We start from the raw sequence: 144,179 nt of genomic DNA on the forward strand, positions 1-144,179 counted from the left end.
TAGATTACAAAACAGGAACTGTTTCACTGTTTCGAAACAGCGTATCGAAACATTACATTGTACTGTTTCATTTGTTTCGAAACAGTTAAGTGTTTCAGTTTGCCCATCTCTACTCCACAAGTCTCGACTTCGCCCCATCAGATTTTCATCTGTTTCCAAAGCTTAAAGAGCACCTTCAAGGAACGCACTTTGATAGTGATGAAGCGGTAGTAGCAGAGGAAAGGTTGTGGCTTCATCAACGTCAAACCATGGACAGTGACGGTATCAATAAAGTGGTCTCTCGTTGGGCTAAATGTTTCGTTGCCGGAGTGAGTGTTGAGAAATAAATATGTAGAAATGAAAAATAAAGATGTAGAATGTTAATAAAGTTTGTTTTATTTAAACAGCTTCCATTTCTTTCACATAAAAAATTCTTAGGCATTACTTTTCAGCAAGCCCTCATATTATGCGATACTGAGAATTCTTAAACTTCTGTCATTCTCATCAATTTTTAAAGGCTTTGTAATGGTTATCTTATATCTTCCGCAGTGTTTCCAACTCTGTCACACGTAATTTGGCTAAGCAAGTTTCAAAACCTGCTAGAAATGGGCTATAAAAAAAGCACACTATTCTTTTATTTGTATGACCTTTCGTTCTTCAGACTACTAAACAATATCATTGCCATATCATGACGATATTTTTCCTAATACCCGTATAACACGCGAATTTTGAGTGGAACAATTCAACCCATGTGAAAAGTGGGTATTTCAGTGTCATAAATCTCTTCTTCCAAGAACTGTGTTAATGTTGAGCGTACTGGGTTGTCCCTGCTAATGCCACTAATTTTGCCATGGGGTGAATGGTACTTTTGAAACAAAGAATATTTACATTGTAAAGCATGGTAGTGTAGAAAACTCGAAACATTTAAAAATTTATGCCACTATTCAATTTTTTTTCAAAACTGTATCTTCAAATTGAAAATTGTGACAGCGCACTCTGAGGCATCGAAGGCCCGAACGAATTGTCGGCTAACTGTCCCCCTTCCGTCCCTATACGAATTTTTGGCAATATTCGGTTCATTAAAGTACCTCATCGCTTCTGCATTTGACTAAGGCAGCACTAGAAGTATCTTGAACCCATTGCAGAGTTCACTGAGAGGCTTATGTTTATTTTCATCCTTATATTTTGTATTTCAAAAATCCAACTGTGTCTGTCACGTTCTCCTATTCCACAAAATTTATTTTTTGCCTCCGGAATTCTACGTCAATAAGGATGGCCGATCTGATACCTATTTGCAAATATAATGGTGTATTGTCTTTTACTCTTCTTAAACAGTTTTCTGGTGCAATAGATGATACCTTGGGGAGCACTTTAATATTCTTCAGGAGACGGATTGGAGCATACTGACAAGACGTACAATAAAGTTAACGCAAATTTTTCGAATTCTCATTTCATTATCCACAATGACTCTACCGTTGGTGCGCTAAATTCCTACTTGGGATGAAGAAAACTCGTGACTCGTACAAAAGCAGATCCTGTTGACTACCTTTTACGATTACCATTTGTACAAGTATTTTGATTAAAATAGTGAGATCTTGCAGCAGCTTGGTGAAGTCGGCAGACCTAGACTGGAGCTCTTTAGCAACTACTTTGCACTCTCGCAAAACCTATCGTAGAAATATGTCTTTACACATTTCGTATAGTGTCAGAGCGGTATAGCACTTTTCATTCACAAAGGCTTCCCTGAGATAACTCTGTTAGAACATCTACTGGTTAAGTACGCGTTCATAGACGGTCGCAATTGAGATCCGTCGTGTTACGGCGATTTGCAATATCTTCAAAGGATCCTCATCGGACGAAGTATTATACAGATCATTGTAGGTCTCCTGACATCTACGAGCATGGCACCAGTCGTGTGTCTCATAAAAAACGAATTCTAAATGAGCTGGCAATTCGTCTGTACAAGAATGAGAAATATCCAACTCGATGGAGTGAGAAGAACATAGTATGAGGATTAGGTGCGGAATGTCTTGCTTAAGGACAGGATAAACTCCGTTGTCTTTGCCGGCCGTAACAGATGCGTTATCTGTACCTATACCACGCACTTTCTGCAAATACAGTTCAGTCAGATTGTACAGCTTTCATACCTTCAATAACTGTTTTTGCATCACCTGAGGCGCTCTCTTAACAGTTTTGTTTCCTGATTAGTGCACAATACAAACACCCAGCTGTTTCGTAAAAATTTCGGTGCTCCACCACTATGCTATATGAACTATCACCAACATCATTTTTCAACAAAACTTTTAAACTGTGGATATATGAAATTTTTATTACTTCACTGCATCTTGTGCGATGTATTTTCGGATCATGTATTTGTTCATCTCGCTGTGATGACCAACATCCTGTATAGAAAAATGCATACTCAAAAATAATGTTCCAGCTGGAACTTTAGGTTGAAAATTCAGTTTAAGCTGTCTAGCACAAGAAAATTGTGTAACCACTTTCACATGCTTGTCGAATTTTGAATGAGCTCTCAGTCCCAAATACTTGCTGTTGAGAAGGCGTTAACAAAATCGACATAGCACCTTTGTTTTATCCGTCGGCACCTTTCGAATCCAGTCTTTCAGTTCTTCATCTTTTAACGATTCTCTAAACTGTTGTATACGGAGGTTTCTTCGGCATTTTTTTTAACAAAACGTACACACGTCTAAGAAAACTGACCTCTTATTCTAATTGAAAAGACTTAAGTAGATACACAGAGAACGATTAGATACTGCTGCCAGTGAATTGCTGTAATAGCCCTACAGACTGTATTGTAGTAAGCGCGATTGTTCATTCAGGCAATCCACTGTTGTCCTGCCGCAGTCTGTTACTGCGTCAGACGTCGAGTAGTAGGCAATACCAATCTTAATTCCGATTGTTAAACAATGTCTATTGGAAGCGCCCTTCCGAAATGTTAATTCCATTATTGACTCAATGGAATTTCTTGTTTGACCGTTAATATTTTAATAACAACATGTATTAAGTTAATCATTTAATTGTGTTTATTGTTATTATTATTATTACACATTTTGACTCCAGGAAAGCAGTTAACTTGAATGTTACATGGGTATTCATTTTTTTCCTCTATCCTTCTTCTCCTCTTCCCAAAACCTATTCATTGTTTGGTTGTGTTCCTGTTCCCTTTATGTCCATGTTTCGCCTGTTTTCTTCCTTTCTTTTGCTTTAAATTTCGTATTCATAATCTTGTTTCTGAATTTCTCTCTTTCAGTTATCATTTCAATACTGATCCCTGTTTGTTTATGTCGTCTTCTATTTCTTGAAACCAACTTTTTCTTTTTTTTTCTTTTGGTTGAACTGTTTACTACATTAAAAATCCCCTTTGTGAGTCTTGTTGTTCATTCTGTGTAAGTGTCAATAGAATGTTAGTTGGCGTTTTCTAATCATGTCTGTGAGTTTGTCAATGCGTTCATATAATTTTTTTGTTAGTCTCTGTTATCCATATACCATCTCTGTGTACTATTCCAAATAGTCGTCTTCTATTTCTTGAAACCAACTTTTTCTTTTTTTTTCTTTTGGTTGAACTGTTTACTACATTAAAAATCCCCTTTGTGAGTCTTGTTGTTCATTCTGTGTAAGTGTCAATAGAATGTTAGTTGGCGTTTTCTAATCATGTCTGTGAGTTTGTCAATGCGTTCATATAATTTTTTTGTTAGTCTCTGTTATCCATATACCATCTCTGTGTACTATTCCAAATATTTTTCTGGGGATTTTACGTTCCATTTTTTTCTGCCTCTGTTATGCCTGATGCTTAAATTGTGGTCGTTTCTTGCGCGTAGAGTGCTTCTGGTAGTACAGTGGTACCGTACTGCCTGTACGCTTTCTTAAGTTCTGTTCTTACTATGTTGGATGCCTTGTTTGATCCTCCTATTTGCATATATTCCCCGCAATATTCAAATTTTTCAACTCTGTTAACCTTTCCATATTTTGTGTACATGGCTTGATTGTTGTTCTTTCTTTCCATGTACAGCGTTTTCTTATACAGTATATCAGTAGACCTGTTTTAGAGAGACTTCAAGTATTCCAGTGGTTTTTGCCTATTGTTGCTGAGTACAGCCAGGTCACCTATAAGTGCCTGACAAGATGATCGCCTTGTTTGCACACGTTCTTCCTAACTGAATTCGTTTTACTTTTTCTTCCCATTGTTTGATAATTTTGCCCAGGAGCACGTTGAAAAAGGGTAGTGAGAGACTGTTTTCTTGTCTGACCCCTGCAGATATCTCGAATGGGTCTGACATTTCTCCCACAAATTTTATTTTGGATGTTGTGTCTGTTGTATGAGTGTCCTAGTTTTTCTGTCTATTTCATATTCTTCTAATGTGTCAAAGAGAATCTGCCTGTATATGGAGTCGTAGCCCTTCTTAAAGTCCATGAATGTGACTACATCGTTGTTCGTCTGTCTGACCTTCAGAAGCGTTCGCAGGTTCCAAATCTGCTCAATACAGGACCTTCCTTTTCTGAAGCCTGCTTGGTATCTTTGTGTCAGGTTGTGGTTCTAGTCTGGGTAATGCCTTGGAGAGAATCTTGTAGGTAAGCGGTGATTATGAGATACCACTGTAGTTGTTAGGGTCTGTCTTGTCGCCCTTTTTGTGAAGTGGGTGAACCTACACACACTACCATGCCTGTGGAATGTTCTCTGTGTTCCACATTTCTGTGAGAATTTTATGGATTTTCTTTGTGATGCTTTGGTCTGCAGATCTCAGAAATAATTCCATCTTCTCCTGGAGCTCTGTTGTTTTTAGTTGTTTCATAATCTCCTCTACCTCTGTTACTGTGGGTGGTTTCGAATCTAGGTTTAGTACAGTTTACGTGAAGTGTAATTTTTCTTTAGGCTTTTCGCAATTGAGGAGTTTATGAAAATAGTTTTTAAGAATTTTTCAGGTTTCTTTAGTGTCTGTTTCCAGAAGCAAATATTTGGAGGATGATAACCCTTTATGTTTTCCCTGAATATTCTGTACAAATTTCTCGTATTATTTATTCATTTAATCCAGTTTCGTCGTATGTTCTTTCACTCTTCTAATATCTTTTGAAGATTGTGTTTAATTTATTAAAATACAACAATATGAGAAGTCTGCCATATTTTCGGCAGTCGGCTGAGAAGAATATTTTCCAGCTTTAAGGAATACAAATCTGCCAGAATCAGCCGTAAATCGGCTGTGTTGGCAACACTGATCGGCCGTCTTAAATTATTAAATCCAGAAAACGAGAGGGGTTAGCATGTCAGAATGGGAAATTACTTACACAGCTGAGAGGAGCAATCACTGTCAGGACAAGAGGAAATTTCCATGTTGTTAACATGAATCGAAAATTGTTGCAGAAAGTCTAGAGTGAGTTATGAGGCGCCAGAAGCGTGTAGCCGACAGCCGTTCGAGAATAAGGTTGCCACTAAAGAATCTGCCGGTGCAAGAAAAAAGATATGAAAAAATATGTTGAAAAAACGTTCTGTTCAGTTCGCATCCGTTTTGTGAATTCCTGATTATCTTTACCGCGCCCAGCCTGATAGACAGTGATTTATAAATGTCATGACTGAGTGTACAGGCTTAGTTAATGATTTGAAGTGGCGTCTGGTCAAACATATTATGGGAAAACACTGCGGCATGAAAATTAATATTTGCTGGAAGTGATTCTTGTAGCTTTGTTCTGGAAGTTTTACTCAGCTGAACAACAGTGTTACTGCATGACTAATTTGGATGGTTGGATTGATTAGAGTTGGTTTTGAGTAGAGGATTGACAGTTGTTGGAAAATGACAGTTTATTTATTCGGTGCAAGTGAGTTGCTCTTAGGAAGTTGTGATTTTACTCAAGATTCATAACATTCAAGTTGACCCTCAGAAATTTCTGAATAGTCAGGCAAATTATTAATACAGTGCTGGATTTCTATCGTGAGATGATAAAACATATGGATATAATTATACAGGCCCCATATTCATGTGGTGTCTCCCTAGACCCATACCTCGTACTTGGTGCATCTAGGTTCGTACTAGCCAGTTGGTTGGAAAATAGCTTACCCTCAGCATAGTAAGAGCCAGAAGGATACAAGAGAACCACCATACTGGAGCCCCTGGCAGATGTGACGTCTTTTATATTGTGGGCAAATACCGTAACGTAAACATTGCTGACACCACGATTGTGTTGAACTGTTCTGTTCTGTGCCGACAGAAAAATGGCATACCACAATGCTAAATGCTGTATTGGTTACTCCCTAGATGCACCGGGCAAAGCCGAGACATGCCCAGCCTCTGTCCACATGCGGTCAATACATTGTCCTCACGTGCAGTTTTTCACACCATAGCCAATTCTGATCTATAGCAATTTTTTAAAATGTTACATAGACTTAACGATTACATTGTAATGTCAACAGACAAGACTGTCATAGGTCCAAACGGCCCAGATCTCAATAAGTATATTCTCCACATGTACAGTACTGGCCATTAAAATTACAACACCATTAAGGCAGTATGCACCAAATGTCAAATGCGAAGGAAGTGTGCTACATGCTTGGACATAAAAGTGATCGTCATTTCAGCGTGTAGGGCTACGGGTCTTTTGATTTGCCACCACACAGCTGGACATGTGGTATTCTGGCAATGTTAGGGGTGTAGCTACGTATTTTCAACTGTCAATGACGTGAGCGAGGGAGTTGACAGAACAGCATGGCGCACATTTGGCTGCACATGGCTCTTGGTAGCCTTCTTGGGTGGAATGTTGTACAATGACCACTTCTTGGGACAGGTAGTGAGAGCGAGACCATTAAGTTAACACTTGGAAGAGAAGATAGAGATACTGTCAGTCGCTGGCCTCGGGCCAAATCCCCCCTACCAGGAAACTTAACAGATACAAATTCTTCAGTCCTTCCAGTGGGAGGAGACTGCTTATGACACCAGTTGCGTTGGCAACTTTCAAAGATTTTCGGAATGGAACAAAAGCTCACTTCTAGATGAACAGTGTGTTGTGGTAGGACCCCTTTACCAGTCTCTGCCAGTGGCGTCTGCAAATTTTCCTCCATACATTTGATTTAGAAATTTTGAGAACATTGTTACCTGCTCTGTATTTGCCCCTATTGGTTTCCACAGTGCACATTCAGTACCAGGTCAATGCTACAAACATATACAACCTAACAGTCCAATTGTACCATAACCTGTTTATACACTACCAAATTCTATGTTTTCCACCATTCACATTTTTTTCTGTCTGTGCCATCATAAACCCTATTCTCTGAACTGCATTCCTGCTATTAAAATTTTCAGGTGGATAACATTTCCCACATTTTGCACTTTTGACCACTATCATATGCTTCAACATCGATTTTATAAATGATTAACATGGAAGCTACACTGTGTTCCCACTTAAGCATAATCTTATGATAATGCATATATTTAGAGTTTATATCATTTTGGGCTCTGTAAGAAATATAACTGTGCAGTTTTACGGGCATTTTCAAAGTGTTTCTGCAATGTTTCATCACCTGACTGCAGTCTAAACTGCAAATAACCAAAAACAGCATTTGAATTGGTTTTTCCTCTTAAAAGCAAGTCATGTAATGCACAAAATAGTATGCAAGAAACAACTGATATCAACTTTGACTGATAAGATCATACTGACTACCCAAGCTTATCACTGACAAGTTCTTCTACACTCTTAGTTTTGTTTGTCATTACATTAACAAAATTCATGAAATCCGAAATGCATCTTTATGCCATTTGGAATACATATGCAGTTTGGCAGAATCTGAATTTGGTCAATGGACGGCAGACTGCCTACACGCGAGGATAACTGCATGACATAATCAATTGCCTTGAATGCACTTTATCACTGAGATGGTGGTGTGCAGAAAATTTAAAAACCCAAGATGGTGCTGGCCAAAAATTTAAAAATTGCAAGTTGGAGGTGGTGGGTAATTTAAAAATATGCAAGGCGGCACCGAGTAGGAGAATTTAAAAGAATGTGACATTGTTCAGTGTGACCTAAGAAAGGTGGTACACTAGGAGATTCTATATTATGAAAGCCCACTCACACCAATCTGTATTTATAGACAACTAGTTGCCACCATCCAGCACAAACAAACGGCATTCCAAAGACACTGATTCTGTGAGCCCATACTATTTCAGATGATGACGACCTTCAAGCAGACTTGGCACATCTCCAAACTACGTTCACGAAAAATGGATATTCATTTCAGCAGATATAGAGAGCGATACAAACTTATGATTGGCACAACGAAGAAGAGGATGATGCCCTCAGGCAACAGCTTACCTGCCATTTACTGAAAATGTTTCAGTGAAAACTAGTCAAGTAGCAAGAAAGCATATGGTTAAAGTGATCTTTCATCATTGATTAAAATCTTGGTGCTTCTGGGATAAGTCAAAAATGACTTACAGCTGTGCAAGGCAAATGCTTATAAGATTCGGTAATAGTGAGGCACATGGTTAAGAAGCGCATCACGGAAAATCAGTGATACATCTCCTCCAAAGCAGCAAAACTGCTATCGTAGAATTGGTATCACAGTAAAACATTTCTACTGGTCATTCAGTGAAATACAACGAAACAAAAATTTTGGCCCATACTTTGGGCTTTTAGAACTCTATTCTCAATAAATCAGTGGAGATGTGGCTACCCGAGGCCCTTATCAGTCAGGTCGCATTTTCCAGTTAAGTGATGCATGGACTCCTGCTTTGTGTAGCTGGTGCCGTTCTGTAGTTTTAGCCTGTGATCCCCCTGATAGTAATGAAGCAGTTTTTCATTTTGGAGGGTACTCACAGCAATGCACAGACTTGCAGCAGGTGCACAAGCACTCCAGCAGTAAAAATGCAGCGACAGCTAAGTACACCATGGACGTGCCACTGGGGTCTTGAATAAGGGAGCTCACTGTACTTTCGCCAGAACACACCTGAACATGGAAAAAGACTCTGCATTGAAATATGCGGCAGCAAATTTTGGACATCCAGCATTTCACCTGGAATTTAATGGAACAATCAGTATGCTGGAAATTTTAAATTTCAAAATAAGAAAATTATGTAGAAGCCTTTCTAAGGATATTGGAATTCTTACATGCATTCCCCTAATTGTTTTTGATGCAGATAATGAAACTCAGTTTCAACTGAATTGTGATATATAATCACAACACAAATACCTACATTGCTTTCATACAGACATTGCCTCTCTGTCCAGGCTTCAGAACGGAATCAAGTACTCTGTGGTAAGATATTCAATATGGAAATGGAAATGAAGTCCCATGCTTCTTTACAGAGCGTAGGGGAACGATGCGGGAGAACCGCACCGCCGTACTAGGCAAGGTCCTAGTGGAGGTGGTTTGCCATTGCCTTCCTCCGACCGTAATGGGGATGAATGGTGGTGATGATGATGATGATGAAGACGACACATCAACCCCCAGTCATCTCGAGGCAGGAAAAATCCCTGACCCCGCCGGGAATCGAACCCGGGACCCCGCGCTCGGGAAGCGAGAACGCTACCGCGAGACCACGAGCAGCGGACAAGATATTCAATAAGCCCCTGTCTAATATTAAGCAACTGAGAATCCTTACCAATTAAAAAGAAAATGAAAAACGTACCTCATAAGCCATTCTTTTTATCTACATCTACAGCTACATGGATACTCTGCAAATCACACTTACGTGCCTGACAGAGGGTTCATCAAACTACTTATCTGAATATCTAGGTTCACGAAAAGTTTTTGTTAACCACATAGCAAGCAGCAATATTTGATATAAAGCTGTATGAAAGGTAATCAAGTACTATAAATAGTGTTCAGCATTTAAGGATGAAAAAATATTTTCTTTCAAAAATACAATTGTGATCAGGTAAATATCAAGCTACTATACTCCGTTCATCATAAGAAGAAACCTGGTGTAATCATTAGACCATGTATTCTTTCACGTTTCCTTGAATCGCATTGGCTTTAATTTCACGTGGAATGGAAGCCAAGCTGTGTCTAGTACAGTCAAGTACGATCATAAGGATACGTTTTATGGAGTGTTCACGCATACGAACTGAGCAATAATACGGGTTCAGAATGGTTCAAATGGCTATTAGCACTATGGGACTGAACATCTGAGGTCATCAGTCCCCTAGATTTGGAACTACTTAAACGTAACTAACCTAAGGACAGCAGACACATCCACGCCCGAGGCAGGATTCGAACCCGTGACCATAGCAGCAGCGTGGTTCCGGACTGAAGCACCTAGAACCGCTCGGCCACATCAGCTGGCAATAATGCGAGACAACAGATTTACCCGCGCATTTAACTTGGACAGCACTGGCCAGTCAGCTGGCCCAACTAACTTGCAATGATGTGAGCAGTTGCAGAGACGAGCAGGGAAACAATATAGCTTCGAATGCTATTTAATTTTTAAAGAGAATGACATAATACTCGGCAAAACAGCATTAGAGTACGCTTCTCAGTCAGAAAGCATAAAACGCTCTCATTCTCACCTGACATAGCATTCTGATTACAAACAAGAGTGATGAAAATTCTTAACTTAAACACAGGATAATTTTTCTGAGTGAGGTATGTGAGACGCAAAAGCATACTGTAGGGATTTCACCATATTGTTGAATATTGAAGCCACTGAAGATATTAATTCCAGTCAGTCGTCTGGTAATCTCTTAGCTCCTTCCTTATCTGAATCTCATAAAGACATTTCAGTTCTGGAACTGTCACTACTACGTTGGTAATGTGTCGATCAACAACAGAAACCGCAAAGCCACCCAGGCACCGCATTTTTTCCTTATTTCTTATGACGTGCCGTACTATATCCCGCCAGCGTTCGGCTGTGACTTGTGAGAAAGCTGCATACGTGAGTTCCAGTACATCTGGTAGCGTAGCCGTCTTATTTCTTGCGACAAATCCCGTAACTTTGCTCCGGATCAGTTATGTGGAGTTCTTATTGTAATGGTACAATGGCAAATGTAAAAATGCAGCATTTGTGTGGCGTGCTCGATCATGCGAAAATGATTGTGATGATGGTTTATATTTGAAATTAAGACAGGAATTTTGCGTGCAATGTGTAATTAGAAACAAGAAAACGTGCATTATTCGCAAAAAAAGATGATTAATTTTACAATTATGAGATGTAGATATTTCAAATCGAATGAAAAAACAGAATGACCAAGGCGAGACTTGAATCATTGATCCACGAACTGCACTAGGGTGTCAGTCTACCACACTACCGATTCCGCGATACATACAACGTATATCTATATCTCAACTCTGTTAAATAAAGCTCCTTGGAAAATTTCAAATACGATTTTTTTTTTAATTTATGAAAAACATTAAGAACGACCTGTTTCTTGGCACTTTTTAACCGTGTTCCAAACGCGTTTTTCACTATGGAGCAGGAAGCAGCCTCAGCGATTTTCATACTGTGTATTAACAGCACAATCAGAGAGCAATAATACAGAGACTGTGACTGTACACGATTTTTTACATAAAAACCACACAATTAAAATGTGATAAACAAAAACGGTGATGGATGTTAACACATTAGAATATCTTAAGTTTCATTTAATGAAACTTAATAATAACATAACACTGATGCGCCAAAGAAACTGATATAGGCACGCGTATTCAAATGCGGAGATATGTAAACGGATAGAATACAGCACTGCGGTCAACAATGCCTATATAAGACAAGTGTCTGGCGCAATTGTAAGATCGGTTACTGCTGCTACACTGGCAGATTATCAAGATGTGAGTGAGCTTGAACGTGGTGTTATAGTCGGCGCACGGGTGATGGGACCCAGCATCTCCGAGGTAGCGATGAAGGAGGGGGGTTCCCGTACGACCATTTCACAAGTGTACCGTGAACGTCAGGAATCCAGTAAAACATCAAATCTCCTACCGGAAACATGTTGCCTGGTCGGACGAGTCTCGTTTCAAATTGTAAAGAGCCGATGGACGTGTACGGGTACGGAGGCAAACTCATGAATCCATGGACCCTGCATGTCAGCAGGGGACTGTTCCAGCTGGTGGAAGCTCTGTAATGGTGTGGGGCGTGTACAGTTGGAGTGATATGGGCCTCCTGATACGTCTACATACCACTCTGACAGGTAATACATATGTAAGCATCATGTCTGATCACCATTGTCCACTGTCCACTGTACATTCTGACAGACTCAGACAATTCCAGCAGGACAATGCGACATCCATAATTGCCCCCCCCCCCTCCCCCCGGAACCAAACACTTCCACTGGCCGCCAAACTCCCCAGACATGAACATTTCTGAACATATCTGGGATGTCTTGCAACGTGCTGTTCAGAGGGGATTTCCACGCCCTTGTACTCTCACCAGTATATGGATAGCCTTGCCAGGTTCATGGTGCCAGTTTCCTCAAGCTCTACTTCAGACGTTAGTCATATCCACGCCATGTCGTGTTGCAGCACTTCTGCATGCTAGCAGGGACCCAACACAATATTAGGGAGATGTACTAGCACCTTTGGCTCTTCAGTGCACTTCCAAGAGCTAACACCACCAATTCATGTGTACTATGGCTTCTGACCAGTCGTCGCATTGTGTTTGTACATCAGGTTTATTCTTATGATGAACAGAGTATAACAGCAGATAAACAGCAACTACATACTGTATCAAAACTGAAGCAGCAGCAGCTTTTTCCACAGTAGCATCTACCTTACTAATTTACTCAAATTTAGATGACCTAAGTGTGAATAGCACTTAGCAGAATAGAGATCATTTATTGTTAGATTAGATTTTTATGATGTCTTTGTTTTGTGTTAATATATTGACTTGTCCCACAATCCTCAAGGCTCTCCTTCTTGATTGAAGCTATGGAAAAGACAAATGAATGAATCTTGAACTATCCATTTAAAAAAATTATTCATTTGCATAATTTTCTCTCTGTTTTTAGTTATTCTGCCATATTACGTAATGAAATGTGAAGTATACCCATGATAATCTCATGAGGTGAATTCTTCATACTCTTTTTGTTTTCAATCATTCCTCCAATCGAACTCTCATTGTATCTTCTCTCAAAGATAATTTTGTTTTCATTCAGCATACTCTACATTATGCCTATTGCAGATCACTTGAAGTTCCTACTTTATCTTCAAAACTTGCCTTCTTCCACTTGAGATTTTCTTTTATCTTACTTGTGCCTGCAACATCCAAAGCTATTTGGCTTACCTTTGCTACGTATCTGCCTCTTTCATCATAGTGATGAACTCATTGCTTACTTTAATCTGGCATAAATTCCTACCCCTAAATGAATTCTCGCAGTCTATGTTTCTGCTTCTCTGCTTGATTGGTTTGTTTCTTCTAGTTTTGTGTGCATTGCTTGCTCAGCATCTTGCTGTTCTGTGACCACTTGAAGTTCTCAAGTGATTTAGGACTGTCACATTTTGCACAGTTTCTTTACTTGTTGATAGTCAATTCCATTTTTAATCTATTTGGTCATTTCCAAGCTCATTTCAACTTTTTTTCTGAAAGAATTTGTTAAGGACAAACTAATTTATATACTGACTTTGTACACAAATGTGTATCCTTTACGTGAACACACAATACATACATTATATCAATGAAAATAATCATTTTTTTAATATAAGAAGGGGGACTCAAACATAAATGGAATCGAACTGTAGTGCATGCATGTGTTATAGTTAAATGTGTCACTAGGTAGTATTAATTTGATGTCTCCTACATCACTCAGTAAGCTGATGTCAGTTGGAGCTAAGTCGTTTGTTTGTGGTGCTGTGTTGTTTGCATTCCTATTTCAATCTTTCAGATATTAATGACATGGACAAGAAGAAGGAACAAAGAGTCTGTGAGAAATCTTGTCTTCTGTTAGGAGAAAGTGCACCAGAGACTATTGGCATGCTTCAGCAAGCTTTAATGTTGACACTTTGGAGGAATCACAGTTGTACAAGTGGTTTTCTCATTTCAAATCTGGCAACGCGTCAACTGAAGACATGCCATGCCCCAGTCATCCTTCAACAGCAACCAATGACAAAAACATTGCCACAATCAAATGTGCAACTGATGAAGGTCGTCCAAGGATCACTGACCAAATTTCTGAGGAAACAGAAGTGTCATGAACCACAGTCCAGTGAATTTTAAGCAAAGACTTGCAGATGAGATGGGTGTATCCAAAATTTGTTCCTTGTATGCTCACAGATGACCAAAGAGATAACTGCATGAATGTTTGCCGCAACTTGAAGAGTGAGGTGCAGAATGATCCAAATATTCTTAAAAGAATTGTGACTTGGGATGAGAGCTGGTTCTACAGGTATGATTCACAATCGAAGCAAGCACTGAGCCAGTGGAAAACTCAAATGTCACCACAACTATAGAAAGCACAAGTCCAATCCAATTTGAAAACAATGTTGATTTGTTTTTTTGATGTCGATGACACTGTCCACAAGGAATTCATCCCTCCAGGACAAACAGTGAATGAACTTTTTTAGCTGGATGTGTTACAAAGATTAAGAGATTGTGTGCAACGAAAATGGCTATAACAGTGGAGAAATGGGAATTGGTTGCTCCACGACGACCATGCTCCAGTCCACACAGCTCTGCCAGTCTGATAGCTCATGGCAAAAAACAACATGGTGCTCATGCCTCATACAACCTACTAAACTCAGTTTGGCTCCATCTTTCCTTTTGTCCCACAAATAAAGCTGACTGAAAGGAAAGAGATTCAATGATGTGGATGATGTCAAAGAAAAAAAACTAACAGTTCTGAACAATGTCCTGCTTCAACAGTTACAGAACTGTTTTCAGCAGTGGCAAAAGTGTTGGACGAGTGCATTTATGCACATGTACAATATTTTGAAGGGGACTAAAGTACTGTTAACGTAGAATCAATAAAAGTGCAAAGTAACAAAAATTCCGGTTATTTTTGGTTCTTTCCTTGTACAATGTAACGGGGTAGGTAAAAAATGTACTCACCAAGTGGCAGCAGAAGAATACACATATAAAGTTATTTAAATTTATATTAGTTTGTCTTAACACATTCTTCTCAAAAAATAGACAGAAATGGACTTTCCAAGGACCAAATAAAACTGAAGTCAAACGATGAAAAACCCAAAATGGAATAACAATATGAACTGGATAAAGTGTTGCTCACTCCAAAGAGGACATGCTCCTCAGTGTGCTAAGTAGCAATCTAAAAAGAAACTTTACATATTTTATCACAATAATGTAATTGTAGATGATGTGGCAGTCCTAAATCAATTTATTATTTCAAAGTGACCACAGAACAGGATGATGAAGACTAAAAGGCAGCCATTAAGCTGGAATGGAACAAACCCATCAACTAAGGAATCAGAGACATATAACTATTGTTTTTGTCATGGTTTCCAGTCTGAAGACGCATTTGAAGCAGCTTTAAAAAGCACTCCGCCTTCAGGCCACAAGTGGCCCATCGGGACCATCCGACCGCCGTGTCATTCCTCAGTGAGGATGCGGATAGGAGGGGCGTGTGGTCAGCACACCGCTCTCCCGGTCGGTATGATGGTTTTCTTTGACTGGAGCCGCTACTATTCGGTCGAGTAGCTCCTCAATTGGCATCACGAGGCTGAGTGCATCCCGAAAACTGGCAACAGCACATGGCGGCTGGATGGTCACCCATCCAAGTGTCGGCCACGCCTGACAGCGCTTAACTTTGGTGATCTCACGGGAACTGGTGTATCCACTGCGGCAAGGCCATTGCCATTTGAAACAGCTTTACATGTTAGCATATCCCGTGCAATTCCCTTCATCTCTGTACACCTACTGCAATGTATACGCACTTAAAACTACTTACTGCAGTCAAGCTTAGCTCTCTCTTTATAATTATGCACCTAGCCCCCACCACCCCCTGACACACTTCCCATCATTTCCAAACAAATTATTCCTTGAGGTCTTGAGACGTGTCTTATGAAGTTACCTCTTCTTTTAATCAGATTGTACTATAAAGCTTTTTTCTCCCCCAACTAGATTCAGTACCTATTATTTAGTTATCCAATCTACCCAACAATCTTAAGCAAACTGTTGTAATAGTACATCTCAATAGCTTCCACTGTCTTCATGCCTGTACTGCTTACCAGTATACAATATGCTTCACTTTCATATATTGCTACAATCCAAACAAATACTTTCAGAAAATAACTTCCTAACACTTTTATAGGGTAAATGTAAATAAACCTCTCTTTTTTTGGTAATGCTTTTCTTGCTATTGCTATTATGCACTTTACTTTTCCTATTGTCAGTTATATTATTTTACCACACACAAGACTCCTCCACTACTTCTAGTGTCTCATTTCCTCATCTAATTCCCTTAACAACATGTGATTTAATTCTTCTGCATTCCATTACCCTTATATTACTTTCCTGATGTTCCTCTTAAAAGTTTTTTTTCCAAATGTGACAATCTGTTCAGCTGATGCCCCAAGTCCTTTGTTGTCTCTCACAGAATTAGAATGCCATGGCAAAGCTTAACGTTTTGATTTCTTTTCCCTGAAGTTGGAACGCTTTTATAAATTTCTCCATTGTGTCTGTTACTGCTTGCTCTGTGTACACATCACTTGCCCGGTGAACACTTTAAAACCCTTTCAACCTCCCTTCTAAAATAATGCCTTCCTTTTATGCCATTTCCCTCTAATAACTGCAGTCAGGTTTCTGTACAAGGTGTAAGTAACCTCTTGCTTCCTCTATTTCATCCCTGACAACTGCAAAATTTCAGAATGTATTCTGGTCAACATTGTCAAAATGCTTTTCTAATCTATGAATGTACATTTGTCTTTTTTTCAATCTTTTAAAATTTGCTGTAGGTTTAGTACTGCCTCATGTTTTCCTTCATTTCTTTGGAACAGAAACTGATATTCTCCAACAACAGCTTCTGACAGTTAATCAATTCTTCTATAGATGTTTCATGTTACTATTTTGCAATCATGACTTATTAAATGATGGTTCAATAATAATCACAGCTGTCAGAATCTTCCTCTTTTGTATTGAGGTTATTCCATTTTTCTTAAAGTCTGAGTGTATTTCTCATGTCTCATACACTATCTGATAAATAATATCTAGACACCTATTAGTGAACATTAATATGGGATTTGTCAACCCTTCACCTTTATCATGGCTTGAGCTCTGCTGAGAACACTTTAAATTTAGTGTCTGAATGTCTGTGGGAAAAGGTAGCCCATTTTTCCTCAGGAGCTAAAACCAAGACAAACTAGTGATGTTGGACAATGGGGTCTGGAGTGAAGTTATCATTCTAACTCATCCCAAATGTGTTCCACTGAGTTCATGTGGTATGCTGGGCAGCCCAGTCCATTTCAGGAATAGTATTGTCCATTAACCATTACTCACAGATGCTGCTTTATGGCAGGGGCAATGACTTCCTTATACAATCATTGTCTCTGAACTGTTCCTTCACTGTCTGCGGTACACAAGATGGTAATATGCATTCACACACTTCCACATTTAGTGTTAGCACACTAAGGGGACCACACATGAACCACAAAAAACATCCTTATAATGCAATACCATCACTTCCACACTTCACTATTGGCACTACACCTGATGACAGGTAATGTTCAGACCCTTCCACTCACTTGCTACGGGGTATAATGTGAATCACCACTCCAAACCCCACATTTCCACTCATCCACTGTCCTGTAGCATTGTTCTTTACACTAACTCAAGCACCATTTAGCAATGATTACAGAAAAGTGTGGCTTATGAGGAAGTGCTCAATTATTGTACCTCATTTTTTGAAAATTTCTATGTACATTCATTGTGATAGCTGGACTGCTGGCGGCAGTTTGGAACTTGTGAGTGATTTCTTACGCTGACTTCACAATTTTTTTAAATATTTTTTACTACCAGCCTCAGCAATCTTCAACAGTCCATATCAGTCAGTACATTAGGTTTGGCTAACCTTGGTTGTTGCTTTGTTTTTCCACTTCTGAATCAATCACCAACAGTCAACTAGGACAACCCTACAAGGGTTGAAATGTCCCTAATGGATTTGTTACAAAGGTGACATTCAGTGACTGATTGATTCTGCTGTTACTGTTTCTCTACTGCCAACAGAATACTCTTGCCTCTTTTCATACTGGGAGATCAACCTCTCATGACTTCTAGCGATCAATTCTGCATTACATGGAGGTGTCCAATACTTTTTATCAGATAGTGTATGTCACACAAAAATAAATCCTGCACATGAGGTGAAACAGTTTTTCATGGTTGGTTCTCCAAAGGATCTTAATAATTCTTCGGGAATGTTATTTGCTCCAGGTGCCTTGTTTTGACAGTGGTGTTTCATAGCTCTGAGGAACTCTTCTCATAGTACCACCTCCCCCTTCTCAGCTTCATCTACTTCCTCTGCTATTTCCATGATATGGTCTTCATGTTACTTTCCTTTACATAACCTTCTTCTACATTCTTTCCATCTTTCACCCTACCATTCTTTGCCTGTTAGGAGCATAAGGTTTGTGATCTTGATGTTCACACAGCTGTGTCCCTCATCTCCAAAGGTTTCTTAAAATTTTTCCACATCAAAACGGAAAATACTGATCTTGGCTTTTGACAAGATATTTACAGAATGCAAAGAAGTTAAGACTAATGCAAATGTTATTATAAAAAAGTATTAGGTAAGAAACATTTATTATTATTATTATTATTATTATTATTATTATTATCATTATTATACCCCCTCATGAACCATGGACCTTGCCGTTGGTGGGGAGGCTTGCGTGCCTCAACGATACAGATAGCCGTACCGTAGGTGCAACCACAATGGAGGGGTACCTGTTGAGAGGCCAGACAAACGTGTGGTTCCTGAAGAGGGGCAGCAGCCTTTTCAGTAGTTGCAGGGGCAACAGTCTGGATGATTGACTGATCTGGCCTTGTAACATTAACCAAAATGGCCTTGCTGTTCTGGTATTGCGAACGGCTGAAAGCAAGGGGAAACTACAGCCGTAATTTTTCCCGAGGGCATGCAGCTTTACTGTATGATTAAATGATGATGGCGTCCTCTTGGGTAAAATATTCCAGAGGTAAAATAGTCCCCCATTCGGTTTTCCGGGCGGGGACTACTCAAGGGGACGTTGTTATCAGGAGAAAGAAAACTGGCGTTCTACAGATCGGAGCGTGGAATGTCAGATCCCTTAATCGGACAGGTAGATTACAAAATTTAAAAAGGGAAATGGATAGGTTAATGTTAGATATAGTGGGAATTAGTGAAGTTCAGTGGCAGGAGGAACAAGACTTTTGGTCAGGTGAATACATGGTTATTAATACAAAATAAAACACGGGTAATGCAGGAGTAGGTTTAATAATGAATAAAAAAATAGGAGTGCGGGTAAGCTACTACAAACAGCATAGTGAACGCATTATTGTGGCCAAGACAGACACGAAGCCCACGCCTACTACAGTAGTGCAAGTTTATATGCCAACTAGCTCTGCAGATGACAAAGAAATTGATGAAATGTATGATGAGATAAAAGAAATTATTCAGGTAGTGAAGGGAGACAAAAATTTAATAGTCATGGGTGACTGGAATTCAAGAGTAGGAAAAGTGAGAGAAGGAAACATAGCAGGTGAATATGGATTGGGGCTAAGAAATGAAAGAGGAAGCCGCCTGGTAGAATTTTGTGCAGAGCATAATTTAATCATAGCTAACACTTGGTTTAAGAATCATGAAAGAAGGTTGTATACATGGAAGAACCCTGGAGATACTGAAAGGTATCAGATGGATTATATAATAGCAAGACAGAGATTTAGGAACCAGGTTTTAAATTGTAAGACATTTCCAGGGGCAGATGTGGACTCTGACCACATGAACTGTAGACTAAAACTGAAGAAACTGCAAAAAGGTGGGAAATTAAGGAGATGGGACCTGGATAAACCGACTAAACCAGAGGTTGTACAGAGTTTCAGGGAGAGCATAGGGGAACAATTGACAGGAATGGGGGAAAGAAATACAGTAGAAGAAGAATGGGTAGCTTTGAGGGATGAAATAGTGAAGGCAGCAGAGGATCAAATAGGTAAAAAGACGAGGGCTAGTAGAAACCCTTGGGTAACAGAAGAAATATTAAATTTAATTGATGAAAGGAGAAAATATAAAAACGCAGTAAATGAAGCAGGCAAAAAGGAATACAAACGTCTCAAAAATGAGATTGACAGGAAGTGCAAAATGGCTAAGCAGGGATGGCTAGAGGACAAATGTAAGGATTTAGAGACTTATCTCACTAGGGGTAAGATAGATACCGCCTACAGGAAAATTAGAGAGACCTTTGGAGAAAAGAGAACCACTTGTATGAATATCAAGAGCTCAGATGGAAACCCAGTTCTAAGCAAAGAAGGGAAAGCAGAAAGGTGGAAGGAGTATATAGAGGGTCTATACAAGGGCGATGTACTTGAGGACAGTATTATGGAAATGGAAGAGGATGTAGATGAAGATGAAATGGGAGATACGATACTGTGTGAAAAGTTTGACAGAGCACTGAAAGACCTGAGTCGAAACAAGGCCCCGGGAGTAGACAACATTCCATTAGAACTACTGATGGCCTTGGGAGAGCCAGTCCTGACAAAACTCTACCATCTGGTGAGCAAGATGTACGAGACAGGCGAAATACCCTCAGACTTCAAGAAAAATATAATAATTCCAATCCCAAAGAAAGCAGGTGTTGACAGATGTGAAAAGCACCGAACTATCAGTTTAATAAGTCACAGCTGCAAAATACTAACACGAATTCTTTACAGACGAATAGAAAAACTGGTAGAAGCTGACCTCGGGGAAGATCAGTTTGGATTCTGTAGAAATGTGGGAACACGTGAGGCAATACTGACCCTACGACTTATCTTAGAAGGAAGATTAAGGAAAGGCAAACCTACGTTTCTAGCATTAGACTTAGACTTAGAGAAAGCTTTTGACAATGTTGACTGGAATACTCTCTTTCAAATTCTGAAGGTGGCAGGGGTAAAATACAGGGAGCGAAACGCTATTTACAATTTGTACAGAAATCAGATGGCAGTTATAAGAGTCGAGGGGTATGAAAGGGAAGCAGTGGTTGGGAAGGGAGTGAGACAGGGTTGTAGCCTATCCCCGATGTTATTCAATCTGTATATTGAGCAAGCAATAAAGGAAACAAAAGAAAAGTTCGGAGTAGGTATTAAAATACTTTGAGGTTCGCCGATGACATTGTAATTCTGTCAGACAGCAAAGGACTTGGAAGAGCAGTTGAACGGAATGCGCAGTGTCTTGACAAGAGGGTATAAAATGAACATCAACAAACGCAAAATGAGGATAATGGAATGTAGTTAATTTAAGTCAGGTGATGCTGAGGGAATTAGATTAGGAAATGAGACACTTAAAGTAGTAAATGAGTTTTGCTATTTGGGGAGCAAAATAACTGATGATGGTCGAAGTAGAGAGGGTATAAAATGTAGACTGGCAATGGCAAGGAAAGCGTTTCTGAAGAAGAGAAATTTGTTAACATCGAGTATAGATTTAAATGTCAGGAAGTCGTTTCTGAAAGTATTTGTATGGAGTGTAGCCATGTATGGAAGTAAAATATGGACGATAAATAGTTTGGACAGGAAGAGAATAGCTTTTGAAATGTGGTGCTACAGAAGAATGCTGAAGATTAGATGGGTAGAACACATAACTAATGAGGAGGTATTGAATAGGATTGGGGAGAAGAGAAATTTGTGGCACAACTTGACTAGAAGAAGGGATCGGTTGGTAGGACATGTTCTGAGGCATCAAGGGATCACCAATTTAGTATTGGAGGGCAGCGTAGAGGGTAAAAATCGTAGAGGGAGACCAAGAGATGAATACACTAAGCAGATTCAGAAGGATGTAGGCTGCAGTAGGTACTGGGAGATGAAGAAGCTTGCACGGGATAGAGTAGCATGGAGAGCTGCATCAAACCAGTCTCAGGACTGAAGATCACAACAACAACATTATTATTATTATCTTCACTTTCTCAGACATTAAGTCCGGTTAAAAATGGAGTGACGCGGACCTTGATCAAGCGTCACTTACTTTTAACTGTACGGTATGTGTTATATTGCACTTAGGAACTTTCGGGTAATTGAACATGTATCAATAATTACGGATTTCTGTAGCTGTATATATAAGTTTGGATGTAGCTGTATTGCATTGATGTACTGGTGGATATTGTGTGGTATGACTCCTGTAGTTGATAGTATAATTGGTATGATGTCAACTTTATCCTGATGCCACATGTCTTTGACTTCCTCAGCCAGTTGGATGTATTTTTCAATTTTTTCTCCTGTTTTCTTTTGTATATTTGTTGTATTGGGTATGGATATTTCGATTAGTTGTGTTAATTTCTTCTTTTTATTGGTGAGTATGATGTCAGGTTTGTTATGTGGCGTTGTTTTATCTGTTATAATGGTTCTGTTCCAGTATAATTTGTATTCATCATTCTCCAGTACATTTTGTGGTGTATACTTGTATGTAGGAATGTGTTGTTTTAAAAGTTTATGTTGTAAGGCAAGCTGTTGATGTATTATTTTTGCGACATTGTCATGTCTTCTGGGGTATTCTGTATTTGCTAGTATTGTACATCCGCTTGTGATGTGATCTACTGTTTCTATTTGTTGTTTACAAAGTCTGCATTTATCCGTTGTGGTATTGGGATCTTTAATAATATGCTTGCTGTAATACCTGGTGTTTATTGTTTGATCCTGTATTGCAATCATGAATCCTTCTGCCTCACTGTATATATTGCCTTTTCTTAGCCATGTGTTGGATGCGTCTTGATCGATGTGTGGCTGTGTTAGATGATACGGGTGCTTGCCATGTAGTGTTTTCATTTTCCAATTTACTTTCTTCATGTCTGTTGATGTTATGTGATCTAAAGGGTTGTAGAAGTGGTTATGAAATTGCAGTGGTGTAGCCGATGTATTTATATGAGTGATTGCCTTATGTATTTTGCTAGTTTCTGCTCGTTCTAGAAAGAATTTTCTTAAATTGTCTACCTGTCCATAATGTAGGTTTTTTATGTCGATAAATCCCCTTCCTCCTTCCTTTCTGCTTAATGTGAATCTTTCTGTTGCTGAATGTATGTGATGTATTCTATATTTGTGGCATTGTGATCGTGTTAGTGTATTGAGTGCTTCTAGGTCTGTGTTACTCCATTTCACTACTCCAAATGAGTAGGTCAATATTGGTATGGCATAGGTATTTATAGCTTTTGTCTTGTTTCTTGCTGTCAATTCTGTTTTCAGTATTTTTGTTAGTCTTTGTCTATATTTTTCTTTTAGTTCTTCTTTGATATTTGTATTATCTATTCCTATTTTTTGTCTGTATCCTAGATATTTATAGGCATCCGTTTTTTCCATCGCTTCTATGCAGTCGCTGTGGTTATCCAATATGTAATCTTCTTGTTTAGTATGTTTTCCCTTGACTATGCTATTTTTCTTACATTTGTCTGTTCCAAAAGCCATACTTATATCATTGCTGAATCCTTCTGTTATCTTTAGTAATTGGTTGAGTTGTTGATTTGTTGCTGCCAGTAGTTTTAGATCATCCATGTATAGCAAATGTGTGATTTTGTGTGGGTATGTTCCAGTAATATTGTATCCATAATTTGTATTATTTAGCATGTTGGATAGTGGGTTCAGAGCAAGGCAGAACCAGAAAGGACTTAATGAGTCTCCTTGGTATATTCCACGCTTAATCTGTATTAGCTGTGATGTGATATTATTTGAATTTGTTTGGATATTAAGTGTGGTTTTCCAATTTTTCATTACTATGTTTAGGAACTGTATCAATTTAGGATCTACTTCGTATATTTCCAATATTTGTAGTAACCATGAGTGGGGTACACTATCAAAAGCTTTTTGGTAATCAATGTATGCGTAGTGTAGCGACCTTTGTTTAGTTTTAGCTTGATATGTCACCTCTGCATCTATTATCAGTTGCTCTTTACATCCTCGTGCTCCTTTGCAACAGCCTTTTTGTTCTTCATTTATAATTTTGTTCTGTGTTGTATGTGTCATTAATTTCTGTTTAATGACTGAAGTTAATATTTTGTATATTGTTGGTAGGCATGTTATGGGGCGATATTTAGCTGGGTTCGCTGTGTCTGCTTGATCTTTAGGTTTCAGATATGTTATTCCGTGTGTAAGTGTATCAGGGAATGTGTATGGGTCTGCAATGTAACTGTTAAATAATTAAGTTAGATGTGAATGTGTTGAGGTGAACTTCTTTAACCAGAAATTTGCTATTTTGTCATTGCCAGGGGCTTTCCAATTGTGCGTAGAATTAATTGCTTGGGTGACTTCATGTTGCAAAATTATCACTTCAGGCATTTGTGGTATCATCTTGTATGTGTCTGTTTCTGCTTGTATCCACCGTGCATGCCTGTTATGTTGTACCGGGTTTGACCATATGTTGCTCCAGAAGTGTTCCATTATTATTATTATTATTATTATTATTATTATTATTATTATTATTACTATTTCCCAATATATAACTTAAATTTTCTAGTCCTCTCAAAAACAAAGTGTCTATGTTACAGGTTCATAGCAAACCTTTAAAAATTGTCCATAGCCAAACAGCGAAAGATGTTTACTATATGACAGCTATTTCATCAGTTGAAGTAAATTGCTCAAATATGATGCAATAGTGTTATTATTATTACACATTAATACACAGAATTTTGCTGTTGCAAAAGGGTGCAGTTGTGCTTATACATTAACCATGATACAGACACTAGTTTCGTAAAGCTAATACTCCACATAAATATTTCAAAATACCTTGTTTCTCAATTCTACTAAGTACCAGGTGGTTATAATTAAATTTTCCCTATTTAACACATTATAACACGGAAAGTGATTACTATACGTGTACCAAACTTGGTAGCATTAATGTCCAGAGTATGAGGTGCATGATTTCCATGTGTTACAGCTCCACTGTCCAGTTATATGAGGTGCATGATTTCTACGTGTTACAGCGCCACTGTCCAGTTATAACTATGGCCACCAGGTACCATGATCAGTCATCGTGATTTACCGTATTTACTCGAATCTAAGCTGCACTTTTTCCGGTTTTCGTAATCCAAAAAACCGCCTAGGGCTTAGAATCGAGTGCAAAGTAAGCGGAAGTTCTGGAAAATGATGGTAGGTGCCGCCACAACTAACTTCTGCCGTCGAATATATGTAGCGCTACACAGGCATGCTTTGCAGGCACAAAGATAAATACTGGTGCCTAACCCTCTGCGTCAGTAAATAAATTTTTAAAAAAAGGTGGAAGACGAGCTTTTTTTCTCCGACTCGAGTTTCGCCACTGCATTTTCATACATTATCCAACGAAGTAAATACAAATTCCGCATTGTGCATCTTCGAATGTAGCAGCATTTCAATGTACTACGAAAATCCGACTGGCAAGACTGTTTGAGATGTTTGTCAATATGGCCAACTCTACGTTCTGAATTTTTTCCTACCTGTGAGAAGAGATGGTTCCTTATAGGAACTTTTATGAATTGTGAATTTCATGCCGTATTCTCTTCATCATAAGAATAATACGAATATAAACATTTTGCCATGTATTCTTTCATGTTTGCTGCTAACTCATTTAAATGCTGTCAGCCTAATAAACTACAAAACTAGAGTGAGATAACAGCAAACATGGAAAAATATAGATATCATCCCATGTTTACATTCGTATTATCCTTATGCCTAATAGTGATACAGTCAGAAATGAAGCACAGCAATTGACTAGATTTTTAAACTTAAGATGACTCTAATTTCAGTGCAGAATGTAATGTACTAAAGAGGCGTCTGCAAAGATTTTCAAACGGAGAAAAATTTTCGCTAAACTCTCGTTCAGAACATCATCTATCATACGCTGTCTATTATTTGGTTCTTGTTGATCATTATCAAAGAAAGCAGGAGTGCAGGTAACAGCAAATAGCAGTTTCTTGCCATTGTTTTGCTAATTAGACGATTCCTCTCTCTCTTTTTTTTTTTTAATTGTAAGCGGCAGTAGTGCCCACAAAAGCAAGGCATGCCGCGAGCGGCGACAGGTCGTAAACACTCATTATCAGAATGGCACTTATCAGATCAAAGAAAAATAAACAATCAATTCAAACCAGAAGAAGTACGCAAAAAAGGAAGGGTACTCATATAAATACAGACGGAGCACCTGACGCATAGCAATGGCTACCTGGTAAAGCTTAACTGCTAAGCTTACGACTCGAACCAAACTACTGTAGCTGTATCATCATTCATTCGACCTAAATTGTGTCTCATATTACAATGGACCAACTCTGTTTCGATTTCGAGGTGCGGCCTAAAACTTTTCTCTCCCCTTAAATTTTGAGTCTCAAATTTTAGGTGCGGCTTAGATTCAGGAATTTTTTTTTTCCTTGATTTCGAGTCTCATTTTTCAGGTGCGGCTTAGATTCGAGTGCGGCTTTGATTCGAGTAAATACGGTAGTCTCACACACCTGACCGGTTGCAGTGCACTTGTTGACATGTCAACATGAGATGGACAAAAGGTGCAGGGCATTATTGGTGAAACTCTATTATCAAAACAACAGTAATACTGCAACTGCTCTTTGAACATATTGTTGGCCGAAAGGATTACAGAAGGGTTCTCTTCCTCAATCTGCTGTGCAGAGCATGATGAAGAAGTTCAAATCAACTGGAGAACTCGGTGTCGCTCCAGGAAGGAGCTGACGACCGGTTGCACCAAAGGTAGTTGATAAAATTGATGTTGCTATGGCAGACAACGTTGCGCTCAATTCCCGATCTTCAGGCAGTGTGTGTGCTGTGTCACAACCATTGAAAATTGCGTGGTTCACTGTATGGAAGGTGCTTTGAACCATTCTCAAATGGTATTCTTGTAAGGTCCATATCGTACAGCAGGTTACACCATAGGGTGTACAATGATGTGTTGACTTCACTCCCCACTTTCTCGCAAGGATTGAAGTTGATGAGAGCTGGCCCTAGACCATCCTATTGTCAAAGCTAATTTTTCTCTGATGGGTGAGGTGAATTACCGAGTGTGGGGATTTTCACCTCCAGTGACTGTGCATGAAGTTCCTCTGTATGGTGAACGTGTCACCGTATGGCGTGGCTTAACAGCTACGTTCATCATTGGCTCATTCTTTTTTGAACAGTTTGGCACTCAAATACAAAAAATGTGCAGTGTGACTGGCTAGTATTACTTTCATATGCTTCGACAGCATGTCGTACCCACCCTTCAGAAGAGAGACACATTGTCTCAACAGTTTTCATGCAAGATGGGCTCCCACCATAAGTCACTCGTGAAGTTCACCTTCTTCTCTGAAACACGTTTGGAAATGATCGAATGATCAGGCAAACTTTTCCAAGTGCTTGGACACTATCACCTGATCTCACTACCTGTAGATTTCTGGTTGTGAGGCTACCAGAAAGCAAGGGTTTACCAGGGTAACATTCACACATGTGCTAATCTGAAGTGCAGCATATCAAGAGAGGTAGCCACCATACCTAATGCAATCCTGCACTTTCAGGCTGTTCTGGGCACTGATGGGCACCATATTGAGCACCTTTTGGAGCAGTAATGGTATGGGTATACAGGGTGTTACAAAAAGATACGGCCAAACTTTCAGGAAACATTCCTCGGACACAAAGAAAGAAAATATGTTATATGAACATGTGTCCGGAAACGCTTACTTTCCATGTTAGAGCTCATTTTATTACTTCTCTTCAAATCACATTAATCATGGAATGGAAATACACAGCAACAGAATGTACCAGTGTGACTTCAAACACTTTGTTACAGGAAATGTTCAAAATTTCCTCCGTTAGCGAGGATACATGCATCCACCCTCCGTAGCATGGAATCCCTGATGCGCTGATGCAGCCCTGGAGAATGGCGTATTGTATTATAGCCGTCCACAATATGAGCACGAAGAGTCTCTACATTTGGTACCGGGGTTGCGTAGACAAGAGCTTTCAAATGCCCCCATAAGTGAAAGTCAAGAGGGTTGAGGTCAGGAGAGCATGGAGGCCATGGAATTGCTCCACCTCTACCAATCCATCAGTCACCGAATCTGTTGTTGAGAAGCGTACAAACACTTCGACTGAAATGTGCAGGAGCTCCATCGTGCATGAACCACATGTTGTGTCGTACTTGTAAAGGCACATGTTCTAGCAGCACAGGTAGAGTATCCCATATGAAATCATGATAACGTGCTCCATTGAGCGTAGGTGGAAGAACATGGGGCCCAATCAAGACATCACCAACAATGCCTGCCCAAACGTTCACAGAAAATCTGTGTTGATGACGCGATTGCACAATTGCCCACACATGTCGATTGTGAAAATTTAAAATTTGATCACGTTGGAATAAAGCCTCATCCGTAAAGAGAACATTTGCACTGAAATGAGGATTGACACATTGTTGGATGAACCATTCACAGAAGTGTACCTGTGGAGGCCAATCAGCTGCTGATAGTGCCTGCACACGCTGTACTTGGTACGGAAACAACTGGTTCTCCCGTAGCACTCTCCATACAGTGACGTGGTCAACGTTACCTTGTACAGCAGCAACTTCTGACATTAGGGTTATCGTCAACTGCACGAAGAATTGCTTCGTCCACTGCAGGTGTCCTCGTCGTTCTAGGTCTTCCCCAGTCACGAGTCATAGGCTGGAATGTTCCGTGCTCCCTAAGACGCCAATCAATTGCTTCGAACGTCTTCCTGTCGGGACACCTTCGTTCTGGAAACCTGTCTCGATACAAACATACCGCGCCACGGCTATTGCCCCGTGCTAATCCATACATCAAATGGGCATCTGCCAACTCCGCATTTGTAAACATTGCACTACTGCAAAACCACGTTCGTGATGAACACTAACCTGTTGATGCTACGTACTGATGTGCTTGATGCTAGTACTGTAGAGCAATGAGTCGCATGTCAACACAAGCACCGAAGTCAACATTACCTTCCTTCAATTGGGCCAACTGGCGGTGAATCGAGGAAGTACAGTACATACTGACAAAACTAAAATGAGTTCTAACATGGAAATTAAGTGTTTCCGGACACTTGTCCACATAACATCTTTTCTTTATTTGTGTGCGAGGAATGTTTCCTGAAAGTTGGGCCGTACCTTTTTGTAACACCCTGTATAATGGTATGATGTACCGTAGGAGCACATTAAAAGTGTTTCAATTAAATTGATTCTGCATTATTTCTCTTCCCCTATGTCCTTGGCATTGATGGTAGCAAGTTTGGTCCTCATGCAGTAATTAGTTTCTGTTTTATAATGTGTTAAATTGGGAAAGTTTAATTACAACCACCCGGTACTTCTGTTCTTTGTAGGTTTTGCAAGTCCATTATACAAGTGCCCTACTTTATATATTTAAAATAAAAGAAGTAAAAATAACACTCTGAACTGAACAGAAAATTAAAAAGTTACTCATCAACAGCTGTGGAAGATTAAAATGTTGTCTACCAATATGTATGGTACAAAGAAATTATTTGAATGGTCCACTGATAGGGGGCAGTAAAAGTAATGATTCAAAGCACTGTACACTAAACAGAGTAAGAACCAGTACAAGGATGAAAACGGTCGCCGCATAAAATTGGTTGTAACACTGGCCAACAGTGCAAGAAACTGTTAACAGATGCCTTCAGAAAATATGTCAAGAAGCCTGTGTGAAAGTCCCATTAGGTACAAGTGCATTTCACTTACTGAGAGATTTTCTGCCATTTTCAGCATACTTCTGGAACATTGAACAAAATTTTGGATGTGATGTATCAACTGTGCATCAGTATTAGTGCTGGTGGATCAAGAAAAGTGAATATGCTTTGTTTAGGTACCAGGTGGTAGCTGTACATGATGTCATGAGAGGACAATCTTATCAGACCAGCAGTTATTGCAGATTACATTGCGTCCATAACACAATTTAGAACTGTGTCTCACCGGGAGTGTCTGATGTGGCAAGAATTCTTCACTGGAAGCTGGAATAAGAGAGAAGGTGATGTCAACGCATTAGCTTTCTTTCACAACTCATCAATGTACAGCTCACCTCCAAGTAAAAGACACATTCCTAGGAATGAATGCAGCAAAATTATTTTAATAATGACAGGAGATTCTATTGCACTGCCGGTGACTGTCATTTTGTGGTGTAATGTCGACCATGACAGTGGCAATTACTGATGTGTATCAGATACTAATGAACTCTGGACAGCATGGCGTTCAGAGCCATAGCCTATAGTGACCAAATACATTTGGTGTTTCTTCAGGGAAGGCTGGAAAGTGCAACATACATCGCTATTAACATCCTCCCCATTCTGCTGCTGTTCCTACAATGTCGCAGAGATAGCTTCTGGCGTGAGTGGCAATATCCAAACACATGCTTCCTGTACTACCCAACTCACTCTCCAAAATGTCCATCACAATCAACCGACCTAGGCCCTTTTAAGTATTTGAGAGAAGTGATGGGGCAGTATCCCTTGATCATATGAAACAAGAGGTGCAAGCTGTGTGAAACACTAAAAAAGGAAGGAAGATGACAATTTTAACATCTTGTCAGCAACAAGATCCTTAGAGACTAAGTATAAACTCAGAATAGGGAAGGATGGAACAGGAAATCAGTTGTGTCGTTTTCAAACAAATCATACTGGCACTTATCTTTCGCAATTTTGGAAAAGAACAGAACAAAATACTGAAATTGGTATCCACAACATTCTACACATACCTTTCAGAAAATTGCTGGAAAGCTTTCATTTTTTTATTTTCCACTAGGGTATTAAGCATCGTATTTTGTAGGAAACTCCAAATCTCTAGAAATAATATGTAATAACCCATCAATATTGAATGAACTTTACAGATCAAATCTGTGAATTAAACTCTTTATGTAGAGTATGACATCACTTATGGTTAATATTAAAACTGAGTCAGACATTGCAATATAGATGTATGTACATAAACTACATCTGTATCATTTTGACGCAAAATATTAGAGTTTTTGAGTGCATATGATGTACGAGTGTCAGCAAAACTTAAGATATCTGAGGATGTTATTCGTTGATTATTTTAGCTAATAAGGTTGAGAAACAATAATGAAAGAGAGTTTATTTACACTGTGCTTTACCTAATGAACTATGAGGTGTATACAACATTTAAGCTCTTTTTCCTAAAGTTTTCATTAAGAAACCTGACTAACAGCCACAAATTTAATGTTTTTTTGGAACTTACAAACAAAAAATACCAAATTGTTACAATCTATGTCAAGTAGTAATTATACAGGGATACTATAAATGATCATTCATTTTCAAAGTTTTATATTTTCCACAGCATTATTAGTGCAAAAATATGACTGATGCATGAGTATAACAGTAAACTCAGTGAATCTGCATTGTGTGCACTGGATGGCACTACGAGTGCAGTGTCTTGACAAAATGGCAACAAAGCAAGAAAAGATTTTTCATGTGTTAGAGCATGCAAGATGTTTATCTGTTGAAACAGAGCAGTGTGCATTCATAAGGAAGTATGGAAAAGAACTGCCATGTACACAGAGCACTGTGCACTGGCATTGACAATTTAGGGACACAGGTTATATCTGTAAGTAGAAAATTACCGGTCAGCCAAGTGTACTGGATACAATTATGAAGAGTTTGAGAGAAAGTTTTGTATGCAGTCAAATATTCAGCAATGTAGCAACCTTCCATTTATCTGGAAAGGTTAATCGCCACAACGTGAGAATGTGGGGCACTAAAAATCCTCAGGAAATTTTGGCACTTGAACAAGATATGTGAAAGGTTAATGTTTACTGTGCAATGTCACAGACAAAGCTGTATGGGCAGTTTTTCTTCCGTGGGAAGGCTGTGACGGATACCTCTCAACTTGGTACGTAGCAGTTGTGGTTGTTTTCAAAGTCGACTGCTGATACCAAGAACGTCATCTTCCAACATGACGGGGTACCCCTCACTGGAGCTTCGATATTCATTGCTACCTGAACAATGAACTTGCTGAATTGGGCACAGTGGTGAAGATGATGTGACTATGTTTCTTTGGTCCCTAGGTTGCCTGACCTCGTGCCTTGCGAACTTTTTTCTTTGCAGGTACATTAAGGACCACGTTTACTTACCTCCACTGCCCAGAACACTGGAACATCTTAGAGAACACATCAACGCTGCTGTGATGACCACAGACAGACCGTTACTGCATAAGGTGCGTAGCGAACTTGACTACCACTTGAACATGCGTCATGTGACCAGAAGGGCAATTGCAGAACATTTTTAGAGTGTAAAATGTGGCCCCCTGAAGAAGAAAAGTTAATGCAGTTTTTTCATCATCTTAACTCCATCCATGAGAATATTCGATTTACTATGGAACTAGAGAAAGATGGCTGCCTTCCATTCCTCGATGTTTTGGTTAAACGGAAGAGTGATGGCTCGGTGGGACATTCTGTCTATTGTAAGCCCACTCACACTGATTTGTACTTGCATTCTTCAAGTTGCCATCACCCATCCCAGATCATGAGTGTACTTAAAACCCTTGTGCACAGGGCACATACAGTGTCAAATGCTGAGAATTTGCTTAAGGAACTTGCACATTTGAGGACGGTGTTCAGAGGCAATGGATAGTCGACCCGGGAAATTAACTGGGCCTTCTCAACAAGAGCCAGGAACCGAGAAGTGGATAAAGAGGAGAACGCGCCAGCCAAGTCCCTAGCTTTTCTTCCCTTCGTTGGAAATATCTCCTTCAAGATAGGGAGGATTCTTAATAATTTTCATGTGAAAGTGGTTTTTTGGCCACCTTTTAAGATTTCGAATTTGCTGGGATCGGTGAAGGATGACTTGTACAATACCATGTCAATGTGGTACGGCCTATATAGGACAGACAATGCGTACAGTGGAGGAGCGTTGTACAGAACATCAACATTGCACTCGCCTACTGCAACCCAGTAAGTCTACAGTTGCAGAACATCATATTTCTAACAGACATTCAATGGAGTACGACAAAATTTCGATTTTGGCCACAGCAACAACTTTTGGGGACTCCATTATCAAAGAATCCATTGAAATACGCATTGTGGGAAATCTAATGAACCGTGACAGTGGTTACCAGTTGAATAATGCATGGAATCCCGTCATCTCCGAAATTTGCTCGAGATGAAGACGCCAGAAGACTTCGATAGCTGCGGCCAGCAGCAATACCGATGGCAGCTGAGTATTGCAGTTCCACCAGCGGGAGCGCTGCCGCTGGGCAGTGTGGCCCTTCTGTCTCCGCGACTGCAATGCATGCACGGCAGTACTATCAGCACACTATATAAGACAGAGTGGAGAACATCTTCGTCAGTCCTCGTTCGGCTCACCTGAAGATGGCTGGCAGTTGTCCAGCCGAAATATTGTGCAATGAAGTTTATGATGACCAGCTGCAAGCCCGAAATCTTTTTGAACAAACTTGGTGAGTTTACTGCTCTATTCATGCATCAGTCTAATTTGCATATGTAATACTTTGTAAAACACAGAGCTTTGGAAATAAATGAATCATTTATAGTAGCCCTGTGTGTAGTAATACACTGCATGTGTGCAATGGAAGATATTTATGCTATTCCTATTCTAAGGACTTATGAATTAAGAGATACTGTTTTGGTTGTCGGAACACACTGGTAGCACAGTATAGCATCCAGCTGTTCTAGCATTTCCCTGTTCTTTAACTGTTTCCTACAGAGAAAACTGTGATGATTAAGGCACAGGATTTTTGGATGATTTTTTCAGAAGTGAGTAGTTTGACCCTTACTGAAACAGTTCTCAAAATGTTATTCAGTATCACTACAAATTTAAAGAACTCAACCATTTACCACCCTGTAAATCATTATTCTCCATTACTCTTCACCATCTCACAGACACACAAAACACCGATGATAAAATTACCATCATAGTCTTAATACCAAACAAGAAGTTTAATTACTTATCCTGTCTCTCATGTCACATTCAATGCTAGTTATATTTCAGACAAGAAGTTATACACCAGTTTTATAACACATCATCTTTCATAGAAAGTTAATCATAAAATAATTTACAGTAAAGTCTTTAGGAAGATCATTATAAAATAAAGTACTAAAGCAGAAACTGACAAAATTATTAAATTTGTCAAATATCTGCAACACATGAAATCCATGTTAAAATCTCACTTGTATTTACTACAAGTCATGTGGGCAGTTAAATCTTGGTTTAGGATATATGCACATTAATAAAGTATTATACATTGCAAATTAGTAATTAAAACTTTAGAATCATGTTTGCTTGCTTACTACATGTATAGTCAACACACATCGCACATTCTTCTAAGTCACAGTTTTCATTATTTCCTGGTATGTTTCATTTCTGATCTCTGTGTGGCACACACATTGTTATTATATGAGAGAAGGTATGAACACAAATATTATTATCTACCCCTGCCCCGACCCCGTGAGAAACCACCCCTAGATGGCCCTCCTCTGCCTCGTCCACCAGATGATCCTTTGCCTTTTGGTGGAGGGGATTTTGGTCTCAGTGCTTCTATTCTTTCTGTACAGCCTGTTGTTGTCTGTCCATTGGCAAAATAACTAGCATATAACTCAGCATTAAAATTACTGTTAGTCAATTCAGGCCCTATTGTAAGCCAACCTGGTCTGATTGTACTATCTCGTCCAAAGACATGCAACCTGGAACACAAACACAAAAAAGAAGTACATCAGTGATTGCAGTTGATTTAGTGTAGTGTAGTCCTATCAATAGTCTAGATGAAACATTAATTTAAGAGAAAATAAAACAATTAAAATACTGTAATTTACCATAAATAAAATAAAATGTGTCTTGCTTTATGATATTTTTACATATGGTTGCTCAGGAGTTCAAAGCTTTGTCACAAGATACCACTTATATCACACTCAGAAAAGCTTACTTATAAAGTGGGTCATAAGACCTTATCTTCACTTACTAGTCAGCATTTTTATTCTTTCTTTCTTTGTTCATGTACTTAAGTAGTATATTTAAACCTGATATCTAACTTCGTGGTTTTTGCCACTTATTCTTCCAAAATCTTTTCACAAATTTACTAAGTTCTTTCTTACCATTTCTTGCTAGCCTTCTTTTTAAGTTTCTTCATAGTCTTTGCTTCATTACTAGTGTTCCAGAGGCTAGATCATTTATTATAATTTCATCTGTGATGTCCATGTCTTATAAATCTTCCATAGAGTGTTCTAATCAGCTGATTTTGACTTCCATTGAATCAAAAATACTGAGTTGTATTTTGATGAAGCTATTGTTGAGTATAATACAAAAACAATCATATACACTGAAGTGGAAAAAGTCATACGATAGTGATATGCACGTATACAGATGGAGTAGTATCATGTACGCAAGGTAGAACAGGGCAGTGCATTCGCAAAGTTGTCATTTGTAATCAGGTCATTCATGTGAAAAGCTGTCTGACACGATTATGGCCCGTGACGAGCATAAGAGACTTTGAATGTGGAATGGTAGTTGGTGCTAGATGCGTGGAACATTCAGTTTCATAAATCATTAGGGATTTCAGTATTCCGAGGTCCACAGTGTAAAGAGTGTGCCAAGAATACCAAATTTTGGACATTACCTCTCACCATGGACAACACAGCAGCCAACAGCCTTCACTTAAGGAATGAGAGCAGCAGCATTTGGGTAGAGTTGTCAGTGCTAACAGACAAGCAATGCTCCATGAAGTAGGAAAATATCTGCAGAAATCAATGTGAGTCGTGCGACGACTGTATCTGTTAGGACAATGTGGCAAACTTTGGTGTTAATAGGTTACAGTGGCAGATGACCAACACAAGTGCCTTTGCTAACAGCATGATATCACCTGGGCTTTCGACCATACCGGTTGGACCCTATACTACTGGGAAACTCTGGCCTGGTCAGGTGAGTCCCATTTCAGTTGATAATGGCCCAGGTTAGGGCCTGAGTGTAGCACTGACCCTATGAAGCTATGGACCCACATTGTCAAGGCACTAAGCACGCTGGTGCATGATGGTGTGGGCTGTGTTTACAGGGAATGGACTGAGTGCTCTATTCCAACTGAACCCATCATTTATTGTAAATGGAAATGTTCAGCTGCTTGGAAACCATTTGCAGCCATTCATGGATTTCACGTACCCAAACAATGATGGAATTTTTATGAACAATGTGCCATGTCACTAGACCGCAACTGTTTGTGACTGGCTTGAAGGCTACCCATATTGCCAAATGTGAATCCCATCAAACATTTATGGGACATAATCTAGAGGTCACTCATGCACAAAATCCTGCGTGGCATAGAATGACCTTCAACAATTCTCTCTGATGCATAAAGTGCTTCTGATAAAAGAACTTTCTTTTTATGTAGTAATTCGACATTGCAAGACAATACTTTTTTGTTTGGTTCCATGTGATACTAAATGCCTTCTAAAGTTTGATGGCTCCTACTGAGTTTGCGTTACTGTCCAGCTACAAAGGCATTTGGATTCATCCAGAGTGTTTGCAGGAAGATACCTGTCAGATCATCCCATATTTCATGTTTAATGGCACTGCCTTGCTGTTTTCATGAAGATTTTCTATATAATGGGTTTTCTTGTTAGATATCTGGAAGACTGCCTTTGTCGCAATCTAGTGTAGTTTTTCCATGGCATATTTAGTTTCTAGCCTGGCGATTTCAGTCAGAACAAAAACCACCAAGGAAATGAACGCTGACCATGAAATCCTGTGATATTTAGTTTCTTCTTTGGTCTTAGTGATAACTGCTAAACCCTCATCCAAACGTAACCACTTAACATTCATTTTGCATCCTGAATTTCTGATGTTTATATCTATGATATCTTTTTCCCAATCTCTTGCAATTTTGTTTAGAACCAAAGTAAAGAGCAGGTGGGAGACACTGTCTCCCTTTTGAATGTAAAAAGGCTCAGAGATTTCACCAAAGACATATAGATATAACACTGCATTTGTAAGACTGGAGTAAATTAGTTTTCTGGTCGCCCTATCCACTCTAAGTCTTTCTGGAATGTGAAGAACAGTCTCTCATTCGATAGAATGTAGGACATTTGGAAGAGGACATACAAAAATATCACTTTCTTTAAACATAAATTTAAATTTAACTACACTGTTAGTCCTGAGTTTAAAAGAAAAAGTTGGCATACACTGCTTAAAGACTCATGACATTCACAGCTTTCATTAATGACTATTATATAATTGAGGGGCCTAGTGCCAGAAAGAGCAATGGCATGCATGGCTAAATTTGAGAAAACATGGACTTACTAGACATTAAGTTTTACTACAAATTGATTAACCAAAAAAATTTTATTCCCACTCAATTTTTTGATGTTAATGTGTCTGCCACATAAGCTAACTAGCCACAAAATACAATAAACTGAAAAACAGTTCTTCACTATTTATATCATCTACCACACATTGTTTGGATAATTACATTTTTTACATTTGTCCAGCAAGACATGGTATTTTTGTAGAATGATACTCTGTGTTCTTACCGATACGGTTCTTTGCATTTCTGTCTCTTCTCTTTGTCAGACTGAATGACAGCACACACAATCTGCACAATCAACTGGCACAATATAACTATGTGAAACAGCTGATCTGGTATCTGTGCGCATTGTTTCAACAAAAGGATTTATGAATAGCAGCAGCACCTGTCAAGTGTCGACCAGGAGAAATGCACATATGTTTTGGAGCACTATGGTCCCAGGATATCACTGAAATTCATTTCTTCATGTTCATAGTAAGGGTGATTTTTTATCTTCACTGTTATGACAACAGCTTCACATTCTGCCCCTAAGCAACATATACAGCTCTGTATACTCAAAACGATACATTCCACCCTAAACAGGAATACTTTCCACCACCTTATCAGTCCCTTTCACTGTTACAGGCACATTGTAACATGCCCTAGTTCTCTCAGATAGCACCAAGAAATACTATACAGAGTAAAATCTGTGATATAGGATAAAGGACATATGTAACAATGAGTTTCTATTGGAATGAGTACTTTTAAGTAGGCATCTGCAAATCACTCTGACAAGTCAGTCAAGTTAGACACAAAACAGATTTTTCCCCTTTTTTGTAAAGCAGTTACACAAAAGTTTGAAGCATAATGATGATACGCCTTACATAGTTCACTTTTCTATACCTCTGTGAGCCATTTTGCATAAACTGGAACTTCTCCCAAAGCCAGAATCTGACTTTTATGATGACCAAGAGGACACACTGTAGCTGGTGGCTGGTCTTGCCCCCCTTTCAGGCTCTCACTTGCATTTCATTGCAATTCAATGGACAAATGCTAATTGCTGGTTTCCCTCACAAATGTGCAACACACATATTCTATAATAAATGCCCAGTAGCTATGAGCAGAATGTCTACATTGCTTTGTATCGAAACACTGAGATACAGCTCTGTTAGATGTGGTACACCACAATCATCCACTACTGACAAATCATTAATCATTTTACTTTCAGAACTACATTACTTTCATTTTTTCATTGCTACACAATGCTCTTTTTCTTTCTTTATTTACGGTACAAGATATGAACTGTAAATGAAGCAACAATGAATTTTTATTTTTCCACCTCTCCAGCCTATGTATGTGTTCACATAACTGCATGCAAGAATCACTTGGTGCCTGTCTCCCTATTCCCCCCCCCCCCCACCACCACCACCCCTCTGTCTCTGTCCCTCTCTCTCTCTCTCTCTCTCTCTCTCTCTCTCTCTCTCTCTCTCTCTAATAATCATGTGCCTGTTCAGCAGTTCCCTTTACCTCACTGTAAATGAAGGAAAAAAGATGTTGCTACTGGACACAATAAGGACTCAGATGAAGCCTTTAAATGGAATCTTGCACAGATTGGAAATAACTGATTTAGACAGAGCACAAAAAAATCTAAATGTGAAAAGCCAGATAGTGATATGGGCCCACTCCAACCAAATTTATAAAGCAACAAAAACTTAGAAATGGACTGAGTTTGTTATAATTTGTTGACAACATTGATTATTTTAGTAATAACCAATTATCCTGGGTATTGGAGACACAACATGTTCTTAAAGCAGCATGCTGCATACATGTTCTGCTTTCTAGTAGCCATTTATGAAATTACAGTAGGAATCAACTCATCAGATGAAGCTAAAGGCTGACACATATTTCACTACCTGTTGAATACATATAATCAAGTGTAACAGGTGAGTAGATGTATGTCAAGTCCTCAAACATCTCTTAAATAGAAATGAAATAAAACAAAATAACAAGCTATTATTAAAATAACTATTTCCAATTGATCATTTATGAAAAAGAGAGAGAGAGAGAGAGAGAGAGAGAGAGGCTGCAAAAATCTTTGATGGACTCTTTCTTATGAAAGAAATTTTGAAATCTGTCATTGGAGAAAGGTTAATTAAATGGCATATATTATAGTGAAGCCAGTAACAATCACTGTCAACAGTCAACATACCTATCTATAATACCACCAAGAAATAAAATTATGCACAAGCTAGTCTTAACTTCAACTAATTTAATTTCTCCAAATAAGTGGGACATAGAACAGAAATCACATACCTTCTACTTCCCAAACAGAAGTGTTCAATAATATGGAATATTTCAACAGGTTTTTCCAAGGACCCATATTCTGGCTCCTCAGAGATGATTAAATCAATATCCACATTTGCATGAATAAAATCTCCATCGGTGGATCGCCGAACAGTTCCTTTGATTCCCATCAGACAGTGCTCCTGTTAATGAAATTTACTGAAATGAGTAATTTACAAACAGAGAAAAATGTGTTGTGTCACTGTTCTATTGCAATTTGATATCCTCTCCACAGAATGTCATCTGAGAAGGAGAAGGCCATCAGTCGTGAGTCAAGTCTTTTGATCAAAATTTCCACCATCAATAACTTGGTACTCCATAGTTTTTGCTCTAGTCCCATGTGTCACCCAATCGGTCCACTACTGTGGCTCCCTAGGTACTGCATTGAGGTTGACCCCTCACTCATGATCGAGTGCAATGTCATTCCAAGGTGTAACAGGCAGGAGAAGACTTTCAAAGATTCCAATGGCCAGGTCTCCCTGGTTTGTCTGATGGACAGATTTCGGGCACTATCAGTGGCTGACAAAGATCCTGAACCTGATGCAGTCACTTGCCCTATCCCAGAGGAAGCTTCTTGGCCCACAAGGTCTGGGCATTCACAGAAAGTTGGATCACTGGTAGTTGGGAGCTCCAAAGTTAGATGCGTAATTGAGCCCCTTAGAGATATAGCTGCCATGGAGGGGAAGAAACACAGTGTGCACTCTGTGTGCATACCAGGAGGAGTCATTCCAGATGTGAAATGGGTTCTTCCAGATGATATGAAAAGCACATTGTGCAGCCCACAGCAGGTGGGGTCCCTGTTGGTACCAATAGTGTATGTCACTTTGAATCAGAAGAGATTCTCTCTGGTTTCAGGTAGCTAGCTGAAGTGGAAGACTGCCAGTCTTGCTTGCAAGATGAAGGTGAAGCTCACTACCTGTAGTGCCATTGATGGATCCAATTCTGGTCCTTTGGTACAGTGCTGAGTGGAGGGCCTGAATCAGAGGCTCAGACAACTCTGCAAGCACATATGCTGCCAATTCCCCGGCTTGCGCCACAGGATGGTGAGTTTTCAGGTTTCACTTAATACGTCAAGGGGGTCCACTACACACAGAAATTAGCTACACAGGTAGCTGAGGCTGTGTGGAGGGGACAGGAGCTTTTAGTTTAGAGGTTTTCAGGAAACTACAGAAAGGGCATCAGTCTAAAAGAGCACAGGGCAAACATGGCGAAGGTAGATCTAGGTATCTTAGTCATAAACTGTCATATCTGTGCTGGGAATGAACCAGAGCTTGATGTGCTAATACATAGCACCAAAGCTCAAATCGTTATACGTAGCATAAGCTGGCAAAAGCCAGAGGTAAGTTCAGCTGAAATTTTTACAGAGGAGCTAATGGTGTTCAGAAAAGATAGATTAAATACAATTGGTGGTATGTGTTTCTCGCTGTTTGAAGTAGTTTATCCTGTAGTGAAACTGAAGTAGATAGTTTCTGTGAATTAGCAAGGGTAGAGGTTATACTTGCTTGACAACAACTGGAATAAAAATTTACTGCTCCCCCCCCCCCCCCCTCCCTCTGACTTAGATGATATGGTTGCTGAACACTTCAAAGTAAACTTGAGTCTCACTTCAAAGAGGAACACACATAGTCGACTATAGTTGGTGGTGACTTCAATCTACCCTCAATCTGTTGGCAAAAATGCAGTTTTAAAGTCAATTTGTTAAAAATCGCACAGAATGCTTTTCCTGAAAATTATTTTGAACAATTAATCCAGGAGCCCAGTCAATCAAGGAGCCCCAGTAAATGATTGCAAAAAAATACTTGACTTCTTAGCAGCAAATAATCCTGAGAAAATGGGGAGAATCATGACAGATACAGGGATTAATGACCACAAAGTTGTTTTAACGAGACTGAATACCATAACATCTAAACCCACTAAAAATAAGTGCAAAATATGTCTATTTAAAAAATCAGATAAAAATTCACTTGACACCTTCCTAAGAGACAGTCTCCAATTCTTTCAACAGGAAAAATTCACTTGACACCTTCCTAAGAGACAGTCTCCAATTCTTTCAACATGACTATGTACACATAGACCAGATGTGGTTTGAATTCAAGGAAACAGTATCAACAGCAACTGAGAAATATATAACACACAATTTAATATGACATGGTACTGATCCCCCATTGTACGCAAAGCAAAACACTGTTGCAGAAGCAACAAAAGAAACATGCCAAATTTTAATGAGCATAAAATCCCTAAGATTGCTGAAGTTTTACAGAAGCACAAAATTTAGTGCAGACTTCAATGTAAGATACTTTGAATAGTTCCCACAATGAAACTCTGTCAAAATCCGGCTGTAAACCCAGAGAAATTGTGGCCTTATGTAAAGTACACCAGCAGCAAGAAAACAAAAACCATCACTGTGCAATAACAATGATATTACTGATGACAGTGCTACTAAAGCAGTTACCAAATACAGTTTTTCAAAATTCCTTCCCCAAAGAAGATGAAGTAAGTATTCCAGAATTCGAATCAAGAACAACTGCCAAAATAAGTAACTTAGAAGTAGATGTCCCTGGTGTAGTGAAGCAACTTAAATCACTTAATAAAGGCAAGGCCTCCAGTCCAGACTGAACACCAGACAGATTCCTTTCAGAGTACGCTGATACAACAGCTCCATTCATGCAACCGTATACAACTTCTCGCTTGTCGAAAGATCTATACCTAAAGACTGAGATGAGGCACAAGTCACACTAATACCCAAGAAAGGAAATACGAGTAATCCACTGAATTACAGATCCATATCACAAACATCGATTTGCAGTAGGATTTTGGTACATATACTGTTTTCAAACATTATGAACTGCCTGAAAGAAAATGATTTTTGTTTTGTCTTGCTGCTGGTGTACTCAACATAAGGCCAGAATCTCTCTGGGTTTTCAGCCGGATTTTGACACAGAGTTTCATTGTGCGAACTATTCAAAGTATCTTACATTGAAGTCTGCACTAATTTGAAATAGCCAACGTGGATTCACAAAATATCATTCTCATGAAACACAACTACTTCTTTATTCTCATGAACAAATGTCTGCTTGTGTCTGTGTATGTGCGGATGGATATGTGTGTGTGTGCGCGAGTGTATACCCCTTCTTTCCCCCTAAAGTACGTCTTTCCGCTCCTGGGATTGGAATGACTCCTTACCCTCTCCCTTAAAACCCACATCCTTTCGTCTTTCCCTCTCCTTCCCTCTTTCCTGATGAGGCAACAGTTTGTTGCGAAAGCTTGAATTTTGTGTGTGTGTTTGTGTTTGTTTGTGTGTCTATCGACCTGCCAGCACTTTCGTTCGGTAAATCACATCATCTTTGTTTTTAAATATATTTTTCCCACGTGGAATGTTCCCCTCTATTATATTGATATCATTAATTTGAACCCAACAATTACGTTTGTTATTGTCACTGTTGCATTTCGAAATCTTTTCTGTCGTCTTATTTTCTCTTTCTGTTTTTGCCAGTAGTTTCACTTTGTATTCACCTTCTTTTTACCGTAATCTGCTATACAATTTTATCCCGCCTATATATACTCAATAACACGTAACCCACTTCCAAACCACAACCAAAAAAATTTTTTTTGCCGCTTTCAACACTACCGCTGCTATAAAATCCACCATTTCTAGTTCACAAACAGTTCCTTTCACCTTTATACAACTATTTCGGCTAGTTCTAATAACTTTCGCTTTATTTCCATTTCCGTTTTTCCCACATCACTGATAATTTTTAGCCGCTTCCCCCAGGTTTTAACGTCATTATTTCTTCGTCAGACAATTGTTAGCCTCATTTTCATAATCTGCCACCACAAAACCACTCCTTTTAATATATTACACGCAGTTTTTTCGAAATTTTCCCTAATTTCTCCGTCCTTTAACGTGTTTTGGCGGCAACACAACCACCTAACCTTTGTGCACATCGTTGTCTACCAACCCAAGTCCAACATAGTCCAGCTGTAACCAACAGCTTTTTGCCTTTTTTCACACCAGATCTCCAGTTACTTTCCAGTTCACCTTTATCTCTCCCCATATATTTTTATTTTCATTTTCATTTCAGCCTCATGTTACACTTTCCACCTTCTAATACCATGTCACCCTCACAACACCCCCACAATGACCCCATTAAGTTTTATTTACATTCCCTCCGCAAACATGCCTTCGCCCTAGCCAGATTACACTCCCATATTCTATTTTCTCAAGCTTGTCTGACATTTGGCATTACCCCCAAAGGCCTCACACTTAAAGTTCCCATCTCTGGCTGCAACCCTTCTTTCCATCAGTCCCTATACCAGTTCCAAACTGAACAATCCATTGCCCTCACCCACCTAACCCTTCACCTACACATCAACTCAGCCAAAGCCGGCCGCGGTGGTCTAGCGGTTCTGGCGCTGCAGTCCGGAACCGCGGGACTGCTACGGTCGCAGGTTCGAATCCTGCCTTGGGCATGGGTGTGTGTGATGTCTTTAGGTTAGTTAGGTTTAAGTAGTTCTAAGTTCTAGGGGACTTATGACCTAAGATGTTGAGTCCCATAGTGCTCAGAGACATTTTTTGAACTCAGCCAATGAACACACCCGTCAACTCCTATCCTTAATAAAAGTCCTTAATCTTTCCTCTCCCACATCCACACCGGCTGTTCAGAGCATCCTCCTACAGGCCAACCGTAAATTAGAACAGCATGCCACCCTCCACCTCAAAAAACTATCCAATCTCCTGGTTTCCCACCTCCGGAAAGGCAACTCACTCACCCTTCACAACCTTTCCAGCAAACCTCAACCTCCTCTCATTGCACACAAACCCAGTCTCTCCCATCTACTCAATCTCCCACTTCCAGCTCCACTCCCTCCAAAACCTCAAAATTCCAATCAACACAATCTGGAACCACAACACCCTAATTCAGTAGTTAACCTTTCCTCCAAACCTCTCTCCCAATCCGAAACCTCTGTCCTATCCAAAGGGCTCACCTTCAGCCCCACTCCCAGATTCAACCAAACAGCCCTCGTCAAAGATTTACTGTCCTACACTCGTACTCTCTGCTGGAAATATCACTTTGCCACGAAGAAAAATGATCCTAATCCTACTCCTAATGATCCAACTCCCCAAGACACCATCCAAATTGAACCCTGCCTGGAACAGTTCCGTCCTCCGTCGCAGCGGGACCGACCTCCTCTTCCTCAAAATCACCCTCTCCAAACCTTCCAGGAATTCCTGACTTCCAGCTTTGCATCTCAGTCCTTCTTAAAAAACCTTAATTCTACTCCCAACATCACCACTGCTGAAGCCCAGGCTATCCGTGATCTGAAGGCTGACCAATCCATCGTCATTCTTCCGGCGGACAAGCGTTCCATGACCGTGGTACTTGATCGTCGGGAGTATGTGGCTGAGGGACTGCGTCAGCCTTCAGACAACACCACATACAAAGTTTGCCATTGGCCAAGGTAATCCCATTCCCGATGTCCAGGCGGAGCTTCAAGGAATCCTCAGAACCTTAGGCCCCCTGCAAAACCTTTCACCTGACTCCATCAACCTCCTGACCCCACCGACACCCCGCACCCCTACCTTCTACCTACTTCCTAAAATCCACAAACCCAATCATCCCGGCCACCCCATTGTAGCTGGTTACCAAGCCCCCACAGAACGTATCTCTGCCTACATAGATCAACACCTTCAACCCATTACATGCAGTCTCCCATCCTTCATCAAAGACACCAACCACTTTCTCGAATGCCTGGAATCCTTACCCAATCTGTTACCCCCGGAAACCATCCTTGTAACCATTGATGCCACTTCCTTATACACAAATATTCCGCACATCCAGGGCCTCACTGTGATGGAGCACTTCCTTTCACGTCGATCACCTGCCACCCTACCTAAAACCTCTTTCCTCATCACCTTAGCCAGCTTCATCCTGACCCACAACTTCTTCACTTTTGAAGGCCAGCCATACCAACAATTAAAGGGAACAGCCATGGGTACCAGGATGGCCCCCTCGTACGCCAACCTATTCATGGGTCGCTTAGAGGAAGCCTTCTTGGTTACCCAGGCCTGCCAACCCAAAGTTTGGTACAGATTTATTGGTGACATCTTCATGATCTGGGCTCACAGTGAAGAAGAACTCCAGAATTTCCTCTCCAACCTCAACTCCTTTGGTTCCATCAGATTCACTTGGTCCTACTCCAAATCCCATGCCACTTTCCTGGATGTTGACCTCCACCTGTCCAATGGGCAGCTTCACACGTCCGTCCACATCAAACCCACCAACAAACAACAGTACCTCCATTATGACAGCTGCCACCCATTCCACATCAAACGGTCCCTTACCTACAGCCTAGGTCTTCGTGGCAAACGAATCTGCTCCAGTCCGGAATCCCTGAACCATTACACCAACAACCTGACAACAGCTTTCGCATCCCGCAACTACCCTCCCGACCTGGTACAGAAGCAAATAACCAGAGCAACTTCCTCATCCCCTCAAACCCAGAATCCCCCACAGAAGAACCACAAAAGTGCCCCACTTGTGACAGGATACTTTCCAGGACTGGAGCAGACTCTGAATGTGGCTCTCCAGCAGGGATACGACTTCCTCAAATCCTGCCCTGAAATGAGATCCATCCTTCATGAAAGCCTCCCCACTCCACCAAGAGTGTCTTTCCGCCATCCACCTAACCTTCGTAACCTGTTAGTTCATCCCTATGAAATCCCCAAACCACCTTCCCTACCCTCTGGCTCCTATCCTTGTAACCGCCCCCGGTGTAAAACCTGTCCCATGCACCCTCCCACCACCACCTACTCCAGTCCTGTAACCCGGAAGGTGTACACGATCAAAGGCAGAGCCACATGTGAAAGCACCCACGTGATTTACCAACTGACCTGCCTACACTGTGATGCATTCTATGTGGGAATGACCAGCAACAAACTGTCCATTCGCATGAATGGACACAGGCAGACAGTGTTTGTTGGTAATGAGGATCACGCTGTGGCTAAGCATGCCTTGGTGCACGGCCAGCACATCTTGGCACAGTGTTACACCGTCCGGGTTATCTGGATGCTTCCCACCAACACCAACCTATCCGAACTCCGGAGATGGGAACTTGCTCTTCAATATATCCCCTCTTCTCGTTACCCACCAGGCCTCAATCTCCGCTAATTTCAAGTTGCCGCCACTCATACCTCACCTGTCATTCAACATCATCTTTGCCTCTGCACTTCCGCCTCGACTGACATCTCTGCCCAAACTCTTTGTCTTTAAATATGTCTGCTTGTGTCTGTATATGTGTGTTTGTGTGCGAGTGTATACCCGTCCTTTTTTCCCCCTAAGGTAAGTCTTTCCGCTCCCGGGATTGGAATGACTCCTTACCCTCTCCCTTAAAACCCACATCCTTTCGTCTTTCCCTCTCCTTCCCTCTTTCCTGATGAGGCAACAGTTTGTTGCGAAAGCTTGAATTTCGTGTGTATGTTTGTACATACACACAAAATTCTAGCTTTCGCAACCAATGGTTGCTTCGTCGGGAAAGAGGGGGGAAGGTGAGGGAAATACGAAAGGATGTGGGTTTTAAGGGAGAGGGTAAGGAGTCATTCCAATCCCGGGAGCGGAAAGACTTACCTTGGGGGCACACTGGACTCGCATTCGGGAGGACGACGGTTGAATCCCGTCTCCGGCCATCCTGATTTAGGTTTTCCGTGATTTCCCTAAATCGCTTCAGGCAAATGCCGGGATGGTTCCCTTCAAAGGGCACGGCCGATTTCCTTCCCTCAGCCGAGCTTGTGCTCCGTCTCTAATGACCTCGTTGTCAACGGGACGTTAAACACTAATCTCCTCCTCCTCCTCCTTACCTTGGGGCAAAAAAGGACAGGTATACACTCGCACACACACGCACATATCCATCCACACATACACAGACACAAGCAGACATTTCAGCTTGTGTCTGTGTATGTGCCGATGGATGTGTGTGTGTGTGTGTGTGTGTGTGTGTGTGTGTGTGCGCGCGAGTGTGTACCTGTCCTTTTTTCCCCCTAAGGTAAGTCTTTCCGCTCCCGGGACTGGAATGACTCCTTACCCTCTCCCTTAAAACCCACATCCTTTCGTCTTTCCCTCTCCTTCCATCTTTCCTGACGAAGCAACCATTCGTTGCGAAAGCTAGAGTTTTGTGTGTATGTATGTGTCTGTTTGTGTTTCTATCGACCCGCCAGCACTTTCGTATGGTAAGTCACATCATCTTTGTTTTTAAATATATTTTTCCCGTGTGGAAAAATGGAAATTGACTTAAATAATGAAAAGTTCAAAAGGAATCCACTAAATTTTGGTTTCACAATAAATCGCACAAGTCTGAAGGCCGTAAATTTCATTAAATACTTAGGGATTACAATCACAAATAACTTAAATTGGAATGATCACACAGATAATATTGTGGGGAAAGCAAACGAAAGACTGTAGTTTATTGGTAGAACACTTAGACAATCCAACAGATCTACTATAGAGAATGCTTACATTACACTTGACCACCCTCTTCTGCAGTACTACTGTGCAGTGTGGGATCCGCATTAGAGTGAGTTAACGGAAGACATCAAAAAAAGTTTAAAGAAGGGAAGCTTGTTTTGTATTGTCACAAAATAGGGGAGAGAGTGCCACGGATATGATATGCAAATTGGGGTGGCAATCATTAATACAAAGGCGTTTTTCATTGCAGCAAGATATCACGAAATTTCAATCACAAATTTTTCCTCAGTATGTGGAAATATTTTGTTGGCACCCACCTATATAGGAAGATACATCTCTGTCAGCCTGTTTGAAGTTGGTACAGCACTAGGTTTTCTTCAGAGACATAAGACGCTTTGGGAAACTGACTTGGACTTATTCTATTTCCAGACAGCTGGCAATTGGTGGTATGTCATCTGCAAAACAATGCCACATTTTCGTATAACATTAACCTAATTTCAGCTTACATGTTCCACGTTTCACAAGTATTTGAGCACAAGTTGTCGTGAAAACCTCAGAATCAAATGGCTTTGTTGTACCAAGTGCAGCAAAAAATCTTTGCCCCACATTGGGACTTGTTCTGCTGTTCTGTGCAAGACAACAGACCTAGACTGATGTTATTGAAAATCAGAACTTTGATTATCAACTTTGTTGCAAACCAAGCATTTAACATCATATCGTTAAATATTGATAAAGACAATCAATTATGAACGGGTTCTAATCGAATTTGCATACCATGCAGTTCTTTCAGTAATTTTGGATTTAATGTGATGATAAATTCTGATGATGAAATGATTTTTATTTAATGATTAAAAACATAACATAGCAGACAAAGAGGTGTATAACTTCTATGGGTCAAGATGGTTGACTATGTTCATGAATAAAGGTTGATTCATGCAATGTCCTATCCATCTGGTCACTCTGTGAATCCACTATCAGTAGAACATTAGTTTCCTGGGCATAAGGCTTCAGAATATAGTTCAAATATGTCTGGTACACTTCAGAAATACTTTATAGATTTTGAGATAACTTAGATAGCCAAGTTCGCAGCTCGTGGTCTCGCAGTAGCGTTCTCACTTCCTGAGCACAGGGTCCTGGGTTCAATTACCGGCAGAGTCAAGGATTTTCACCTGCCTCAAGATGACTGGGTGTTGTGTCATCTTCATCATCATCATTCATCCCCATTACGGTCGGAGGAAGGCAATGGCAAACCACCTCCATTAGGACCTTGCCTAGTAAGCCAATGAGGTCTCCCGCACCGTTCCCCTACCCTCTGTCAAGAAGCATGGGACTTCATTTCCACTTTTCTCCTCCCCCCCCTCCCCCCCCCCCCCCCCAGATAGCCAACTTGGTCCAATACAGTAGTACTGGGGTGTCATTTATTGCACAAACTGTGATGGAGACGCATTGGAAGATTGGAGGAAAATTTAAACTCCGCTAGAGATGATTATGAGATTCATCCTTCAGTTATTCATAGAGTGTGGTTACAATTGCTAACACATGCCATATTCATTGTTATGCATGTAAAGACATGACAACTAGATTTCTCCTTGTTGCAACAACCTGAGGGATGGTACCACTGAATACTGAATCCATATATACAGAACAAAAGAATAAGATGAAGTAATTGTTAGATCATACTGAAGAAACAGACATAAATTTGATGCTTCTGTGGCAGGCTGCACAGTCATATTAGACTATTAACCATGGTGTTTTCCTACAATTTTTCAGAATCTACTAAAACATCAAGACAGAATAAATAATGCAACAAAAAATAATCAATCCTGGCCCTTTTAGAATCTACAGTAAGCTATTCTATCTGCTTCGTAAATATTTCCTGTAGAATGAATTGATCAAACAGCATTCTACATCGCAGATTCAAAAATATTTGGAAATGGGGAACCAGTTTCATTTCAAAGGAATACAGTGTTGTTCCATAAAACGCTTCCCAAAAGTTACAAAAATGAGAATTGTTGACAAGAAATCCATTTTTAACTCTTCCCAAATAAGTTATTTCATCAAAGTATGACCTTACACAATTCAGATCATTACAACATTTAATAATTTAGCAGCTACTGCTACTACTGCTCCTGCCAGCATTTTTACTGTTGAAGCTTTAAATACAAAAATAATAATATTGACATTACTTAGCTCCACGGATATCAGAGAAGCTTCTCATCACTTTGGAGGAATAAAACAAGAAAGTAATATACAGTGTATTATTGGTGGTAGAGATCTGGTGGAAACTTAAATGATAGTGTAATATTTGAATTATTGTGAAGTCAAGTAACAAAAACCTTAAATTTTTAATCTATGTAGCTGAAGAAGGTGAAGAAATTAATCAGAAAAATCTTCTTTTGTGTGAAGTACACTCCAACAAAAGGAAAAATAATGACCAAACACTCAAAATGGTAAGATATGTCTCTCTATAAGACTATATAGTGTTGTTGAACAGTAGAAATATTTCTGGTGTTTTCCATTCAAAAATAACATTACACATTAAAAGCTACAACACTTACCTTTGTTCTCTGGAAAACAGCCTTTGGTTCTAAATTTTTTGAGTGTGATGGATTATTAATATTTGTACGGATCCAACAAATGTCCTCACACCGACGAAATCCCCACTTTCGTAGGCAAACTCTGCCCATGTCCAAACCTTCAGAAGATCCACACCAAAGAAAAACAAAACTGCGTGCAGCTGCTACTTCTCCAACATCAAGCTGCATTATCTTGCAAAAACAAAGAAATCAGAATGTTCAAAGAGCAACACGTCATAATTTAGGAAGCACTACATATTCACTTCACAAAAATCTCTAATAGAAAACAAGCCTAGCAATAACAGAAATTTCTAAATAGAACAATATGTAAAATACAGAAAAGATAACTCACCTATGGCAGATTGATATGTTATGCATAGATACATGTAACAGACAACAGTGTTCACTAGCTTCTGAGCTCTGGTTCTTTTTCGAGTGGTAAGTACACACATTCACACACAACCACACATGACCATGGCTGCGCTAGTGTGCATTTGGCTATTGTGTGGGTTTGATTGTGGGTGTGAATGTATGCTCTTCCTCCTTGAAAAAGAGCCAGGGCTCAGGAACTAGCAAAGATTGTTTTCTGTTATGTGTGTATATGAACCACACATCAGTCTGCTGCAAGCGAATAGTTGTATTTTCCATATGTCATGTAACAGGAAATGAGTAAATGTATATCCTTTAGAAACAATTAGAAAATTATGCACATGAAAGCACCCTATGTATATTTTTAATTCAATTTTTTAACTAACGGAAAAGAGACAGGAAAGCAGAAATTATTTTTCAGTCGATAAGAAATGACAACACCAATACAATCGAAGATTTATTTTCAATAGATATGTCTCTGTTTAAAATGAAGCATATCAGAAGCTGAGAAAGCTGTAACAACTATGGAGTCAATAATGCTGAGAAAATCCTCTGTATTCATTGTTAAAACGAATTATTGCAATTTCTGTTAAGAATCGAACAAAATTTCGATGGACAGTTAACAAGTATTCCATTAGGGTTGAGCAACTTGTACTCAAGACAAGAGGCCCATCATTTGTCACATCTGTGTTCTTCAAGAAATTGTGCTTACAATAGTGTCAGATTAATGTGCAGAAAAGCTTTCCTCAATTTAACATTACAGTTACCAGAAGAAAGATTACATTCAGCATTGACAAGAGAAACATTAGTTGGTGAGTTTTTCTTAATGTTTGTGAAAGCAGACAGGAAGTCAACCTGTGGTATTACCTCCAAAGTCTGCTGTATCACAAAGAATAGGAGAACACTTGCTAAGACATAAAGTAAAAATCACTTAGTTTAGTTGTGACAGTCTAATTGGTGGCTGGACTGAGGATTTCTTGGTTGGGATGGTGCAAGAATTTATCTCGGACACAGTCATCAACAGATGCAAAAGTAGCTTCTGGCATGCCTGAATGAAGCATTTTGGGATCCTTGCTGTTCATGTTGTATATTAATTATCTGACAGACAGTTTTAACAGTAACCTCAGTTTTTTTATGATACATCTATCTATAATGAAGTATTATCCAAAAAAGAAGCATAAATATCATTCAGATCTTGATAAGGTAGCAAGACACAAGAGTGGTGCATGGATTGGCAACTTGCTTCAAATGCTCAGAAATGTACAACTGTGCACTTCACAAAATGCAGAAAGATAGTGCCCTATGACTACAATATCAACAAAAAATTATACTTGAAATCAGTCAACTCACATGACTGACCGCGTGGAACAATTTGTGGGCACATGAAGTGAAATGATCACATAGGTTAGTCATATGTAAATCAGGCACAGACTTTGGTTCACTGGTAGGATCTTAGGAAAATGCAATCAGTCTTTAAAGGTGATTAGTTATAAGACTCTTGTGTGAACTACCCTAGAATACTGCTCAAGTGTTTGAGATCTGTTGCACAGCAGAATAGTATTAGGGTGAAGAACAAAATTTTTGAGCTGCCTGGAGAGACATCTAGGCATAGCATGCCTGCCCAGTATGCAATGGTTGCATAACGAGTGTAAAAGTCAGCATGGTGACATTGCAAAGAAAGAGGAACAATATTTTGTAAGGTGGTAGCATTGAGTAACTACATCTACAGATTATGCAAGAATGTCTTTAAGGCAGAAAAACTTGCATAAAAGAAGGCTCTACAGATTATGCAAGAATGTCTTTAAGGCTGAAAAACTTGCATAAAAGAAGGCTCTGAAGCTCTGAAACTAAATGTTTGTCCAGTAGAGAATGCTTAAAGGCTCAAAAGAACTGGAGCACATTTGGTCACTCACTTGGGGGAATCATGTCATCAATCACTGTATAAATCTCCCCTTCCTTCCACTCAGTACTCAGAATCTAGTTTTTCCATCCGCCTCACTGATACTGATGGGAAGCCAGTTCTGTTAGTTGCCAGATGACCTGTTGACATACAACAAAGTGGTGCCAAACTGCTGCCAGTTTTGGACTCTACTTCTATGAGTCTGCAGCTCTCTGGCTGTGGGGGGGGGGGAGAACTTCAGTTCTGTAGGTTGCTATCCCTGCCAGTCACAACGGTGACTGACTGAAAATGAGGGTTGGGCAGATTTTATGTGGATAAAGAACTGATCTGTCTGAATGCAAACTATGTAACTTGGGAGCAGGGTGCCTGGTGCCACCACTCTGGCAGTGCGTGTACCACATTACCATCTGTATGCTGGGATCACCTCTCAAGCTACCTCCGTATCACTGTTCGAGACTTCTGCCTTCTTGCTAGCACAGCAACCACCAACACGGATATGCAGATTACTGGTTACAAGCCTAAGCACGACTACAGTCAGTGAGAGCTTCAGTGGACATCCTCAGTCACATTAGGTTGTGGGGACACACTGACTGCTGCTCCACTCTCCACAAGGCTCCGAAACTGCCCATGGGCAACTCAAGGGGTTATGACAGCAGATTCAATGAAGGGCAGTGACGCACCACTCAGCATGTTCTACTGATGTATAAGTGGCATGACTACTACCAGCTGAGAAGAAGACTGACGGTAAAACTCTCAGAAAAAATGGATGTTAATTTAATACTGTTCACTGACACCCTGGGCATGACGCAGGTCTTCGCCACCACCTCTCAGCTCAAGCATCCTGAAACATTGTAGAGGGACGCATCCTGTGAACCCCTATAATTTGGAGTCAGAAGTTTTTATGTTGACTGCCGCTGTCACAGAGGAACCATACCTGCACATCAGCAGCCGTCATCAATGTCTGTCATTACATAATGCAGTGAGTGGCCAATTATTATTGGCCTGTTTTCTTTTTCCTTTTGTTTTGGAGCCATGTTGAGTTAACATGATATTCACATGAACTTAACAGTTACATTGTTTAGACCACATGAACATGCAAATCTGCTGCAGTTCTGTGGTAACTGCAAAGAGGAATATTTACGGCTGACAAAGCGCAAGTATTGTAATTTTTTGGGGCATGAATCACCTTGTAGTAGGGCAGTGCCGGTAACTTGTGATATTTGTAGGATGTCTGGCCACAAAGCACAGCAGTGTAGTGAGCCCTGCTGGAGCATGATATGTAGGAAGGATTAGCATTATAGTTCTGATTACTTATGTAGTGTCAGTGTGCTGGGTTCACATTTGTTCTACAGCATAATGGAGAATGGAGGTAACACAATGACCAGAAACGCATGCACCATCTTCAATAAGTGAAGCTATTGAAGTTCTGAAGAGTCAGGTAGCCATGTTACTCCATGGTGAAGTAGAACAAATCTGGGTTAATGAGGAGTGAGAGAAGGAACTAAAAGTGTTACAAATCATGAGTGGGCAGACACAATACCACAGAGAAGACACCAAGACCATAGTAAACATACTTGTTTCGTCCATTGGTCCTACAGTAACCAGTCTCATTACACTTTCTCCTGGAATCTGACGATGTGTCGGACTTTGTTGGTTATGTGAGCGCAGCAGCTACATTAGGGATTTGGTCTGTGAAACCATGTCTGTATATGGCTAAGTTATTATTATTGGGTGACATAAAAATATATGTCATGTACCATGAAACCTTTAGTAAGGCACGGACATTTGACCAGATGGCTGAAGGGGTTGTTCGGTGAATCATAAGCAGAACAGTGCCAGATTTTTCAATAAAAAACTCACTGGATTAACTCAGAAGCACAGTGAATTGGGAGAGCCATTCTCTGGCGGAATTCATAAAGTGAACTCACATACTTATGAACTGATCCACAACGTGGATTAAGTCCTCTTGTAGGAGGCAGAGTACAGGGCCTTGGAAATATCAGTAAGAGATATATTATCAGAGAAGTTCACGAAACTGTTAAACAAGGTTTGGCAGAAGGTCAAATGGGTGAATACGAAGGCACTCAAATGTGAGGGACAGATCGGGCAATGTACTGCCACTATATCAAGTGGGCCAGTGGGTTTTAATGATAAACCCTTGTACACAGAAGGGAACAACAAAGACATTTTCAACTAAGTGTCAGGGGTATGCCAAGTGATAGAGATAATATCATCATTAAATGCGAAGGTACAGTTTCCAATGTCAACATTTATTATTCAAGTAAGCCAAATTAAACCATTCAATGGAACAGTAGATGCTTTGTCTCAGGTTCCAGCACTGCAGGTGGTACAGAATAAAGTTGATATGACGGCAAAGCAGCAGGTAGTTAAGAATGATCAGTACACATGCAGTATGCACAAAGACTATGTAATAGTTGAACAGTGTCTAGTTTCTTTTGTCACGATATGTATTTTTGTCTTGTTTCTGAACCAGTGGTGTCTGTACTATTGTGTTTAGGGAGTTCATTTCTCGTTTTCTACTGGGCAGATTAGGAGTTAATGCTTTTACATTGTCTGGTAGTGTTTTTCTCATCTACTTGGGTTTTTTGAGAGGGGAACTGACAAGAAATTGCTTTCTCTCAGGTGACATATCAGCACAGGCAGCTAGGAAGAATTTGGTAATCTTGCTGATCCTACACCTCATCCAGAGGGAAGTAGTGGGTGGATTGCAGAACCAGCCTCTTGAATCTGGAGTGGTGTTCTCAAGACAATCAAATGTCTTGTTAACAAACCATCGGTGGGCAGCTGAACTGACTTTCAATGTGTGGAAAATAAGAAATGAGGTGTGCAGATTGAGAGACAAGTTTATGGAACTGCAAGGTGAAGCACAGAAAAGGGGAATTCTGAAGTTCAGGAAGAATACTACAGACTACAGCTCTCTTACGGATAAACTGAACTGAGGGGGCAGTTGAAGGAAGTGACTGACCTGGTATCGACGACACTAGTTGAAAAAGAGAGGATGTGTAAATGCAGCAAAAAACTATTGAAAACAGTGTCCAATGAGGATATTCAAAAGCTGAACAACAGAGTGGGGCAGGTGCAAGCAGTATCAGGGACTACTAGGGCCAAGATAGAGTAGCATACCATCCAATTGGTAAACATGGAGCAGGCTGTACTGAATTATACAGAGCAGTACAGGAGTTACCAAGAGTTGATGTAACATGCACAAAGCACCAAGTAGACCATGAAAGTGATCTTCAGAGGGTACAGAACCAACTGAATACACTGGATGGGCAAATAGCTGTAGCCAAACTGTTACAGGTTTTGATGGGCTATATAAATGATGCAAGGTTAAAGGCAACTCTATTGTAATTCGCTGTTTACCATGCCATACACAGGCAACTGAGTTCCACAGTAATGCTGCCACAGTAGTTCCTAGTTAGACTGCGGAGAGCACAAAAGGACTTTATTGCAAAGTTACAGCACATAATGTAGGCAACTAAAGGTAATTTGGTGTTGTTTTATCATATGTCAGTAGTCAAAGCCAACATAGCTGGTGCAAGGCTGCATGTGTTGGTACATTCTCCAGTGGTAAGCTTGAATGTTAATATTAGTGTTTTATTGTACACCCTTACCTTATAAAATGGGGTGCAGTAGGAAAGTGGACAGGGGTACAAACCAGTGAAGAAGTCTAATAGTTTGGAAAAACAGCAAAATTTATGCTCTAATGTCCTTGGTAGATCTACAGGGTTGCCAGGTAGACAGTATCACAGTCTGTCCAACCAGGGTGGTTCAGACTTACACATAGTTGTGCAGTTCTTCCTGGGGAAATCTGTAGTAACAGGGTGTCAGAGGGAAATGCTAACCCCTATCTGAATTTTCATAGAATGGACACACAAGGATTTATTCAGTATCCATTCAAGAAGTAACAATTCCAAAGTGTTACAGTAAGAGGAAGCTGCAGGGTATAACAAAGATTGTACTCGGGGACAGTGGCATCCTAATAAATGGTACAGTTTGCGACATAGCCAGAACAGCCTTTTGCCTTCCAGCCATGATTACAGGTATGACAATGATCGAACTCACACACCCTTGGCTGTTTTAGCCACAGAATTAATCAGAGATATTGTCAGTTCAAAACATGAACTTTTTGAAAGAAACATTAAACAGGGATATCCTTCTCTTGTTAGATAATTTTATAGCATCACCGAAAGGGTGGATTTCCACAACAGATATTGCAACATATCCAGCAGTACCAGAAGAAACAGCATAACTATGTTATGAATATAAGTATTTCAGCTACTAGTATTGTAGAGATTCTGGTCCCTGTTTGTACGATTTGTGTTTTTTGCAACTTAAATAATGAACAACACCCGAACTAGCTGTGCACCTGTTGTCTGGGTTAGTAATATCACCAGAAGTAATATGGAATAGATAAGTTGAATCATAGATATATGTATTACAAAATAAAGGGTATGCAGTAAACTGAGAATAAGAGTAATGGATTAAGGAATTAGATGAAGGGATTATGCTTTCTGGAATTAGCTTCAATTACAGCAAAAAGGATCAAACAATGGGTGAATTAATTATGAAGATGTGAATATGTATATTAATTAGTAACAGGGATGATCTAAGTGAAAAAATTTGAGATGAATTTTATGAAGGATAGCAGAATGCAGAATGGTCCACAGCAAAATAGCATCAAATAAATAATAAAATTTCTGTGCCTTCTGGAACAACGTCAACGCGTAGGGGCCTGACCTGTATGCAATGGTTGCTTAATGAGTATGAACACTCATGGATGCCAAAACACAAACAAACAAGGAGCACATTGCCACAGACTGTGTGAGAGAGAGTGTCAGGTATACCTCACTCAGAATCATGAAATCATTACAAAGGAGTACTAACAATATTCTGTTATTGGGGTAGCATGGGGTAACTACACCTAAAGAATGCCAGAACACCTTTCAGGCTGCAAATCTTGCATAAAAGAATGCTCCGAAACTAAACATCAGTCCAGCAGAGAATGCTTGCAGGCTTGAAAATATGGAGCATATTTGGTAGCCCTCATGGAATGGTGGTGGTGGTGGTTAGTGTTTAATGTCCTGTCGACAACGAGGTCATTAGAGACGGAGCGCAAGCTCGGGTTAGGGAAGGATTTGGAAGGAAATCGGCCGTGCCCTTTCAAAGGAACCATCCCGGCATTTGCCTGAAAGGATTTAGGGAAATCACGGAAAACCTAAATCAGGATGAACCGTCGTCCTCCCGAATGCGAGTCCAGTGTGCTAACCACTGCGCCACCTCGCTCGGTCCCTCATGGAGTAATCATGTCATCATCCACTATATAAACTTCCACTTACTGCCATTTACTGCTCAGAATCTGGTATTTCCATCCACATCACTGATACTGACAAAAGGACAGCTCAATTAGCTGCAGGATGACCTGCTAACATATGACGAAGAACTGCCAGCCACTGCCCGTTTGGGGTCTACTTCTATGATTCCGCAGGCATCTGGTTGTGCGAGGTGTTGGGGTTCCACATTTCAACTCTGTGAGTTGCCAAGCTGCCATTCTTGGCAGTCACAATGGTGACTGACTGAAGATGAGGTCCGAGCAGATCTTCCATTGATGAAGAACTTATCTGTCTGACTGCAAGATGTTCAACTTGGGAGCAGGGCACCTGGTGTCATCACTAATTGGCATTGCAGTGTACTGGTTTACCAGCTGTACTCTGAGAGGCCCCTCGAGCTCTCCTCCACATTGCTGTTAGAACTTCTGCCTTTTCACTATCAAGACAACCATCAACAGGGCAAGCAGATTTCTGGGAGAAGCCAACACGCAACTACACTCAACAAGAGCACTGTGGCTTCAATGGACACCCACAGTCACATTAGGCTGTGCGGACATGCTGACCGCCACTCTGCTCTCCGCAAGAGCACAGAAGTGGCCACGGGCAACACCAGGGGCTATGACCACAAATTCCATGACAGGCACTGACACACCACTCAGCGTGTTTCTGTGAGGCAGGTGCAGCATGGCTGCTACCAGGCTGCACCAAAGAGCAGACTGAATTACTGTAAAGCTCTCAGCAATAAATGAATGTTAATTTAAAGCTGTCTAATTTACACCTTGGGCATGACACAGCTCCTCACCACCACATTGCTGTTAGAACTTCTGCCTTTTCACTACCAAGACAACCATCAACAGGGCATGCAGATTTCTGGGGGAAGCCAACATGCAACTACACTCAACAAGAGCACTGTGGCTTCAATGAACACCCACCGTCCTGTCCTCATAGTGAGTTACATCAAGTGAACCCCTCCAGATCCATACCAATGAGGACTAATAGAGAATATTGAAGGCTAGTCTGAATGGTCGCTGGTTTGTTTTACTCATAGAAGAGAATCACAGAAATGCTGAACAATGTGCACTGGTAGAGACTTAAAGAGAGAGGATAAAAAAATCCTGCAAAAACTTATTTACAAAGTTCGGAGGACCAAAATTAAATGAGAAATTTAGCAATATGTTACAAACCCCTATATATTGTTCCTGAATAGGGGATGGAGCATTTTCAGTAGTTTTAGGGGCAACAGTCTGGGTGATTGATTGATCTGGTCCTGCAACATAAGCCAAAAAGGCCTTGCAGTGCTGGTAGAATGAGTGGCTGAAAGCAAGGAGAAACAACAGCTGTTATTTCTTGCCATGACATGCAATTCTACAGTATGAAGGCAGCCACTTGGGCAAAATATTCCAAAGGTTAAACAGTTCCCCATTTGAATCTCTGGGTGGGGATAACTCAGGAGGATGCTGTCATCAGGAAAACAAAATTAGCATTTTACACGTTGCATTGTGGGATGTAAGAACCCTTTATTGGATAGATAGGCTAGAGAATTTAAAAAGGGAAACAGATAGGTTGAAGTCAGTTGTAGTGGGAATTAATGAAGTGTGGGGGCGGGAAAAACAGGATTTCTGGTCAGGTGAGTACAAAACCAATAGGGGTAGGTCTAATAATGAATGTGGGCCAGCTTTTATAAGAACAAAACAGTGAATGCATCATTGCAGCTAGGACAGACACAAAGCCAATATCCTCCACAGCAGTAGAAGTCTATATGCCATCTAGCTCTGCAGATGATGAAACGATTGAAAGAATGTATGATGAGATAAAAGAAATTATTCAGATAGATAGGGAAAAAATATTAGTTGTGGTGGAATTCAATATTAGGAAAAGGATGAGAAGGAAAAATAGTAGGTGAACATGGACTGGGAGAAAGGAATGAAAGAGGAAGCCACCTGGTAGAGTTTTGCACAGAGGATAATTTAATCTTCACTATTTCTTGGTTTAAAAATCATGAAAGAAAATTTGCATGCATGGACGATACCTGGAGACACAGGAAGATTTGATACAAATTACATAAGGCTACAACAGTGATTTCACAACCAGATTCAAAACTGCAAAACATTTCCAGAGTCAGAGGGGGACTCTGGCCATAATTTATTAGAGAGGGAGGGGGTGGAGGGGAGAAAAGGAGAGGAAGTTGGAGGTAAGAAGGGAGAAAAGAGAAAAAGGGAGATGGTTGGAAAAAGGTTGAGTGTGGGAAAGAGAGAGTGAGGAAGAGAGAAAGAGAGACAGAGATTTACAAAGGCCTCTCCTTTAGTCCTAAATCCAAGTTCAATCATTCTGGACTTGTAAAGAACTTCTTTCCTCTACTTGTTCTCTGTGGTGGAAGCATTTCTTTGCCACGCAGCATACTGACAACAGCCAACCAAAATCCACATAGAACCTTATTTATAACAGTTCCACCCTCCATCCAACTGTGATCCTCCTCCCTTTCCTCTGGTAACTATTCAGGAATTCCTTGCTTCTAACCTGGTCTCACCTTCCTTTCCTCAACCCTTCTCCAGCATGTCCAAGATCATTCCTATAGAACACACAGCAAACAGTTATCTGTAACCTGAAAACCAATCCAGATCTTATTATCATACCTGCAGACAAAGACTCCGCCATAGTGGTCATGAATCATAGTGCCTATGTGGCTGAGGGTCTCTGCCAACTTTCCAACATCTTGGCATACAAACATTATAACCATAATCCCATCCCAGAAGTTCAACAGAACCTTCTGAAGCTCCTCAAGGCCTTAGGTCCATCTCAAAACCTGACACCTGAATCCATTTCCCTCCAAACACCAGCAACTACCCCCACCTCACCCAAACCCACCTTTCAGCTACTCCTGAAACTCCATAAATCTAATCCATAGGTCTCCCTACTGGTCACCCTGTTGTGGCTGGATGCAATGTTCCCACTTAACAAACTTTTGCCTTTGTTGACTAACTCCTCCAAACTCCAAACTTTGTAACCCTCCAGCCTACATTCAAGACACTGCTCACTATCTCCACCACTTTTCCACAGTTCCTGTCCAGTTAACACAGCACTCCTTGGGGGCACTGTAGATGTAACATTCTTATATAACAACATCCCCCATGCCCATGGCCTTGCAGTTGCGGACACCACCTTTCCCAACGTCATCCCAACACCAAACTGACCACCACTTTCCTAATCCTCCTGGCCAACCACATTCTGACTTGCAATTATTTCACTTTCAAAGTTCAGATCTATAAACAAATACATTGTACTGCCAAGGCATCATCCTATGCCAAGTTATTTATGTGTGATCTGGAGGATTCGAACACCTAAACCACTTTGTATAATTCATATTTATGATGACATTTTCATGATGTGGATTCATGGCAGGGACAACCTTCGCTCTTTCCTCCATAGCCTCAACAACTACTCCCAAATCCACTTCACCTGGTCCTCCTTCAACTCAATGAGCTGCCTTCCTAGATGTTGATCTCCACTTCTCAGATGGCTTCATAAATACATCTGTTCATATCAAGCATACAAACGACTAACAGTACCTCCACTTTGACAGCTGTTAGCCCTTTCACATCAGCCTCTTCCCTACAGCCTCACCACCTGAGGCTGCATCTGCAGTAGAAAGCAGGAACAGTCAAAGTATACCAATAATCCTACCAGAGCCTTTATTTACAGCCACTATCCTATCCAGCTCGTCCATATACAGATCCCTCATGCCGTTTCCTCCTCTGACACCAAAAAACCTGTTAATGAGCCACTGACAAGCACTCCTCTGATCATCCAATGTCAGCCTGGCCTTGGAAAGCTCAACCACGTCCTTGACTAGGGCTTCAACTACCTCTTGTCATGTCCTGGGATGAGGGATATCCTATCCCCATCACCCAAAGTTGTGTTCTGTCACCTACTCAACTTACAGAATGTCCTTGTACATCCCAATTCCAATTCTGCTCCCAACCCTGCAGCCCACGAGTCATTCCCTCCAGGTCAACTCTTCAACAAGACCTGTCCTGTACACCTATCCACCACCTCCTCCCGCAGTCCAGTCACAGGCATTTCCTACTGTATGAAAAGCAAGGCCAAATATCAAAGCAGCCATGTTACGTATCAGCTATGCAGCAATTAAACTGTACAGCATTGTATGGGGACATGACAAGTAGCCAACTGTCTACTCACATGAGTGGCCACTGACAAAGTGGCAAACCACAAACTTGGCCATCTAGTTGCCGAACATGTTGCACATGACTACAACCACTGCTTCACTACCCAAGTCATGTGGACATTCTCTTCCAGCACTAGTTTCTCTGAACTATTGCAGGTAGGAATTGTGTCTCCAGTATATCCTGCACTCTCGCAAAATGGCTCTGAGCACTATGTGACTTAATTTCTGAGGTCATCAGTCGCCTAGAACTTAGAACTAATTAAACCTAACTAACCTAAGGACATCACACACATCCATGCCCGAGGCAGGATTCGAACCTGCGACCGTAGCGGTCACTCGGCTCCAGACTTTGGCACCTAGAACCGCACGGCCACTCCGGCCGACGCACTCTTGCAATTACTATGTCATAAAGCTCCAGTAAACTACTTCCCTCAGTCTCAGTTTACCTTTTCCCTTCTCTCTCGTCAATATCACTTCTTCCCAATCCAGATCATGTACTGCCTCCTCCCACCACTCTTCCCCTTTCCCCCTACCATGTGTCTCTTCCCCCTTCCTCTACTCCCAATCCTTCCCCTCCCCCTCTCTCCTCTCTCTTCCATCCTACTCCCTTTCTCTCTTCTCTCCCTCCTTCCCTCCTCATCTCCACCTCCCTCTCCTCATCTCCCCTCTTCTCCCCTATCTCTTATATGCTCAACCCCCTGAACTCCTTTTTTGTTGTGCTTTTATGAAAAGAGAGCTGTCTCACATCATCCCACTACTTCTTCCTCACCTTGTGCAACCTTACCTGCCCCTCCCCAACTCCATTTGCCCTGTGAGCTACTACCGATAATCAGCAGTCAGTCTCACTGTGGCCACAGACGTGTACATTCTGGTTTCTGTGTGGTTATATGCATGAATGTGTGTGTGTACTTCAACTAAAGAAAGAGCAAGAACTTGGAAGCTAGTATCAAACACTGTTTTCTGTTGTGTGTTTATAAGGGTCACACATCAGTCAGCCATTGGTGAACAGTTGCCTTTATTTTATGTACAATGTCTGTCCAAAAATTCTTGAATATTCATAATTTCGTGCCAGTGGTGTGTTGGAGCAAAATATTGTTGGCATCCCTACACATGCCTGCGTGTAATGTGGAACTGCCAGAAGTTTCATTGTTATATGTCTGTTAGTTATTGTTCAGTGCTGTATTGAGTAGAACATTGTGTCACACAGTTTTCGAATTTCAAGATGGCAGAGTTAGAACAGCAATGCCTCTGGATTAAATTTTGCATGAAACTCAAGAAAAACTTCACAGAGACACACCAAATGATGCTGGATCCTACAGTGATGAGTGCTTAAGCTGTACTCAGTGTTACAAAAGGTTTACATGGTTTAAAAATGGTCCAATGGAAGGCAATGATGACTCTCATTTGGGGTGTCCTTCAAGTCTACTGAGGACACTCAGGAATGTCAATGACTAGCTGTCCAAGAGATGGCAGAAGAATGTAATACTTCTGGTGGATCACGTCATGAAGTCCTCACACAGCATCTTGGAATGCATTGTGTTGTTGCCAAGTTCATCCTTTGGCTCAGGAGTCATGACCAGAAAGACCTTCGTGTCACAATCTGTGAAGAGCTTTTGGATCATGCAATTGAGAATAAGATGTTCCTTAAGAGTATCATAACTTGTTGATGAAACATGAGACTACAGTTATGATGTTGAGACCAAGGTTCAATCTTCACAGTGGGTCGGGAAAGATTCTCCAAGACCAAGATTGCCAGATGGATGTAGCTGTAGATGAAAATGAGTAAAGAAGACTGTCAATAACGGGGGGGAAAAAAATAAGGATCAGAATTGCATAACTTCTCAGCTTTTGGATTATTTCTTTCATTTCATTAACCAGGCTATGTGCATTACCTTTGCAGCTATAGAATAACAGCTGTATTATAAAATGTGTTATTGCGACAGCTATCTGAAACTGACAGGTAAATGAAACAACGAAAAGTCCAGGTTGGAAAATCAACAATTATGAAAAGGAATGATTGCTGCATACTGTATAAAGATGAAAAGATGACATGCTGAGTTGCAGGCAGGCACAACAACACTGAGGTTTTGGCCAAAGCCTTCTTCAGAAAATAAAGGGAAAAACAAGATGTATTCACACAAACAGGCAAATCTCTCTCTCTCTCTCTCTCTCTCTCCCCCCCCCCCCCCTCTCTCTCTCTCTCTCTATCTCTCTCTCCCTCTCTCTTTCTCACACGCACACACGCTCAATGGCAATCTCCAGCCATTCTGGCCAGACTGCACTGTTGTGCTGAACAAAAGTGATGACTACAATGACTACCTGGCCTCTGCCAATTATATGACGACTCCACCTATGAACTCTGAAAGAGTGATCCCACCTCAGAAGTCCAACATAACCTCCAATCCCTGTTTAAAATCTTAGGCCCTTCCCAGAAACTCTCCCCTGAATACATTTCCCTCCTCACCCTCTTTGACACCCTGACACCCACCTTCTACATGCTCCCCAAAATGTGCAAACTCAACAATCCTGGATGCCCCATTGTAACTGGTTATTGTGAGCCCAATGAAAGAATTTCAGCCCTCATTGACATCCCTCATGCACATGGTCTTGCCACTACTGAACACTTCCCATTATCAACATCCCTCAGACTCCAATCCCGCAAACCCATTCCTCATACCCCTTAGTAACTTTATTGTAACACACTACTACTTCCCCTATGAAGGGAACATACAGAAACAAATCTGCAGCAGATCCCTGAGCACTACTGTGGCACCCCCCTATGCCATTCTGTTTATGGGCCATCTAGAGGAATCCTTCCTACCCTCCCAAACCTCTGGTCTGGTTCAGGTTCACTGATGATGTTTTTATGGCCATGACACCCTATCCTCATTCCTTCAAACCACAACTTCTCTCCCATCCACTTCACCAGGTCCTCCTCAACCTAGTGTGCAACCTACCTGGATTTGACCTCCTCCTCTCTGATGGTTCCATCCACATCTCTGACCACATTAAACCCCCAAAACACCAGCAGTACCTGCATTTTAACAGCTTCCATCCCTTCCAGAGCAAAAAGTCCCTCCCATACAACCCAGCCACCTGGGGACAGTGTATTTGTTGTGACAAGAACTCCCTTGCCCAGTATGCTGAAGGTCTTACGAAGGTCTTCACAGATGGGCACTATCCCCCAGACCTAGTCCACCAATAGATTTCCTGTACCATATCCCCACACACTCCCAATCCTGCCACCAACTAGCTACAAAGAAGTACCCCCTTCGTCACCACCCCAGACTGGAACAACAGAACCACATCCTTCGTCCGGGTTTTGATTATCTATCATCATCCCTGTAATGAGAAACATCTAAACTACAATCCTTCCCACCCTCCTAAAGTGGTGTTCCATCCTACATTGCAACATCATATCACTAATGCGATTGCAACAATAACAGAGGAAATGTTACAAAGAACTTTGCAAGAAATTGAATATAAACCCGATATTCTTCATGCTAAAAATGGTTCACAAGTAGAGATGTATTAATGATAAATAAATAAATTCTTTGAGGAGTTCTACAATGCGGTGCATTTTTCATTGTTGTATCTACTGTGTCAAAGACAACTACATTAGTCACCAGGCTATTATGATGGAATTTAACTGCCAACCAGTGAAAATTCAAAAATCCTAAAATGTACCTTATAAGCACTTTCTTTCAGAAATATTGGGGAGGAACAGTCAAATATTGCAAGTAGATCATGACTTAGCCAGAAGTAATCCTTAGCTTTACATGAAGAGCATGCATAACACTTTATACATTCACAAAAGAACATGTTCAAGCCAAACATTTTAAGGGTAGTTGTTTTCTACAGCAAGCTGCTTTCTTTACCAGCCATAGTTCACCACTACTTTTTTATAGTACAACAGTGAAAAATTCGAAGTTAGCTAAACATTTTCTTCCGTTATCACCACACACACACACACACACACACACACACACACACACACACACACACATCATACTATAAATAGATTTTACCTGATCCCATCCCCAGAACTGCATATTGGTAACACCCATGGTCCTCTGATATTCTTCCAGTGGTGGCTCTACAAGAATCACATCAAATTTGCTGTTCAGTTCCTTCATATCAAATGTCTGGAGATCTGTCTTCAGATACATTGGCGGAGATGCTGTCTTTGCTATCAAATCGTCCTGTAGATCAAATAAATTTATCAGATTTCAGATAATCATAATGATAAAACATACATCCTCAACTATCTTGCGAGAGATGTCAGAAATATACAGCAAAAATTGTACATCTCTAAGAAGCATGATTTTATAGTACAAGGCAATTCAAAATGAATGGGACAAAAAGGAAGTATTCCTGTGGCCACAGTAATGACTTTATTTCAGAAATACACATATAGACTAACAGATTAACTCCCACAGTATAGGTTGGCAACAAAGAAACAAACAACAGACAGCCGTAACTGTTGTGCAACGCTGGTGCTAGGATTCAAAATGGTCACATCCATGACTGAAAAGGTGTGTTGTGTTGCGGAACATCCAACATCATCAATAATATGTGATCTGAAGCTTTCCCGGCATTAGGGTTGCCAACTTTCTGTGGAGGAAATAAGGATCGAGGAGAAAGCCTACATTTAAACAATTCAAATAGTGTCTTCTACAAAGAAATATATTTCAAATGTGCATACATGTTTTATTTTACATTATTGCTTGTATTTATTTACAGACTTCACTTCTTCTTGCAAAGGTTCATTTGATTTTACATATGCAAAGATTTCTCTACAGTCAAAATTAAAATTAACTGCTACTTGCACTTCTGCTTTTATAAGCTCGGTGGTACATTTGTGGCGCACCTCCGTCCATTTGTGGTTCATTAGGGAAAAAATTCTTTCTACCTCAGCATTTGAAACAGGAAAGCTTAATACAAACCCAGCTAGTTTCAGCAAATTGGGAACCTGAACATTTTTCGCTATCAAGGTACAGAAAACGTTAACCCACCTTCTGTTTGCAGTGCCTTCCATAGATATGCTTTGCTCCAAATATTCTTTACATCACAAAATTTCTTATACAAACAATCTTCATCTACATCATCTATCTGAAAAGACTCCATTATTCCTCCAAGATGCTTAAATTTTAGCTCAGAACTTAGACAAAGAGGTGTACAAGACTCATTTGATATTGGTAGTTGACATTAAAAGCTGAAATTCTTGACCACATATGTTTTCAATGACACATAAAATTCCATAAGATTATCTGCAATGCATTTTCTGGTTATGGAACAAGTTAACTTATTTAAAACTTTATAGTGCCACTTCCAAAATATCTGTCACTCATTCTTTGCTCAGTTTTACTGATCAAAGTCTTGACTGCCTCAAAAGTTTCCATTATAATAACATCAGAGCATCCTGGAAACTTATAACAATCTAAAAATAACTGCACCAAAATGGGGTACAATCATCAATACTTTTCATATAACTATTTCTAATGATTCTGTCAACTGCTTGTGTTAAAGAAAGCCACCTAATACATACATGTCAGAGAATTTCACTACATTCTACATCTACAAATTCAATAAAGGAGTTTCAAACTTCCCTTCACTTTGCAGAAATGGAGATGTGACCATATAATTTCAGGACCAAATTTTCAAGATCAACATCTAGAATATCACAGGCACGTTTCATCGCATTGTGCAAAATATGATTCGAACAGTTTGCCTTGAACATTTGTTTGTTATCGTCATTTAACAGTTCAAATACTGAACCATGCTTTCCAAAATTAATGTTGGCATTATCAGCACAAAAAGCACTACAGTTGTTTATATCACGATTGTGGAATTCCAATGAATGTTTTAACAAATTGTGAATAGACATTGCTGTTACACTTCTCTCTTCTGTAAAACCCAGAAGTTTATTTTGAATTCCAATTTCAGGATCAAAATATCTCAAAACAATCGGAAACATCTTCCTATTTTTAATTTTTTTGAAGCATCAATTGCTATAGAGAAAAATTTACTCGACTTCTTGGGATCGTTTAAAACTGTAACCATTTCTGAAACACTTTCTGGAGCCAAAACTTCTTTCACTGTTGGTTAAGTTTTGGTGCATCCACAATACATTTTCTTTAACAATAGGATGACTGAATGCATCCTTTGTGATTTGCAGTCCAAGCTATTATAACAAATTATGTTTCACTGTGTGATACACATATGTCAGTTCTGCTGCTGCAACAGTTCTGTGTAATCCATTTGTGGTTGAGATGCCCCTAGCAGGAAAGAAGCTGGAAATCTTGGAAGACTCCTTTATGTCTTTCTCGTTGTTTGTATGGCCTAATGATATTAAAGATATTTATTACTACATTAAATTCATATTTACATAATTTTAAATTGCACCAAACAAAGTAATACAAAACTGGCATAGTTTACCTGTAGTTTTTGCATGCTGAGAACAGCCAGTATTGCCTCCATGAACATGAATGGTAAACACATATTTTTAGTTCTCTTCCTTGTGGGTGATTTCATGCTATCTTCTTCACAACTCATCTTAAATCAAGAAATCACAAACTCCAAATCTGACCACAACAATATCAGGTCCTCTACTAATGTGTTTTGAGCTTCCACAAAAGCAGCTAAGTGCACAACTGAAGTGACCAGTTAAATACTTTGTGCCTTGGTGGCATTGAAATTGATATCACTATTAGCACTGACGAGTTAAATAGCTTTCAAAAAGTGTGTATTGGTTATCAAAATAAATGCAATATTAGAAGCAGATATAAGTGGCAAAGTTGATGACAACACTGACGACAATGCAGACAACACCAGCTAATAGTGTGCTGCACAGTTGCCAATGAACATCGGTAAATTGCTATGACATGAAGTCCCCTAACAACTACGGAGAGCCACCAATCAGAAACTAAGGAGTCCATGTGCCAAGTTACAGTTCCCCATAAGTGTATGGCCAGACGAGCGTTTATTTTATGCGCAGCACCGCCAGTGCTGGTCACACTGGTGCCTCTCTCTCGAAGGGTGAATCCCCTCGGCCGTGCCCACATGAGCATTTCTTTCACACATATTTGTACGGCAAGTAAAAAAAAAAGATCATTATTTGTTTTAGTACTGCTTCGGTGCTTGCTGCGGCAACTTTTACTGCACACAGTTAGTATTACCTGTGAGTGTGTCAGGCGAAATATAGTTTTGAACTACTATTACAAAAGATAGATAAATATTGAATAAATTCGAAATAATATGGGACATGGGAACTGACAAAAAAAGTAGGCAGAATATGGGATTTCCTGGGAAATACGGGATAGTTGGCAACCGTGCCCAGCGTGTATGCCGTTTGAAGGGTTCTTGGGTGTCCAGTCGGATATAATCGTCAGCTGCACACAATATTTTGGCAAATAACCATTCCGCCACCATCAGGTGGTGCTGATACAATGCAATGCATCAGCACCACCTGATGATTGTGGCACAGTTATTCGCCAAAATATCATGGCATTCGATGATTGTGTCCGGCTGGACACCCGAGAATCCTTCAAACATCATCAATAATTATTGTTCAGACATTTTCAGACCAAATTTGGTAAAGTGACACCACAACATCACCCAATTCCACAGGAATTACAGCAGCTACGGCACCAAATAGTCACTGTGGTCAACTTCATTCAATGGGCTGCAGTGGAACAGTTATGGCAGAAAATGCGGAAGCAGAAAGATGCCTGCCATGTCACACAGGGAGTCCACATCAGATTTCCACAGCAATAGCGGAAGTTAACCTTTCTGTCTATATGTGTATTTCTGAAATGAAGTCATTACTGTAGATAAAGGACTAGTTTCTTTTTGTCTCATTCATGTTGAATCACCCTGTACACAGAGCAACATAGTTTCTACACTCAACGATTTAACTCGGCAGACAACTTCCCCTTGTACAAAATATGTGTTAATTGAGTTGTCAATAAATGTACTTCACTGATATCCTAAGAAGAATATATCAGAATTTACAATTAGAACCATTTAATTATAGAAACTTGTTTGTTTACCTGAAGACTGGTTTATGTTATATGTTAGGAAAGTGCTGCAGTAATCGTTTCGATAGGTGTATGTACAGTAACAATGTTGTAAACATGCCAAAGTGAGCCTAGTGCATCAAAAACCCAATGAAGACTGGGCTGTAGAGTGAAAGATAAAATTAACACAAAGTAACAGATCATTACATAACTTCAGTAAAAAAGAATCAGAATGTAACATGAGAGAGAGGGCAGAAATGAAGTGGGACAATCTACAAACTGGTTTATCAGCGAGATGATAAGTCTGCCTATAATTTACATGCACACATGGAAATAATTAGACACAGCTCCTTATTTGAAATCCTTGAATATAACTGAAAATAGAAACCAGTCCATGATATACTCATTCAAAATTGATGTAGTCTCACTTATTTCAAATTTCTTACACACGGACAGCAACAACAAGTAAAATATGGCACTCTTCAAACCTGTAGTTCATTGTTCTGCGATATGAGAAGATACAAAAGAAAGGAAATATGGCAGGCAATATGAAAGAAACAATGAATTATTTGCATCTCTGATTTAAAGTTCTGAAAATTAATAATGTGCTAAAAAAATAAAAGAGAAAAGAGTTAACTAACTAATCATAGAGCAGATTCACAAAGAAGATGTGTGACTCCAGCAAAAGAAATATAAGAGCAGTGGGAAAATGAAGTGACATTACAACTCCATAAGGAAAGTTACAATTCTAATGGAATAAGATAAAAATATATAGCAACAGCAGTTATACAGAGATGTCCTCATATTTAAAATGTTTTTTCTTTTCATACACTACTTCACTGTTAGATAACTTTGGTGAATTTTTCTTTTTCTCTGACCTATTATATCTCGAAATAAAAGTTTTTTAAAGAATATTCGTTACACACTTTTGACAATATGGATCAAGTGAGACTGGAGTCTGTGCAACATAAGAACTGGCTCATTCTTTTTTTGCAAGTGTTATCATCCTCTGTTCATACTCTACCAGTCCATATCTTTATAATGAGTCCATCAGGTGGCACTATCTCAATATAATTACTCGATCTGGCACATCTGGGTAAACCACATGGCATATCTAATAGCAGAGCATTTTGTGTGGCCCAGTATAAACAAAGATTGTAAAATATGGGCATGGACATGGGAATGTTTGGCCTGCCAAAGGAATAAAGTGGGACACCACACCCATCCCTCTTTGAAGACACTTCTAGGTAGTTGTGGAAGATTTGCATATGTACATGTAGATTTGGTGGGGCTGCTACCACCATCAGAAACAGTCTGCTACTTGTTTACAATTGTTGATCAATTTACGCATTGGGCAGAGACAATGGCAAAGACCTTTTTGAGCACCCAGGTAGCATGTTTTGATTGCCCAATACATAAAGCAAATTATTGAGAGGTAGACAATTTGAGTCAATTCTATTCCAACAGTTACTGAAGCAGTATGGGATGAAGTACCATAAAATGACCAGCTACCACCCACAAAACATGGAATGGTGGAAAAATGGCAAAGGAATTCAATGCCTCAGTTATAATGTGACATGAGGACAAATGGACACACACCCTACTATTGGTTTTACTGGACATACATACTGCTTACAGGTCTGATGGTGGCATGTCTAATGTGGAAAGGGTATACAGCAAGAATATTTGCATCCAGCCAATTTCATTGAAGGTGTGATGTCCACCACAACAGGGACTGACACAATGGCAATGTTTATTGCTCAGTTACAACAGGTGTCTCAACTGGACACATTTCCTGAAACCAGACATAGAACCCGACCAACTTTTGTCCACATGGATTTAGAACATGTACCCATGTTCAGCCATGCTGCCTCTATAGCCATTCACAATTATAAAAGTGTTGCCAGTGGAAGATTTTGTGCACAAACTGACCTCTCAGTTATGTCCCACAAATGTTTGATGAGGTTCACATCATTCACTCAAACTGTCCAGAATGTTTTCCAAATCAGTCATGAACAACTAGGGCCTGGTGACTGCACGCATAGGCAGCCATAAAAATTAAATCTCCTTTTGGGAACATGAAGTCCATGAATGGCTGCAAATGGCCTCCAAGTAGCCGAACATAATCATTTCCAATCAATGATTGGTTCAGTTGGACCAGAGGATCCAGTTCATTCCATGCAAAAACAGCCCACACCGTTAAGGAGCCATCAACAGTCACACAGTGCCTTGTTGACAACTTGGGTCCATGGCTTTGTCGGGTCTGCACCACATTTAAACCTTAGCATCAGCTCTTACCAACTGAAATCAGGACTCATCTGACCAGGCTATGGTCTTCCAGTCATCCAGGGTCCAACCGATATGGTCACGAGCCCAGGAGAGGCGCCGCAAGCAGTGTCGTGCTGCTAGCAAAGGCACTCACTTCAGTAGTCTGCTGCCATAGACCATTAATGCCAAAAGTCGCCACACTGTTGTAACAGATATGTTCATCATACGTGCCACATTGATTTCTGCAGTTATTTCACACAGTGTCGCTTGTCTTTTAGCACTAACAACTCTATGCAAATGCCCTCAGTCATTGAGTGAAGGCCACTGGCAACTGCACTGTCTGTGGTGAGAGGTGATGTCTGAAATTTGATTTTCTCAACACATTCTTGACACTGTGGATCTCTGAATATTGAATTTCCTTATGATTTCCAAAAAGGAATGCCCCATGCATCTAGCTCCAACTACCATTCCACATTCAAAGTCTGTTAATTCATGTAGTGCAGCCAAAATCATGCAGGAAACATTTTCGTATGAATAACAAATGACAGCTCTGCCACTGCTCTGCCCTTTTGTATCTTGTGTATGCAAAACTACCACCATTTGTATATGTGCATGCTATCCCATGACTTTTGTCAACTCATTGCATGCTATTATGGAAAACCCATATGAGAGTGAAGTTAAAATACATCCTATCTGATGATTTTCAAGCCCCCCCAAGCGATAACACAAGCACCAATTGCTCCAGAAGAACTAACGCCAAGCCTACTTCCACTGATCCTCAACAAACAACTATACAAGAGCAAACACTAGAAAGGGAACTTGAGCAGGACACCAAGTGTGCTTTAAGTATCCATATCATCCCCGGCACTCCATACTTTAGGTAGTGAGACTGTGTGGTGGATACAGTTAATTGGTGTGGCAGCACTGAAAGTAGAGAGGTGCCAATGCAGCAAAGTGCATTTGTGTTTCTGACAGCACTGATTGTTTACTCTTAATTTTCATTTTTTTCTAAATGTAAATTCTTTTATTTGGATTCTTGTTTTTTCATCATAGTGATGAACACTAATAATTAATAAAGTAATTTAGCATACTGCAAGGATTTTTTTATGTGTATTGTCTGCAGCATTTAAATAGTAGCTTAGCTTCAAAGTTATTAAAAATATATCATTTCTATCAGTAGATTCCCCCCATGAACCATGGACCTTGCCGTTGGTGGGGAGGCTTGCGTGCCTCAGCGATACAGATAGCCGTACCGTAGGTGCAACCACAACGGAGGGGTATCTGTTGAGAGGCCAGACAAACGTGTGGTTCCTGAAGAGGGGCAGCAGCCTTTTCAGTAGTTGCAAGGGCAACAGTCTGGATGATTGACTGACCTGGCCTTGTAACAATAACCAAAACGGCCTTGCTGTGCTGGTACTGCGAACGGCTGAAAGCAAGGGGAAACTACAGCCGTAATTTTTCCCGAGGGCATGCAGCTTTACTGTATGATTACATGATGATGGCGTCCTCTTGGGTAAAATATTCCGGAGGTAAAATAGTCCCCCATTCGGATCTCCGGGCGGGGACTACTCAAGAGGATGTCGTTATCAGGAGAAAGAAAACTGGCGTTCTACGGATCGGAGCGTGGAATGTCAGATCCCTTAATCGGGCAGGTAGGTTAGAAAATTTAAAAAGGGAAATGGGTAGGTTGAAGTTAGATATAGTGGGAATTAGTGAAGTTCGGTGGCAGGAGGAACAAGACTTCTGGTCAGGTGACTACAGGGTTATAAACACAAAATCAAATAGGGGTAATGCAGGAGTAGGTTTAATAATGAATAGGAAAATAGGAATGCGGGTAAGCTACTACAAACAGCATAGTGAACGCATTATTGTGGCCAAGATAGATACGAAGCCCACACCTACTACAGTAGTACAAGTTTATATGCCAACTAGCTCTGCAGATGACGAAGAAATTGAAGAAATGTATGATGAAATAAAAGAAATTATTCAGATTGTGAAGGGAGACGAAAATTTAATAGTCATGGGTGACTGGAATTCGAGTGTAGGAAAAGGGAGAGAAGGAAACATAGTAGGTGAATATGGATTGGGGGACAGAAATGAAAGAGGAAGCCGCCTGGTAGAATTTTGCACAGAGCACAACATAATCATAGCTAACACTTGGTTTAAGAACCATGAAAGAAGGTTGTACACATGGAAGAACCCTGGAGATACTAAAAGGTATCAGATAGATTATATAATGGTAAGACAGAGATTTAGGAACCAGGTTTTAAATTGTAAGACATTTCCAGGGGCAGATGTGGACTCTGACCACAATCTATTGGTTATGACCTGTAGATTAAAACTGAAGAAACTGCAAAAAGGTGGGAATTTAAGGAGATGGGACCTGGATAAACTAAAAGAACCAGAGGTTGTACAGAGATTCAGGGAGAGCATAAGGGAGCAATTGACAGGAATGGGGGAAATAAATACAGTAGAAGAAGAATGGGTAGCTTTGAGGGATGAAGTAGTGAAGGCAGCAGAGGATCAAGTAGGTAAAAAGACGAGGGCTAGTAGAAATCCTTGGGTAACAGAAGAAATATTGAATTTAATTGATGAAAGGAGAAAATATAAAAATGCAGTAAGTGAAACAGGCAAAAAGGAATACAAACGTCTCAAAAATGAGATCGACAGGAAGTGCAAAATGGCTAAGCAGGGATGGCTAGAGGACAAATGTAAGGATGTAGAGGCCTATCTCACTAGGGGTAAGATAGATACCGCCTACAGGAAAATTAAAGAGACCTTAGGAGATAAGAGAACGACTTGTATGAATATCAAGAGCTCAGATGGAAACCCAGTTCTAAGCAAAGAAGGGAAAGCAGAAAGGTGGAAGGAGTATATAGAGGGTCTATACAAGGGCGATGTACTTGAGGACAATATTATGGAAATGGAAGAGGATGTAGATGAAGATGAAATGGGAGATACGATACTGCGTGAAGAGTTTGACAGAGCACTGAAAGACCTGAGTCGAAACAAGGCCCCCGGAGTAGACAATATTCCATTGGAACTACTGACGGCCGTGGGAGAGCCAGTCCTGACAAAACTCTACCATCTGGTGAGCAAGATGTATGAAACAGGCGAAATACCCTCAGACTTCAAGAAGAATATAATAATTCCAATCCCAAAGAAAGCAGGTGTTGGCAGATGTGAAAATTATCGAACTATCAGCTTAATAAGTCACAGCTGCAAAATACTAACACGAATTCTTTACAGACGAATGGAAAAACTAGTAGAAGCCAACCTCGGGGAAGATCAGTTTGGATTCCGTAGAAACACTGGAACACGTGAGGCAATACTGACCTTACGACTTATCTTAGAAGAAAGATTAAGGAAAGGCAAACCTACGTTTCTAGCATTTGTAGACTTAGAGAAAGCTTTTGACAATGTTGACTGGAATACTCTCTTTCAAATTCTAAAGGTGGCAGGGGTAAAATACAGGGAGCGAAAGGCTATTTACGATTTGTACAGAAACCAGATGGCAGTTATAAGAGTCGAGGGACATGAAAGGGAAGCAGTGGTTGGGAAGGGTGTAAGACAGGGTTGTAGCCTCTCCCCGATGTTGTTCAATCTGTATATTGAGCAAGCAGTAAAGGAAACAAAAGAAAAATTCGGAGTAGGTATTAAAATTCATGGAGAAGAAATAAAAACTTTGAGGTTCGCCGATGACATTGTAATTCTGTCAGAGACAGCAAAGGACTTGGAAAAGCAGTTGAATGGAATGGACAGTGTCTTGAAAGGAGGATATAAGATGAACATCAACAAAAGCAAAACAAGGATAATGGAATGTAGTCTAATTAAGTCGGGTGATGCTGAGGGAATTAGATTAGGAAATGAGGCACTTAAAGTAGTAAAGGAGTTTTGCTATTTGGGGAACAAAATAACTGATGATGCTCGAAGTAGAGAGGATATAAAATGTAGGTTGGCAATGGCAAGGAAAGCATTTCTGAAGAAGAGAAATTTGTTAACATCCAGTATTGATTTAAGTGTCAGGAAGTCATTTCTGAAAGTATTCGTATGGAGTGTAGCCATGTATGAAAGTGAAACATGGACGATAAATAGTTTGGACAAGAAGAAAATAGAAGCTTTCGAAATGTGGTGCTACAGAAGAATGCTGAAGATTAGATGGGTAGATCACATAACTAATGAGGAAGTATTGAATAGGATTGGGGAGAAGAGGAGTTTGTGGCACAACTTGACCAGAAGAAGGGATCGGTTGGTAGGACATGTTCTGAGGCATCAAGGGATCACCAATTTAGTGTTGGAGGGCAGCGTGGAGGGTAAAAATCGTAGGGGGAGACCAAGAGATGAATACACTAAGCAGATTCAGAAGGAAGTAGGTTGCAGTAGGTACTGGGAGATGAAAAAGCTTGCACAGGATAGAGTAGCACGGAGAGCTGCATCAAACCAGTCTCAGGACTGAAGACCACAACAACAACATCAGTAGATTAGTTCAAACATTTTACATTTCCTAAAGCAGGAGTGGTAAATTACATCAAGCAGGCTTTTGGACTATTGTCAAATTGTGGAATGTACATGTTTCTACAATTTCGTAATCTAATCTAGATTAGAAGTCTCACTAGCAGTCATCAACGGTATCAAGGTTGTTCTAATGCACTTCCCTAAATGTTTTTATTTAAATGAACAAATGTTTTTTTTTACAATTGTTTTCTATTACTGCACAACATTCTAATGAAGATAAACTAAATAAGAAATAAAAAATGTGACTAATGCTTTGATGTAGTGGAAGTTGTCTTCAAAGTCTGTCACACAATGACAAATGATAGTTTCAATAAAGCATAAAGCAATAGAAAAGAGAACAGAGTATTTATAGACTGTGAATTTATCAAGAAATGCATCTCTGATATGAATTTTTTCCACACTGGAAAGCATTTTTCTGGAAATTGTCGGACAATGTATAATTCCCAATAGTTGTTTGTCATTCCAGGTTTACCAGGGGAACAGTATTCTTAAGCGTCAGTCATTTGTTCATTATTAGTTTGCATCAACACATTTTATCAATCTGATCAAGTATGCCTGGTATGAAACAAAATAGAATAATGGCCAAGATGAATTCTTACTCCATACCAGTTCTGTCTGAATAAAACAGTAAGTACAGCGAAGTGCCTGAATGCATTAATTTTTTTTGTCTGGTGCCTGATGCAAGGAAACAGTTTGTTTTTAATATGACAAATGTACACAACAAATGTTCTGTGGTTAAGGTCAGGAAGAGTTGCTAGGTACCTGTGGGAAGAGACAGTTCTGTTTTTGTGGGAAAAAAAAACACTTTCTCCAATTTTTTCTAATCTCCTCCCGTGTTTGGATCTTGCTTTTCTTGTTCACATCATGGACCATTTAAATAAGCTATATTAGACTCTGCAAGGTAGAAACATTCTTATCCTTGAATTATATTACACTGTAGAAGCACTTATCAGGAAATTTGATCTCTTTTCGAAACAAATCAAGGAAAGAAAATCTCAGCTTTCTATTCCCAAAATCAATAACACTTGCTGCCTATGAAGTAGCAAAGTGCACAAAAAGTTGACTAATTTACAAACTGATTTTTTATAAAAATTTCAGAGAATTTGAAAGTGAGTTCAAAGTGTTATCATGTCCATTTGCCACAAACACGGGATGAGTGCCAGACACTCTACAACTTGACTTAATCAATTTACAGGGCAATAATGTCTTGAAGGACTCTTAATTAAAAAAAACACTATTTGCTTCTCCAAACTGCTGCGTATGGACACAGTTTCAAACAGATTTTCTTGATTATAGAACAGAGGAAGTATGACCTGTGTATGAGATGCAAGCACATAGCTGCTAGTGGAACCAGATTTTTACAAGCTAGTGAGCAAACTCCGAACTCCACCATACATACTAAATCCAGTAGGTGAACATCATTATTTATAATATAATCTGCTTTCAGCTTTGTTTATTCTGCTTTCACTTAATGTGGCATTTTGGTACAGTACCAACATGTGCATATGAAGTGAGATGTGGTGGGAGAGGGGGGGGGGGGCAGGAGGAGGAGGAGAGAAGAGTAAGCTACCAGCCCCTTTTCCAAATAATCAGCTACCTTTCCACAGAAATTGAACTACTGATCTTTTCCGAGCATATTTAATAACAAACATGTTGTCAACCTCAGCTGCTTTCTGTTTCCCAACCCCCATGGTTCCCCTAGATCCAGCTGCTAGCATGGAAGCCATCTGGCATCTGCTGCCCCTCTGTAGCACAGGTTCTGGGTATGGCTTGGCTACAAATCCACCTCAAAGCTACGAATTCTGAAACGGTCCCATAAAAAGAAAAGTTTGCCAACCCTTTCCCAGAAAGTATCAGATGGTCAAGAATTACACTTACTTTCAACTTGATGAGCTCTCTCAGCTTGGGATATTCTTCAAACCTATCAGCCAGTCCTACATCTCTGATGAAGTTCTGTGGCCTCTGACCTGTGTCCACAAAATGCTGGCAGTAATCATTATGTGGATTAGATGACTGAGTACCCTGAAATCAAATGTTTGTGTGATACATTAAAGACATCAGAGGTAAACTTATTACAGTTAATAATGAAGAAACAATACAATAAACCATGAATCATACTGGTCATAGAAGTATTTCTATAACCTAAAAATATTATATACTCTTCTTGTTTCAGTGTCATACAAAAGAGAAAATAGTATCAGCAATGTTTGAGGCTTGGCGGATACAGTTGCAGATCTATAAATTAATTCAACACAGTAATTATAACTAAAGTTCCAGTTTCAGTATGCTGTAAAAATGAACCACTGCTCAGAATGACATCAAATTTGAACATAATGTTATTAAGGAAAGAGGAAAAGTTATGGATGGAAAAAAATTAACAAAACTTTACAACTAGATGGTGCTGTAAGTGCCAGAATATGTAAAAGGAAAGATGTGGGGTACATGGCTATTTCTCAGTTTGCGTCCAAGATGTTTGGCATGACTGTCTCAGTGCAGGTTTATGCACTACTGGTAAAGCTCTTTTACAAGACTGGTGGCTGTGCACCAGTAGCTCTGCAGAAATCCCAGACACTCAAGGGTATGAAAAAAGGCACTGGTCTGAAGCCTGACAAGGGTCTGGAGAAACTAATCATGAAATTCGAAAAGACAGAGTCTTTTGAAATGCAATACAGCAGAGGGAGGAAAACAACTGATCTGACATCAGCAGAAGAAGTGGCCACAGTGTGGCAGGAGGGGTTGAATGGTAGTGTGCAAACATGCAGTGCACGGGGAATTACCCGACCTTTGGACATGCCTGAGAGCGTGATGCATAAAATTCTACAAAACATCCTGCACTGCTATCCATACAAAGTTACCCATTTTTAGGAGTTGCTTCATGCTGATCTGCCAGTAAGACGAACACCTGCTCTTGAATTTCTTGCTTGCATGAAAGTGGACAGCGAATGGGATGTAACATCCTGTGGACAGACAAAGCCCCTTTCCATCTCCAAGGACTTGTCAATGCACTGAATTGCATAATATGGGCAACAGAAAATCTACTCACATGTCAACTAGTACCACTTCATTCTGCAAAGGTAACTGTGTGGTGTGGGTTGATGGCATCGTTAACTGTAAAGCCATATTTTTATGAGGACTTGGGTCCTGTGGTCTTGTTACTTGTACCGTCACTGGTAAACGCTATTAGTCTTTTGCACACAAACATCATTCCAACCCTACAACAGTATAGATGTGTGGGTAAGATCATTTTTATGCAAGAGGTGATCCTCTGCACACTGCACAGCCAATGCTGCAGAGCCATTTTGGAAATGCTAGAATTATCAGTCATCAGTTCCCTACAGCCCGTCCATCCAGATCACCTGATCTTAATCTGTGTGTCTTATAGTTGTGGGGTTATATGAAAGATACTGTGTTCAGTGCTTCAGTTACAAACTTAGCTGCAATGAAGACATGCATTGACAATGCATTCTGAATGTGAGCCCTGAGACACTCCTATCTGTTGTGGAACAAACCGTTTCTTGATTTCAACTTTTGGCACAAAATAGTAGGCAGCATATTGAACATGTCTTGCACCCATCTCACGGCAATTAATAATTGATTGCATTGTTGCTTTTTACATGGTTTTTGTCTTCAGTACAATTAAGAACCAATTCTTCCCATCCGATGTGGTATGACCTTACCACAGTGGAGGGGTTTCTCTTACTAACAGTGCCATAACTGATGAAAGTCTAACTTGCACAGTCATGCTCCTTGCACAGTACAGTTGGTTCACACCACTGCCACCGTCTTGTGATTCATATGTCATTTGGAGCCAAACCCAATTACATTAAGATATTTACAGTGTTATCTAGTGGAAAAATTATCATCAATTTTTTCCCTGTGACATTTCCCACTTCTTCAATAATATTCTGTTCACTTTTGACATCATTCTAAACAGCTGTTCTTTTTTTACAGTGTTTTGAAACTGGAATTTTAATTAAAAACAAAGCATGCCATAAAAAATCTACATATAGTATTGACAATAACATATCACTACACTGATTAATACTATTTACACTTACATCTTCTAAATGTGAGTCTAGTACATTAGCAGGAAGTTGCTACAATGAAAAAAGTCACTGCTTCCTCAATTATATCAAATAGTTGCTACTAATCTAGTATCATAATAATTACATAAATACATTTTTAATGATCTGCAGCTGTACCAACAGAGGCCTGTGTACAATGAACCACTATTTTTTATCATGCAGATTCACAACGGACATTGCTACTAGCCATGCAGTTAACAAGATTTCTCAATCCTTGAATGTGGATAATACGAAGAATTGAATAATAAGGTATGTTTTTAATTTTGTTTTGAATTAGCATAGTTTCTAAATTTCTTAGTTTTTGATAGATAAGCACTTGTTGAAGACCTTTACACCAGAGTGCTTAATTCCAGTCTGAAGCCTACACAAAAGGGGAAAAGCCTAAGAATTTATTTATTTATTTATTTATTTTTTGTGTCTTGTGTTATGGTGGTGCAAAACACAATTTGGATGAAATTGATTTTTATTGTTAACAACAAATCCAAGTGGGATGTTAGCGTAAGGATTCTAAAGAGGCTGCTGTAAGATATGCAATGTCTACTTCACACAGTATTCTTACCCTCACTAATGCTGTATTTAGTTACTAGTATCTATGGAGAAATTACAATGAAACTGTTAATTTTATTAATCTGTGTTTCACTTTTACAAGTATGCTGCACAGGCCATAACCCTGATGTACAATACTGTTTGGATAATAAATTCTTGCAAAGCAGTTATTTCACAATGTAAAAAGCTACAGCTACACCATTCCTTCATTGATGTTTATGACTATAGGGCAGGTGCTTAGCTATGGCCTTGCTAAAGGAATCATCCCGACATTTGCCAGGAATGATTTACAAAAATCATGGAAAACCTACATCAGATCGGTGGAACAGAGCAAACTCCATCCAGAATATGAAGTCAGTTCCTTAGCAACTGTACTTTCTCATTCAACTGGTCCCAGCTTACAAAGTTCTCTTGATCATATGCAATTTGCACCAAGTATAATAAAAATATACTTTTCAGTGCACCACGGCAAACACGATGGACACCTGCTGATGGCTCCAGGACCACAAACATGCATGTCCCCATGTTGTCCCTTCAGCCAGCAAATATTACAATTTTGAATCATCCTTTAAAACTTTGGAAGTTCATCTATATAGGTTAAGAGAAAGGATCTGGCAAAATCATAGTATACACCAACATGATATTTTTTTCTTGCTCAGCACTATCAGGATTATCTGTGAGGTTTCATACGGTTTTCCTTGTGCAGAATCCATTATGGAAGCAACATTGAGAGTCAAGTAACAAGTTATGTTAGAGAAACGAGTCATTTTTCCATTAGAGATGGCTTTATCAAAAACTTTTGAAAAGAATGGAATGAGTGAACTGATCCATAATTAGATTTTGTTTACTTATCTCCAGTTTCTACATGGTCATTACTATAGTATATCTAAATCTGTGAGTAAATATCCTCATACCCAGCAAGCAATTGTGAATAACGAATATCAAAATGTTGTCAGATTTTTAAAAACAAATTAATATGGTACCTGATTTTGTCTTGCACATACAGTTCAAGGGAATACCTGAATTCCAAATCATGGTACCACAGAAAATTTTCATAATATTTGTCTTTACATAATAACGTTTCCTGCTGCCATTTTGTTGGATTTTTTTCTCCTATATACACCAGTAGCTGCACTTGACCCTGATGGAGGAAGAAAACTTTGTGGAGTGAAAGTGGGATAGACTGGTGTTATATATCTCTCACTTTGTTGTTTCAAGCTTATCATAACTTATACATAAAATTCAGCGGTGTTAGCAACAACTTATGGTGTGTATGGGCACGATCAGGAGAGTGGTGAAGATTGATGATTCTATCAGCATTTCATTGATACATGCATAAATGGAAACTACAAGTAAACAACATTAAAGTGCATCAAGTGAGGTGACTGCAGTGGTAATAGTGCTGGATTTTATTCCTATCGACCATTCTGATTAGGTTTTCTGTGGCACCCCTGATCAATGAATGTGCACTTTACCTTCTTGCTTTATATGTATGTTATGTAATGTACCCGACATGTTTGGTACTACTGCAGAAATGCTCCAATGATAAAAAAGGAATGAAATGTACTCCTATCAATTCAGCACAAAATTTTACACTGGTACAGATACAATTTAGTGGGCATACTTACTGCTTTTTAGCTGCTAATGAATTTTGTAAGCCTCTTAAATACTGCATTTTTTAAACTAATTTTTGTTGCTGGTGTGTGCACTGCTAATCCTTTTGTATTTGGTTTTTTACCCTCCGGCTAGTGTTTGCTGCCACTGTGAGGAAGTCTCCTCATTGAAGCTCATCAGTCATCAGTTTCTGCCACGCCTATTTTCTAGGAAGTTACTTTCATTCATATGGCTACTTTCATTTGCTTCTTGTATAATAAAGATCTAAAACGTTTTTACATTTTTCTTGGAGTGTTTTATTTCTTGTGCATGGTTTAACTTTTATAATAACAGTCTGAAAGATTTAACAATACGGAGCACTGAATTTCAACTCTTGACAACAGCTTGGCATCTGAATCAAGTAAAGCTCTGCCTTCCCAGCAAAAATTACTTAATGTCAGTTGCTTTCCACTGCCTGCCTTTGCTTCTTGTTAATTTTACCCTGTGTTGATTTTTAGAACCACAGGAATATGTTTAAGAAAAAGTTAAATTCTGATTCTACATAATTTGCTTTCTAAATCTCTTTCCAGTACTATTCTTGTAATTTATCTCTAAGTACCACAATCAAAATATTGTTTATTTTTCTGTAATATAACACTTCTCTTCTATTACGAGGTGCGTTCAAGTTCTAAGGCCTCCGACTTTTTTTCTAATTAACTACTCACCCAAAATCGATGAAACTGGCGTTACTTCTCGACGTAATCGCCCTGCAGACGTACACATTTTTCACAATGCTGATGCCATGATTCCATGGCAGCGGCGAAGGCTTCTTTAGGAGTCTGTTTTGACCACTGGAAAATCGCTGAGGCAATAGCAGCACGGCTGGTGAATGTGCGGCCACGGAGAGTGTCTTTCATTGTTGGAAAAAGCCAAAAGTCACTAGGTGCCAGGTCAGGTGATTAGGGAGCATGAGGAATCACTCCAAAGTTCTTATCACGAAGAAACTGTTACGTAACGTTAGCTCGATGTGCGAGTGCGTTGTCTTGGTAAAACAGCACACGCGCAGCCCTTCCCGGATGTTTTTGTTGCAGTGCAGGAAGGAATTTGTTCTTCAAAACATTTTCGTAGGATGCACCTGTTACCATAGTGCCCTTTGGAACGCAATGGGTAAGGATTACGTTCGCTGTCCCAGAACATGGACACCATCATTTTTTCAGCACTGGCGGTTACCCAAAATTTTTTTGGTGGCGGTGAATCTGTGTGCTTCCATTGAGCTGATTGGCACTTTGTTTCTGGATTGAAAAATGGCATCCACGTCTCATCCATTGTCACAACTGATGAAAAGAAAGTCCCATTCATGCTGTCGTTGCACGTCAACATTGCTTGGAAACATGCCACACGGGCAGCCATGTGGTCGTCCGTCAGCATTCGTGACACCCACCTGGAAGACACTTTTCGCATTTTCAGGTCATCATGCAGGATTGTGTGCACAGAACCCACAGAAATGCCAACTCTGGAGGCGATCTGTTCAACAGTCATTCGGCGATCCCCCAAAACAATTCTCTCCACTTTCTCGATTATGTCGTCAGACCGGCTTGTGCGAGCCCGAGGTTGTTTCGGTTTGTTGTCACACGATGTTCTGCCTTCATTAAACTGTCGCACCCACGAACGCACTTTCGACACATCCGTAACTCCATCACCACATGTCTCCTTCAACTGTCGATGAATTTCAATTGGTTTCACACCACGCAAATTCAGAAAACGAGTGATTGCACGCTGTTCAAGTAACGAAAACGTCGCCATTTTAATTATTTAAAACAGTTCTCATTCTCGCCGCTGGCGGTAAAATTCCATCTGCCATACTGTGCTGCCATCTCTGGGACGTACCGACAATGAACACGGCCTCATTTTAAAACAATGCGCATGTTTCTATCTCTTTCCAGTCCTGAGAAAAAAAATTGGAGGCCTTAGAACTTGAATGCACCTCGTATTTGAACCCAACTGGCCACCTTATTTCATTATTAACATCTAACTATCAAGATGAGACAATCCTACCGACTATTATTTTATAAATCCTATTGATTATTATTTTATATCTAAATTACTAAAGGTGATTGTCAAAGCTGTTGCCCTATGTTTTTCAATACTAATTGGAAACCTGATTGTGAGAAGTAATCAAAAGTCGAATATCAGTAACCTGCACCACCCAACTTCTTTTTATTCTTTTCTTTTTTTTTCTTTTTTGGAACATATAAATGCAGGGTTGCCATCATTATTAATGGGTTTGGCACATATGCGACATCACTGCACTTGGCTTACAAATAATAGTTACTTTGTGTTTATATCTCAAAGAGTTCTCCACTAATTCCGACATTCTATTCTTATCATTACTGCCTAGAATAAACCTTCTTGGTCTTCTTAACCCTTTTCTTTCTGGCTTTAGTTTGCACATTTATTCATTCATTCACATTAATATGCTGTGTTAATTAAATTCCATCATCAAGAAGAGTTTACAGGGAAAGTTATACATTAACTACCACTTACTTCTGATAAATACTAACAACAAATTATGACTGTTGCTCATCTACTCTAGATTGTGCTTCCAGATTACTTTATACATGTATATTAAAAGACAGAGCAGTCACTTGTTACTTTGGAAAAAGAACCACACCCCTTCCTCTTACACTATTCAACTGCAGTTTTCATTTAATACTTCACACAAAGCATTTATGTAACTACATGCAGACTACTACTGTGTATACTGACAAAGTCAAGACCTGTTTCATACTAACATTACAGTTATATATTTAAAAACAAAGATGATGTGACTTACCATACGAAAGCGCTGGCAGGTCGATAGAAACACAAACAGACACATACATACACACAAAATTCTAGCTTTCGCAACGAACGGTTGCTTCGTCAGGAAAGAGGGAAGGAGAGGGAAAGACGAAAGAATGTGGGTTTTAAAGGAGAGGGTAAGGAGTCATTCCAATCCCGGGAGCGGAAAGACTTACCTTGGGGGGAAAAAAGGACGGGTATACACTCGCGCACACACACACACATATCCATCCACACATTACAGGTGTGGATGGATATGTGTGTGTGTGTGTGTGTGTGTGTGTGTGTGTGTGTGTGTGTGTGTGTGTGTGTGTGTGTGTGCGCGCGCGCGAGTATATACCCGTCCTTTTTTCCCCCCAAGGTAAGTCTTTCCGCTCCCGGGATTGGAATGACTCCTTACCCTCTCCTTTAAAACCCACATCCTTTCGTCTTTCCCTCTCCTTCCCTCTTTCCTGATGAAGGAACCGTTGGTTGCGAAAGCTAGAATTTTGTGTGTGTGTATGTATGTGACTGTTTGTGTTTCTATCGACCTGCCAGCGCTTTCGTATGGTAAGTCACATCATCTTTGTTTTTAAATATATTTTTCACGCGTGGAATGTTTCCCTATTATATTCATAACATTACAGTTATGCACAATTCATGTAACAGACCTTTGCACCAGAACATAAAACTCCATAACTCCATTCATAATCCTAGATAGGAAGGCACATTATTTTTTCTTTTAGTATTGTCATACTGAATTGCCGATTTCATCCTAAATTACATGTGTCGCTAACCAGAAATACTATTAGGGAGTATATGCATTCACTTCTAGGTGCAAGAATATCTAGATCCCTTGAGAGGCTTATGGAAAAGTCCAGTTGTCAACACACATTAAAACACATTAAAAACTTGTCACTGTAACTTTAGAGAACAATTCGGACAATACACAAAACCTTAAAAGTCATAACACATTCGTTTGATTGTCAGTTAAAATAGAGGACAAATGTGTCAACGAATGAGCCAATACTCTTATTGCGTACTTTTGTAGAATAAATACTTTTACGGCTTCAGCTGCATTGCCACAGAAGGTTATGCTATAGGACAGAGAGAGAGAGAGAGAGAGAGAGAGAGAGAGAGAGAGAGAGAGTTTATAGTGTACAGGCACTCAACAGCAGGGTTAGCAGTGCCTTGCAAAAATTAACAGGAATGACTGTGGTTAAAATGGCTAAACATTTCACAAATAATGAAGAGTAAACCTGCAGAACCGCACCCACAGTCACACTGATAAGCACACTACCTCACATTCGCTAAGATAACATGAAGTCGCTAAAACTGTAATGAAACCACAAGTAAAGCAAGGAAAGAGCTAAAATAAATAAACGGGGAAATGTGACAGGCTGACCACTTACAAAAACATGGATGAGCCAACCATGCTGAAAACACATTAAAAACTTATAACTGTAACTTTAGAGGACAATTCGAACAATACACAAAGCCTCTGGTCTAGAAATGAAACATTGTCCTTTAAAATGCCGTGCACTGTGACCTGTACACAACAAACACCACACATTGGAGGCCCTTCTCCCCACAAGAGGAAGCCATGCGTCATGCGATATGTCCTATGTAAAGATGAGTGAGAAGGAACTCATTCCGCCTGTGTGGCTGGAAGAAGCTATGCCACGGCCAAATTGTGAACTTTACCAGATGCAGCTTACTGCCTGTCACTTCCAGCCACTCTTCTCATTGATGCATGACTCTGTACCTTAACAGCGAAGTGATGGGATGTACAGGATGACACACTGAAACATCTGAGAATCATGACATGCATCCTTGACTGTTACATCTGCCCTTTCATTCACCATAATACCCACAAATCCTGGCACCCAACAGAAAGACACCTCCATCCCCAGCCTTTGTAGGTGGAGGAGGGCATCCTGAAATTCTGAACTTCTTTATCTGCTGGTTACAAGAGCTTCAGAGAGTGACAGGCACTCCGGGAGTTGGAACAGACGAATTCAACACTTGCAGCACATCTCATCTGCTCCAGTTCCTGTGCAAGACCACTTATAGTTTCATGTCGAAGATAGTAAACTTTTGAGGCAACCAGATGTTGAGGACACAATAAGGAAAAACGACAGTGCAACCAAATGAGTCATTCTGTTTAGGCCCATCCATTAATACAGCCACAGAGATGTCATAAAATGACGCATCAAAAACACACACACACACACACACACACACACACACACACACACACACCACTCCTCTAACCACTTCACAGTTGCAACTGATGAGATGCTGTTGCCTTGCTGAAGGATAGCAGAAAACTGCAGAATTGTCCACAAATAAGGAGACTGTACAGGACTCCATACCACACATGTTATGCTGTTGATGGCTGTGACAAAGAGGGTAATACTTAAAATGCTTTTCTGGGGAAATCATTCTCTACTGAAAACTATTCAACAGCACATCAACTTGGTGCTGAAAGGAACACTTTGATACGAAGGAACGAATGAAGATGGGAGGTGGTCTTAGAAGACCCACTGGTTGAGCTGCCCTAGAATGTTGTGTCTTCAAGTAGGGACATATGCCTTACTGATGTCAAAGAATATACCTATACAGCGATGTTTATGTAGGAAAGCCTGCTGGATAGCCATCTCTTACAGGGTCAGTCTGTCGACAGTAGATAAATATTTCCTGAATCCAACTGAGAGCAACTAAGGGGATACTTCATCTCCAACAACCAGAACAGACGACTGTTAACCATTCTCTCCAAGGTCTTTCCTTAAAAGCTTGTTAAGGCAACGCTCTGACAACTACTGGGGCACATCCAGTCCTTTCCTGATCTGAGGAAAGGCATCAAAATTGCCACCCTCTTCCCTTCACAAGTTGGGAAAGTGGCCTGTCTGCCATATCAAATTAAAACATTGTAAGAGGACTATCTGTGACACTGATTTCAAGTTCTGCAGCATGCTATATCTGATTTGGTCTCTGGCAGTGGAAGTAATCATCACAAAATCATCTGCCACTGTCTAGCCAATGTCTCCAGACTTTGTTTGGAGAAACCCCTGCTTCAGCACTGTTGCTATAGATAACTGACTCCATTTACCAGAAACCCTCCTGATGGCTTCCTATACTTTCATAGGACAAGCAGAGTGGTGTAGGGAGCCTGGGAACATTTGCCACGACATTGTCTTGCCTCTCATTGATTATTTGCCAATCCTTCACTCGCTTTATTTGAAAGGCTGCAAGGTTGTCCACCTATGTGGGGGGGGGGGGTGGGGGGGGGGGGGGGGGTAACTTACACCACTGCAGAGTCCACTCATCAGTCCACCAAGGTACAGGTTGCCTCCGAAGGTAACCTGAGGACTTTGGGATGAATAAATCAGCAACATGACGGATCACTCATGTGATGTGTTCCACCCATTCCTGAACACTGCCTCAGTGTTCAGACACAGCCAGCTGCCCGAACAGTGCCTATTTGCTCTGCTGACCATCCATTTTGATGTCTTCCTTTCAGGGAGTGCTGCATCCAGTAGGTGAATCCTGAGAGGAAAGTGGTCACTGGAATGAAGGTCTTCAGTAACTTCCTACTAACCCAAATTTACATCTACATGGATACTCTGCAAATTACATTCAAGTGCCTGGCAGAGGGTTCATCGAACCACCTGTGATGGCTGGGAAGCAGAACGAGCGGTTGATGGCTGAAGACGACACACAAGCAGTGTTGAAATGAGTAGGATTGCCTGTGTTTAGGATGCACAGCTTATATGAAATCATGAGGCTCTCTAAAACTTGACCCCTAGGGCAAGTAATGTGGGAGCCACATAATACATTATGGGCACTGAAGTCTACCAGTAGGAGAAATGACCGGGGGTGTTGCTCTAATAGACCCTTGACAGCCTTGCAATTATTGCTGCCTGTGGTGGTAAATACAAAGGGCAAATAGTAATCCAGTGACCCAATGAACTATTAACGGTAATAGCCTGCAGGTCAGAAATCAGGGATAGAGCAAGGGAGTGGTGAGTGTTATTGATGACAGCAACCTTTCCTAGGCTCTCCCCCCCCCCCCCCCCCCCCCCCCAGATCATCCTTGTGACAGAGTGTATAGCCCCATAGCACAGGAGCATCAGCAATTTAAATTTAAATGTGTTTCTTGCAAATACAAGCACAGGGGCGTTCAGTTCCTCCACATGCGTCCTGCACCCACTCATGTGCCACTGTAGTATGGGAGTCATTTATCACATTAGTTGGTCTTTCACCCTGTCTCTTCACAAGGATGGGAAGCCTGCAATGAATGGAGACACAGTCTTAGAGCAAGAGGTTACTGCAGGTAGACTTCAGATTCCGTGGCTCTGAAGACGAATCTTGAGAAGCGCCAGACAGAATGATGTTGACATGGTCTGACAGTTTACTACCTTTCTTCGCCTGTGGCTGGAGCCTCCCATTTACTTTTTTAGGCAGGGAAGGCTTTACAGCAATGACCATTGCAGTGGCAGTTGCGGTGCCACACTGTTTACCAGACTCTCGCTTTGGTGGTGCTGGGAGCTGTGCAATGTTGTCAGCTGTGACTTTCTCTGACTTTCTCGAAGGAGGAGATGGGGGGCTGGGGGCGAGAGTGCTTACATTAGCAATATCCACTGTGTAGCAACATCAGATTTTGGAATAGGATTTTTGAGACAGTGACAAGAAGTTGTGAATATGGTAGGCTTCATGACTTTATAGATTTTTTTGACCCCGCCGTGTGGGATATGCTTCATTGTTTTCAGCTCCTGTACCTTCCATTCCTCATAGACGCTGCAGTCCTTACTCCAGACAGTGTGGGCCCCAAAGCAATTAACACCCTTCAAAGCAGATGGACAGACAACCGACTCCTTCGTAGGTGGTCCTACCATATTTTCCCCATGGTGGCTTCTCACTTGCACCTGAGAGTAGTGTGCCCAAAGGGGTGGAAATTAAAACAGCATACTGTGTTGGGGACATAATGCTGCACATTTAAGTGAAAGAAACTTGCTGTGACATATTCTGGAAGCTTTATGCTACTGAAAGCAAGGACAAATGACAGTGAGTTCACTAGATTGCTATCCACCCTTTGCATTATGTACTGCATGTCCACAATGTGTCAATCAGATTTCAGTTCCTCTTTGCAAATATCTACAAGATACCTGAATGACAAAACACTTTTGCTATAGTTCAAGGTGTTGTGTAGTTCTGTTTCAATGGCATATTCCCCAAGGCATCTAGTTTCTTGGAGATTCATTGCTGGTTGTGAACTAGAAGTTCCGACCACAGGTGTCCCATTGCGCAATTGCTTGGCAGATTTTAAATTGCCAACAACGCTCTCTAAGCCCTTTTGGATGTAGAAAGGTGAAACTTTCTCAAAGCTACCCTCTTTACTTTTGACTGTTTAAAACACTTTCTGACCAGCAGCATGCATTATGTTACTAAAAACTGAAGCATTCTGAATAATTCCGGAATCAGGAGAACTGGCCACACAAGCATTCTTGTTACGGAGGGTGTTGATACCCACCAGTAGAACCACCCATTCCACTGGGTGGTGTTATGTTTAAGTTTGAGGGGCCCATCTAGGTCCCACAAGCACCTAGAGAACTAAGAGTGCACACAGGCAGAGTCCCACTTGCCTGAGTAAACCTCATACAGCTGAGGTGTGGCAGTTTCCACAGGGGCTCCCCACTAACGACTGCTCCACCTCAAAAGCCATGCATCCCATCAGCACTTTGTTTTTATACAGACTTTCAGCATCCTCATGAACTGGATGGCTAAGCCAAGATTCCCAGTATCTGACAAACACAATATTTCACCTCTAGGCTGTACAGTGGTCACCGAAGTACACCCAGAGTTTCAATTACAGAGATTTGTCAGTGGTTATCAATCCCCAGCTCAGGAAACCCATGTTCACCAAGCCCATACCCAGCAAATGAATGCTGTGCTCCCTGAAGTATTCGTCATTTAGCTTGACCCAGGAGGGTATGTGACTTATCGAATGCTACAGACATGGCAAGTGCTACTGCTTGCTACAGGATGGTGCTGAGTAAATGTATACTTCAGACAAAATAAGAGAGATTTTTAAGTGCAATACAGATAGAACCAAACTTTTAGCTTAAGTTAGACACATGCTGAATGGAAAAACTGGTAGAAGCCAGCATTCGGAAAGACCAGTTTGGTTTCTGGAGAAATGTAGGAATATGTAAAGCAATACTGGCCCTACGACTTATCTTAAAAGTCAGGTTAACAAAAAGCAAACCTAAATCTATAGCATTTTTAGATTTAGAGAAAACTTGATAATGTCGACTGGAATATATGATATGAAATTCTGAAGGTAGCAGGAGTAAAATACAGGGAGCAAAGGTTATTTACAACTTGTACAGAAAATAGACTGCAGTTATAGCATCAAGGACATGAAAGGGAAGAAGTGATTGCGAAGGGAGTGAGATAGGGCTATAGCTTATCCTCAATGTTATTAAGTCTGTACATTAAGCAAGCATTATGGGAAACCAAAGAAAAATTTGGAGTTCAGAGAGAAGAAAGAAAAGCCTACGATTTGCTAATGAAATTGCAATTCTATCAGTTACAGCAAAAGACTTGGAAGAGCAGTTAAAGTACCTTGAAGTTATAAGATGAGCATCAATAATAGTAAAATGAGGGTAATGGAATGTAGCTGAATTAAATCAGGCAATAATGAAGTAATTAGATTAGGAAATGACATATTAAAAGTAGTAGATGAGTTTTGCTACTTCAACAGCAAAATACCGGATGATGGCTGAGGTAAAGAGGTCTTACAATGCCAACTAGTTTAGCAAGGAAAGCACTTCTTGAAAGCACAATTTGTTAAAATCAAATATAAATTAATATACATTTTCGGAAGTCTTTTCTAGAGGTATTTGTCTGGAGTTTAGCTTTTTACAGAAATTAAACATGGATGATAAGCACTTCAGACAAGAAGAGAAAAGAAACTTATGACATAGTGCTATAGAAGAAGCTGAAGATTAGATGGGTGGATCTCATAACTAATGTGAAGTTACTGAATCGAAGTGTGGAGGGAGAAAACAAATTTGTGGCACAACTGGACTAAAAGAAGAGGTCATTTGTTAGGACACATTCTAAGACATGAAGGAATCATCAATATGGTATCGGTGAGTGTGCACATTTGAAGGAGGGTGAGGGGGGAAATTGTAGGAGGAGACCAACGGATGAATACAGTAATCAGGGTCACATGAGTGTAGGTTGCAGTAGTTATTCGGAGACAAAGAGGCTTACACTGGATAGACAACTGTGCAGAGCCACATCAAACCACTCTTCAGCCAGAAGACGACAATAACAACATCCACATGTTAGTAACACCTCAGTTATCATCAATCTGGATACCTAGAACTTCACATGAGAATCCTCCTCCAGTGTAGATCTACTGATCCCTGATTCTGGTACCTCTAAGTCAAGGCTGTTTGACTTCTGACCACTGTAGAATCAGATTCTTACTAGCTAAATACTAGGTGAGTTGTTAGTCTTCTTATGTCCTGTATTACCAAGACTACTTCTGAACTTGTTGCACTGACTGCACAATTTCATACACAGTCTAAATATTGGAGATATTTACACTGAAGCAGACATGTAGTATTCTCTACACATCTTGGAATGCTCATTTTTGACATTTACAAAATCTCATTAATAATTTCCATAGTTTTGCATACTTTAAAATTACAGCCTGATGAGCCAAAAACTTAATGTTCATAGGAGCTACAGCTATACTTAAAATTGAATTTTGTTTGCGATGTTAGATAACAAAGCTGTCGATCGTGTGCCCAGAGAATGTTGGAAATATGAGAAAGACTAGTTGAGAGTAACTCATGCTAAAACAAGAAATGTATTTGCAGTTGCGAATAAGGACAACCATCAGTTGTATAATGGATTGACAACAATAAAAATTTGTGCCAGGCAAGGCACAACTCACAGCCAGACCCAAACTTCCATGTGTCATCAACAGCATGCTTATTCCTTTGGACATGCATGCATCCTAGCCATGCCTAGCCAAACATAGGTGACGGCTCGTGATAAGTGGGAAATCCAGGTTAGGGTCCCGGTCCAGAACAAATTTTCATTGTCGTCAATCCATTGTACAGCTGATGGTTGTCCATATTTGCAACTGTGAATACATTTCTCGTATTTTATAACAGCTGCAGTGTCTTTTTCTTCAGATATGCATGTATGCAGGCCCGAAGGAACACTGCTTCATAATTTGGAATAACATAGGCACTGCAACACTGTATCATGTCAAACCATTTCTAAAATAACAAACAAACTGGTGAAATGTGCAAAAAATTCAACTCCAGTTAATTTAACACTAAAGATAAAAAATTATATACATACAAGATGCAGAATGTGTGAATTATAAAATTATGAGACAGAAATGCAGGCCAGTACAAGTGACTTAGCATTTGCTGCTGCCACCCCTGCCCCCCTTTTCCCTCGTACACTTTCACCCATGTCAGTTTTCACTTGTAATTATGATGTGAACTGTATACAAATCTTGTAATTTGGTGCCACTCTAAGCTCGGCATCCCAAGCAGCCACTGCTAATTCTGATAGATCCTGTAAAGAAAGCTTACAAGTAAGCCTGCCACCACAAGCTGTGGCTTGCTTCTCTTGGGCTTTAAATCATTCCTGGGCCAGTACTTGCCTTGAGAAATGTTAATACTGTTCATTAACACACATAAAAGTACATACACAATCCTACCTTTTGAAACTAGTAGTTCCTTCTTTGGCGAGGAAAGAGAGAGAGAGATTGTAGAAGGTTAAAACAGGATGCTGGGCTATTCTGATCTGAGGATGAGAGGAATCTACTGGTAGTGTAGTTGAGCAATCGCACAAACATAACTGATGGATATTTAAATTTCTTTCAGAATATCTTATAAATTATCATCTAACTATATACACACCACAAGAATGGGTATGACCAAGTGAAACAGGAAGCACATGATTAAATGAACGTAACAGATGCCAGATACGGAGGTGCTGTGTAACCAACTATGTGTGAAGAATGAAAAAGGCTGCTGAGTAAAGTGAATCTGACAAGTTCAGACTGTGATGAGCTGATAACTATAAAGGACAACACCTAGTTTTATTGTATATTTAGAACTCGTTGAACGCATCTCAGTTGGCTTCCATAAAGAATTTACAACATAGAAAGCAATAAAAGAGCTCATAAATGAAGTTCTGGCAGAACGAAATGAGAAACACTGTCCTATTGGTACATTTTGTGACTTCGCTAAACCATCTGATTGCGTGTACCACTTGGCAGCTAAAGTGTTTTGACATTAAGAGCATTCCTGGTGAATGGATGAAGCCTTACCTTGATAACAGAAAGCAGAGGATCACTTTGACACACTGGGCCACAGGCATGAAACTAACTTCAGATTGATGGAACACACTGAGTGATTCTACAAGGATTGACAAAGATCTTATAAAAGGCAGGAGTTTGTATTTTTCCTCTTGACTGAGAAAAGTATTGAACTTGAAATGTAAGTAGCTATATGAAGATGAAAGCAGACTGACATGTTCATACCTTATGATACGAGAGCATTCTCAAAAATTGGCATAATTTTAACAGGAGTACAGTATCTCTTCCAGGCAAGGTTATAGCTGTAAATAAATTTGGGCCTATGGAAGCCTAATGTATACTTTAAGTAAGTTTCACTATGGAAAAAGTTACACCAACCAAACTATTTATCCCGGCGGGGTCAGGGATTTTCTCTGCCTCGAGAAGACTGGGTGTTGTGTGCTGTCCTTAGGTTAGTTAGGTTTAAGTAGTTCTAAATTCTAGGGGACTGATGACCATAGATGTTAAGTCCCATAGTGCTCAGAGCCATTTGAACCAAACTATTTACTTATTCAATGACAGGTGAGAGAAGCACTGTAATCATGAACAAGAAATCTACAGGGCACATCGCCGCTCAACCAACAGATACAGTATAAACTAGGATGAGGATCAGAGAGCTGCTGCTGTTACTGGTATTGTACCCTCACAGGATCAATTGAAATTATTTTGGTGGATAATATTATTAACAAAGACAAGGGTTTCCTTTAAGCAGAGCAAGGAACCCCATTTTAAAGTGCATAAACACAGTGCTGTTTAGAGAAAGCTGGCACTAAGTTCCTGCACGCAATTTTTTGGGTCAATGGAAGTGTCAGATTCCAACCGTCTACTTTGACCCGTGACGTAAGGGTGTTGTGGTGTGTGACGTCATAATGGCACGGTGTTTATGAGTTGATTGTTTTTGTAGATGTCATGGTTCATGAGGCCCTCTGGTGTGTGTGTGTGTGTGTGTGTGTGTGTGTGTGTGTGTGTGTGATAAGATGTTTTTTCAATGAGTTACCAATTTTTTTTGTTTATGTGTTTGGCATTTTCATTAAGTTTTATTGGTTTGTTGTTTGTAGTGTGGTAAGACGTTTGATTTGTGTGGGAGGGGGGGCGGTGAGGTTGAGGGGGCTCTGGCCGACCTAGTTTGCAGTGCCAGAATTTGTTGGCGGTAAGTAATAGGATTTTTTTCCCCACCCTAGTCTTCTCGAGTTGTGATGTTTTGTGTATTTATAGTTTATTGAATGTGTTTTAATCTATGTAGGGATGTTTGATTTATGGATTTTTGAAGTTGTGGTTTTGGTTTTATTTTTCGTAGTTGTGGTTTCTCGGTATCAATAGTTGTAGTTGACCTATATAGGTCACCAGAAATGACCGATTCCCATCTTCGTAGTTGAAGGTGTTGGTGTTTTGGTACCATCATCTGTGGTTGACGTATGTGCGATTCCAATTTTCATAGTTTTAGTTGTAGGTATTGTTATTTTGGTATCGTCGACTGTGGTTGACCTATACAGGTCAAGGAAAATGTCCGATTCCAATTTTTGTAGTTTTAGTTGTAGGTATTGCTATTTTGGTATTGTCTCCTGTGGTTGACCTAGGCCTACATAGGTCAAGGGAAGTGTCCGATTCCTGCAGATTTTTGTTGGTATAGTGGGATGTTGTAAAGATTTTTTTTGTTTGTCATTTTGTGTTTTGGGATCATGGTGCGTTTTTTCTACTATTATATTTAGTTTGTCCTCCACCCCCAATTTCAAGTGGTTGCCCCATTAGTTCAATTGTATTTTTGGAGGGAGATTTTATTGTCGTATTTACATGTTTGTTACCATGTGTATGTAGTGACGTCATAGGTGCCATATTGGAGATGCTTAGAATAGCCATTTCCTCATATTGATGATTTCATGGGTCATAGCAGACGGGTGGAATCGGCCACTTCTCTAATCCCAATTTTTTTTTTTTTTTTTTACTACAAATATACTGCCTTGCCATCATTCACCACACGACATTACTCATGTATGTCCTCCATTAGGAGAAACAGTGAGAGCTTTCACCACATGCCCCCAAGTCTTTTAGCTACACTGAGACTTTGCATCAGTTTAGTGAGATTCATCATCAGTGCCTTATCTGAAGGTGGTGGAACTAATCATTATGTTGGGCAGTACCATGATCTTCACGTCAGTTATCATATCCACTAGAACTACATTGGTTTAGTATAAAACATGATCCAAACCACTGTGCTTCTCTCCTTAATGTGTCACTACCTCCACTAGCTATATACGGGTCAACATTCAAGTGATCACCCACAAGAACTATACACTATATTGCAAAGAAAATACACAAACAAAATCTACAACTGAAACACAGAAAGGTAAACATCACAAACACCGCCTACATAAAAAATCATTCTTCAAAGAAATTATCAATGGCTCCCCTTGTTCACTAGTCAGATAGAAATGTTATCAAGTTGGGCACTGGCGTACGGTATGAATCATCTTAAGTTTGACAAATTACTTATGATTGAACCTGGCTCTAGCCCATCACTGTATCTTATACTACATCATATGCAAGCCACAATAGTGTCTCCTAAAGTGCATGAAGAAAACTGATGTTCCAGTGTTCCTGCAGGTGAATACTTATCACTCTACATAAATATAAGAAGTTGTGGTATACAACAAGCTCACTCGAAACAATAAAGTACAGCATGACAATCACAATATGTGTGTTGTGTAAGAAACTTGTGATCAGTATGAAAGTGAAATCACATTCTTAATCTATTTTATAGCTGGTTTTACCTACCTTCAGGAATGTTGATGAATCGGTGTATACCAGTTCATCTGTTGTTGAGTCTTCTGTAACTACTTTTTCCTGAACGTTTTCCTCTACCTGCTTTTCCTCCTTAGGAACTTTCTTTGGTTTAGGTTCAATTGAAGTACCAAGGGCTTGTCGGAGTTCGTCTACATTCGATACACCAAACTAAGGAGATAATGAAAACACTTTTCAAAAACGATTGGCCTCAATTTCTCAGTTGCAAACTATAAGGTATTAGCGTTCTTGAGTGTTAAAAATATGTTTCCCACCAGCAACACATGTTAAATAACTAATTACAAGGGAAAATACAGCAGTATACTATACATATTGAACTAAGCAAATGACACCACACAGGCACACAAAACTACTTTTACAGAATGAACACAATTGATATTTTTATTCTTGTTACTTATCACGTATACTTCAAAGAATTAAAGGCAATATCGTAAATACAGTAATTTCTCGATGTTCTGCTAGTACTATACTCGCATGTCAAGAGATTTTGCGTTCCGCTTACAATAAAATATTGTTCCGTATTGCATACAATAACGTAAAATTCTCATATTACATACTGTCTGCGCCAGCAACTGTTTCCGTTTTTGGGACCGTTCTCTCCTTTCTCTCAGCACATCAGTCATTTTCTGCTTGTTGTTACCGCTGGCTCACAAATGTAAACAAAACATAATCTACGATAATACTGTATCTAGCGTCATGGCAAAGTGTATGCAATTCGACATTTAAGGATCGACTCTGGTAGCGACATGTATACAAAGATAACTTCCCGCGTTTCGTCTCTCTTGATAGTCTCTCGCGACAGTAAAACGCCTGACTGCGTTGACGTTTGGGAATCCAGCGTCATGTGACTAGCTCCTGCACACGTTTTTGGCTGCAACGACCGACGAACGGCTGACTCGAAACTCTAAGTACGAGTGCAATAGGATTGCATATTCGTGCACTTTCCCTCATTATGATCCCACAGTTATCTATATGGACTAAACAAATCACGGGGTACACTAAAATGGCTCACTGCTACTGAAGGGAAAAATATGGTGCGAATTACATTTCAGGTGTGCTTAAGAACTTTCATCGGACACAAAGTAAACGTGTGATTGGCAGTTTTGTAACACTTGTGTCTGACCTCGTTGTAGTAGTAGTCAACTTCTGTCGTAACGTACGTGGTCAAGTTAATTATCGTTTTACATTAAATATTATGAAACGTAGTATGGTATTGAAGCTTTTGTCGCCAAATTAATGCAAAATCATACCATACTCTATTGGGATGTATACAGATATTTTAAATTCAGTTATTACTCTATACCCAGAGATTACTTTAATTTTGTATAATTGTTTGTCTAAACCAAGAAAAAACCTTCGAATATCATAAATTCTCTGTCAGCGCTTGGTGTATGACACAAAACTCGTAGTTTCCTAGGCGTCTATATCACTGGTAAAGGTTCATTCACATCTTCATCCCAGTCTAAAAGCGAAATATACGTTACTGCTGTATGTAGAGACATATCTGTACACATCACGTCTTGGTGATATTTGTTTGCTTTTGGAATAAGATAATTTTAGCGTACAGTGGTAATGTATTTAATAATCACTGATGAGGGTGGCCTATATAATTCAGTCCCATATTTAATATTCCTTTGATAGCTCTGCTTGTTTCCTTTTGCCACTGGAATACCGTTAGTCTACAGCAGGGCTTCCCAACCTTTTCAGCTGGCGGACCCCTTGTCCAGTCGAAAATCCATGGCGGGCTCCTAGTCAGTCAAGAGCACAGTAACTTAAAATTTCAGAGCGAAACCCATGGGAACTGAAAGCTACTTAATGCAAGTGCCATGTTCCCAATAACTCCCCCTCCCCCCCCCCCCCCACGCCGAAGTATCAATAGTTTTTGGTTTAGAGACGAATGAAAACAACTTGAAATTAACGAACCAATTTGAATTCCTACTGTATCCAAACACTTACTAGTGGATTTACTCCCTTTGTTCAACACACTATAGTCTGCTTAAAATTACTTGGTAATTGAAATTTCACACGATGGCGCTGTCTTCCTCCAAGAGCAGTCAACGTCACGTCCAAACTGTTCACTGTTGACAACCTGCCGCTTATGGTCTGCTCACTTCCACTGTTTGGCTACTGTTGTGTAAGGAGCATGCGTATTTTGTAACAGTCGCTCTATCCCATCGTTGACAACCAATAAAGCCAAATCCAAGTAATTAACCTATCTATTATTATTCTCTAGTTCCATTGTGAATTTAATTTTTTCATACATCGAATTAAAATGAATGTGTAACTGCTCCAGCTCCTTATGGGACCCATCTACCACAAACAACAAATCATCAACATATCATGCATAGAATCTAATGTTATCTTTAACGTCCATAACGCTGTTAAAAAAAACAGGTTTCTTTTTAATTGATAAAAAACAGTCTACTATAAGCCCAGCGAGCGGGCAGCCCATGGCCAGGCCATACAGTTGTTCATAGATCTTCTCACTAAATTCAAAATAATTGTACTTGAGCGTTATACGTAGAAGCATCATCATCTCAGTGGTTTCCTGGGCTGTTATTTTTTTATGATACCGTAGGTTTCGTTCTATGATATTAAGTGTGATGCTGACTGGGACATTGGAATATAAATTAACTATGTCGAACGACACTAACTTAGTCATAGAACAGCATAAGATAGTTTGGAGCCTCTCTACTAACTACCAGGAATTTTTTATCAAGTAAACGTATTCGAACACATACACTTCCTTTAACTTATTTTGCAGAAAACCAGCTAATTTATGACGAGCACTATGGAATCTGTCGACAATCGGACGAACTGGATGGTCCTTTTTATGAACCTAAAATTGGCTATGTGACTTAGGTGGCTTCGAATTCATGTTAATTAATGTCTTCTTTTTGTATTCGCCTATAAGGCATTTTGTGTTACGAAGAGCATCCCTGATGACTTTTTGCAAGCTATTTGTGGGGTCTACCAATGTTATTCGCGTTGAAAAATTACATGGTTTTATCAATATACTCGCTAACATACGCTACAATAACTGAGTTTCCCTTGTCAGCCTTGGTGATAATGGCCTCATGTTGCTTCAACTACATATTAATGTCCCTTATAATCCTATATTCTTCATTATTTTTGCTAACCTTCTTACATTCTTTTCCTATTAATTTTGAACATTCATGTGCAATATGCACATGCTTACTTTTCTCAACTTTCTCACAATATAGTCCGAACTTCGAATCGACTACTTAATTTTCTATCGTCCGATCATCAATAAGCTTAGGTGTAATATTATATTTAAGCCCATTGTTTAACAAATTCTTTTCTATGGGAGAAAATGTGATTTCTGTTTTATTAACAACCCTTTCATAGAACTTTATCTCACTCCTCTGTACATTACATGGCATCCTAGGTTCCTTTCTACTAACCAACTGAGCCAGTATTTTCTCATGCCTAATCGCGATTTCCTCCTTACGATTACGCAGCCATTCATTAACAAAAAGGCAGAAACTATCAATTCGAAAATTATGCATTTCCTTAAAAGCTTTTGTTAGTGACAAATACAAACTGTATGAAACTTCATTCAAACGATCCTCAATGATGTATAACTCAGGTATTCTACTCTCTAGACCCAAATTTTCCATTTCAATTCTTATGTTAGACGCCCCATAAGAACGTTTGTAGTAGAAGAAAATGTTAACAGAATAAAGTGTAGCATATAAGCAACTGTTTTTCACTTACAATGGCTCCCAATTTGTGAAGGATGAAACCACTTTTAATAGCTTGCTTTATATCAGTTGAGTGCGTGACTGCCACATCCATTTCAGATTTAGGTCTATGTCTAGACATCTGACAGCGTACTTACTAACTCCATCCGTGAGTTTGTGATGGAAAATGTGAATATCATCAGCTTCAATATCATTTAAAATATGGATTTCATGTGAAAAACAATTAAAATTACCTATTATGCCTACTGTTTTCCCACCTTAAATATGGATCCATGTTATGGGGTCATTTGATAGCAGCTAAGTGAGGAGTTTTCAGAATGAGAAAGGCCATTAAGATCATTAAGTATGTAAACGTAGAAACTCCTGTAAGACTCTGTTTAAGAGTTCAGATATTCTACCTTTACTGCATATTTACGTTATGGGGACTCTCATATTTTTAAACTAACTTAATCGACAAGGAATAACAGACTACTTAAACAATGACAATCATAACCCTAACAGTGTTGTTGATGGTGTTGTTGTCCAAAGACTGGTTTGATGCGCCTCTCCGCACTATTCTATCCTACATATGCCTCTTTAGCTCTGAATAACTGCTGCAACCTACATTTTTTCAGTCTGATTACTATATTCGTCTCTTCAATAGCATAAACTATTTAAAAGATACATAAATTCCAGCAGCAAATATGAAACAACAGAACCAAAAAAATAACAAAGAAAGCAAGCGAAATGAGAATAAGCAAATGAAGTGGGAGTAAGCAAGTGTTGCTCACTTCTAGCAGCTACTTTCAGAATGGTAGAATATGAGCAGCGAACAGTTCTCTGAAGCCAGGTGAGTATGCTCAAGTGATGTCAATTTCCTATCCTAAACATCAGCACAGCCTGACGTTTTACTGGCTTGAGACACTATCCATCTCTATTGCTCTTTCTTTCTTTTTTTTACCTGGAGTCACATAAAACATATTAGAATAGATTTCGACTTTTTAAAAAGTCGTCAGCAGATGAAACCTTTTACAAGAAAGACAAAATAGTAAAACAAGGCTAATTCACCCTGGCCATCACGTCACTGCACATCCCATCAAAACATTCTGCAGTGCATTTCCAATGGCGGCATTCCCATGGCCATCACATCGCATCACATCATGTCACATCACTGTCAAGGTTTCTCAGGAAAAAAGATCTGACGGCTGATGTCATCCATCCTTTGTTGATCGCAGAACCCAGGCTCATTTCCTCCCAATGCACAGCCATGCTCATATCTCCCTATATTATAAATAATTAAACATTCAACCTCCATACAATTTTTCTAGATGAACAAATGAACAGATCTTCTACTGATAACGCTTGTTCATTTACATTCAAAATTGGCATGAGATTTCCCCCTCAATTAAGAAAACGATTTATCTTCGAAACCTTTGGCCATACAGTATCTGGGAAATCTCAAACCCTCACGCCTGCCGCCCCTTATAAATGAACAAGCGTTTGACCACTAATCAGTTTCCACCTATAACAATCCAAAGTGAATACAATTTGAATTAACCATATTATATTCTATAAATTGCACTCTGGCCAATATCGCTTTCTTTTTCCTTTTTAGATTAATCAAAAGTCAGTGGTCTTCCTTACACTGTAAGAAGTGAGAGATGCACATGTAACTGATGAGATCTGGGAAAGTGGAAGATTGAACAATCCCAAATCATTTGCGTTTTCCCCATCAAAACTTGTTTTAGCTTCTCTGTTGAACAGAAATCTCTTTGTTCCAAAAACCCTGTCGGTAATCACTTCTTCGCCTCAAATCCAGACTGAAAGAAGAAGAATTAAAGGGTGTAAGGAGACTGGAGCATAGCTGATTCTTAGTGGTTTGCAAAATACAGCACTCCTAAGTAAGGAGATTATATCTCCTCTTGGTGAAAATTCTGAGATCATTGTCGAATAAAGTAGTTTATCGTTCTTCACGAAAATTTTGTGAGTAAATGAGAAACATAAGACCTCTTAAGGCGTTCTTTAACATCAGACCTCTCTCTCCCCTCCCCCTCCTCCCCCTTTGACAAAATCATCCTTATTGCAGTGGCCAGATTGTAAATGTGTTGAAATTGGGTTTGATGTTAATATTAATTGTTGCTTCTATGTATGGTTTCAAGCCATATGTTACAGAGTACAAATACTGATGCATGGCCAACATCCAGATTTTAGTGGCAAAGATGCTATTTGCTGCACCCAGACAGTGTGAGTGGTTTGAGCAGCAAAGACTACATTCATAGTAGCCAGCCACAAGAAGAAGAATCAAAGGCAATATAAAAGTAGAATTAATTGTTAAAAGTAATGGTATTCCTCAATATTTGTTTGGTAAATGTTTCCTAAATGGTTTCATATGGGAATGGTTGAATTATTCTGGGGGTAGCGTCGATGTAGAAGAGCCCGAATGAACTGGGTATTTTCAGCACAGGTGATGTTTGAACAGCCATTGCTAGGTGCATTGGCGATAACAACAACGGAATAGTAGCACTTTCAGTGCAGACTGAACTAGGTTTTTCTTTGGTACAAGTACTGAATGGCTCAACAAAAGCGAAAGATAGATATCGCAAGCTTTGATTGTAAGTTCTTAGTGGATGATTAACGTGCGGTTAGTGAAGTAACGTGGGAGATCTGGATATTTGATAGTAAGGAGTGGGTAAAATATTTCATTGAAAATGAGAGTTTTATGGTGCAAACTACACAGAGACCAGACTCTGGTTAATGAGTCGTGATTGAAAATGGGGACCATATGCTGATTTGAACAGTTCTCTAATTTCGCATTGGTGTTACAGTTTTGCAAGCTCATTTGTGGTTGAGTGTTGGAATAATTGTTTGCCTAGGGATTTGATACACTGTGATTGGATTGAGTGGTTGATGTGGAGATTTATGGAATTGGGAATTCAATGAGAAAATAGTGTAGAGTGTTATTGTTGTAAAAAGATGATTAGTTTTCGCTTTAAGTAAAAGGAACTCATCTAGTGGTGATTGGTATTTTTCTGGGTCTTACATGTTTGGAATTTGATAATTGATTGGTTGTACAATGTTAACTTCACTTACGCATTGCCAAGATCTTACTTTAAAAATCGATTAATAATTAGTTGGAACTATTTATTCAAATACATAAAAGGTTTACCAATACTTACAATTTTCTTTTTGTTTTGCTTGTGTGGTCAAAGATCTTTAAACTGGGGAAAGAGAGTGTGTTGCAATCAGCCACCACCTGAAGAGGCTTAACTTTGCACCAATTGTTTAAATGGCGTGGCACAAAATGGTGGTGGCATATAGGATACCTCTACGACTTTATTGTCGGTAAGAAATTGCGGTCACTCATGTACTACCATCAACTGCTTCCGTATGTGAAGACCAAATAAAGCAAAGTTGTGTTAAAACTGAGGAAAAAGTAATCCCAGCACTTAATTTCAAAGAAAATTAATATTACCTCCAGATCAAAAGCTATAGCTAAGGACCTTCCTCCCCAATGAAAGCAAGGGAAACATTTAAATTGAAATAATAAAATTCATTAAAGGAAGCAGTATAGAATATTATCAAGCAGAGAAATTCTTTGGCGCTAATACTTAAGTTTGCAAAGTAATTCAAGTTCAAAGATTATTAGTTTAACATCAGGTTTGAGATAATATTATTAAGAAATAACGACCAACTAAAGTATAGAAACTTTCAAAGCAATTTGTTTTCCTTAGTGGCAGGAAATATTAGGAAAACAACTCTGGATTATACATTTGAAATGTAAATAAATAGTTATATAACAAAGAAATTGACTTCATTTTATGAACAAAACACATACTCTGTAGGGAGAGAATATTGTATCACTTCATGGAAAACCAATTACATCTCTGGGTACTAAATTGACTGCAGGTACAATTTACGAAAATTTGTTTTCTTTAATAAACCAGGGCCATGAGTAATTATTTATTTACCTCATAACTAATAACAATAAAGCATTTATTTATTTAATCGTATGGCTACTGCCCCCCATCAAGCAGACCGTTCGCTGGGTGCCAGTCTTCCAATTTGTCGCCACTTCGATGACCTGCAGTCGATGAGGATGATAGGATGATGAGGACAGCACAACACCCAATCCCTGGTCAGAGAAAATTCCCCAACCCAGCCAGTAATCGAACCCAGGCCCAGAGGATTAACAACCTGTCACGCTGACCATTCAGCTATCTGGGGTGGACAATAAAGCATTGTAAGTATATGAAAGTTGCTAGCCTTGTGGTCAGTTTGGGGCTGTGGCGAGTCTATGTCGTTGTAACGCAGGCACAATGATACAGTTGATCGCGATTTTTAGAAGATTTATTTATTAAGAAGCTATCATATAACAGTGAACTTTTTGGAAATTTCTAATATTTGCCACATAATTACAAATACTTGCTTTGAGGTTTATGTTCTATTAATAGCAACAGTGTGGTGCTCATAGCTGTGTTCAGTATAGGCAGAGAATCTATTTTAATTACTGATTATTATAAGAGCATATGTTATGTTTGTAAAAACAAACAAAGAAGCATTAACATTCGAGCCTCTCCCCAACTTATGATTTTAGACATACAAATGAAGTGTGAAAGAACTGGTATATCTGATTGCTGCCAATTCAGATGCATGTGCATAAATAATTGTGTGTTCATAAATTAATAAGTAATATTATCTTGAGCTGGAATGGAGTAACCTTAGATTAATAATCAAATCATTTGGAAAAATTTATAATTATCAATTGCAATAACATCTGGTACTTTGTGTCACACTATATGAGGTGATGTACAGTCTCTTACTTACATTATGGGAGATATTCGTTGTAAGAAGCTTATACTGGTAACAGACTGCAATTATTAAACACTGAAAGTTAGTTGCTACAAATTTCAATTAATGTAAAACAGTATAGGAAGTGGCGTATTGACTAAGATCCACTCCTTCCAACAGTGTAAGAAACGTCATTTACAGCCACAATCCACTTTTTTCAAATTAGTGCAAGAAGTTTAGCAGTTAATAGTATAAGTAGAAAACAACGAGTGACACTGTCCATTAAAATTGTCACTTCTACATGTCAACAATAATTACCAACAGTTTGCTACACAATTCTTCAATTAACGTCATTGATATGTTGTCAAAATTTCTCGATTTTAAGTATTTTATTCGAGACTTCTTCTGGCACTGGACGAGTGTCTGCATGGGTCTAAGGGTAAGAAGGGGCACATAACCCCCCCCCCCCCCCCCCCCGAAATGTGAATACAGAAGTTTTATTGATTACAAAGCTCTACAAATAACGTGCATATTTAGCATTATCTGGTGCAGCAGGAAACATTGTGGTTGTAGCAAGCAAGAATTAAGTTATCTTTATTTGGTTGTCAAGCTGTTCAAGGGAAGTTATGCTTCAACAGTGCAGCATCAGTTTTGGCATTATTTTGCGATCACAGTAGATGTGACCTTTACCTAAATAGTGTGCTAAACTATTCTTCTGTTTTCGAGCTTCAGTTCCAACACTGTGGAATAAATGGGGCACAGTATTTCTGTCCGATACCTGTCCTCGTGACCTACAAGTAGAGCCATTTTTACCTGCCATACAACTCAGTCACAACACTAGTTTGCTGTTTGTCTGTGAACAAAAAAGATCTGCCAAGGCTTCCTCAGACTGCATTGTAGCAGACTCTGAAGAAAATGTCCAAATTACTAGAGGTGTGTTACTCTAGCGTCAGTTAAAAGAAGAAATATGATTTTTTGCACTAGAAAGTAGGAAAATAGTGTCAACTTTCTTGGTCAAAAAAGATGTGATCTTCAGGAGCTGCGAGCTCCTCAAGCTGCATGTGATACAGCACAGTGCAACACGAAGCCTTAGAATTACGAATTCGCATCTGTCAAGACTGTACAATTACATGTTAACCTAGACAGACATGATCATCTCGGAATAGTCTTAGACTGTTAAAGAACGGTTCTAGCAACAATTTGATGTTATTTTCGGAAGGTATCCCACATTCACCTCATTAAATACTGACATTGTAATGTAGCATTCAAAACATACTTTGTTCGACTTTTATCACACCATCAGAATAAAAAATAAAAAGGAGAATAATCAGAAATGGAATCCACAGATGTGGCATTTTGTAAGAAATAAAAGTGCTGTATATGGGACTAAAGTTAAATATACGTTTTTTAAAGTTTATTTCCTGGTTTTCCACTTTGAGAAGTGTTAATTATTTGTATTTATTGCTAGTTATCTTTGCTGATACTGGACAGGATTATCTCAATCAGTGTAATGTTTTGTTTATTTCAGATTCTTAATTTTCAGAGTCAGCCAGCTATTACCGATATATGAAAATAATACCTTTGAGAATGGTTTCTAGCTTTTGTCCTTAACTTATTAGAAAGTAGGGACATTTTGGTTTAACTTTCCACTCACAACAAGGTCATCAGAGATGGATTATAATATTGAACTGGAGAAGGATGTGGAAGGGAACTGGCGGTGCCTGTTGTTAGAAAAGGTCTTAATCACTCTTGCAAAATTTCAGAAAACTGAAATTTGAATAGCCAAAACAAGCTTTTGAAGGGCTGTCCAACATCTGATCTCTGGGCTCTTCACATGGTAAACCCATTGGAAATGCTGGATGTAGTTGTATAAGGATGTAACTTCAGACTGTTAAAAAAGTATCCCTATTCATATTAAAGTTATAAAAATATGTACACTGCACAAACTAATTAAAAATGTACATTCTTTAAGTATGAAAAAATATTGTGTGGATGGCTATGAAACATTGAGGATACAACAAGTTTGATGTATTTACTTTAAAATTTAGTCTAGGGCAGGGCTTTCCAACGTGTGGTCCGCAGACCCCTTAGGGGTCCGTCGGCTCTATATAGGAGGTCCGCGGCCGCCTTTCACCAAATCGTGTAAAATAAACAGTAAAATTATTGAATAAAATGTGAAAATCAAATTCATCACTGTTTTTTCTTTTCGTGGCAAAAACATGTGTACTTTTACTTCAGGTCGTATTCCCAAGCAGCCTTGGCGGTTCCTAAGTAAGAACACATACACAGTTTGTGCAGGAGAATGCGGCTTCTCTGATCGACTGTTTTGCAACAATGTGGGGGTCGTCTGTGCGCCTGCTCACGGCGCTAGATACGCTGAAACTTTTACGCATGCGTGGAGCGAGCTTTGTCGACCAATCACAGTGCTCGTATGCGGGCACAGGCATCATTAAATGTTAAACTTGCTTTGTCAGTGCACTACCTATTTCATAAGTCGATTTTTGACCAGTTTGTTACTTCTAATATGGATCGGTGGCTGAGTCAGGATCATTGAAGAAGGGTGCAGTTTCTCCATCGCCTTCACAACAAGGGAAGTTTCCAGTTGAAATGAATGAGGAGGGAGGACGACCAAAGAAAGAACTCTCACAGGAAGCTCCGCAGCCGGATTTATTATGTGAAAACGCTGCAGAGTATTCCATTGGTTATAATATCCTGTGGAAGTGGAATAACCAAGAAGCATAAGTACAACGAAAGCTATTTAGAAATGGGCTTTATGGAGACAAAGGAGGGTAAAGCTCAGTGTCTAATTTGTGTGTGAGTCCTTCCGAACTGTTCAATGGTTCCAGTTAAATTGCGGCGTCATTTTGAATTACTCATCTGCATTTCCAGGCTAAAGACATTTTTTCAAAAGTAAGAGTGCTGAACTAGCTGCTTCTCAGCATTGCATGAAAACTCATGTAAAAACAATTAATGAAAATTCATTAAAAGTTCTTTCTCGGTTAGTTATCGAATAGCAAAAACAAGCAAATCTCATACCATTGCAGAAAATCTCATAAAGCCGTGTGCTAATGATATTGTTTCTTGCGTGCTAGACGAAAAGGCAGTAAAGCTTGTATCTTCGGTGCCATTATCAGACAATACTGTTAAGAGATGCGTTGTTCACATGTCAAATGATGTGAAAGACACTTTTGTTTCTCGCATCCAACACAATTCATTTTCTCTGAAGATAGATGAATCCACTGATGTTTTTGGATTAGCGATTTTATTGGCTTTCGTCTGTTATGAATACTCTGGATGTTTTGAGGAGGACCTCTTATTGTGCAGACGACTACCTGCCAACCCAACAGGTGCTGAAATATTCCGTCTATTGGATGATTTTTTTGATGACTAACGAAGTTTCATGATCTGATTGCATAGATGTGTGCACAGATGGTGCAAAAGCTATGATGGGTCCTACAGTTGGAGCAATAACGAAAAAAGAAAACGCCAAGAATTGCAGCAGTAGTCATTGTGCTCTCCTCAGATACGGTTTAGCTACGAAACAAATGTCTCTTTCGTTCAAGAAAGTTATAGTTGAATCCATTCATATCATTAGCCATGTAAAATCAAGGCCGTTGAAGTCACGACTTTTCACAATACTGTGTGAAGATATGGGAAGCCTTCATCATTCCCTGCTTCTTCACATGGAAGTGAGGTGGCTCTCATGTGGAAATGCACTCTCTCGGTTGTACGAATTAAGATTGGAAGTCTTAGCTTTCCTTTTGGAGCATAACACCGAAGTAGCTGACCTTATTAATGACGAAAATTGGCAGTGTATACTTGCCTATTTGTCAGATATTTTCTCCAAAATGATCGAAGTGAATATTTCAATCCAAGGGCAAAGTGAAACAAAGGCCACTGCTATCGACAAAGTTCGAGCCATCAACAGGAAAATCAATTTTTGGGCAGAGAGTGTCGAGGAGGGGGAGGTCGAGTGTTTTCCTCTTCTCAAGGAGTTTTTGAAAAACAAAAAATTGACTCTTGGGAAGAATTTGTTTCATCAAATCCTGGAACATCTCTGAAGCTTGATTTCACTGTTGGAGAATTATTTCCCAACAGCTGAAGATGAGAAGCTTCAGAAATATGAATGGGTGGTCAACCCATTCACTGAAACCAAAAAGCCGAACATTCTATCATCAAATGAATATGAATTGTTGATAGAAATTGCCACAGATCCTACCTTGAAATCAAGTTTTGACATTGACGGTTACTCACACTTTTGGATCCTTTTGGATAACAAGAAATACTACCCCCTTGTTGAAAAGGCAAAACGTGTACTTCCTCCATTTGCCACAACATACATGTGTGAATCTGGATTCTCGATCTATGCTGCTCACGAAACTAAGTACTGAAGGTGTCTAGATGCGGAACCAGACATCTGTCTCCAGTTGTCAAGAACTGAACCCAACTTTTCAAAATTGTGTCAGCAGAAGCACCCTAAACCATCACATTAGGATTCCATTATTATTCGTACAGACTCATCTGTAGTAAAGAAGAAAGCATTTTTCTTCGTAGATGCTCAGTGAATGTACCTGAACTATAACTCTGTAGGAATTTTGTTTCTGTCTTCTATCATTTACAAAATAATTATTAATTGAATTCTGTTGGCATTGATATTTTTGTTACGAAAATTAAAATGATCTCTAAAGCTAATTTCTTTTCTTTATAATATATTCCGTCTTCTCAGTGAAAATATGGCCTGCCTATACTTCAATTACAATTACTTGCTATTACTCTGACACTATATTATGGCAACTGGCTGAGAACGTAAACAAATGAGAACTTTACACGTGCCACCTTGTAAAAGGTAAACCTCCTCTGCCAGAATTGTTTCCTTTGAGAAAAAAAGTCCTAAGTTCTGTGAAATGCTTTGTTTTCTTATTCAGAAATAAGGGAGTCTGTTTGTTTGTTTTCCTAATTTGTTTACAGTTGAGGCTCACTGCCACGATTTAGTGTCCAAGTAGTGGTTGAAGTTGTCAGGTGTGGCTAAACTATTACAACACCGCCTGCCAGTTGCTAGCTACCAACTGACAGTACACTGTTCCAATGCCTCCTGCTAGCTGCCGGCTACGGACTGACAGCTGCCGTTCAGTAGATATGCAAAGACGTAAAAATAACTAGTCTTTCCGAGCTCCCAGCTGGAGTGGCCGAGCGGTTCTAGACGCTACAGTCTGGAACCGCGCGACCACTACGGTCGCAGGTTCGAATCCTGCCTCGGGTATGGAAGTGTGTGATGTCCATAGGTTAGTTAGGTTTAAGTAGTTCTAAGTTCTAGGGGACTGATGACCTCAGAAGTTAAGTCAAATAGTGCTCAGAGCCATTTTCTTTCAGAGCTGTTTACATGGACACGAAAATCTATTGTGAAACTGGAAAACGGCTTTATAAAAGCAGATTTCCAGAATAGATTTTTAAGTGTTTACATGACGAACCAAAACCGGAATTTGGATATCGGCTAACGAAATCCGGTTTTGGAAACGCATGTAAACTGGGTAAATGTATTCCCACACATTGCACAACAGATGTCACAATAGTCCTTTAAAGGCAATTCCTTGGCCTCTTTTCTTTCTTGATGTTTGTATCCTGAATCATGGGTCTGCCTCTTTTCTTCACAGCCGCGCGAAATGGCCGCGCAGTCTATGGCGCCATGTCGACGTGGATTGCGCGGCCGCTCCCGCCGGAGGTTCGAGTCCTCCCTCGGGCATGTGTGTGTGTGTGTGTGTGTGTGTGTGTGTGTGTGTGTGTGTGTGTGTTGTCCTTAGCGGAAGTTCAACTTACGTTAATAGTGCGTAATACTAGGGACTGATGACGTCAGCATTTAAGACCCATAGACTTTACATACATTTGAACATTTTTCTTCGGATTTCACGAAGAACCACACACACACACACACACACACACACACACACACACGCACGCACGACTGTTACGAAATATTCATGCTCCTTACACAACAGTAACCGATCAGTGGAAGTGAACAGACCACAAGCGGCAGCTTGTCAACAGCGAACAATTTGGATGTGACTGATTGTTCTTGAAGGAAGGCAGCTCCAGCATGTGAAATGTCAATTACCAAGTAATTTTAACCAGGCTATAGTGTGTTGAACAAAGGGAGTAAATCCACTAGTAAGTGTCTGGATGCAGTGGGAATCCAAATTGGATCGTTAATTTCAAGTGGTTTTCATTATTATCTAAATGAAAGGCTATTGATACTTCGGGGGTGGGGGTGGGGGGTGGGAAAGGGGGGGGGTCATTGGGAACATGGCACTTCCATTAAGAAGCTTTCAGTTCCCAAGGGTTTCACTCTGAAATTTAAATCCGCCATTAATTTTCGACTGAAGAAAGGGTCCTCCAGCTGGAAATGTTGGGAAGCCCTGGTCTAGGGGTCACGACATGTCCTCAGGATCACCATAACAGTTAGATAACAAACTGAAATTTTAAAATTTTGCCTTCTCTTGGAAAAATTCCTGCAGTTTTCCACGTGGTGTAGCTAGGTCATATCCAGGTTATTGAAGTTATTTGTCAATTCTGGTCCCATATAATCCAGGCAGGATTTACTGAAAACCTCATATCAGTTACAAGTGTAAGGTGCTGGTAAAGAGCTTGGTAACATTACAAATGTTCAAATGTTTGTGAATTCCTAAGGGACCAAACTGCTGAGGTCATCAGTCCCTAGACTTACACACTACTTAATCTAACTTCAGCTAACTTACGCTAAGGACAACGTACAGATACCCATGCCCGAGGGTGGACTCGAACCTCCGGCAGGAGGGGCCATGCAATTCGTGACGTGGCGCCTCAAACCGTGCATCCATTCCACGTAGCACAACATTACACACATCCCCTACCACCAAAGTATATTCTACTTTTTAAGCTATCTGCCCCTTATCATCCCTAGTTCTATCCATCTTCCTCTTCGCTATATTCTGCAAAGTTTAAGTTTTGTTGCTTTATTTATTGATTTTCGTCTCATAGTATATTTTCTTTGCTATGTGGGTTTCTTTCTTCAATATTTTGCAGTTATTTTTGTGATGAGCTACAGTATCAGCAATGGGGTTTGTCCTGATTTACAAATGGTTTCCTTTTTGTCTTACAATGTGCCTATATTTTTGGAGTACAGAATGTTTTTTTATTTGGCTTGTTCTAAGCTGAGTTATTTTTAGGAGAATATTGTTTTCAAATAAGAGGAGGAAAATATTAATAAGTGCATTGTATTTTTCGTTCATGCTGTGATCGCTGCAAACTTTCGCCATTTGATGTTTTTGTACAGTTCTTAAATTATCAAATTTCAGCCTATAAAATATCTTACTGAAGTAATATTGGTATAAGTATTATACAGATCATTTATACTTAACATAAGGGACTGCATGTTATGGTCTGAGAGTCCATTAATTAGTAGTTTTGCGATACAATTATGTTTATAAAATTTGTCTATAGAGACATTATCACCACTTGTTCTAGTGCAGTTCACTACTCTACTTGTTTAAATTTACAGTAGGAATTAAAATGAATGATACTTATACTGATTGAAATAAGTGTTTAGTGGAAAAAAGTGAAAGAAAATCTATCTCATAATGAACCAAATGACAATTTCTTCATTTTTTCTATTAATCAGTTGAACAGAATTCCATGATGATCTAAGAGTATGGTACAATTTACTGCGAGTGATCAGTACAGAATTAGTTAGAACGAATTTTTTATGAAATTCTGCTTCTGTTACACATGATTTTGCATGCTCCTTTAAGCAAAATACGTTAACATCGGTATTGTATAATGTGCTGAAAATGCTTGTCACTTATTTGATGCTTGTTATTGGTGAAATAGTAAGAGTAGAAGCATTTGATAGAAAGTTGAACTGAATTCTTTCACAGCTATTATCAATCACTACATAACATTTTGGACACATATCCTGCATCAGTGGATCTTTCATTTTCTTCCATCATTTTGATTATGATAATGGATCTTCTTCCATGTTTGATTAAGTGAAGCATTAACAAGTCTGTGCAGAATAAACTGGAAAGCCAGTCTTCAAGGACATATTAATGTTGGCTTTCTGTTAGACATTACTGAGAGGGGATGTCTACTATGTTTTAAACAGTTTAACAGGTCAAAACTGTTGGCCAGACTGTGACTTCAATCTCAGTTTTTGCCTATGACAAGCAGTTCTCTAATCAGCTGAGCTACCAAGTACAAGTAGCAACTTCAGATTATGCCCAAAGCAAAGTACCAATAAAGCTAGCCACAGACTCAAAACTTGTTTTTAGATCTAATTATCTTCAACAGCAATTTATCAAATGAAAATAAAATCAAAGAGAGGTAGGTAGGAAAAATAATAACAACTGCAACTGGAATGAGAATGTTATTTAATTCACAGTGCAAGTTTCTATCAATAATTGAAATCATATAACCAATAGTCTAACTAAATCCTTCTATCACTTACCAAAAAATGATACATTGTATGAAAAATTTAATATTATATGCATAAAGCAATATCAGCTTATATTATTACTAAACAAACTGCAACTAAAAATAGTTCCAAGGTTTCAGAGTTTGCATAGAATAGTTGGGTACAATTACTGATTTATTTATTCCATTAACTATCAAATTTCACACAACTTTACTGAGAAAACAAATAAAAATACAGATTATTTAATGCTTTTCTTTAATAACTGTGGTAGCCTATTTTCCTGTAATTACATCTTCAACAATTCCATTTACTTACCCACAAAATTTACAACCATGTGCTTAATTCTTTTAACTTTGTACAATTAATATCACCTGAAACCATTTGAGCGAGTCACAATCCAATATTCAATAATGTTCCTGCTATTCACTACTTGACAGTCTCCATTGTATATTCTTCTTTAAATGCTCTTTTTATGATAGATGATCATTCAGATGCTACAAAAAATGGTCACATACCATCAGCTATCATATTTTTTCCTCTTCATCTTCTAGATAGGATCTTTCAGTTCCACATGACAAAGCTGTCCCTAGAACAAAACGCTAAGAAGATCGTTGAACATCTGATTAAAGACTGCATTTAAGGACTGAGTACTTGTTTCATAGCGTTAATTGTTTAACTTCATATTTATATGTTGATTATCCAATTAACTATTATTATCTGTCCATACCTTAATTAAAATCCATGCAGTGTTGTTAAACATGAATGTCAGTTAGATCATACGTAACTCAGCTTGAAGGATTCATGACATTCCATAAGATCTCTTTTAATTTTTAGTTATTCATGATACATGCTTATTTTTAGTTATTCATGATACATGGTTACCAGAGCTTACCAGAGCTAATTAGTATGATTAAACTGGATGACTAGGTCATGAAACTAGTTGTGGAATGAGGTTTAGTCATATTGACACTTCCTGACAGCTGAAAACTGTGTGCTGGAGCAGGGGACGCAAACCTGGAATCTTGTCTTTCAAAGCCAATGACTGAGCTATCTGATCTGCCCTGACAACTCTAGTTCCACCAATACCTCTCTTCTACAGTCATAACATTACCTGTAAAAGAAAAGATTCTAGGCTTCAGTCTCTGTCTAGTCAACAGTTTTAGTTTGCGAAGAAGTTCCAGAAGACCTTATAGTCCACTTTTGAGTGAAAGATTTATTTCAGAGGTATGTATACATATTATTATAATCAAATTTTAACTTTGCGTTGGTATATTTGTGACAATTTCCATCTACCGCTGCTCTTGTTTTATTTAATGTTTGTTTATTTGCATCACAACCAAGTTTAGTCTGGAGAGCATTTGTCTGCAAAAGGCAAAGGTCCCAAGTTAGAGACTAGAGTGCTGCAATGCTCAATGTTTAACCGGTTACGGGTCGCCTCTTGACGGGGGGGGGGGGGGGGGGGGGGACCGAGCCGCTCATGCCTGGCCCCACACGACTCGGCTCGGTCACGTCCTCGCCCCATGTCTGTTGTCCGGATTCCGGACACACGGATAACCGAGCATGACCGGTCTCCGCTGACGTCTCACCTCGCCTCGCCCCGACTTGCTGCACTGTACTGTACAAATCCAACTCCTCCCTGTCTGTCTGTCTCTCTCCCTCTGTCTCTCTCTCACACACACACACACTGTATTTATTTCTGTCTCTGTTTCTTTTAATACAAAAGTAACGTTTCCAAGAACGGGTATGTGACACAGCTAAATTCATAAATCACTTGGAAAGTAAAATGATATTTCAATACAATCGCGAATAGAAGACAAGTCTCGTTTTCAAAAGGAAGAGATATTTTTCCTTTCATTAATAGGAAGCTGAAGCATTAAATAAGCGCTGTTCCTGTAATCTAGAAGTCAACCATCTTCATAAAGAAAGCACACAAAGAACGTTTAACATTTACAGACATAACTGTCATACTTTTTGCTTGTTTGTAACAGAAACAAAATTATAGTTATTGCTGATCAGCAGTAAATCACTAACGCATTCCACATTTAATTGGCTGCGGCGATTTGTTAGTAACATCCCGGCTTTGCTAAAACATCTTTCAATAGGTGCGTTTGTTGCTGGGATACATAAAATACATCTTGTAGCTGCAGCCAGGCCTGGCAGATCTGTTTCATGTCTGCTCCACCACTTTAAGATGTCATCATCATCTCCGGTGTGCATTTACTTCATCTGCTGCGGATGACCTGTTGTTCCTTCATTCCTTGAAACGATCTCTCTTTCTGGGTGGTGATGACACAGTACTTGAAGTATCTATGATAATAAACGAAAGAAACAAGTAATGCAGAACTGATGTGGAAATCATCGAAACGTTCCCGTAATAACGAGGTGATTTATGTTAATGAAGTATTACACAAATTATAACATTCCCGTTTCTCTATAATATACTATCCACTAACTATGCAAAAACGATTCTGTTAATGATTGTATGTTGTACCTGCGTAAGTAGCACACATTTGTCGCACATTGCTAAGAATTTCCTGTTCTTCATTTATTTCAAGCATATTCAGATCACGGAAAGACGGCCAAAGAAACGTAGCAATTTTATGTCTGGAAGTGATGAGAATCTTCTCAGAAACGAAAGGCTCGATTTTTAATCCTTGGTACCTCCTGTTAAAAAATACACATCTGTTAGTACACATCAATTACGCTAGTTAGTTACAAATCTATCGCGTATCATAATGAAACAGTACTTTTAACTGCAGTAATTACTCACCTGACAGTCAGTGTCATTGACACTGCAAATTTGTAGCAGTTTGTGGAACCAAAGAAGAACTAACTGGATTATCGGTTCTTTTTCGCCTTGTAATTCATCTGTGGCCTCTTTAAATGGTCTCAGAAAATGCGCAGTTTGTCCTGTAAGTTCATTAACACATCCTTGCAATCTGTAAGCGTAGTCCTTTTCCGTCAGCAAAGCAGCAACTTCGTTATTCTGAGTGTGTAAGGATTCCAGCATAATGTACAAGCTGTTCCAGCGTGTGCAGACCTCTTGTTTCAACGATGGCTTCAAAGACGAGCAGGGGCCACTTTTCTTAATGTACCTTTGAATGCATTTTGCAGTATTTATTGTTGACACGATGTTCGGGGCATGATTTAACAAGAAGTTATCTTCATCGAAAACATGGCTAAGTGCTGTGTTTATACAATGAGCAGCACAAGGAATCCTTTCATGATTTTCCGAAGCCTTTATTACATAGACACCCTAGCCGGAGACAAAAACAAAACTGTGCAACATGTCCGGCGAAATGTCCCAATCAGCCATCCTCTCTTCAATTTCTTTCATAATATTTACTCCCGTCTTCTTAACGTCCGGGAATTTTGTTGTAAATAAAACATTGTTCACAAGAGACCAATCTGTGTTAATGTAAAGTGTCGTAAGCGTCAAATAGTGCACCTGATTATGCGAATCAGTCCACATATCAAACGTCGCAGCACATGTTTTATTAATAACTTCCGCAGTAACAGAAGGCATTATGCTGTTTCGTATAGCATCAGCTTGTTCTTTTTCATGTCTGCTTGTAGTAGAGGGATGTGGTGTGACATCTGCCACTTTAACTTCTCCATAATGCGCACCTAGGTGTATTAATTCTTGGCCTAGTTTTCTGAAACCTTCACCGGAAACAGCATTAAAAAGGTCTCATATCTTTAGCACGCATTGCAACACACATTGCTGTAATACTATTTTGTATTACTGCCGGTATCCCTGACGGAGCTGTATCTTTGTGAGATTTCTTGCAACTGTGTTTCTTTAAATGAGTGGTTCCTGATGGGAAACACAATAACGTGTAATGTGTTTGAAGTTACGTGCTAAGTAATCGGTCACGGCTTCTACGCTCGGTCGCAAGAACTAAAGTGTGCGTCATTTATGTTGGCGGCCGAGTTTAGGTTCGTTCTGCGCATCTGACGTCACAAAACACAGTCAGCCAATGAACAGAGAACGACGTTGCCACATCTCGACTACAGTGCTGAGCATGGACGAGTGTCTTCAGTTTTAGAAACGTTCAGTCATAAATAAAGTAATAGAACAAAAGCAATGTCTTGATAGCAGACATTCTTTTATAGAAAGTTTGGAAAAAGCATTCTTTATACAAATTGCTTCATATTCTATTAATTAATTAAACCAAACAAGCAATAAGACTCCTAATTCAGGCGATAGCAAGGAAAGATGTTTGTATCACTCTCACTAACCGCTTTTTCGCAATAAAGAACAGCAGTAATTGTTTATTTCCTATTGTACTTCGACGAAGCGTGAGTAATTCATAGTCATACCAACAGTGTTTGTCAGTATTTTGCGTGATGTGTTATAATCCTCATGGCGTCATGTAATAAGATGAGATGCGTTATTGTAACGGTTAAGGTGTTGGGCTGCTATGCAAAAGGTTATGAGTTCAAACCTTGTGCACTGCTTAATATTTTCAGTATTTAAAAACAATATCGAAGTGCCTTACTTCACGAATTATATTCGTTTGAATGCAATTTTTTGAAATTTCAAGTGCTTTGTCTCTTCATTAACCCTTTCGCTGCTGCAGACACATGCTCGCCGTATTCTGCGCTGTGCGCGATTTTGTCATCACTGCACTGCTCGCCTGTGCAGACACATAGTGTTCCCACTGATTTGACACACTTATCATTCGATTTCACAAAAACTATTTGGCCCAAAAATTTGATTTTTACACGTCTTCTTGACTGATACCTTCCCCCCATAAATGACAATTTTGTTTCGAAGTTCAACGCAGTTATTATGCAGCATTAAATTTAGTAAACCATTGCACGAAATTTTGAAGAGTTTGCAGAGGTAGAAGTCCATAGCGTATACTTTCCGTATGGTCGATTTTAGTTGCCACAATGTTGAGAATGAAATGTGGACAAGATACCTAAATTTCATATAAAATTTACTGTATAACAATATCCCATTTAATTTAAGTACGACATAGATGTCGTATGTAATATTGAGAAATATTCCGTCCTTCACGACTGTAATAAAAGTATTATTTACACCGGACGCGTTTGGCTTTATTTTAAAGAGCTTCAATCAAGGAAAGGTATGGCACATACACAATGGTACTCATGTTTTCTTTCTTGTTTTTGTTCCACAGTCGCAGTTTTACCAATCGTACTGAAATATATTCCTCTTCTGCAACTGTAATAAGGGGCTTATTTAGACCAGACGCGTTTCTCTGTTTTGAAGCATCTTCAGTGGGCAGTATTTTGTCTCCTCCATTGCCAAGTCACCTTTCGTAGTTTTGTGCTGTGGTAACACAATATTCAACGTTTGTGTTGGCAGATCAGTATTTTAGCAAATAAATGATGTTTGTGTGTGGCACACATATTTGACATAGCTCAGAGCACTTCACTGATAGACGGTATATTCAAGTCCTAATGTTTTTGTAAGTCCACAGTTTTGTTTAATGTATTTTGTCTACTTATTTTTGATTGATTGAAGTGCTTTAAAATAAAGCCAAACGTGCTCAATGTAAATAAAACTTTTGTTACAGTCACGAAAGACGGAATATTTCTCAATATTACATACGAAACCTATGTGGTCCTTAAATGAGCTATTGTTATACAGTAAATTTTATATGAAATTTAGGTATCTTGTCCACATTTCATTCTCAACATTGTGGCAACTAAACTCGACCATACGGAATGTATACTCTATGGATTTTTACCTCTGCAAACTCTTCAAAATTTCGTGCAATGGTTTACTATATTTAATGCTGCATAATAACTGCGTTGAACATCGAAACAAAATTAAGTCATTTATGGGGGGAAGGTATCAGTCAAGAAGATGTGTAAAAATCTAATTGTTGGGCCAAATAGTTTTTGTGGAATCGATTGATAAGAGTGTCAAAGCAGTCGGAACACGATGTGTCTGCACAGGAGGACAGTGCAGTGACAAAATCGCGCACAGCGCGGAATGCAGGGAGCACGTCTTTGTAGCAGCGAAAGGGTTAATGCGGCCGTGGTGGCTTTACTTCATGAACTGCGCGCTCCCTCCTAAACGTAAGCTTGCGAACTGTGCTATACTATGGCGCTGCTTCTATTGGCGCGTGCGTCGTGTGCAACTGGCAACGCAGCAATCTCCCGCGTCTGGGCGGGCATGCGCGTGCCGCCAAGATAGAAGAATTGAACTATAGTGCCGGCAGCCTATCCAGTTAGGGTGTGCTCGCCCCATCTCGTATTTTGTGCTCGCTTATTCGGTCATGCAGGACTCTATTAGAGACCCAGTCTGGCATACAGTTTTAATCTGCCAGGGGCTTTCAAATCAGGACACACACCGCTACAAGGTGAAACTTCATTCTGGAAACACAAAGATGCTTTACAAACCATAGTTCTATTAGATGCAGTTCTCTAACCTTTGAACTGAGTAATGACTTCTTGACACAAATCCTGACAGGTGTTTATCAAATCTCGGAATTTCTGTTGGTACAGACTCATTAAGGAGGTGTTAATTGGTATATTTAAGTTTAAACATAGAATCCTCATCTAGTTCTTCTGCAGAGCTGAATGTGTTTGGCTGACTGTGCACTAACTCATGATCCCATTCTTTTCTTATAACTTGCAGAAACAAAATTTCTGCTTATCTTAACCATTTATTAGACATCTGTAATCAATTTTGGTGAAGCAGCTTTGTTGATATTAATCGATATTTCTCTGCTAATTGTATGAAATAGGTGGTGATCCTTTGATGCCAGGCGGCATAAGATGCTGCCGTCTCAAGTGGGTTGTCTAACTTCTTGTCACAGATAATTTTTCGATAACGCTTTTAAAAAGATTTCTCACGCATCTTTATCTCTGGCACATGTTACAAACGCCTTAACCGAAAAGAGAGCACTCTGAAATTTTGAAACTCAATTTACATGACTGTTTATGGAAATTACAGCACTATGAAAGTAAATGAGATGAAACTGACAGGACAATCACTGAAAAGAATCTGAAGACGATCAAGGAGACATCGGCTGATGTGCATGCGAACGTTTTTAAATGACATAATATTTTCTTTTAATTGTAACTATTTTATTTCTATATTGCAATTTCGGCATTTATGCCGTTTTCAAGCATAATATTTGATGTTTATTATGTCATAGAAATACGTTAAAAATGACATTCTTACAGGACTATGTTACTTCTGATGGTAATACAGACATTGGTTGTTATTAATTACATGAGCAGATTACGTTACCACAACTATAAATTGTGTATTGCAATGACTATATACACTCCTGGAAATTGAAATAAGAACACCGTGAATTCATTGTCCCAGGAAGGGGAAACTTTATTGACACATTCCTGGGGTCAGATACATCACATGATCACACTGACAGAACCACAGGCACATAGACACAGGCAACAGAGCATGCACAATGTCGGCACTAGTACAGTGTATATCCACCTTTCGCAGCAATGCAGGCTGCTATTCTCCCATGGAGACGATCGTAGAGATGCTGGATGTAGTCCTGTGGAACGGCTTGCCATGCCATTTCCACCTGGCGCCTCAGTTGGACCAGCGTTCGTGCTGGACGTGCAGACCGCGTGAGACGACGCTTCATCCAGTCCCAAACATGCTCAATGGGGGACAGATCCGGAGATCTTGCTGGCCAGGGTAGTTGACTTACACCTTCTAGAGCACGTTGGGTGGCACGGGATACATGCGGACGTGCATTGTCCTGTTGGAACAGCAAGTTCCCTTGCCGGTCTAGGAATGGTAGAACGATGGGTTCGATGACGGTTTGGATGTACCGTGCACTATTCAGTGTCCCCTCGGCGATCACCAGTGGTGTACGGCCAGTGTAGGAGATCGCTCCCCACACCATGATGCCGGGTGTTGGCCCTGTGTGCCTCGGTCGTATGCAGTCCTGATTGTGGCGCTCACCTGCACGGCGCCAAACACGCATACGACCATCATTGGCACCAAGGCAGAAGCGACTCTCATCGCTGAAGACGACACGTCTCCATTCGTCCCTCCATTCACGCCTGTCGCGACACCACTGGAGGCGGGCTGCACGATGTTGGGGCGTGAGCGGAAGACTGCTTAACGGTGTGCGGGACCGTAGCCCAGCTTCATGGAGACGGTTGCGAATGGTCCTCGCCGATACCCCAGGAGCAACAGTGTCCCTAATTTGCTGGGAAGTGGCGGTGCGGTCCCCTACGGCACTGCGTAGGATCCTACGGTCTTGGCGTGCATCCGTGCGTCGCTGCGGTCCGGTCCCAGGTCGACGGGCACGTGCACCTTCCGCCGACCACTGGCGACAACATCGATGTACTGTGGAGACCTCACGCCCCACGTGTTGAGCAATTCGGCGGTACGTCCACCCGGCCTCCCGCATGCCCACTATACCCCCTCGCTCAAAGTCTGTCAACTGCACATACGGTTCACGTCCACGCTGTCGCGGCATGCTACCAGTGTTAAAGACTGCGATGGAGCTCCGTATGCCACGGCAAACTGGCTGACACTGACGGCGGCGGTGCACAAATGCTGCGCAGCTAGCGCCATTCGACGGCCAACACCGCGGTTCCTGGTGTGTCCGCTGTGCCGTGCGTGTGATCATTGCTTGTACAGTCCTCTCGCAGTGTCCGGAGCAAGTATGGTGGGTCTGACACACCGGTGTCAATGTGTTCTTTTTTCCATTTCCAGGAGTGTATTACCATCAAGAGTAACACCAGTCTACAGGAGCGTTATTTCTACCACATAATGTAGCCTTGGGAGAGCCAGCCCTGACAAAACTCTACCGTCTGGTGAGCAAGATGTATGAGACAGGCGAAATACCCTCAGACTTCAAGCAGGTGTTGACAGATGTGAAAATTATCGAACTATCAGTTTAATAAGTCACGGCTGCAAAATACTAACACGAATTCTTTACAGACGAATGGGAAAACTGGTAGAAGCCGACCTCGGGGAAGATCAGTTTGGATTCTGTAAAGATGTTGGAACACGTGAGGCAATATTGACCCTACGACTTATCTTAGAAATCAGATTAAGGAAAGGCAAACCTATGTTTCTAGCATTTGTAGACTCAGAGAAAGCGTTTGACAATGTTGACTGGAATACTCTCTTTCAAATTCTGAAGGTGGCAGGATAAAATACAGGGAGCGAAAGGCTATTGACAGTTTGTACAGAAACCAGATGGCAGTTATAAGAGTCGAGCGGTGAGAAAGGGAAGCATTGGTTTGGGAGGGAATGAGACAGGGTTGTAGCCTATCCTCGATGTTATTCAATCTGTATATTGAGCAAGTAGTAAAGGAAACAAAAGAAAAATTCGGAGTAGGAATTAAAATCCATGGAGAAGAAATAAAAACTTTGAGGTTCGCCGATGACATTTTAATTCTGTCAGAGACAGCAAAGGACCTGGAAGAGCAGCTGATCGGAATGGACAGTGTCTTGAAAGGAGGATATAAGATGAACAGCAATAAAAGCTAAACGAGGATAATGGAATGTAGTCGAATTAAATCGGCTGATGGTGAGGGTATTAGGTTAGGAAATGAGACGCTTAAAGTACTAAATGAGTTTTGCTATTTGGGGAGAAAAATAACTGATGATGGTCGAAGTAGAGAGGATATAAAATGTAGACTGGCAATGGCAAGGAAAGCGTTTCTGAAGAAGAGAGCTTTGTTAACATCGAGTATAGATTTAAGTGTCAGGAAGTCGTTTCTGAAAGTATTTGTACGGAGTGTAGCCATGTATGGAAGTGAAACGTGGACGATAAATAGTGTGGACAAGAAGAGAATAGAAGTTTTCGAAATGTGGTGCTACAGAAGAATGCTGAAGATTAGATAGGTAGATCGTGTGACTAATGAGGAGGTATTGAATAGAATTAGGGAGAAGAGAAATTTGTGGCACATCTTGACTAGAAGAAGGGATCGGTTGGTAGGACATGTTCTGAGGCATCAAGGGATCACCAATTTAGTATTGGAGGGCAGCGTGGAGGGTAAAAATCGTAGAGGGAGACCAAGAGATGAATACACTAAGCAGATTCGGAAGGATGTAGGTTGCAGTAGGTACTGGGAGATGAAGAAGCTTGCACAGGATAGAGTAGCATGGAGAGCTGCATCAAACCGGTCTCTGGACTGAAGACCACAACAACAACAACAACAACAATGTGATATTTAACCTTATGCTTGGATGTGGCACAAATGTCTAAATTTGCAGTATTGAAATAAAATAAACCGCCCAGCCAAAAATGTGAAGCACCCAGAACGGGAGGAGGAAACGAAATGAAACTTCGCTGGTTGCGACGAACGTTATTGCTCCGATTAAAAAGTCGAGTCAAGTTTATAAGGAATTTGGCGTTATGAGCTCACTAATCAGTATGGTGTTGCAATCCCTCTTGCACCGGTGCATGCACTGATTCGGTCTGGGAAGGGTGGCAAATAGCCATTGAATCCTCTCCTGAGGCAAGCTGGCTCACAGCTGTTTAAATGGTCCCTGATATCCTGGACACTCGAACTGGGACAGAGCTGATATGCAAGCTGTTGAGAACAAATCTGCGAACTTGCTAGCCATGATATTACCTCGACATCACGCAGACTGTTCACAAACACACGTCACATTTTCATGTCGAAAGATGGTGCCGTAATACTGTCGCGTGAGAGTTAACATACGAGGACGCAGAACACCCGTGACCTACCCTTGTGTTTTCAGAGTTCCTTCAATCAGTACTAGCGACGATTTGGACTCATGCCCGATGACTCCCCACACCGTGACAACCGGAGTAACAGCGCTTTTCCTCCTCAAAACATTGGAAGAATTGCATAACTCTCGAGGTCTTCGCCATGCTCACTGACGATGGTCATCCCACGTATTGCAAAACCGCGATTCATTGGCGAGCAGATAGTGGTGCCATTCATCAGTAGTCCTTCTCTCACTGTCATGGCATTACTCCAAACACAGCCGTTTGAGTCGTGGAGCGGTAATTCCCCAGACCACCTGTTGTGGTACGGGGTGACAGATTGTTCGAGGGACTCCATTCGTCTTTCCCGAATGCAGACGCAGATGTGAAGGCGTTACGGCGTGCTTCGTGCACAATGCGGCGATCCTCCATTGTGAGGGTCAGACGTGATCAACTGGAACATTGACGAAGAGTATGTCCGCCCTTACGTACCCACGCAGTATAACATCGTGCCACCAGAAATCTGGATATTGGGCTGTTCGACCAGGCTCACAATGAGGCGCATTTCAAACTCTGTGCGGTGCTGATAACGTTGTCTCACACGTGTACAAGGCATCTCCACTTCCCTCATAGTTGTCACTCATTCTGAGACGCCCGTTACACACTCTACCACGCCTGGTAACAACACTAAACACGGACAACACTAATGCACTCTGCTGGCTGTTCTACCTGTCACAAAGAATTGTAACTCTAAATCATTTACATACCTGCCAATGGCGTGTACGTGCGCATCTACGGACCTGCATTGACATCCGACTTGCCTTCACAGTGCTTCATTTCTTTTGTCAGGTAGTCTATATACGGCTAAAGGCGAACATGTCGTTATTTAACAATTTTAGAGAAGCTGTAGAGTCATGTTTCAAGAAGTTAATCCTAGACTGGCCACGCTCGGTGAGCATTTAAATGACTACCGTGGAGTATCGAATACTGCATATTGTTTTCTGTCAGCAAAACATCTGGACCAGTTGATTACTGTGCCTAGATGATATTAAAGGTCGTTCATTTGACTAAGTATCAGGGACTGAAAAGGGATGAATATTTGACATTTCTTATCGTTTTGTGAAATCGCAGCTTGTGTTAAGACCTAGTTCCACTGTAGTGACTTTGTATATGAAAATTGTAGCCCAAAAAATGGAGAATTTGTAAACTCAGGAGTACACAGTGAGATGTAATGTCACCATTTAACGACAATCATCAGCAAGGCAGTGACAAACTGTACTCCTTCAGAACGAATCTTACAGTCTCTGACGAAGTCTGATCTCCTCTGAACCTCCCTGGGACATGAAAAGTATATGCTGCACCGGGACTCAAACTCGGAACCCTGCGTTTCGGTACTAATAATCTTACCGACTGAGCTATCCAGGCACAACTCATGACCCGCCCTCACAACCTTACATGCGCACTACCTCGTCGCTTACCTTTCACACTTCAATGTTCCCCTGCTTACCTGGCGGGACTAACACTCCTGGGAGGAAGGACCTTGCGGGATGTGCCTTAGGCACAGCCTGGGCGATTGTTTCCTAAATAGATCCAAATGAGTCAAATGGCTCTGAGCACTATGGGACTCAACTGCTGTGGTCATTAGTCCCCTAGAACTTAGAACCAGTTAAACCTAACTAACCTAAGGACATCACAAACATCCATGCCCGAGGCAGGATTCGAACCTGCGACCGTAGCGGTCTTGCGGTTCCAGACTGCAGCGCCTTTAACCGCACGGCCACTTCGGCCGGCTAAATAGATCCAGTCCAGCGAAGTACGCAGCACAGCTTGCTTGGAGTTTGGAATGTAGGGAAGAGGTACAAGCGAGATGGAAGCAGCGAGTGCGGTTACTGACCCCTATATGGTTACCAAGTCCCACCTGTTTATTTAGCTACATGAATAAAATTATTCACACTCAGATGCCTTTTTCAGTACCTCTCATCCCCATTCCGCACCAAAAAATCTAACTTAAATCAAACGGGTGGCCAGTCTCACTATAAAAAGTTCACCGCTTGAGACGAGGGTAATTATTTCAAATATTAGTCACAGGCCCTTCTGACAGTCGCAAAGACCTAGCATCCTTTCACAGGATGAGTCAAGTGTAGAGACATCAGAGCCAGAAGACTGACAATTATAAATAAAATTAGATTACAACACACATAGATTACGACACTCACTGAAAAAGAAACGCTAACGCATAGTACCTAAAAACACTGATGTGTGAAAAGACTAACTGTTAAAAGAGCACACCAATATAAATTAAAAGTGAAAGTACTTTACAAATTTCCGTTAAGGAACTTTCTTTACGCATTTTGGCATGTCTAATTTAATTTAGCCTCGGGTGCACCCTTTGACACTCCGCAAGTCCATCCTGCCAGCTAGTTAAACAGAAAATACTGCATGTTCTCCAGTCTTCTACCGAATAGAATTTCTTCTTCCACCCGCAAACGAAAGTTTCCTTCGGAATTTACCATCCGCAATCTCCACTACGTGTCTTTGCTTTCCATTGCTATATGCCGAGCGAGGTGGCGCAGTTGCTAGCACACTGGACTCGCATTCGGGAGGACGACGGTTCAATCCCGCGTCCGGCCATCCTGATTTAGGTTTTCCGTGATTTCCCTAAATTGCTCCAGGCAAATGCCGGGATGGTTCCTTTGAAAGGGCACGGCCGGCTTCCTTCCCCATCCTTCCCTAATCCGATGAGACCGATGATCTCTCTGTCTGGTCTCGTCTCCCAAACAATCCAGTCCAAAATCCACTGCTACAGGTCGAAAAGCAAACATCTTGCTTCATTTGATTCTGTTGCCTCTCGCCGGAATGTGCACTTCTCATTCAACCTTGTAGCCATGACCCCGAACTAATATCGACTGACTCCGCTCCCTTCGAGCTCCCGATCCCCGACACACATTCTTGGTCTCTTCCCTCTGTCTCATAAACAACACAAAGACGTGCTTACATTGGTCACTCTGCTCCATAACACCCCGCTTACTTTCTTGCTGCTCCCAGCTGGATTTCTAGGCACAGCACTCATCTGGAGACCACAGCTATTACCTTCAACACGATAGTATGACCGCCCGCACATGGAGTGACTGAAAAGGAACGAAATGGGCGGGCCGTGTAAATCGGCAACTGGTTGCCGACTAGATGGCAACGCAGCTCCGCACACACCGCAACTCTAAAATGAGAAATGCAGTTGCCATGTGGTACGTGTAGGAGAGGGAGTATTGTTCGTTTCACCCGAGAATGTTATGGTTACAATCAACATCCCGAGTACAGATTCGAGCTCAGAGGAAGAAGTCGTGCTCTGTTATCAGTAGGCACCAATGAGCAAATTATGAAACCGCTAATGATGCAGCACCAAACGTTACAATTTATGCTAATTCACTGCCAGATGTGTTACGTAATTATTCAGGAAAGTACCTAATAACGCCACGCGTATTTCTTCTGTGGCAGTGGAACTACTGTACTTGAATGCTCTCTTTATGTTGACTATAGTTAAATAATATGAATGAATATAAAATAAGTCCTCCGCTTTTACGTGTTGTCGATTACTTTTATCTTGAAAACTCGCAAGCCATTGGATTGATACATACGGAATTGTGGCGCAGATGATTTGTTCTTACATAATTTCTATGTGAACACCATTGTTTTATACATATCGGAGACTTAGATTTTCTGTTGTTTTCGCGCCATGTTCTCTGTTCGTTTGCACACGTTTTACAGAATGTCATACGCACTGCTAATCACACAGAAGAATATTCCCTGTATTATCTACATATTTTTGTACATTTGCTCACGCTGACGTACCGATAATATTATTTTAAACAACAGATGTACAGTATACTACGTATCTGCCATAAGTCTTCTTTTTCCACCTCACACTACACTTTCTCTGTGAAATCCCGTCTGCAATAGCGTGAGAACTTCTAATCTTATAAAACAGGATATTGTTCCACATCCTGTACAAAGTTAATGTTCACAAACTGCTCGTTCAAAGTAGACCAACACGGAGATCACGACGCAACACAGATCTCTTGGCAAAGCGGACGCCGAGTCGCTGGCAACTAGTTGGTAACGCGGTGCAAGCGATTTACTGGTGAATCACTTAGCGGTCGCGCAGTCTGGGGAGCCCTATTTAACTACACATGAAGTCATTCACAATCGGCCGGTTACCAGCTCGCGTCGGCGTGTACGCAGGGGCCCTCACTTCGCAGCTGTAGGCGCACATCGTTCAACGTTTGCAAATAGCCATGAGTTCTCGGAACTGCTATGGTTCTGAAACAACTCCAGGCGTTGCACAGGCTTCGTGGTAAACACTGCCGAGAGCGAGTTAACTTTGCTGTGTCCGTCGTTTCTCGGTCACTTGTACCTGGGCGTTAGGTAAACAGACCTCCCGGGCTTCCCAAGAGACGCGGCACCATATCCGCCGTTTCCACTCTCTCATCTACATCTACCTCTACATCTACATGGATACTCTGCAAATCACATTTAAGTGCCTGGCAGAGGGTTCATCGAACCACCTTCACAATTCGCTATTGTTCCAATCTCGTATAGCGCGCGGAAAGAATGAACACCTATATCTTCCCATACGAGCTCTGATTTCCCTTATTTTTTCGTGGTGATTGTTCCTCCCTACGTAGGTCGGTGTCAACAAAATAGTTTGGCATTCAGAGGAGAAAGTTGGTGATTGGAATTACGTGAGAAGATTCCGTCGCGACGAAACACGCCTTTCTTTTAATGATATCGAGCCCAAATGCTGTATCACTTCTGTGACACTCTCTCCTGTATTTCGCGATAATACAAAACGTGCTGCCTTTCTTTGAACTTTTTCAATGTACTCCGTCAGTCCTAGCTGGTAAGGATCCCACACCGCGCAGTAGTATCCTAAAAGAGGACGGACAAGCGTAGTGTACGCAGTCTCCTTAGTAGGCCTGTTACATTTTCTAACAAGGGAACCTCCCCATCGCACCCCCCTCAGATTTAGTTATAAGTTGGCACAGTGGATAGGTCTTGATAAACTGAACACAGATCAACTGAGAAAACAGGAAGGAGTTGTGTGGAACTGTGAAAAAATAAGCAAAATATATAAACTGAATAGTCCATGGGTCACATCATGGACCATGCGGGCTCACGAGCGCCGTGGTCCTGTGGTAGCGTGAGCAGCTGCTGAACGAGAGGTCATTAGTTCAAATCTTCCCTTGAGTGAAAATTTTACTTTCTTTATTTTTGCATAGTTATTATGTGTCCGTTCGTTCATTGACGTCTCTGTTCACTGTAATAAGTTTAGTGTCTGTGTTTTGCGACCGCACCGCAAAACCGTGCGATTAGTAGACGAAAGGACGTGCCTCTCCAATGGGAACCGAAAACATTTGATCGCAAGGTCATAGGTCAACCGATTCCACCACAGGAAAACACATCTGATATATTCTATACGACACTGGTGACGGCATGTGCGTCACATGACAGGAATATGTTGTCGACCCACCTAACTTGTACACTTGGCGAATGGGTAAAAAGATTCTTCTACCTTGCCCGATTTAGGTTTTCTTGTGGATGTGATAATCACCCCCAAAAAAGTGATGAAAACATAAGGGTTTGTCACATAAACTGAAAATAAAAAATTAAACTTCTCACTCGATGGAAGATATGAACCAAGCACCTTTAGTTCCGCAGCTGCTCATGTTACCACGAGACCACAGCGCTCCTGCGTTCACAGTCTCGTTGATGTTGCATATCTTACCATGAACTACTCAGTTTGTATATTTTGCTTATTTTTTCACAGTTCCACACAACTTCTTCCTAGCCGGCCAGAGTGGCCGAACGGTTAAAGGCGCTACAGTCTGGAACCGCACGACCGCTACGGTCGCAGGTTCGAATCCTGCCTCGGGCATGGATGTGTGTGATGTCCTTAGGTTAGTTAGGTTTAAGTAGTTCTAAGTTCTAGGGGACTTATGACCACAGCAGTTGAGTCCCATAGTGCTCAGAGCCATTTGAACCATTTGAACTTCTTCCTGTTTTCTCAATTGATCTGTGTTCAGTTTTTCAAAGCCTATCCACTGTGCCAACTTATAACTAAATCTGAGGGGGGTGCGATGGGGAGGTTCCCTTGTAAGTGTCCTGCCAATAAAACGCAGTCTTTGGTTAGCCTTCCCCACAACATTTTCTATGTGTTCCTTCCAATTTAAGTTGTTCGTAAACGACAGCGTCATCTGCAAACAACCGAAGACGGCTGCTCAGATTGTCTCCTAAATCGTTTATATAGATAAGGAACAGCAAAAGGCCTATAACACTACCTTGGGGGACGCCAGAAATCACTTCTGTTTTACTCGATGACTTTCTGTCAATTACTACGAACTGTGACCTCTCTGACAGGGAATCACAAATCCAGTCACATAACTGAGACGATATTCCATAAGCACGCAATTTCATTACGAGCCGCTTGTCTGGTACAGTGTGAAAAGCCTTCCGGAAATCCAGAAATACGGAATCGATCTGAAATCCCTTGTCAATAGCACTCTCTTGACAGAGTGCGTTATCCAGAAACATACTCTTCTTGCTGCCAAGGTAACAGGTTACCAACATTCTCCCTTTAAATAAAGGGTAACTGATATGGAGCGTACCTACATCTTCAGACTAAAGCATCTTAAATAAGCAGTCTCAATCATAAATAATTAAATAAGCAACTCAGTCATTAAGAACACTGCCCCGTAAAACGCAATGTTCCGATTTCGAAATCCTGTCAAGCACAATGTTTCAATCGTCCAGGAATTTTCGAAACAGTGCACCACAGGCCAGATTACTAGATATCTTCCTGTGCAATGACCCGCTTTGGAGGGTCGCGCCAACAGTCCACTATGAGCTGGAGTCTGATCACAGCCCAGTCGTCCTGGAATGTGCCAATATCGAAGAGACAATCCAGAGTATGGCAAAAATTACGTGCTTAACTAAGTGGGAAGAATATACCGCTCTGGTAGGACACCATCTGGAGGAAAGGTGGACTCGGCCATCGGGTATTTGACAGACGTCCTTCAGATCTGTGCTCGGGAGACAAGCACAAGGATGACCACCGAACCTTGAGCTAGAGGCGTGCCGTCTGACATCTGGGACCTTACAGCCGCTAAGTGGCGCGTGTAGACGTATTGCAACATTACCGCGATCCTGCCAACCGTCGCTTGTTTAGGGGGAGCTGCAATGCGAGTAAACAGGGTTTCTGCCTGTGCAGCTCAATAATAACACTCGGCACGAGTGACGTCGATTCACCTCTAGCGTCCCCAAAAGTCGACATGTCGCCCTTTTGTACATCTAAGGACTTTCATTTGGCAGCTAGTCGTACACACCGAGCGAGATGAAACATTAGTAAGGTACCAGACTCGAATTCTGGAGAACGACAGTTCAAGTCTGCATCCAGATTTCCCTAAATCGCTTAAGTCAAATACCGGATAGTTCCTTTGAAATAGGTAAAGCTGAGTTTCTTCATCATCTGCGTCTGTAATTTCTATCCACAGAGACGCATTTAAATCTAGTTCCCTCTACATGTGTGCACTGTTACCAAATAACTCTGGGGTTCCACCAGATATCGACTTTCGAGACTGTACCGAGCGAACCGGTACTTTGGTTAAGACACCAGTCTGGTATTCTAGATGACTGTGGTCCACATTCCAGTCTGAACTCTCTGATGTAGGTTTTTGGTGGTTTTCCTAAGTCACATAAGGACAGCTCTTAAAACAAAGCCACAACCGATTTCCTTCCCTGTCCTCCATTCCGAGCCTGCGTTTCTTCTTTAACCTTCTCGACAATGACGGGAAATTACACTACAAACGAATTTCCTTCTTAGGTGTCTAACATTGTGGTATAGCTATCTTCAATCGTTTCTTCATGTGACTGTACATCATATGTGGCTAGACATTCAATAATTTCTTTATTTCTTCGCGATGTGACCGTTTTCACAAATGATATACTTTAAATATTCGCTAAAGCTCTCCGGTACGTGGTTTTTGATACAGAAGCCAAACAGAAACTCTTCGTCACTGCTTTTAATCGACCTGACACTTAACGTTATCTATATCTTTTCGAATTTCGAGTGTTTGTTTTCACGAGGCCTAATTGAGATTCTGACAGGGTGCAGCCTCCGCATGAGATCGATTTGCTTATCTGATACACATTTCTCTTAGAACTACCTTATTTCCGACATCGTTGTTCGCCAGAAAATGTGTACGCTTTTTTGTTGCTGATAAATGAGATTTCTGGAAACGGAGGATAAGAAAAGCAAGGAGGTTAGAGTTTAACGACTCGTCGATGCCATCATCCTTATAGACGAAGTGGTAACTATGAAACCAAATGAACCAATCCGGCCTTCTCCTAACGTAATTCAGAGACGCACCGGGAAGTATGAAGCTAGTGTTTTATTTGACAAAACTAGTATTAGGTCTGCGACAACGAAATACGCATTCTGGTCCTGCTCTGAACCACAGAATGAAAAGAAATGAGTAGCCACGCTCGTGCTTTTCTCACGTGACATCCTGAAAACCACGGATTAAGGCAATAACACAAACGCAGTATTTCTTGACTTCCTGATAGTAGTTGACTCAGTACCGCACCAACGCTTATTAACCTTCGTATAGAGCTTCAAGAGAAATTTGTGAATGGATTAAGGATTTCTTAGTAGAGAGGATACAGCATGTTTTCTTGTCTTAACTTCAGGTGTGCCCCAGGGTAATATATCGGTTCAAATGGCTCTGAGCACTATGGGACTTAACATCTATGGCCGTCAGTCCCCTAGAACTTAGAACTACTTAAACCTAACTAACCTAAGGACATCACACAACACCCAGCCATCACGAGGCAGAGAAAATCCCTGACCCCGCCGGGAATCGAACCCGGGAACCCGGGCGTGGGAAGCGAGAACGCTACCGCACGACCACGAGATGCGGCAAGGTAATATATCGGGATCCGCGGTGTTCAAGTTGTATATTAACGACCAAATACACAGTATTAAGAGTAACCTCACACTTTTTCAGAGGAGGAGGATATTAGTGTTTAACGTCCCGTCGACAACGAGGTCATTAGAGACGGAGCGCAAGCTCGGGTGAGGGAAGGATGGGGAAGGAAATCGGCCGTGCCCTTTCAAAGGAACCATCCCGGCGTTTGCCTGAAGCGATTTAGGGAGATCACGGAAAACCTAAATCAGGATGGCTGGAGACGGGATTGAACCGTCGTCCTCCCGAATGCGAGTCCAGTGTGCTAACCACTGCGCCACCTCGCTCGGTCACACTTTTTCAGATGTTGCAGTTATCTGCACAGTATTAAGAGTAACCTCATACTTTTTCAGATGTTGCAGTTATCTACACTACCTGAGAAAAGCTGCAGTTTTCGACTGGGAAAGAATGGTGGAGGAAATTGAGTCAGTTTCCATCATACCATTCTGATATCTCCTGTGAGCGATTTAGTGAAACCACGAAAAAATCAGAGTGGGTGATTTGTACCACAGTAACTCATTAAAGCACGTCCAGTGTCTTACCATTACGCCTGCTTCCAGGATGAGTTATTTTTTACTTACAAATTTCTTGAAAGCTGTCCTTAAGCTTGTTGTGACTTCCTCCAGCTTTTGTTTATTAGGAGACATTCTCTTTCGTTTGAATCTGCTGCCCAGATCTTCCTGCTTCCATAGTAACTTCCTAATATTGCTATTAGGCCGGTCGGTGTGGCCGCGCGGTTCTAGGCGCTACAGTCTGGAACTGCGCGACCGCTACGGTCGCAGGTTCGAATCCTGCCTCGGGCATGGATGTGTGTGATGTCCTTAGGTTTAAGTAGTTCTAAGTTCTAGGGGACTGATGACCACAGCGGTTGAGTCCCATAGTGCTCAGAGCCACTTGAACCATTTTTTTGAACCATTTTCGTGCTACTACTCTACCATTCTCTAGGGCAGTTTAGCTACCCACAAACATACTTTAACACTGAGAAATCTGAGACTTTAATGAAAAACAGTAACACCCATCCTATTCATGATTTTCGGCACTGTCTGACTTAGTGGTGGTGGTGGTTGGTGTTTAACGTCCCGTCGACAACGAGGTCATTAGAGACGGAGCGCAAGCTCGGGTTAGGGAAGGATTGGGAAGGAAATCGGCCGTGCCCTTTCAAAGGAACCATCCCGGCATTTGCTTGAAACGATTTAGGGAAATCACGGAAAACCTAAATCAGGATGGCCGGAGACGGGATTGAACCGTCGTCCTCCCGAACTGTCTGACTTACAGCTATTCACAAATCTGAAGAGTTTAGTGAATGAAGGACGCTTTCGGTTTTGCTTTTTGAGTTTATGGCACCAGAATACTTTGTTTGAAATAACGAAACAATTGACAGTTAGACACGGATTCGGTTTGGCGTTTCGCCACTACCCGCAGGTCCAAAATGGCAACGGCAGCAACAGGTGTACAGTTCAGTATTTAAGCCTTTCGTATATTTTCCATTAACCACGGCCGACAGAAGCCATCGTAGGGCGCCAAGCGGAGAGAGGCGCGAGAAGCGCCACAAGTGTCAGAGTTCTACACTGAAGAGCCAGTGAAACTGGTGCACATGCCTTAACATCGTGTAGGGCCCCGCGAGCTCGCAGAAGTACCGCAGTACGACGTGACATGGACTCGACTATGTCTGAAGTAGTGCTGGAGGGAACTGACGTCGTGAATACTGCAGGGCTGTCCATAAATCCGTAAGAATACGAGGGAGGGGAGATCTCTTCTGAACAGCACAGGCATCCCAGATATGTTCAATAACGTTCTTGTGTGAGGAGTTTGATGGCCATCGGAAGTGTTTAAACTCAGAAGAGTGTTCCTGGAGCCATTCTGTAGCAATTCTGGACGTGTGGGGTGTCGCATTGTCATGCTGGAATTGCCCAAGTCCGTCGGAATGCACAATGGACATGAATGGATGCAGGTGATCATACAGATGCTTACTTAGGTGTCACCTGCCAGAGTCGTATCTAGACGTATCAGGGGTCCCATATCACTGCAATTGCACGCGCCCCACACCATTACAGAGCCTCTACAGGCTTGAACAATCCCCCTCTGACATACAGAGTCCATGGATTCATGAGGTTGTCTCCATACCTGACACGTCTATCCGCTCGATACAATATGAAACGAGACTCGTTCGACCAGGCAACATGTTTCCAGTCATCAACAGTCCAATGTCGGTGTTGACGGGCCCAGGTGACGCGTAAAGCTTTGTGTTGTGCAGCCATCAAGCGTACACGAGTGGGCCTTCGGCTCCGAAAGCCCATATCGATGATGTTTCGTTGAATGGTTCGGACGCTGACACTTGTTGATTGCCGAGCATTGAAATCTGCAGCAATTTGCGGAAGAATTTCACTTCTGTCGCATTGAACTGTTCTCTTCAATCGTCATTGGTCCTGTGATTGCAGGATTTTTTCCGACAGCAGCGATGTCGGAGATTTGATGTTTTACCGGATTCCTCATATTCACAGTACACTCGTGAAATGGTTGTACGGGAAAATCTCCACTTCATAGCTATCTCGGAGATGCTGTGTCCCATCGCTCGTGCACCGACTATAACATCACGTTCAAACTTGCTTCAATCTCGATAACCTGTCATTGTAGCAGCAGTAGCCGATCTAAGAACTGCGCCAGAAACTTGTTGTCTTCTATAGGCGTTGCCGACCGCAGCGCCGTCTTCTGCCTGTTTACGTATCTCTGTATTTGAATACGCCTATACCAGTTTCTTTGGTGCTTCCGTGTATACTGGACTTACCAGAATTTATAGCGGCCGCTTGGGGCGCCAGACTGAAAGAGGCGTGCTAGTGCAATGTTTGTATGTAGTGTGTTTCATAATTAGTAGCGGAAACTGACACTGGTGAAAAGATATGAGGGAAAAGTTCGTATCAGGGGGGTGGGATGGGGGTGGGGGCGCCAAATCATAGTCTCTCACGTGGAAAAATATTCTCGAAATGTTTCTGCCACTAGCCTGCAGTGATATATGCGTCTTGCAAATCCGTGGTAGCCTTACCACATTGCTGCTCGCTTTCACTATTTGTTGTAGATACTCTTTTGTGTCTTGTGAAAAAAATCGGTAGAAGCTACATGGCGACAATGAGTCACAACTGTTACGTTAGCGGCGATAATCGTCGTCCCTAACTTGTATGATAGTGCTGAATCAAACTTCTGCTTCTGTTATCTTCAGTCTCGCTGGGGAATCCATGGAATGCACTTACAAAAGAAAAATGTGATAAGCTTGTTTCTCTGTACTGGGAGCTTGGAGTCTTGTAACTCTGCAGTACACGTTTTAAATGTGCCTTCAAGTAATGCAGAACACAGGACCTGTGACACTCTATCGCTAATTTTAAAATGAAAATAACTCGTACTGCATTGTTAAATTGAAGTATGGCTGTAACTGAATTCATAAACCACAAAAGAAATGAGAAATGCGAACTCACAAACAAGCAAGCACATTGGTGTAGACGTAGCCTGTAATGGTCAGTTGCCAATATATGCCACCTACCTACTCGAGCCTGAAAGAGGTATGTAGCTTTAAAAATAATTTCAATATGGTAGCTACATTTCATATGCAGCAATGTAAGACCTAAAATACATCAAATGTAAACTGGGCTTCAGCACTAATTTTATTCTTATTTCATTTCACTTTCCTTATACGTAAGTTTCTGAACTTACTGCTTAACGTAGTAACTTCTTAATAATGTTGCATATTTGTTTTGTAACATATCTTTCTGTTGTAGTCAATCGCGGGAACTTCGTACCACTTATTACAATTTTTTTGAAAATACTGGACACAAAATAAATTACACGTCACAATAGACGTTGTAAAATTTTACATCTATAGTTACTGAGTGCTTGGAAAAGTGGAAATGTATACTAACTGTGCAGTATTAGAGCAAAATTTCAATTTTAATGTTGGTACAAAGCTACACTGTCATTCAGGACAACTGTAGACCACTTTTTTTTTAAAAAAAGAAAATCTTTTGCTATGTCTGATGCTCTGGGTATATGTAGATCATGCCAGAAGGAAGTCAGATCTTAATAAGAATTAAAAACAAATTGTGTTAATTCAGTACTGCGAATTTACTTTGAAATACAAAGATATTTATATCTACCTGACATTGTCCAGCTTAAATCTCTGTCATCAGAAGCTCTCTTCACAGATAACGCAATTAAAGAATAATCACAAACCTAAGAGCTTGCAGCAATTTGAAAAGGAAACTGAAATTCTAACTGGAAATCACAGAGGTAACAAAAGTGTTACTTTTAGTACAAAATAATGGAAGTAAGTGGAGCAGCGCTCATTTGAAACAAAAGTGGTAAGTAGTACAAAGATATTCTGAGTGGTAAAAAGTTACCCTGATTGACTGTATACTCTGCTTTTCGCCATTTCGTAATTTACTCCTGTTCTAAGATAGGAACTGCGAAAGTGAAATTTGAGATTTCCAAATCTATTTATCGGATAAAGCATTAGTCAAAAGTTGTCAGTAACATTTGTATTTTAATGGGGCAAGTGATGCAGGCAGCTGTCAGAATGGAAAGTGGGCTCCAGTACTCGATGTCCAGAGTCCCCACTATCATCACAGGCCAGAATACTTGCTTCAGGTGGCACGTGATTTGTTCACCTAATACTCGCTTGACAGAGGAGGCTGCTGTATTGGATGGCGACTGTGCAACTACTGCAGTCGCGGGGGACCTGCACGTACAGCAACCTATAGCAACCTATAGCCTGGGAGACGGGAAGCGTGGTGGCATGTCTGTTAGCATGGCCACTAACCACGGGCCCTGTCCTAATGCCGCAGATGCCCAGCTGCGCTCGTAGCGACCCGGTGCATGGTAGATGACCGGCGATACCCACGCTATCAGTCAGTCGTGGCAGCCGCTGGTGACCGGACATGGCAGGTGCTGCCTCCTCCAGTGGTGGTGCGCTCCAACCATAGCAACATAATTGTTTGTAATAAAACACTGCCACAGTGTAATTGTGTAATAAAATGCCTCCATAGCATAACTGTTTAGAGAAAACGTTTCTGCTTCAGCCTAACTTTGGAAATAAATAACAAAATTCCTCCATAGCAAAATTCTTTAGGAAAAAACATAATGACTATTGTTTAATAAAACGCCAAAACAAGTATGCTAGATCGAAGAGGAAAGGAAGGGGCAGGAGAAAATTCTGGCAACACTGCATGGCCTTGGACTTGACTTTACTTTGACCTTTGGGTGACCCTAATCGTAGCCTTAATTTAGCTTTAATTAATTCTTTGTCTGTTTTGTAGATACCCCAGAGACACTAGTAGAAATCTGCCTCATTAATTCTCCAGGCAGATTTCCATTATTGTATCTGGGATGGTTGCAAGATATATGAATATCATACGGAGCTGTATTAGAACGTGAAGAACAGTTACAGTCCAGCTGTCATATTTCACAACAAACCATAATGCGAAGTATTTAAGGATGTGATATGTCACGATGATCGAAGTTTATTAATGTAAGAAGTGGCCTAGTTGAGAGGGAAGGAGAGCGACTATATTAAGAGCAATATTAAGACAGTGAATAAGGCTTGATGTCAGGTGGACATCAGATCAGCATTTTGTATGAAGTCACAACTGATGAGAGCCTGCTGAGGAAGCAGCATTGACTTTAATGACCAATTGAGGACAACATCCTTAGGCACCAAGGCGACTAGCAGACAGTGACAAGCGGTCAGAATGTTTGAGAACATTTTACAAGGTTCTGGAGGAATCTTTAAGGAGATCTTTTGAAGAGTCATGGGAAAGCATCTCTATGGGAGGAACTCCCACAAAAGTCTCTGAAAAAGTAGTTTACAAATGGTCAATGTAGGGGGCCAGGGGGTCAAGACAGTGATTACTCGGCCGCTGTGGCCGAGCGGTTCTAGGCGCTTCAGTTCGGAACCGCGCTGCTGCTACAGTCGCAGGTTCGAATCCTGCCTCGAGCATGGATGTGTGTGATGTCCTTAGGTTAGTTAGGTTTAAGTAGTTCTTAGTCTAGGGGAATGATGAGTTCAGATGTTAAGTCCCATAGTGCTTAAAGCCATTTGAACAATTTGAGTGATTACCAGGAAGCAGCCAGGAATATAGTGACTTTTACTGATGGTTTGGCTGTTGTGCTAACAGCCAAACCATCAGTAGAAGTCACTATAGAGTGACACTTGCAGTACTTCCATGCTGATGCACTAAAATCTACAAAAAGTCAGTGCACATTTGAGTTTCCGATATGTATCCAGCAATAGTTATATCTTGAGTTTTCCAACTGTTAGAAAAGAACAAGCTCTCTAGTGTTTTTCTCTAGTAGTAGCAACGAGTAATAGTTGACTTTTTTGTGTGTCACAATATAAAGAGGAACAAGTGTTGTCTTGTTCTTGTCTCTCATTGTGGATGAAGTATTTGATTGTGTACTGTTGGAACGAATTGCAAGCAGGGCGCTTGTATGTGATAGCGAAAAGTAGAACCCTGGAATCGGAAGTTGCTGGAAAGGACTAACATACAGAGTGGTAGGGTGAGCTCTTTCATTTGCGAAGATATAAAGCCACTGTAAGAAAACCTGTCCGAATAAGGCTGACCTATTGGGATATATATTGTTCTTAAATTGAATCCTTAAGTGTTTACACCCTTATTCACTTCCTACGAAGCCAGCAATTTCTCTCCATTCCAAAATCACCTGTGCTAAGCACCCTAGAAAACTTTCTCCCTTTCATTCCATTTAATGTAACTTAACAGACCTCAGCCCACGTTGAGGTCAATGTTCAGTGTCCTGATTGCGCCACTCAGACCACACCTTCGTCCAAAGGTGGTCATAGGATCTGCACTGGGATGCAACAGATGAAAATGGCTGAAAACTTGTCCTACGCCATACGATGGGGTAGTTCTGAATGCCGAAAAGTAACCTTACAGCATATTAAGTATTGTCATCAGAAAATCGACAGCGATAGGTTCAAAAAACAAAGTTTAACTTTTCTCGCAGTTTTAACTTTTTACTGCTAATGTTCAGGAAAGTGCTTGTATTGGCAAACGTGAGATTTTCCTATTCTTGATTAAGCTGTTATCAACCTATTTCTCATGTCTGCTTTCATAGAATTTATTCTCAAGTACATTCGATGAACTTCAGTCGTGTTGCAAATGAACTCTATGTTATTCTCCCTGAAATAAAGCTCTCTTTATTCATATATGTCTCGAAGAGGGGAAAAGTCATTGTCAGTAACCAGATGTTTCTGCTCCTTGATTCACGCTTATTCTTCTGATAAATCGAATGGGGAAGATTGTTGGCTCTCTGGCTCTGAGCACTATGGGACTCAACTGCTGAGGTCATTAGTCCTCTAGAACTTAGAACTAGTTAAACCTAACTAACCTAAGGACATCACAAACATCCATGCCCGAGGCAGGATTCGAACCTGCGACCGTAGCGGTCTTGCGGTTCCAGACTGCAGCGCCTTTAACCGCACGGCCACTTCGAAAGATTGTTGTACGTGGGGGATAGTGAAATTAGAAAGACATATTTCCTGGCCAGTGTCTCAATCTGGTGACTGGTTTTAGAGTCACATGAAGGAAAGTGCACTACAAACTGCCATAAGAGCCGGCCGATGTGGCCGAGAGGTTCTAGGCGCTTCAGCCCGGAACCGCGCTGCTGCTACGGTCGCAGGTTCGAATCCTGCCTCGGGCATGGATGCGTGTGATGTCCTTAGGTTAGTTAGATTTAGGTAGTTCTAAGTCTAGGGGACGGATGACCTCATATGTTAAGTCCCATAGTACTTAGAGCCTTTTGAAACTGCCATAAGCAGTTTCAGGCACTTTCTATTCTTTTCGTTGTTGTGAGACACGAGGTATTTGCCACTATGTGCAGAATATGCCATTAATTTATACACACACCCTCTAACGTCGAAGTGGCTCACAAAAGTAAAATTTAGAAGCAGCATCATTGTTTGTACTGGATATGTTCGGCTATTCCACTTTACTATACAAATTTTTCCAAGTTTTCCAGGTTTTGTGTAATCTGATATGACCTCATTAATTTGCACACGGTGTAATGTCAAAGCATCTTACTGACTTGGTATGATGGATATGACTGATGTGTAAATACCATCACACCCTCCTATAACCAGAATGTAATCTAATGAGCCTCTAGCACTCCATTTTTAGTGGTGTAGCAGCACAGGAGTAGCTCAGACAGAGAAGCAAGATGTCCCTTGTACCTCACAGGTACAGAATTGAGTGAAATTACTCATGGTTGCTAATTTATGCACACCATAATGGCCACAGGTACTAGGTGGCATGCATTTGTTTGTTTGTTTTTTTTTTCTTGTCATTTAACTTACTGTGGTCAGTCATTCAACGGACGATGGGTTCTTGGATACGTTTTTTCTATTCATAATATTGCAAAACAGGTTTGATGCAATGTATTGAATAGATGTAGCTGGATGCCTGTGCAAGGACGTTGAAGGGGTTTAGGGGGGGGGGCAGGGGGGGAGGGGGGGAGGAAAGGCTATTGGAAACTCAAAGTGTGATTAAACAATTCTGTGTTCTGCTCCACTGCATGATGGAAATTTTCTGGAATACAATTCTGCACACTGCTCTATAGTTACGCACTGATATTTATCTGCATGTGCTACAAATAACATCACATACGGTTAGCACATTCCTACATCTAAATTGTCAGCAGAGCAACAGAAGGCAAGTGGATGGGTGTGCTTTGTAACAGTCATGGATAATGCAGGGTGGAACAAATAAAAATGGTCCAGAGAACAGTTACAGGGTACAAAGAAACACAGCAGAGATAAAAGAAATACAGTGCTAATCTGACTGTAGCAGATGTCGAAAGTCACCCCATTAATATCCTGGAACTTTTGAGCTCTGGTCAGCAAGTTGCTGAAGGCGAATCGAAGCTGGACTGTTGGAATTGCTGCAATCTCATCCGAAATGTTCCGCTGCCGTTCTTGAAGACTATGAGGGTTGTTGCAATACACGTTAGACTTGAGGGCTCCCCACACAAAGTAATCGCACACTGATGGATCAGGTCATCTGGATGGCCAGTTAGGGCCACGAC

At 40.4% G+C, this 144,179-nt stretch overlaps 1 protein-coding gene across 1 annotated transcript; it reads right to left on the reverse strand.

The window, feature by feature from the left end:
- Positions 1 to 30,932: 30,932 nt before the first annotated feature.
- LOC126456976 (N6-adenosine-methyltransferase non-catalytic subunit) lies at positions 30,933 to 99,241 on the reverse strand. The gene is made up of 7 exons (XM_050092920.1): positions 99,046 to 99,241; positions 98,462 to 98,638; positions 79,127 to 79,270; positions 66,476 to 66,649; positions 50,627 to 50,836; positions 39,580 to 39,752; positions 30,933 to 34,681 (listed from the first exon to the last, which is right to left on the reverse strand). The coding sequence occupies exons 1-7, from the start codon at positions 99,109 to 99,111 to the stop codon at positions 34,423 to 34,425; spliced, it is 1,203 nt and encodes a 400-aa protein (XP_049948877.1). The 5' UTR covers positions 99,112 to 99,241; the 3' UTR covers positions 30,933 to 34,422.
- Positions 99,242 to 144,179: the final 44,938 nt, after the last annotated feature.

Source organism: Schistocerca serialis, chromosome 2 (genome assembly GCF_023864345.2).
Source record: "Schistocerca serialis cubense isolate TAMUIC-IGC-003099 chromosome 2, iqSchSeri2.2, whole genome shotgun sequence".
In the NCBI taxonomy this organism is placed as follows: Eukaryota; Metazoa; Arthropoda; class Insecta; order Orthoptera; family Acrididae; genus Schistocerca; species Schistocerca serialis.

Bases quoted from the DNA above. Each gene is read 5' to 3' on its own strand.
- LOC126456976 (XM_050092920.1), bottom strand. From the start codon at position 99,111: ATGACTGATGTGCTGAGAGAAAGGAGAGAACGGTCCCAAAAACGGAAA. The intron at 39,753-50,626 runs GTAAGTGTTGTA...TTTCATTAACAG, and splicing joins CTGTTTTCCAGAGAACAAAG to GAGCACTGTCTGATGGGAAT. The intron at 34,682-39,579 runs GTATGTGATTTC...TTTGTGTTCCAG, and splicing joins TTCTGTTTGGGAAGTAGAAG to GTTGCATGTCTTTGGACGAG.